General features: G+C 40.0%; 1 long non-coding RNA gene across 2 annotated transcripts; it reads left to right on the forward strand.

Annotated features, from left to right (window-relative positions):
* Positions 1-23076: 23076 nt before the first annotated feature.
* LOC122456321 lies at positions 23077-85847 on the forward strand. Of its 2 annotated transcripts, none has more exons than XR_006275182.1 (3): positions 23077-23206; positions 84504-84623; positions 85437-85847. It is a non-coding gene; the product is annotated as an uncharacterized LOC122456321 (long non-coding RNA). The 2 variants fall into 2 exon arrangements; XR_006275181.1 differs by having other exon boundaries at positions 23129-23294.
* Positions 85848-144179: the final 58332 nt, after the last annotated feature.

Raw genomic sequence — 144179 nt, forward strand, 5'->3', positions numbered from 1 at the left:
TGTTTATCTCCTTTAATAATCCACATAAGTAAGATACAGTTTCTAGTAACCTAATATGAAACATGAGGCTGACACATACTGAGCTTCCAAAGTGCATACACAACTTGAGGTGCTTCTTTTGTATGAGCTGATAACCATGTTCTGGGCTAAATAATCTCACCTAAACTGGGCTCCTCACCTGGGGCTCAGACCTGGACCTAGCAGTCCAGTCCCAACCCTTCTAAGGCCAGCTACACAGGGAAAAATGCAGCACCCGCTCCTAGTAAAAATGAGGCCAAAACTCTCCACAGAACAGAGATGTTCTCTAGCTTCCACAGGAGCAATTGTAGTGCTCATGGAAGTGCAGGGAGGGAATCATGCTGAGCTGCTCTTCCCACACACTCCTACAGTGCATGGACTCAGCCAAAGCACCCTCACACCCCTCACTCATCTTTGGGCTCCGATTCTGCATGCGGCAAATCTCGGTGTCCCTGCAGAGCCTCGTCGACTGAAGTGAAACTAAAAGCAAGCCCCTACATTGGTGTTCACCGGATCAAGGCCTTATATGATCAATTCTTCAGGCCGTAACCATGTTTTCTTACATGTTTGTACAGTGCTAAGCACGATGGCAGTCAAATTGTGATCTGGAGCTTTGGTGGCAATGGTCATACAAATAAGAGGTGAAAGGTTATTTCTTGGTAAATGTAAAGTAATGCCGAACCTTCCCCCTCAGCCAGCCGGGGTGTGGGGTCAGTGTGAAGCCATACAGTCATTATGCAAATCAAACCACCTCGGCCTATCAGAGGGCAGAGATATGCCTAAATGGGAAGGGCACACTGATCGACCTGCCACATCACCTCTGTGCTTTTGTTGACTGAACCATTCCATTTCACTGGAATGTGACATACAGTACTTTGTCATAGCTTCGACTAAACAATGTTCCATGATTGAGAGAGTGAGAGCAACCAACTGGTAGAAAAGGAGAAAATATTGCTCTATTAGCTAAGAGAGAAAATTAAACAGATGACTCAGACTCTTAAAAGTGAGTTTTAATATTATTTATTGCACATACAATTCATAACAACATTTTCACTATTAGCTAAGTGAATGCAGTAATGACAGCCCTGATCCGAAACTACCAGAGAAGCGCAGGGCATCATACTGTTCCCAAGAAGTTGCCTCTGTGTTCTCTCCTACATATGGCAACAGAACCCCATACTTTAGAATAAGAAGTATGCACCAATAAATTATCTTAATTGGAAACACATTGCAAACAAAATGCAAATGGCAAGAAACAGTGATTGTTCACAAAGGCCTGTCTTGAGAGTTAATCTATACAAATTATAAACACTCGATAACTATCCTGGTTTTCAGACTAACCGTCTTTATGTCAAATCCCAGGACTAGGCTCTGGGGATTTCAAAATGTATCATGAAATAAAAACAGCTGCAAGGGAAACTCATATGACTAGGATAGGTGCCATATAGCAATTAACAGGCAGAAGTTTTGATCTGGAAAATCACATTCATTTTAATTGCTTCACTGTTATGTTCATAAAGAATTTGGCTCATTTCATTATTTTCCTTATTAGATATACTATTTAACTTTGGAACAATGTAGTCATTAGTTCCATTGTTCCAGGTTTTTCATTGCTCTGAAATGAATGACAGAGACATGTTCTGCAAGGAAGATTGTTTATAAATATTTATGGTAGTTTGAACAGATATTCATGTAATCCATCCTAATTTTCTACCACATAATTCACCAGTTATTTTATCTAATCTGAAAACCAATGAGTGTCAGGTTTCTTAACCTGTGTCCAATAAGCTATTTAAAGAAAGTCTACCATCCCTTATAAAAAGTACAGAAAGAAAACCTATGAAAGAGCAAAACCTCCTTGGTTTTCTCCATTTTCCTTTTGTGGTCTGTTTAAATAAGATCTGTATATCATTTCTTCCACCTCTGCCATATTTCTTATTTGAATCTGCAGAGATGAAAAGAGATGGGCAAAATTCTGTCCTCAGAAGCACATCCTCAGCTCCTGCTGCTTTCTGCATGCAGAATTGGTCCTCGTGTGTATGTGTGAACAGCTAAACAAATAGAGAGAACGAGTCCCAAATATCATGACTTTGGAAAGGGTGTTGCATCTGAGAGGTATCTACATCCGAATTCCACCTTCAGTACTATAAAATATGTTTAGGACAGTCTTGTTCAAAATGTATATACTCTAATTGAAAGGAATCAGGAAGTGAAAAATGAAATTTGGCAGTTCTACTCTACGCCACCATTTGGTGCTTGTTGTGGGACTCTAGCAAAAGGGAGCTATCATTACAGGCATAATTTACTTGATTTTAAGGATCCATATGAATTCTGGTTACAGACAAAGTAGCCATTAACAAAGAGGAATGTTTCTCCATGCTCATTTGTTTTCCATGTGTGAATTTTCACTCGTGCAAACTCTCCCCACAAAAAAATATTATTTGTGTTCATGAATTCCATGTGGAAATACAACAAAAGTCCTGCTAATAAATTATTCAAGAAAGACAACAGATTTTTTTAATTGCAAAAATATTCAAAAAGCCAGCGTTAGAATCAAAATATCAGCTCCCTGTGATTTCAGTATTTTCAGTTATATATTATAAAATGCTACATATCTAGCAAATAGGTTCACATGCTCATGAGAGCTTTTCTGGGTGAATTATCCTAAACAGGATAACTCAATGGCAAAATAAGTAGGCTTTTAATGCTATTACTATTAGCAAAATAACATTAATATGAGACATATGCAGGCTGCTATTACATCAGTGCACAGTATTATTCAGACAATATGCAGGCCCAGTGCTGTAGATCAGTGCAGAGTTCCTGGTCCTTTAACACATGTACTTTGTCTTAGTCTTGAGGTCAAAATCTATTAATGCAATTTTCGGTATAAAAAAAGAGAATTTAAAATCCATGTGTTTTTAATGACATGTCCAGGGTTTGGATTTTTTTTAAATTTGTCCTAGTCACATTGAATGTGAACTTCTTTGAAATATGTGTTATCTATGGCAAACACTGAAACTAATTTGTGAAACAAAACAAACTTTACAAAAATAAACCTCTGTCTATTTGTTTGAAAAGTTAAATTTTGGTAAAGTCATGCTTCAAATTTAAAAGGTCATTATTGGTAATTTGCCTTTACTTATTGAAGCGTTACATAATAAACTAAAACCACGTGCCAAAATGTAACCCATATAACATAAGTGGGCAGAGATAAAGGAGTTTCAAAGATTTTAAAATTAATATGGCATTTAAACAAGATATATAAAAAGAATGCCTAGAGTTAAAAAGAGTTTCCATTTCAAATAATTAATATGTTTTGCTTTCTTCAATTTTTGCAGTCGTCACACAACATGTATCTAAGAAACTGTTGAACATGCATAGTTTGGATTAAGCTCTTGTTTGTGTCTATTTAACAGCTACTCACAGCTGTCTCTGCTTTAAAAGTATTGAGATAAAATTTCATCGCGAACGTTTTTAACACAAAGAACTAACATTATGTTAAATGGGCCTGACTATGATTGCTGGCCAGACTGGTGGCAGCTGGAACAAGGAACTTACACGCACACAGGGTTATAGTTCAGATGCCAGGGAGTCAGTGTTTGTTGAGCAGCTGATTGCAAAAAGAAAGCGGCACAGGCAAATCCCAAACGTGAGAGGGAAAGTCGTCTAGTAATCGGAGTCTAAACATAATATAGGAAAAGGACTCTTGGAGCCCAATGGTAATAAAAAAGCTCCCCTGCAGAGTAAAACGACAGCAAAAGACTTCCTCCAGTCCCGAAGAGGCACATGATAGAAAAATCACCCTTTAGTCCTCCACATGCGTCTTGACTTCCTTCCCTGATAACACTTCTATTCCCAGGGAGATCAGCTACTTCCTGTCTCTTCAATCCAGCAGCATTTTTCCTATTAATCTCCCACTGATCAGTTAGGCTGTGCTGCTAGACGTGACCTGATGACTGAATCCCTCCGCAATCACTGCTGGGGTGCCTTTCTGTACAGGAGTAGATTTTTTTACTCTCTGTTTCCCAGACTGTTGAGTCTAACGCCTTGTTACGTGTCCATAGTATAATTACTAACAACAAATACATAGTTGAGTTTCTACAGATGTGGGACCTAAACATCCTCAGTGCAAGTGAGAACCCACAGCTCCCACTAGTTTCAGCAGGAACTGTGAATATTCACCTGCATTCAGAATCAGGTCCCATCTCTACTAAGGCTAGAATCCACTGAAATGTTTGGGAGGTGGAGGAATGACATTAGCATTAAGTAAATTAAAGCCAAGGAAGAGGAAGCAGAATGAATGGCCGAATATAATTGTTTCTGGATTAGCTGCTAATTTAAGAGTGCTAAATACATTATAAACACTAAACAAACTAAGAAAGGTAAAAATATAATCTGCATTTGTATTTGAATTCTACTCATTCTTCTAAGAGTACCAAGAATTAAGGATAGATGAGAATAGGCTGCTAACCTTACAGTTCTGAAATGGCAAAATAGCACAGCTAAAGGCTCAGGTGTGTATGGGAGATACTTGATTTGGATTACTGAAGGAAAAAAAGTTACATAAAGCTTATGCAAGATTTGATTGCATTTTCCATATTAAGTTTTTTGCTGTTTGCAAGTTGCCCGTTGCCATCAAATTAACGGATTAATATGAAATGGGATCATGTCACTGTTCTCAAAGGAAAAACTTCTGCATCTAATTAGCAATACATAAGCCAGGAGCCTGAAATAGGCTTGTGGTTATTGGTAGGTGTTAAATAGAGTGCTGGAGATCAGATGTTCTGTTCATGAACAAAGGCAGCTTATTGGTGTACCAAGAAAAAATACAACGATACATCCCCAAAATTCCCATGTTATTCAAGTCTAGGCATCACTGAGTACTCTGGCCAAGATTCAGCAAGGCACTTAAGCATGTGAATAGATACACTGGCATCGTGAAACTATTTACATGCTTAAAGTTAAGCACCTGCTTAAGAGCTTTTGTGAACTAGTCTTCGTTCAGGTAAGGATTCTCTTTAGTCAGGCTCCTATTCTACAGACTTAACTTCAGGCCTTAACTTTTCCTTTCTAGGAAACTTCCCTTGATGCCTTTAGCCTGAACATGTGGTACTGGGGTTTTATAACCCTTCACATTACTAGAAGGCTTTCAGCTGGCCAATCAGAGTGTAACTGTCTCTGTAAAGCTATTCCAGTGCCTGGTACTTTTTGTGTCCCTTCTTTTTCCAGATGTGTTGTTATAACTCAGCAGCTAAGGCCTTCAGTGCAATGCAGTTAGAGCGTTCTTTTGGAGATTCCAAGTTTCCTGTACAAGTAAGTTGACATTCTATCTTTTTTCCAGGTTACATTAAGCTGTGGGAACAGTTTACATAAATTTGCATTCTTCCTTCCTTTCAGTTACTCTAGCAAGCTATAAGAACAGGTTAGCAGCAGAACTATTGATACCGATATTGCTCTATCTCCAGCTCCACTTTCTCCATCAGAGTGTTTCAAAGGCTTTCCTGGGAAAAGCAATGGGAACTTCTATGAGCAAGTCTTACGCAAAACTCGGAGCAGTAACTAACATGACTTTGAGGCAGAATGTTCATGTTCCATATGGGAAAAACTAGCCCACTGTGTCTTCTCATAAGCAGAGTAGGTTTTGTGCAGCTGTTTAGCACTTCAACAACAAAACCCCAACAACAAATCATATCTTGACCCTTACCTTCTCCCTGCCTTCCATATCAACAGACTGAGAGGGTGGGGCGAGTTCAGCACAATGTAAAATTACACTACAGCCAATTTAATTGGCCTCCATAGAGCAGTCAAGCATGAGCTAAGCATCTAATGTTACATAATGTATGATGAGAAAGCATGAGAAATTCAACTAAATTGGGAGATGCTGATAAATCAGGTGACAGGTCACCCCATACCTCTCAACCATCTCATAAGAGGAACATTCTTCATCTGACTCCTTAACTTCTCCCCCATCCCACTTACCTTACTGTTTATTACTGCTACCAGAGAAGCTAAATAGAAGCTGAATTTATAGAAATTATTTATGTTGTGTGAACTTCAACGATTTAAGTTTTGCATAGTTTCAGCACACCCCACCAGCAGTTTGGGTTTGCAAATGTTTGCAACCTCTGAGGTTTGTTTGTTTTGAAAGGCCATTCCCCTCAAACAAACACATGCCAATTTTTAAATAAAAGCAGCACAATTCAGCATCCTTCTTCCACTCAGCTCTATCTGAGAGCTATAAATGACTGATCTTATATAGGTGCATTTTGGTGTGTCTTCTAATCAACAGGCACCTACAGTAAAACAACAATAGTGTAGCTAAACAGGAGCTCATGCTGTCACATATTTTAGTGAATTACTAAACTGGTCTCTTGTCACTGTATTGCAACCCCTTATATTTAATATTTAATTGTTTCCATCTGGAAAATGGGATAATGCGCTTTGATATATACTGATCAAAAGTGCTATATAAGAGCTAGATGGTATTATTATTTTTTTTATTAATGCTAACAGCACATCCCAATGACAGACATGGACATAATTGATCCTTTCACTCAAAGGCTTCCTTTTAGGTAAAGAAGCATAATGAGTGAAAATTCATAGCAGGATTGTGGTATGTAATCAGCTTAATTTAGCCATATGAACCAAACTCTCATGAAGAGAATAGTGTGAACATCTTCTTGTCATACAGCTCTACAAATGATTTCTGCTTTAGTCAATGGATTTTTAAACAGGTAATGGTCAAAATATTTTTCAAAATTTAAAGTGTATTTATTCTTCTTGTTCTTTCTAATTATGAAACTAAGTGAAAAATTGCACGAGTCATTTCTTTGCTGCTCACAGAAATGCCACGTTTGTCAAGTACTGTTTCACAATTTTTTCAGTCTTCAGATTTATTACTGATATTTGAAATTCAATGTGGATGTCAGTTATAGATTGGTCAGATAAGACACTACCCCAAAAAGGCACGTGGTTTTTTAATTTTCTTCCCACAAAGGTTCTTGCCAGTAAAACACAGTGGCTCAATATTCATATAGAGCAAAAAACAAAAGGGATATGAGCATGGCAAGGGCAACTTCATTTAAAAAAGTGAGCTTAAATGTGGGTTGCACTATTTGCCCAGCTCTAATAATTACCCTTTGATAGCTTGAAATTTTGTTCCCAAATATTCTTTTCTTTGCTGAATAAATTCACTTGTTTGTAATCTTAGGGTTATACATGCCCTACTAAAAAAAATATTTTTAAGGAGTACTGATTAATTTGTCTTCAGAATAAGACATACTCATTTTAAAATTTTAATGAGAGACAAGGAGGGTGAGGTAATATCTTTTATTGAATCAACTTCTTTTGGTAAGAGAGAGACAAGCCTTCAAGCTTATACAGAGCTTTTCTTCAGGTCTGTATCATATCCTTCATCCAGAAGGGCCACAAGACATTTTTCAAATGATAGGGGTGAAATGCAATGGAGCCAGTTCTGAGACATGATGCACTGAAGTATTAAATGGGACTTAAGTAAGGCACAGGCCTTGTGTTGGCCCTCTGCATAGGAGTGAATTTCAGCTGAATCAACTGGTGTAAATTGGGATAGCCCCACTGATCTCAGCCAAGTATCTGTTCCCGATTATCAACATTCATCGGTGTTGCCTGGGAAATGTATAATATCTTCTCCAATGGGAACTGCAAGGGGAATTTAGATAGGCAGAGCATACAATAGTTAACTAAATATAGACCTAGACCTGGAGCTAATCCCCTCAGGATATGGGTAGATAAGTTCAGATCTGGATCCAAATTTTGCCACGCAAGCCCATCTTTATACAATGTGGAATTGAGCCAGAATACCAAACTTAACAAATTTAGTCTCATGAAAATTGCTTTAGGTTATTTATTTACTTTTAGCATTATAGCTATTGCATCCAAGAGCCTTATAGTCTTAGATAAAAACAATAAAATAAAAACAAAAATTCCTGAGTCTTTCCCCTGGGTGACTCAAAAAAAAGATTGTGCCATTATCTGTACAGAGATCCCGTCTCCATCACACCCGCCTTTTTCATCCTGGTAGCTAATTAATAAAAAGCTAGGTGGCTTATTTACTATTCCTATTTCATTTTACAGTGCTCAAAAGTGTGCAATGCACCTTAGCACAGATGAGAAGACATGGTCTCTGCTATGATGAGCTAAGCCAATATGCCTTCAAGATTGTCAAACATAGGCTCTGGAAAGTGTAAGGAGGAGTAAGTTCCAAAAATAGTTCTCCTGGAGGACAGGCTAGATGAATATAATGGTCATTTGTGGCCCTAACATTTCTGTATCTTGGCTATATTTGCTACTTCTGATCATACTCTCCTCCTTGAAATCTTCCACTGCCATGGCTTTCACTCATGTGCCTCTCTCTATTCTTATCATAAGCTCTCCAGTCAAGCTTTCAGCTAATCTCCTGGAGGGTCCTCCTCCACTCTTCTCCCATTTTCCAGGGGTTCCCCATAGCTCTCCATGTTTGGCTCACTCCTCACCTTCCTCTCCACCCTTTCATTACTCACACAGCATCAGCTACTCCCCCCACACCAGTGACCTACGGCTCTGTCTCCACTCCTGATCCATCTCCCGCCATCCAACTCTGAGTCTCCGCCAGAATTGAATCAAAACTGAACTCCATGTCTCCACTCCCAAACCCTCCTTTCTTTGACAACTTCTTCATTTTGGCTATGCCACCCTTTTTCCCATCACCTAGGTCCATCACCTGGACAGTGTGTTTGGCTCCAGCCTCCCTCTATACTCACACATCCAAGCACAGGATCTTGCCATAGTATCTCTAAGATCTCTCTCTCCGCTCTGCTAAAAATCTCATCCAAATCCTCAGCATCTTCTACCCTAACCATCGTAACCTCCTCCTCCCTGCCCTTCCCAACACCCACCTTGCTCCCCCCAGGTCCACTCAAAAAGCTGATGCTAAGATAAGCTTCTCGGTATTAAATTTTGATTATGTCACTCCCTTCCCCTTTGAATCCTTCTTGTGAATACCCCTTCTCCATTTCCTCAGATACAAGTTTCTGATCCTTCGCACCATAGCCCTGCCATATATATTTACTCCTCTTCTGCCCATTTGGTCACCAGTACCTAGCACAATGGGGCCCTGATCCTGAATGGGGCCTCTAGGGATTACTGCAATTCAAATAAAAATATATAATAGTGAATTATGGTTAGATTTGCTAGCAAACATTTTAAATGTTCTTAACATGAGCAGTACAAGTTTTATTGACATGCAGTAGCAAAAGTTCCTACAGCCTAATACTGACATATTAAAACAGGGTGTACAATTATAATTATAATGTTAGTAAGACACTTATAAATGTGTCCTTAACCCAAAAAAAAGTACTTTGGAATTTAAGATTTACTACTGCATAATAAAGATGGCTTGTTCTGCTTTAATAGGGGAATTAGCACTGTTGAGTGGCAGACTCAGTCCCCAGCAGGCAAAAGCTTTTATACCGAGAAAATAAAACTTCTTTTCCCAACTTCTGTCTTTCCACTTTCAGTCATGTCTCCGTTTTATTAACCAGCAGGCCCAGAGCTGTAATGCACCATTTATCTGGTTTGCTCTATAAGATACGTATTGATATTGGGATGAGGAAAGCATTTGCTCCAGGAACCCGCCCAGTGGTTGGATTCCGTCTGCCAGAGGGGTTATAAAACATTTTAAAATAGCTCCATTTGAAGGATATTATACTACTGACGTTGTACATTTGTGTTATTATAAACTAAGTCAGACTTTTCCTAGGTTAAAAAAATGGAACAAATTACTGTGGCAAACTTACTTGAGTAGAGTTTCTCTGGATTTCCACTGAGATGAAAGAACATCATTTTTCCCGTTTTTTTTCTATACAATAGTGGAACTGTGCTAAATTTCATATAGATATCAGTTGTTATATGAAGGTATGAATGACTGAATGATATCGATCATGGGCAAGATAGCGGAGGACTCAATTATTAAAGAATTAAGAATTAAAGGAGGATAATATAATTCATTCCAATCAATGCAGGTTTATGGAAAATAGATTCTGTCAGACTAACTTGATTTTTTTTTATGAGATTACAAGTTTGGTTGATAAAGGTAATAGGGTTGATATCATATATTTAGACTTCTGTAAGGCTTTTGATTTGGTACCTCATGACATTTTGATTAGAAAGCTAGAAGACTGTAAAATTAACATGGCACACATTAAATGGATTAAAAGCTGGATACCTGATAGGTCTCAATATGAGAGAGACAAGGTAGATGAGATAATATCTTTTATTGCACCAACTGCTGTTGGTAGAGATACAAGGTTTCCAATTGCACTGAGCAGTTCCTCTTCTTCAGGCCGGGCAAAGGAGTTCAGACTAAATTATCTGAATCTCCCCTCTGGCCTTGGAATCTACGAATCTCTGAAATAAATCTTTGGCATCATGAGTAACTGAAGGGCCCAAGGGACTCTAAATTATCATCCAATAGATGTTTGCTGTGTAAAACGATGTGCCTGTGAAAAATGATTTGGTTTCACTCCACTTACTGGTGGACATTTATTGTTCTCACAAAATCACCACCACCACAATTATCACTCATTGGCACCCTTGACCATAGTCTCAACAGACTTAAGGACTGAACAGACATGAACCAGAACTATCCTCCCTCATGTTTTTGTGGTTCCTGACCAAAATGAACCAGAACCCTTTTCAGATCTTTGCTGTGTTCTGATAAGCTAAGTGTCCTCCTGTTTTTGAAAATGAAATTTCAGGGCCCAGTTGCTGTAGTAGGCCTGGTGCCTCAGACTGTAATAATAATGTTCACGTCTCGTAGGGAAGTGCCAGCATGGGTTGTGTTCGAATTCAGAAACACAGGAGATCCAACAGAAAGTCTGCCTGAACTATTGAGCACCATAACTTTTTTCTGCAACTGTGAGCAGGAACATTGAGAAGCTACTGAGGATTCAAAGAAAGTGAAGGCATCATGATGTACCAGGAGCTTGTTGGGAAGATCGCTAAGAGGAAGGGCAATTGGGATCAGGTCCAAATGAATCACAAGAAATGCAAATGACTGCTTATTGCCTTGCACAGGTTTACAATTTCTGTCTTTCCCCTTCAGCAGCAGGACTAGAAGAGAGACACCCGCCCAGTTGAGCTGGAGTGGGAGGCATCTTGCCATCTGCTTTTCTCTTTCACTGCCAACAGTATAGGGCTTCATAAATCATAATGCCAGCACTGTGCCTGGGAGTCTGTTGGAAGAGGGAGACCTCAGAAAGTTTCAGTTCAGACAAGTCGTTCAAGCAGATTACTTTTGAAGTTTGCCAGTTCTTAGTATAAGACAGACCTGGGAACCCATTGGTTCCACATTGCTAGAGCTAATGTTTGGGCTTATTTTTCACATACTCAAACCAACTGATAAAAGTTATACTCCTCCTTTACCTGCTGCCTCCTACCAAACTTCATTGCTTCTTATGCCCGTGAATTATAAAGAACTTTTATGCACACTTTAAAAATCATGGAATGCTCTCTTGCTAAGAGCCATTTCATTGCACGAAAGACCGTCTTTTCCAGAAGCAGAATGTGAGTAATGTTCAGCCAGTGAAGCAAACCCTTTCAACCTCCACTGTGAATAAGACACTATTTCTCTCCAAATCCATGTCATAATTGTCTCTGTTAAATTTATTGTGGATCATTACCTTTGCGCTTCTATTTTGCTTGAAGATAGCCAGGATGCAATAAACACTGCACCTACTCACACTATTGTGCTTGGTGTTCCAGTTTTGTTGGTTGCCACTTTTCAGTGGGAAACTGGAAAAGGAGTTTGGAATAATTTATTCCTGCCTCATTTCCACGAATTCTGAGTGCAACTCACCATGTGTGCAGTGCAAAAAGAGACTGTCCGCAAAAGCTAAGTTTCTGGCAGCCTTTGAAACAGATGGCATGGACGAATATGTCAGGGGGTTATACCTCTTTAAAGTGTCAGTATTTTAATGCCTGAAATTTACCTGTGTTTTAAAGATAATCAAATGTTCATGTGAAAAATACATGAAGTGCAAAGTTTACAGTGTATAACTACTCACATCCCATTGCACTATGAATGGGGGAGGTGTTTCTTTGGTAGTGTGAAATTCTCCTTGGTGCACAAGGCCCTCCACACCACTTAAGACTGATGATTAAGGCTGGTGGCTGCATTAGGCTGAACATGAGAGTGGTCAGGCATTAAGGTTTCTGCCCCTATGTGCAGCACAGGTAGCAATGGGGTGAAGCAAAGACAAGGCAGCATAATCTGCATTTATGTAAAGCAAGGAGTTCTAACACACCTAGCAATGGAGGAGCTGCAGTCAAAATTCAAGAGATGCCTGATCTTGCACCACTGACATCAGTGTGAGCTTTGCTATTGACTTCAAAGGGTGCTGGATCAAGCTGGAAAAGTAGCTTAGGTAAGGCTGTGCTGTATCCTTAGAAGCTCATCCCAGGGATGGATTTTGGCACTTGCATACTGCCTAAATTTCATCCACAATTCTTATTTAGTCTGATGTGAGAGTGCCTCATCTCTGTTAAAGATCCTGGCTCTGAAAGAATTTATGAATGGCAGGGTGGGGGAGGAGGAACACTGGGCAAATACATTTACTATTTACATTTCCTGTGTTATTCCAAGATTTTTATAACCTCCCATACTAGAGTACTTTTATATCAAGTACAATTAATGTGCACATCATGACTTGTCTAGTATCATCCACAAGAGAAATAACTAAAAGGATTTTTTAATCTGAATTTGTACAGGCTTTTCTGTCACTTTGTAAGCAGCTTCATTATTATTTTTTCTTCTGTAATTTGTATAAAGTACTTAACATTCAAAACAGATCCTTTTTAACCTTTTGCCCAACTTTAGCTTTTTCTACTTCGGGGGGTGGGGGGGGAAATAACTTAAAGTATACTGAGCCTGGGTTCCTTCAGTATGCAGGCTGTAAATGTTTTACTTTGATTTGAGATACATGACAATAAATTAGGGGACATTTATCAAAGCTGCTTTGTTGCATTGCTGACAAAAGCTGCTTTTTGCATAAATTACTGCATTATACAAATACACTTAGCAGGATCCTGTTTCTTTGATGTTGCTGCAGGAGATTTATGTTCGACGGAGTTTTTATTTATCTGCCCTGTTCACCTCAACAAGGGCTGGACATATTCCTCAATTAGTTCCATACTTCTAGAAATGACATATATATCTCAGAACTAGAAACAAAGAAATTTAAACAAAAAAAAAATCAAGTGCACTTTTCTATGGCAAGTAAAAACTACTGTACAGCAGAAGAAAGTAAATATTTAGCCAAAGCTGTATCTTTGAAATCTTTGTTCTTAGAACACTTTGAAAACTATTTAAGTACGTGAATTTTTGACCAAAAAAAATTTCCTTTTCAGAAAAGCTTTTCTAGACTTCATTACCAAACTAAGTAAATACAAGACCATTTCAACAAATACTTGATATCCGAATAAGTAGGTTAAAAGAATAGATTCCCTGTGCAGTAATCCTCTCTGGAACTGTATTTATGCTAAAATCTCTTTCAATTAATATCTAATAAACTAAAAGGCCATCTTAGGCTAAATGGTGAATTAAGATTGTTAAAAAGGAACTTGTCAAATGAATAAATAGGCTGAACAGACACATTTCTTAAATGAATACAGAATCTCTTAGAAACAGCTTCTGAGCTCTATTCTTCTGTCACTCACCATCACTGCATCTCAACTTTCACATAATTTATTTTGTTTCAAGGTCACCAGTTCAAGTCCAACCCCAGGTAGTGCCCCAAAGTTGTTACTCTGTGATGACTGTTCAGTGATCAATGTGAAACGAGTTTGATGGTCTCTGTTCCATCCCATATGAAAAACACCAATATAGTTGGCAATGGACCTCGTTGGCAATCTCATAAGAGAAGATTGAAAGGGCACGAGTTGTCTTGCCCTTGGAGAGTGTCCCTCCAGGCCAAGGTTGAAATATATTGGCAGGGCAGCATTAAGAAGTGTGCATCATTGCTGCCTATGTTGCACTACCTCTGTAGGTAAATGCATAACTTAATTCTCCATAGCTACCTAAGTGGCATCATTCACGGAGATTAATGGGAGCTATAGGATTGATTTCAATGGAGGCAGAAGTAGGCCAGTGGTGAGCACGTTTGAAAATCCTGCCCTAAGCCATTTCCATATACCATGATATAAATGATCTCTAGTGTGCCTCTGAGGGCTTGTCTACATGGTGTGCAAGTCCACACCAGAGTGGTATAAATTCTAATGTGCACTATTATGTTGCACACTAACTACCCCATATGGACCCCGCTGGTGTGCACTAAAAGCCCCTGATGTACTTAGGGTGCAGTGCAGTGTAGACACTGTGTTATTTTCATTGGCTGTTGACTGTCATTCTTGTCAATTTCAAGGCTCTGATGGAGCCATAAAACTAACAAGAAAGGCAGCTCTGGAGCTTCTGCCCAGTCTCGGCTCTGAGCTGGGCTGCCACCCAGACTCCTAGCTTGGGCTTCTGCCTAGGCTACCCATTCCCCACTGGGAGCCCTGCTGCCACCCCGGGTCCCTGCTTCCCGCTGGGAACATGGCAGCCGACTGGACTCCCCAGCGGAGGCAAGAAGCCCCAGGCGGCAGCCCCCTGGCTCCCAGCTGGGAGTGGGAAGGCGAGAAGCCCTGGCAAGCAGCTACAACACCCCTACCCCAAGGTTTAGTTAAGGGTATGTATAAGTCATGGACCATGAATTTTTGTTTATTGCCCATGACCTGTCCGTGACTTTTACTAAAAATATCCATGACTAAATTGTAGCCTTAGGAAGGTAACTGGAAACAAAGGGTAGCAATAAATGATCAGTTTTTAGAATGGAGAGAGGGAAATAGTGGTGTGCCCCAGGATCTGTACTGGGACCAGTGCTGTTCAACATATTCCTAAATGACCTGGAAAAAAGCATAAACAGTGAGGTAGCAAAAGTTGGAGATGATACAAAATTACTCAAGATAATTAAGTCCAAAGCAGACTGCAAGGTGGTACAAAGGGATTTCACAAAACTGAGTGACTGGGCAACAAAATGCAATGTTGATAAATGCAAAGTAATGCACATTGGAAAACATAAACCCAACTATATATACAAAATGATGGGATCTGAATTAGCTGTTACTACTCAAGAAAGAGATCTTGGAATCATTGTGGATAGTTCTCTGAAAACATCTGCTCAATATGCAGTGGCAGTCAAAAAAGCTAACAGAATGGTAGGAAATGCGTAGATAATAAGATAGAAAATATTATATTGGCACTATATAAAGCCATGGTACACCCACACCTTGAATAGTGTGTGCAGGTCTGGTTGCCCCATCTCAGAAAAGATATATTAGACTAGGAAATGATACAGAGAAAGGCAACCAAAATTATTAACAGTGTGGAACAGCTTCGATATGAGGAGAGATTAAGAAGACCGGAATTTTTCATCTTTGGAAAAGAGACATCTAAGGGGGGGACATAATAGCAGTCTATAAAATCATAAATGTTATGGAGAAAGTGAATAAGAAAATGTTAGTTACTCTTTCACATAACACAAGAACCAGGGGGTACCTAATGAAATTAATAGGCAGCAGGTTTAAAACAAACAAAAGAAGTACTTCTTCAACAGACAGGCAACCTGTGGAACTCATTGCCAGGAGACAGTGTGAAAGTCAAAACTATAATGAGGTTCAAAAAAGAATTAGATAAGCACATGGAGGATAGATTTATCAATGGCTATTAGCCAAGATGATCAGGGATGCAACCCCATGCTGTAGATGTCCCTAGCCTCTGACTGGCAGAACCTGGGAGTAGAACACAGGATCAGTTGATGATTGCTTGTTCTGTTCATTCCCTCTGAAGCACCTGGCATTGGCCACTGTCAGAAGACAGAATATGGGGCTAGATGGACCATTGCTCTGATCTAGTATGGCTGTTGTTAGCATAGAATCATAAAATCATAAGACTGGAAGCGACCTCGAGAGGTCATCTAATACAGTCCCCTGCACTCATGGCAGGACTAAGTATTATCTAGACCATTCCTGACAGATATTTGTCTAACCTGTTCTTAGAAATCTCCAATGATGGAGATTCCACCACCTCCCTAGGCAATTTATTCCAATGATTAACCAACCTGACAGTTAAGAAGTTTTTCCTAATGTTCAACCTAAACCTCCCTTGCTGCAGTTTAAGCCCATTGCTTCTTTTCCTATCCTCAGAGGTTAAGAAGAACAATTCTTCTCCCTCCTCCTTTTATGTACTTACTTATGGTCTTAGGTGTAAATTAGAGCTGGTCAGAAAACAGAATTTCAATTCCATAGGCAATTCCAACAGTTTGAAATTTGGTTTTGTTCTAAATTGGAACGAAAAAAAAATCAAAATTGTGAAATTTACCATGGAACAGAAATAATTCTGTTTGTAAACATTGAATTGTTTCATTTTGATACTGTTGAAACGTTATGATATAATATAAAATATTAGCTACAATCTAAAAGTCAAAACAAAATAATAAAGTTAAAAGAAATGTTTTAACCTGATCCAAACAAGAAAGTTGAAACGATTGTTTTCTACACTTCTCCATCAAAATGTTTATCGAAATAAACACATTCCCATGAAACTGTTTCATCAAAACATAGGAAAACATATACAGTCCCCTCAAAGAGTATATTTGACTTTTTGCTTTTTCTAAAGCAGCCCACTTGAGATCCAGGGATGTTTTAAGATATTAAAAAGACAAAAGACTCATGTAACCTTAACTATAGAGCTGTTATCAACCCCTCCATAGTGCTTGCGAACATACCATTCACATGTGCTAGTATACATAAGTACATTTCCCTAATCGTAACTTTTACTCACCTAGTGCCATCATCCCCACCAGACAGATAAGTTAGGCTTTCAAAGGGAATGCTGGGATAGTCAGATCAAGCAATGTGTCTTTACAGTCATAGGAAGTCACAGAACTGGCCTTGGAGCCTACTGTAGCTTTTGAAAGTGTTACACCCACACCATTCAGCACAGAAAACTTTGCTCTCAGCCAGCATGAACGCAAGAGGCAGCAGATTTGGCCTGGATGCTCAGAAGTCCAATGCCTTTGTTAGTCTCTTTGCATATAAGAAGTTTTAAAGGAATATAGTTCGGTCAATTTGGGATGGAGGGAAGGTTCCATTTCATCATGTGATTATCAATGTGCTCACAAAGAAAACTCTTAAATGAATAGCTAAAACAAATACCAATCTCCTACAAAACCACTATTAATCAAATTCCTCAAGGCATGCCCAGCCCCATACCTTGTTAGCATCTAGAGACTGGTATAGACTGCTCTACCTGCAGAGGTAGCCTGCATCCTGCCCTGCTTGAAAGGCCTTTCACAGTCACAACCAGCTACACATGAGCATATGTGACCCTCTTTAATTGCAGAATACTAGTCTATTTAGGATTTTTTCCTGTGCAAACTAGTGAATCCAGAAGTTTCAACCAAGCACAAGATTTGCTCTTAATTGGCATCCCAGTAAATGGTCCTCTTGCTTAATTGCCAACTGCAGTCAAACATTCTGAACACAAATTTTTTCCATTAAAAATGGTGTTTTGTTTTTTAAAACAGAATTGTTCATTAAAAAAGAAGTTGTTTGACCCTATTGAAATGTTTCATTTTATGCAAAAAAAGTGCCATGATCTTGAAATGGTTATAAAAATCATCAAACTTCATCAAAATTTGTTGTTTACTGAAAAATGTTTTTGTGTGATTTTGATAAATATGTTTTTGGGGATGGGGAGAAAACTTTGGGGGGAAAATAACTTTGAAATTTTTCAAAAGTGGTTTCTCATTTATCAAACAACTCTATGGAACAGATTCCACGCAAGGCATGTCAGTGACCCTAGACAATGGATTACTGTTGGAATTTGTTCTTAAAGTCTGTTCAATTGGCATATCTGACCACCTGTTCAAAATAGTTACCTGTGTGGTTTTTGTATGAATTATCCCAGGTTCCATCTTTCCAGCCCTTCACTTCCTTGGTCTACTCTGGGACTAAAAATGTCAGTCTACTTTCAGTACAGATTTTCTAATGGTCTACTGCTCCAAACTATGTATTTTTCAAATACTCTGGAGTAATTGAAAATAGCTATCAATATAGTGTGATTCTGATAATCAGAACAATTACATTATTGACAGATTTCTGTTTGTGTCAATTAAATGTGTTCTAATGTGCAACTAATAGCCATAAAATAATGCATATTCTTTTTTTAAAGTAATACAATATAAATTAATATAGACTTCTCTGGTTTAACTATATGTATCAATTTCGCATTGAGTGGTTACCATTCAAAAATATAAAATTTCAGAGGAAAATTCTGATAAGGCCTTTTGAAAATGTTGTCCATTATCCTCAAATAAATAAGTGACCAGAATGAATTTCCATTGCTGCTATCTTGCCATATAAAGCGCCCACGCACCCGTCTTGCCTGACCATTGGCCTCTTCGCTTTCCATACAAGACAGTTGTGAGCTATTTTCATAGGCCCTCAGATTCTGAGAAATATATGGGTCCAGAGGTAGAGAGTAATTAGCACCCTCTAAAATTGGAACTACAGTCTAAACAGCTAAAGCCTTCATTCTGCAAAGCAAACAAACAGTCCCAGTTGAGAAGTCTTTGGCAGGGCTGGAGCAAATAGTTGACTGTTCTTATTTCTACAGTTGTTTAATCTAAACAGACAGCAGCATGTAAAAATATAAATATTCTATATTTGTTAATATAGTCTTAAGTTATTGCTATACTGTCTGTTTTGATTTCTATGCATAGGAACCCCTGTGTATAACCCTTTCTTCATATATTTCTGTACTGAAATATTTTTTAAGAAGCCATTATCTAAACTGCTGATGTAATAAGGGCCTGGTATATGAAATACACTTAATAACTCAACCTTAGTTATTTATTGTGAACCAGGGTGCATTCTCCTTGATTCCATTTCCCAGCAAAATATAAGTGGAGCTTTCATCATGAGTGCTTGAATTTATGGCAAGCAGACCAAGTGACATTAAGAAAGCCACACAATCCCTTCATTCAGTCTTTAATAAGGAAGCCAAGGAAAAATTATCCAAGCTGGTTTGCGGGTGACAGCACAAGAACTTTTTGGAGTCAGAAAGTTAGCGCCGAGGCTCCCTGTCAGCCCATTAAAAAGTAAGGTTGGCATTCCCTGATATTAGAACCATGTGTGCCGAGGAATTTTTCTTCTGGTAAGACATTCCAAATATTGTCCCAGAGCCAAACACTTCGGTGTTAGACTAATTTAAGCAGTATGTTGGAATCAGCTCTTAGGACTTTGATCATATGGAGATCGTTTGTTACAAATTGAACTAACCCAGTCTCTATTTCTGGTGGATCAGAACTATGGATTTGTTGAATTAAATGCCTCATTTAATGCAGTTTGCACATGAAAAGAAAGCTGCACTCAGGAATCTGATAGTGAATTTTTCACCTAACCAACAGGTCTACTCTTTTATTACTTTTAAACCTAATCCATACTCAGTCCACACTGTTCCTAATAACCCCTAGGCTGTTTGGAGTGAAGGTTTAAATCAGCTCATATGTTATGGGGGGATAAAGCATCACTGAATTATCAAACCATGTAATAAGGAACACATTTGAATCCTATTCAAAAATAATTTTTAGGAAAAAAACAGTTCTTGGTTGTTATTTACCATCTGAATAACCCAATTCTCTTTCATGATGACAGTGAGGGAAATGTACAAAATGCTTTTGCAGACATTTGATTTTTTTTTTACCCCCTCATGTCTGTCCCTATCTTTTGCAGCTGTACTATTTTGAGGGTTAAAAGTGCACAAAATAAAGCATTTCCACATATGGCTGTACTTTCTTTCCATTTCTTGAAGTTATAATATCTCTGACTGTAGATAATGATATTATAAACTGTCATTAGTGCATTTTGAGTATATTAAATACATGAAACAAAGCTGGATAGGTCCAGCTGGACTCTGAACAGAAACATTGCAATTTGATTCAGCAAAACAGGAGGTACACACACACACACACTCGGTTTGCAAGTAAGGTTGCATAACAGATAAGCATAAACCAATAGTAAGTTATTGATAACAGTGAGATGCAAGTATGACTTAATAGTTAACATAAGAGGTGGTCGCATCATCTTTGGAAAATTGCTTAAGTTTCTACAGCTAGAATTGATACAGAACTTCAGGCATGATTTCTTGGCATATTTGGATTTTAGGATTGACACTGGTACATTTAGACCATTTCTCAAACTCTTCTAATCTTATACAGTCTTATACTGAGTCTCATTTTTTACAAAGTAAACAGATTTTCTTTTTTCCTCAGCTTTCCTCTAGAAACTCTGAACTGCCAGTGAAATCACAGGAATTTTATCTCTGTTCTGAATGATTATAAAAAGGTTGTTTTTTTTAAAGAAATGAGAAGTTTTTATTTTTCTGAAATAAAAAAAAAATCTCCAAATGGAAGATGGCAAGACAAAGCCTTCTGTACATCGGGGATATTTTTCCTTTCAGTCATCTCTGGCTATTCCGGTATATAGTTGTAGTGGTGCAGCCCCTCAAGATAGATAGGCTAAACGGTTCTAAACCAAAACTTGCAGCTTAGCCTGGTTTCTAGAAGGGATGAGCTGCTCCAGTGGAAATAGAAGCTTTGCCTTTGTACACCCAGGGTTTACATTGTTGCAGTTATTCAGGTGGCTGCCCCTCTGCTGGGAATTGGGGGTAAAACCCCCAGTGGAGACAACACCTAAGGGTAAAAAATCACCTCCAGTGCGGGAATCCAGTGTAAGGCCCTCCAAAGTAATTAAGACTGACAGTGGAGCTGTGAGGGGAGAACAGCTAGTAGAACAGATGCGCACAAAAACCTCTGCATACCGTACACCCCACGGTAGCATATTCTGGGCCATAACCTAAGTTGCTGCATGTTACATTGTACTTCCATTGAATTCACTGGATCTACTGGCCCAGAGTTGGCTGTGAAGAGGGCAAGCGGCTTGTTTACATGGATCCAGAGGCTCCAACATGAAAAGGGTAATGCAGAGTGGCAGCAGCTACTAGTCCAGCCCATAGGCTAGATGGTGGGAAGGGGCAGAAAGGCTATTTAGCAGCCCCACATCCTGAACCCAAATCTGGGGGTGGATTTAATCTCCCAGTCCATTTTATGCTTCTTCCACATAGAGCCCGATGGCTCTAGTTTGACATGGGAGACATAGATTTCAGCTTTAATGAACAGAAGAGACAATGCTTAAAAAAATAGTTACAAAGCAGATACTGATAATAAATATTTTTTATTGGCAAGTAAAGAAAGATCAGATGTTTAATGAAATCAGGATGGGTTTGGGAGATGAACTCAAGATGAACTCCCCAGATTTTCATGCAACTTCAATTAAAACAATTTTAGAAGAGCCACTGACAGCCCAATATTTGCCATTGAAAATGTGATTAAAAATGAGCAACATTTTTGCAGTATATTTTCCAATGAAATTTCAGTCCTAATCTTAAACTTTATATATTCTTGAATTTTTTTTCTTCCCAAATAAGAATTCCACGTGTTTTGTCCATAGGTTAAAAAGTTTATAATCAGTGTAATTTAAGTGACATGATACTATAGCACACCAAGCCATCAGTATTTCACACTCACAGTGTCATACATATATTTTTTTTTCTTCATTGTAGACACAGTTACAAGTTCACTAAGTGCCATGACTAGTAAAAGGTTAAAATGTGCCTTTTCCCTATTTTAAGTTGGGGCCTAGATTTTAAAACATTTAGGCTTGGGGTTAATTTCTATCTACCACCCCTTCCCATAAAACTATAGGAGTATGTATAGTTCAAACTTAGTACAAATCTTTTGCTGGACTTCGAATATCAATGGAAGTCATGCAACTAAATCCTTGAGCATTGCTTTGAAAATGTATCCCTTGCATTTTCAGATGCTCTGAGATTCAATCTTGGAAGCAATGTCTGGGATGGCAACATGAACAATATTTTAACACCATGATAGAAACCAGACAGTGGATCTTATAATATCAGTGGCCCAAAAAAGTGACTGAATGACCTAGCTTTAGCTAGCTAGTGGGAAAGTAAATTACATGGAGAATCACTTAAATAAATATTTCATAGAATATTTTCTTTAGAATTCATTTTGAAACACCCTTAAATAACAGAAGTGTGTGAGGTGAGGGAAGGGGTTGCCTGAAATGACAAAATTTAACAACATATTATCTACTCAGGTACTAAAACACACCTGATATGTATCAAAGTTGGATTCCCCCCTATAGTTGCTTAACCTACAATTAAACATTAAAATTTTTGTAAAATACAACTCTGAAATAAATGGGTAGTGTGTAATGCACAGGCTCTGATAAAATGTCAGCAATAAATAGACCTGAGCAAATAATTCCAAAAGAAGAATTTATTTAATGGCCTTGACCTAATTTCATTTTTTAAAATAAACTTCTACGCAGATAATGAAATTTTTAGATTTAATAGTTCTTCACCAAATACTTGGCCTGCAAATCATTCATGAAGATTTGTAATCCTAAATTTGCGCTGCATTGATCAGTTACATAAGAGACAGTTTATTGTGTCTGTTCCCTGATTTAATCTCTTACATAACTAATTCACTAGTCCATGCAGTCAAGATGCCCTGGACACCATAGACAGAGGTTTAAAAGAAAACACAAACAGAGTAGTTTCTTAAAATCTAAGGGGTGAAAACTTGGTTGCATTAAATCAAAGGTAAAACTTCATTATGGCCAAGATTTCACCCAAGGTGTTATTGTATTAGCAGGCATAATAGCTTTTATATAGTCCCTCTCCCCACTTCATTTAGTGATACTCATTCCTAAAGATTTCTCCAATATACAGCCAATAGGCTATTTTCAAGCTCAAGGAGACATCCCCCACCCTCATTGGATGTTCCAAGCTCCTTTAAATAGCTTTTCTTTCTCTAAGGTCATTTCCCTGAACACTTAATGAAAGGTAGACCAGCATGTATTATAGAGTCCAAGTCTCTGCCCCTTCCCAGCATGCTTTGTTAAGAGGAGATTGACAGGCATGCTTCCCTTTCCCCTAGGCTTTCAGAAGATCAAGCCTGCTCTGCAATGTCTTAAACGCCTTTTAAAGGTAGGGTCAATTTCCTACAGCCAGCTTTCTGTTTGTTTGCTTTATCTGAAATGAGGCTCCCACAGTTTGGTAAAACAGGGAGGAAAAGGTAAGTACTACTTCATGATTTTCTTTATCTGACCAAACAACTGTGGGAAAATAGATCCACCTGGTTAAAAAAGCATGGCCCTTCTTCCATAAGGTTCTTTTCTATTTCCTGCTGATTGCTTGGGCCATCACACTAACCAACCCTGCAAACTTGGAATTTTGTAATCAGTGAAAATTGCTTTAGGTAAATGCTTGAGTATTTGAGCTAAAGTTCATGTTCCTCAAGCACTTGTGATAGTAAAGTTTCATGGAAGGGTACTGTCAAAGGCTGTCTGACATTGTCAGATTGAAATTCCCTTTAAAAACTGAATGAATATTCAGATAACTTTTTCCACTATCCTTCCAGCTCTAATTATGAGACTTCTCTAACTAATCTCCTTTGGGCTTGAAATTGATGGGAGTTTAAGAGATTTCAAGCCCTGGTGGAGGATCTGGGACCTTATTGCATAAGTACTGAATATAGACGAGAAGTTTGAGCAGAACCTGCCAGTGTAATATAAAGAAATGTAGTTTAAATAAGAAGTTAGAATCTAATAGATTCTGGACAAAGTGAACTAGTCTAGAATGGTTATGTGTTGTCTTCTCTGCTTTGGTATGGCTCTAAACATAGATATGTGGCATTAAAAGACATCTAAACTACATAATTTTCCTGGTATTACCCCTCTATGTAAGCAAGCACTGCAGTTGCCACAGTATTATTACATGATAGTAAATAAGAGGAGAAATGGCCTGTGTGTTTGCAACTGAGAAGGGTCTGTGTGATCATATATGGGAGCAGAAGTGTTCAAGAGACACTCTTTCTATTAAGATGTGCTCTGAGTTATGAAAATGTTGAGAACTCCCACCATACTACCTCCGATTTTGGTAGAGCTCTGTTGTCTTAGCCCAATTCCAGAATGGGGATCTTTATTCTACCTATCTACCTACAACTTCCTATGTAGTTTCAGTTGTGGAAGCTTTGCTTGTCTATACCTCTCAAAAGCTGTCGGATTTCAGAGAAAATAAAATCCTTCCTATGGGTGTTTTCAGCCTATTACAGTAAAGTAGGAAAAATGATAGAGAACTTTTCTCTGTATGTCTCATGTTACACTTCTCATGGGAACGGCTACTTTTAAGATACTAGACCCATTGTTTTCACTACATACGAAAGAAAATGGTCTCTCTCAGTTTTATAGAAGCCATCAAACTTTCCCAGAATGGCTTACTGTACTGAATGAAATGAACATTACCATGTATGTAAGCAGAGCCAGAAAGGCTGTAGTCATGGTGAAAGCATGGCTTTCTTTAAGCAGTAGCAACACACGAAAGACAAAAACATATTCCACTGAAATTGACATAAATAAGTGGATTTGCCATCTGAAACATTGTTTTTAGCAAGAGAAGCTTTTAATCCCCTTAAATTCAGTTCTAATCTGTCTTGGAAGTGCTTGTCTAAAGAATATTACATTGATATAAAGGATTAAATGTATTAAAATTAAATAGCCAGCATACTATTAAAGAATATCTTGTATGCTGTACTCTCCCAAGTGAATAAAACTGCTACAGGTGTGGTGGGGGGGGACGGGAACTCTCAAACAGTTGGCACAGTATTCATTAGAAATTCACACATTATGTTCTTGGGCTTTCTTGCTCTGTGTGCTTTCCCCATTGAAGCAAACACTTTGGAATTCATAATACCTCTTTATCCCATGTGCACAAGTGACCTCCTCTCTTGTATGCACCTAGCAAATGAACAAGCACAAAAGGGGATAGAGTAAGAAGAAAAATAAACATGCCCTCTTCTCCCCAAATGCAGAAAAGAAAGGTAATCAGAAGTTGTGTAAGATGCTCAGAGCTGCCTTAACAATAGTGCCAAAGCTCTTTGTTACCCATGTTTTTTAGAAGAACATATTTTAGTTCCCTGACTGGTACATTGTAGCTGGTGTTAAACTATGTCAATTATACAACTCATCAGCCAATTTTTTTTATTTTTTTTTATAAATGCACTTTCTTACGATAGCAGTTGAAGAAAACAAAAGCCACTTACAAATTATATTAAAGCTGTTCTCTAGCCTCATTGCTTGGAGGCACTGTAACTGGCACCAAAAAAGTCCCAATCTGACCAAGCATCCTTGTCCTGAATATAACAAAATTACAGCTTTGCACCAAATGTACACCAATCCCACAGTAATTATAATTAAACCTACTACTTACTTGTTTCCAGTAGCATCTCCAATGTGCTAGGTGCTGTCCACCTGCAGGAGTTGCAATACATGCCCCAGAGAGTTTACAGTCTAACACCCCAATCCTGAACGGTGATTCAGAGACTTGTGGCTCTATGGAGCCAAGTAGACCTTACTGCAAAGATCTGTCCACATGAAGCAGCCTGCAGGATTGGCACCTAAATAACTAGAGCCTGTATTGTCTCCTTACTGAACTGCATAATTGAAAAATGTTATAGGCGATCTGATTTTTTTTCTTTAATTCGTCAAAAAAGGCAGCATATACTTATGGCTAAAATCCTATTCTGACACCAGGATAAATCCATATTGACTCCACTGAACTGACTCTTTGAGTTCAATGGAGTCACAATGGAGTCTCTGTGGTGTAAATGAGACTAGTATTTGGCCCTTACTTCGCTCTCATATTTTGTCTAATGTAATTATATTTTACATAGTTTCACTACATTTTGATCAAATGCCCAGCAGTCGTGTCACCTCTGACTCTGATCCCATCATCCCTCCAGCTAAACAGGGTCTGGACTGGTCAATACTGGAAGATCTCCAAAGAAAACTATGAAGCAGGCGGTGGTGGTGTTAGTGATTTAAGGCTCTGAATCGGCAAATATGTATTCTTAAATTTAAGCCTCTGCATAGATCTTTGAAGGATCAGGGCCTGAGAGAGTATTGCTCTTCCCTCTGAGTCAGACTGAATCAGTGCTTCAGCATGATGCCAAGAGGCACTGTGCCACTGGAGAGGCGTCTTTTAGATAAGACATAACAATGAAGTTTTGATATCTCTGGCTCATTAAAGATGAGGCACTTTTTGTTACTAATACTAATAATAAACACTTAAATAACAGTTGTCATTCCTAGATATCTTTGTGCTGTACAAAGAAGGTAAATATTGTTATAGCCTATATTACAAATGAAGAAATTGAGGCACAAAGAAACTGTGTCTTGCCCAGGGTCACATAGCAATTCAATGGCAGAACTGGGACTGGAACCCAGGTTTCCTGGCTTTCAGCCCAGTGCTCTATCTACTGGGCCCATGTTTCTCAAATTGTGATCTTCACAGAGCAAGCTAGGCACATAGTGCTGGTGGTTCTATATGTATATTTATTAAATCTGCTGAACTGCACTAAAAGACAACTTAACTGCATTATTTTCCTAATGTTACCCTTCCATGTAAGCAATTACTGCAGTTGCCAACCATATTATTATGTAGAAATGTAGGACTGGAAGAGATCTTAAGAAGTCATCAAATCCAGCCCCCTATGCTGAGGCTCAACAAAATCTACCTAGACTATCCCTGACTGATGTTTGTCTAACCTGTTCTTAAAAACCTTCAGTGATAAATCTCCCTTGGAAGCCTAGTCCAGAGTTGAAGTACCCTTATAGTTAGAAGGTTTTCCTAATAGCTAACCAAATATCCTAAACGATTGTTCTCCATCTTCTTTATAAGTGATAGGGATGGGTGGAAAAGTGATCTTTGTGATGGCAGATGAAGGGAGGTGGGTCTGTGAGAGTGTGGGAGGGGAAGTGTCCATGAGACAATGTCTCTACTAAGGTGTGTTCTGTGTTATGAAAAAGTTTGAGTCTCTCTATACTGGGCCACAATGCCTCCTACTTTTATAAGAGGAACAATTCAGATGTCTTAGCCCAATTCCCACAGGGACAACCTTATTCTACCTACCTACAATTTCCTCTATAGTTTCAATTGGGGAAGCTTTTTTCCCCTCATCCATGCAACTCTAGAAACCTGTAGGATTTCATAGAGAATAGGATTCTTCCTATAAGTGATTTCAGCCTGGTACAGCAAAGTAGGAAACGTGTCCAACTTTTTTCTAAGAAAGAAGGAAAATTGTAGGCGAAAGAAGCAGTTATTGTATAATGTGCAATTCCTTTTTTGTTACCACTTGACTGTGCTAAAATGGCACCTATTGACACTTTTATTCTGGGTAAAAGGCCATGAAAATATTAAAGCAGGAACAAGTCATCAGGTCAATTTATTAATCAATATACAGACTTTCTCCATGGCCATAACTGATTTCCATAACCAGAGTGTGGTGAAAACCTGTCTCAATGCCAAATCAATTTTTCTCACTTATGAACATCACAGTGATTTGAGAGAGAATCTGTGCCAAAAATCTCACTCTCATCTAACTATTTCTATGAATCTCTGCTTCCAAGGTACAATGACTGCTGTGTAAATACATAGAACATTTATTAGAAATGGGTACATCTCCCAAAAGTTCTGATTGTGGGTGCAGCCTCTAAACCACTGGGGACTCATCTCTCCAAAGTGAGCAACCATCGCTCATCCCAAACGACATCCCTCCTTTCCCAGAAGATCCTCTTCCTCTAAAACATGCCAACTCTCCAAATACTTTGTTGTCTTTGGGGTTGGGGTGGGGAGAAGGGTATGGAAACTGCAAGTCCCCAATTTGGCATCTTCAAGAGATGATCTTCCACTCATTTTTTCCTGGCTCTTGGTGAACCAGCTAATAGGCAGGCTCCACCCACTTCCAGTTTCCAGGGAGGTATTTTTGTGGAAGTAAAAGGCCTGCCCACTCTCCTTCTCTATAGTAATAACTTAAATGGTACCCTGAGTCCTGCTGTTGACTCTTCATTGGCATTTTAACATGCTGGGGCTGTATCTAGAATTTGAGAACATGGATTTTCAGCTCTAATCCAGTGCGGCCTGGACTTGTATCTTGGCCCCAGACTATCCAAGGATCAAAGGGAAAAAAGCCATCCACCTTACTAGAAGATGCCTCCTTAGAGACTGGAGGTAGTGGGAGGGAATGCCACCAACAAGTTCCTCCCATGAAAGTGGGCACTCAGCCTACCTTGGAAAATTCTGGAAGGTGAGGAGGAAAAGTTGAAGGCCGCTTTTCCCAACCTGACAGTACAAAGTGAGTGGATAGTGGGGTACCCTGCCTACTAGAGAAGCCGGGATTCCTGTGGGGGCAGGGTGATGGTCATAGGAGAATGATGAATCTTCTTTATCACTCAGGGAGGATTGGGGTGGAGGGAGTGCTAATTTTTCTGGTGGCATTTTGGCACTTTCTGACCAGGTGAAAATCAGAAATGAAAACCTCATATCTAAATATTAGCGGTTTAAATAAATGTTTGGGGTGTACAGGAGCAAGGGGATCTTTTATATGAACTAGTTTTCTACCACTAACAATTGTACCTTGGCCAATTAATTGCTTAATTTTCCCTATCTGTGATATTGGCTTTTACAAAAACAAAAAACTTTGCTTTCAAAAGGAGACTATTTCCATCATTTCAAAAACAAAATAAACGATTGCAGCCAAGAGAAAAAATATTATATTTTGAAAAGATGTATTGTTTTGTTGAACACATTTTTGACAGCTGTAATCCCTGCTGCCCAGAAGACAAGCTGCTATTTTGGCTCACTTCCTCAAATTTTATGTTTCTAAAGGAAGGAATTTTCATCATTTCAAACATAAATAATAACTAGAAAAGGAAAGCCCTATTCAAATGTCCCCAGATTACCATGTACAAAAATAAATAGGCAAACTAAATATGTATTATGTACAATTCTGAACTACCAGTACCTCCAGGGGAAAAATGCTCCATTTAATAATAATACCTTGCTCTTATACAAGGCATTTCATCAGTAGATCTTAAATGATATTGTTCCCATTTTGTACAAGGGGAGATTAGGTACAGAGGGGCAAAGTGACTTGCATATGGTCATCCAGCAGGCCAGTGGCAGACCTGGGAACAGAACCCAGGAACACTAGTATAGTGCCTCATCCCCTAAGCCAGACTACCTCTCTAATTATTCAGTAGTGATTCTTATTTTACTATCATTAATGAAATAACTGCAGATGGTGCTTATGGCTCAGGATCCATAATGAACTCGGAGATACTGAAACTCCAGCAGTGGAGTGACAGTCCCATTGCTTCAACACCCTTCAACAAACTCACTGAATTTGCAGTGAAGCTTTACTCCACTTATGGCAATGTTTCTTTGGACTTCAAATGTATCCCACTGGGCTGTTTCCCTTGGAATGCAGCAGTTACCACTTGACCGCCAGGTGTTAAATGCCGACTCTAAAGGAATTATCACTTTCTTTTTATCCCCTGCTCCAATAGCAGAGAAGGAGTAGGAAATACCCCATGGGCCCAACTAAAAGGAGATATGCCAACCCTTGCTGCAGTTGCTTCCAATGGGCAGTGAAGAGGAGGCAGGTTAATCATGCTCTCTGGAGGGAATGAGGTTGAGGCATTTCTAGCGGTTACTCCAAAAGTGGCAGTATCCTCTGCAAGTGCATGGAGTCAAAAGGCCCTTCTAGGGAGAAAAGGAGGAGCACCTCTCTGCTATTATAACTCCTGATTCAGCTCCCCTTGATTTCAATGAGAGTTGCATCAGGGCCACACTTCACTATATGAAGACTGATCTAAAAGAGACTCCTCGCCCCCCCCCCTTCTATCTGATACACTGCGTATGATCCCAAACCATGCTGAAGCATGTTAACTTATGTGGCATGTTACAATTCAATGTAGTAATATATAATCCAATGCAACAGAAGTTTTTTAAAAGGTCTGACTGTTTCCATTAGGTAGGTAGTACAACTGCTATTACAAAATAGAGATCACCCAAACAACTTTATAGTAATGGGCAAATATGAATGAAATAACCAAACAGGAATGATAGATGCAAACCAGATGACAAATGCATAAGCTACCTAAAATGCAGTAGAGTCTATGTCTGGTAATTAGAAAAGTATGTGATTTTTTTTTCTGTTAATTCTACCTTGATTTAATATTAAGTATTTTTCAGTGATTTAGATCTAGCACAGAATAATATTAAACCCCATGTTTCATGTGTGTATGTAATTATATAAAAATGGCTTCAGATTTGTAAGAGACACTTGAAAAAAAACATTGTCGCAGAACATATTGTCCCCTCCTGCTTCTGGCTTATATCAAGAGGCCATAATCCACTGTGACATCATAAATCATAATGCCTCACCAGCAGCAGAGTCAGATACCAGAAGAAAGAATCCTCAAGATTGCTAACCAAACAAGCAAAAGGAGTAGGAGAGTTAGTTATTAAAGAGAGCTTACATATGTTTATCTTCAGAGAGCCTTTCTCTCAAGTGCACAGACGCCCATTATGCACTCTTCCATTATTACACAGTGGGTAGGATACTGTTGACTCATAAGTTTCTTATGAACTGTTTTCTTCAAATTTCCATTCAGAAGAAGAAATATAATTGATCACCCCATTAACGTAATTAAATGTGTCAAGGGAGCTGGGTGGAGACTTCATCATGGGAGCCACATCGCTTTGAGGAAAGAAAAAATAACTACAATAGCAGAAGTACATAAATGGATGTTTCTATAACAACGAAGATAACTGTTATTTATTTCTCTTACAGGCTTCAATTTCTATCCACAGGCTCCAGTTGGAGACTGGGGCCTCACTGTGCTAGGACTATATAAACAAGCTCTTCATTTGTCAACAACACTGGATTTGCTAGTTGGGGAAATTTGATAACTACTAGAAAATAGAATAAGTGAGTCATTATATTCTTTAACTGGAAAGAGTTAATTCCATACAGTCTAGTCCAATGCTGGCTTTCATTGAACCCACAACTCAAATGGGGCCAACTGGTGCCCAGTCTTGCTGCTTTCAATGGGGAATGAAGAGGAGGCTAAAGACCTAAGCCTTGTGCTTTAGTATCTGGAGAAAAAGTGGGCGGGGGAGGTTCTGGGTTCAGGCATAAAACCAAGACTGTGTGTGACTCTGGTAGGATGTTTGGCTTCCTTGAGCCTCAGCTGACTCTGCTAAAGAAATGGGTATAAAAATCATATGGCATTAAGAGTTGCTTTTTTTTTAGTTGTATTTTGCTTGGCAGAACTTCAAAATATCCTTCTGACTCTTTCTTTCATGTATATTTTTGTATCTATTTATCACCACTGCTAGCATTTTGTTTAGTCTTGAAGGAAAGATTGTCTTTCCTAAGTTGAACACTTTTTTGCATCTACATCCATCAATGCCTGAGATATCCCTGACCTTAGTTAAACCTTAAGTTTTCTAAATTGTACTCTTATGTTCAGCAAACCCTTAGGCGCTACGTTGTTAAAAGTTTACATTGAAAAATCATTTATAATTGGTTTGTTTGAATTATGCCTTCTACAAAGCACCAGGAAGGGCAGTATTAATTAGCAATGGCTTACATAAAGTCTAGACAATAAAAAAGTAAATCTTTTTAGCTTTTTAAAAAGCTTTTAGTATTTTATCAGTTATAACAAACGATACCGATATAAATTACATCTAAGAAAAAATGCCCAGCATAATCGACAACAAAGCTGTCCATTTGAATAATTTATTTTTCCTTGAAATATTTTCCTGGTACACACATCTTGCTCAAATAAAAATATGTTTATTATGAAACTGAGAGAGCCAACAAAAATTTTAATTCCTTTTGCTGTAGCCACTTTGTGGGATGATTAAATAATAAATGATAGTTAATGCATAATACCCTAAGTTGCATTCTAAAATAGCTGTTTTAATATAAGATATGTAATGATGACAATTACAACGCATATTTTAATATACTGGATGGCAGAGAATGTGAGAAATGTTTTCAGAGTTGTATACACAATGTCTGGGCTATATCCTCCAAACCTTTAACCAAGTGGATAGTTCCACTGAAGTCAGTGGGGCTACTCTTATGAGTAAGGCTCTGAAGGATCAAGCCCTGTCTCCTAACTTCTTATGTAAGTGGTTAACAGTAGCTTTGCAAAGTAGTTCAAAGTACAGGTATACTAATGAATCATTTTATTTATATAATATATAAATAATGCCACTGTGAATAAGCTGAGGTTTAAGAAGAGGTTTTGGCTTGTGACACTCTGCACCAGCTGATTATGTTTAAGTTCATTAATTGGCAGTGACACAGCCACAAAACAGTAACAGTGTCTGGTTAATGCCAGGCAAAATATAATGGCAGTGAAAAAATAAAGTATTTATACTATAGCTACCTTAATTTAGAAACAGATTGCCCTGTGAACTTGGAGGAGATTGTCAATAGATCATGATGCTTATATCAGTCTAGATCAGGACTTTCTCTCTCGCTGGGATGATGGAAGTGTATGTGCTGCAGTTTACTATCCTGTCATCTGATGCTGGCAAGGTCAACTTCCTGGGTAGAAATGTGCGCAGTGTAAAAATGATTGCAAGCAAAATAAATTTTCGGGGCTGATTCTGATCTTGCTTACCCCATTGCAAATCAGGAGCAACCAAAGGTCAGCATGTTTTTGAATATATAAGGTTACTTTTAAATAAATGTACAGTAGCAAAAATTCCAGAAAACCCTAAGGCAAGCTGGAAAAAAAACTGGTCCGTTTCCTCAAAGTGCTGACATTTTTCACAGCGGGGAGAAAGAACTAGCATACATAAAGGCTTTTCCTACATCAAGAATTGCTCAAATTGGGGAGAAAGGACAAGCAGGCACCTACCCTATCCCAGGCTGTCAGCCTGAAGACAACTACCAACCTTATGTAAAGTGAAATTGCTTATTTTCATCTCCCCTCTTTCTGACAGGGGAATGGAACAAAGTAGAGGAAAATGGGAGTAAAGATAACCTTTCTTGATCCCTTTCTCTTGGTCTCTTCTTCCATCTTTTACGCTCACTTCCAAAGCTTCTTCTACATATATTTCTTTAGAGAAAACCGATCTACATGTGTGAACACTTCCATTTCCTTTCGCAAAACAAAGCACTCTGCAGCCAAACAGGTATATGCTTGTGCAGACCCAGACTCGTGAATGCAAACCAGGAAACTGCCAAAGTTAGCACCCATTTGTACTCTTTATACAAGTATGTGCACTCGTAAGTTTTCATGGTACGCTTTCTGGAGCCTATTTTAAAATATGGCCCTGATGGTCAGAGAAGTTCTAGCATATCACACACTACAAAGTTATCTTATATCTTTTTGCATATGGTTCTTTGGTACCCTGTATTTATTGTTACCTCCATAGCATCTATGTAACACAAAGAAAATGTCTCAAAGCTCCGTCTAACAATGTTACCTTCATACAATATCTCATTCAAGATAGAGGTTTTTTTTCTTAAGGAACTCTATGAAAGGAGAGAGATTTAAAAAAATTTGGGTGGGTGGGGGTGAGTGTGTGTGTACATGTACAGTTAAACTCAAGCTTACAGGCATTGGCTAGAGTTCAGTATACAGTACTTACCTTTATCATGTGGAAAAACTAAAGTTTAATTAAACAATAGCTATCATGGCACATGGCATTTTGTGGAGTTTAATGATCATGCAGGAGGAGTCGATGGACTTAAACTGAGTTTTGTACCATTACCTCCAGCCAGTCATTTATTTTCAGGAAATGGTCCAACCAAGTTGCTGAATTTTGTAGGATGATGATTTTTTTTAAATACACGTTTAAAAGGAGCCCTTTCCCTGATTTTTAGCAGGTAGTATGTAGTATAATGCCAAGTTGAATAGAACAAAGTATGTGCAACAGCACATTCATGAAATGGGAGGAGATTTGAGCAATTATTCCATTCATCTTATTATTTCCCTTTGCATCCACCACGTCAACACTGTCAAAATGCACTGTCAACCAGTGCTATTGGGCAATTGCCAATGGGATATGATTTTTTTGGTTTGGATGCATCTACAGGGTCTACTACTAGGAGCTCTTTAAACAAAATTAATATACTTAGTAGCAAGTGTGTTTAAAAAGAATAACCAAGCAAGAAGCAGAAGTGTAAAAGACTGAGGCAGAGAAGAGAAAAAAGTTAAAAACACTGATTGATAAACATGCACACTTGCCTCCTCCAATCCATGTACTGCTAAATGCACAAACACACCAAATGGGGTCACATTTCTCATGGTCACCTCAGAGAGGCACAAGAATACCTTTGGGTAAATATAGAACCAGATGCTGTATTGCCAACCCCACATGTTCAACAATCATGAGTCAGGCCCCAGAAAACCATGACACACTAAAATATAACAAATTGCATATTTTTATTTGCCTGAGGGAGAAGGAGGGGGGTTATTGAAGGCTCATGTTTTTAAGCTTTTATTTGTAACCTGAAGGCTACAAACTCACTTACTTTTTAAATATGGTAGCTGAGTTTGTCACGTAATCACATGACTCCAGGAGTCCAAACATTATGAGATTTGCCATTAAAATCACAAAACTTGACAACAGTGTGAGAGGAGACTAAATGTGATTATGAAGGCTGTAATGACAATGCTGGAAATGCACATTGGAAATCTACAGAGAGACTCCTTTTGACTTTAGTGGGCTTTGGATCTTGCCAGGGGTTGGGATATGTAATATAAGAGGACTACTTTCATGTTTGGATATATTCCTTGAGTGCCTGCTCTTCTAAAGCCTGATTGCTGTGTGGCTTTTCTGTGTGCCCTTCCCCTAGCTCTGAAAGTATAGATTGTTCCTTCTGGGCAGCTATCAGCTAGGCAAGAGGTCACCTTCTCTCTGAAGTTTGTTTTCACTGCAGAGTTAGCCCAGGCTGTTAGTTGGGTGTTACCCTAACCCTCCTCCCCTCTGCAAACACAACCCTCTCACCTGAGCTTGGGGGTGTTGGTTAGAGCCCAGTGTGTGCTTTCACTAAGGCTGGTAAAACACCCACTCTGAAATGAGAACTCAGGCTAAATCACTCAAATGCTCATTGATAGTCCTCTAATGCCTTCTTGCAACTTGTGCCCAGAAAGACATAACATGTCTGACATTGTCATGAATATAAAGGGAAGAGTGTATACAGTGCTATAAAATCCCTCCTGGCCAGAGGCAAAACCCTTTCACCTGTAAAGGGTTAAAAAGCTAAGGTAACCTCGCTGGCACCTGACCCAAAATGACCAATGGGGGGACAAGATACTTTCAAATCTGGAGGGGGTGGGGGGGATCAAAGGGTTTGGGCTGTCTGTGTGATGCTTTTGCCAGGAACAGATCAGAAATGCAAGCCTTACAACTCCTGTAAAGTTAGTAAGTAATCCTAGCTAGAAAATGCGTTAGATTTTCTTTTGTTTAATGGCTTGTAAAATAAGCTGTGCTGAAGGGAATGTATATTCCTGTTTTTGTGTCTTTTTGTAACTTCAGGTTTTGCCTAGAGGGATTCTCTATGTTTTGAATCTGATTACCCTGTAAGGTATTTACGATCCTGATTTTACAGAGGTGATTCTTTTACCTTTTCTTTAATTAAAATTCTTCTTTTAAGAACATGATTGATTTTTCATTGTTCTTAAGATCCAAAGGGTTCGGTCTGTGTTCACCTGTACCAATTGGTAGCATTATTATCATGCCTTCCCCAGGAAAGGGGATGTAAGGCGGGGGGGGGATATTTTGGGGGAAGACGTCTCCAAGTGATCTTTTTCCCTGTTCTTTGTTTAAAATGCTTGGTGGTGGACAAGGACAAGGCAAAGTTTGTACCTTGGGAAAGTTTTTAACCTAAGCTGGTAAGAATAAGCTTAGGGGGTCTTTCATGCAGGTCCCAACATCTGTACCCTAGAGTTCAGAGTGGGGAAGGAACCTTGACACAAGTTCTCCCACAATTCAATGGGAAAGAACCCTAGAGCAGCACAGCTTACTGTGGCACAAAGAACTATGGGACAGATCCCAGAAGTCCTAGCACCATACACAGGAGAGTGCAGCACCAGTGATTTCAGAACACCTTAGGTCTGGCTTTGCAGCATGTCTGCTCAGACCTGGACTATGCTAAGCTGAGTACTGAGACCGGGGGTGCCAATCTCAGCAGTAAAGTGGTTTCTAAATAAACATGCTCCTGTTGTTACCTAACCTGTGGTCTGCTCTGTGTCTGTTTCCCTGCTGACACAACAAGCATCGCCAAAAGAAATGAAATATGCCTTTTAACTAGTGCTTTGGTGATAAAATCTGCAGAGTAGACAGGTCCTTAAGAACACTGGTCCTTCGCTGTCTTTTTGCCTTCCATTTATAATCCTAAATGCTATGTTCTTTTATGTACATCAATCTATATTATTTTACAGAAACCTTAGGGCTCTGTGCATATTATTACATTTCCTTTCTTCATTTCCACAGGCATAGAAAGATATAGCAAGACTCCTCCATTTCAGCCATCAGGCTTTACAAAGAGATGAGTAAGATACCTTAAAATAGAGACAGACAAATTCTAGTCTCTTACACTGGTGCAACTCTGTTAATTTCACGGGAGTCACAGTGTAATTGAGAGGAGTATTTCACTCTGGAAACAAAACACAGCGGCCATTATTGGCCCAACAGTGGCTTTTTCAAAGCTTTTAAAACATCAGAATCCATTTTTATTGAGGGAGAACGTTGGCTAGGACATGAGTGTTGTTCCCTTTTCTTTTTCCTTTCACTTCCTTTTTTTTTCCTTTCACTTCCTTTTTTTTTTTAAAGTGTCCTGGAATTTTTAAATTCAGCCAGCCTAACACATATGTAAAAGTGAGCAGAAAGGAGCATACCCCTTTGCAACAGAACCCAGGAGACAGAGGTGGGAAAAGGATGTTAACTAGGTCTGTGCAGATGCTGGTTTGAAAACTTGCCCAGCAATGTCTGTGTACTTTACCTATGCTGGCTCTTTATTCTGATAGTTGTGTATAGTTGTTAATACTCATTCAGAAAGAAGAGAAATAAAAAGGATACACTTTTCATATGCATCACTATCTTAATATAACTATTTATGTAATAGAGTTAAAGGCTAGAAGAGACCACCCAATTATCAATTCTGACCTCCTGTGTATCACAGGTCACCAGTGGCCCACACACACACACACAACCTAGCAACCAAAATGAGACCACAGAATTACATTCCCCAGGAGAAAGGACAGTTATGTGCCCCAGGCAGAGCAGAGAATAGGAGGGACCAAGGTGCACCAGGACTCTGGCCCCTGTGATGGCAGGGAAATGATTACATGAAATATTCCCAGATAATCCTGGCAAGTGATCACACTGACATGCTGCAGAAGAAGGTGAAAACTCCTTAAGGTCACTGCCTGGGGGAGAATATCTTCCTAGCCCCACCTATGGCAGTCAGTTAGATCCTGAGCATGTGAGCAAGAACCAGTCAGAAGCACTTGATAGACAGAGAATGCTGGATGCTTCCTCGGGGCTCTGGCACACCCTGTCCATGGGCCCATTTGCAGCTATGGCCATCTCTGATGTTTCAGATGAAGGAGATGTTTTTAAAAACAAAAAAAAACCCAACCTCCCAAAATATATGGGGCAGTAACCCCTTCCTGGCCTCTTCCATGGCTGTCTGAAACCCTGATGCATGAGCTTTAGTAACATAAGGTATAAACCGGAAGTGAGCCCATGCCTGTTACATTGAAGTGGCACCTGAAAGTAAGGACCTCGCTGTGATGGGTTTGATCACAGAGATCCCCCGGGACTGTCACCTAATGTGTTGAAATTACCTCTGAGCTCATTTTCCCTGACAGCTTGGGACTCCAGAACCCTGCCTTGCTGAGCCACACAATGCTAGCCTGCTGCAACACAGACCCAGAGTCTGGGCCAAGCTCCCAAAACTGAAAACAGCTCAGCAGGTTACTTGCCTCCAGCACCCAGACACCCAGCTCCCAATGGGATCCAAATCCCAAATAAATTATTTTTGTTCTGTATAAACCTTATACAGGCTAAATTCATAAATTGTCCACCTTCTATAACACTGATAAAAAGAGAGGCACAGCTGTTTGCTCCCCCAGGTATTAATCACTTACTCTGGGTTTACTAATAAACAAAATTGATTTTATTAAGTATAAAAAGTAGGATTTAAGTGGTTCCAAGTAATAACAGACAGAACAAAGTAAAGTCACCAAGCAAAATAAAGCAAAAACTCGCAAGTCTAAGCCTAATACATTAAGAAACTGATTACAGGTAATATCTCACTCTCAGAGATGCTTCAATAAGCTTCTTTCACAGACTAGACTCCTTCCTAGTCTGGGCCCAACCCTTTCCCCGGTACAGTCTTTGTTAGCGCCAGCAAACATCTCAGGTGGTAAACCAGGGTTTTCTCATGATTGTCAGCCTCTTTTGTCCTGTTCCACCCCCTTCTATAGCTTTGGCACAAAGCGGGAATCTTTTGTCTCTCTGGGTCCCCACCTCTCCTTCTAAATGGAAAAGTACCAGATTTAAAATGGATTTCATTACCAGGTGACATGGTCACATGTCACTGTAAGACCCCTAGTCTCCAGTCCCCATGGGCTGGCCCACACATACACAGGAAGGCTTTCAAGTAATTAAGGCCATTTACAACTGATTGTTTCTGAAGCACCTCCACTGAATTTGTTTAAATCGGTGATACAAGTTCATATCTTGCTCTCCTAACTCCACATATAGAAATAATACCTGCAAACAAATAGGATGAACACACTTAGTAGATTACAGGCTTTCTAATGACATCATACAAGGGGTGTTTAGCGTAAAGCATATTCCAGTTATGTCATATTCAAAAGGATATTTCCATAAAGCATATGGAGTGCAACATCACACTTGCTGTGCAAGGCACTGTACAAACATATAAGAAAAACATGGTCCCTTCCCTCAGAAAAGTAAAATCTGAGAAAAAGACAAGGAATAACATGTGGATATGATGAAACAACAGGGGGAAGCACAAGGTAGGTGGCAATGTGGCTTAGTGGATAAAATACTGGTCTGGGATTCAGGAGAGCTGTGTCTTATTCCCACTCTGCCACTGGCTTGCTCACCTTGGGCAAGTCTCGCCTCTCTTCCTCAGTTTTCACACCTGTAAAATGGGGATAACATTAGTGTAAAGTTCTGAGATCACTGATGAAAAACGGTGTAAGAGTGCTAGATGATATTGCTACGTTGCAAATTATTACTTGTATATAACTGTAAAATTATCTAAGGCCTAATCATAAAATATATACAAAAAGGCATAAACCCAAAATCAAACCATAAGTAAAAATACAAGACCTAAATTCATGGCTCACTTTGTAAAACACCTTTGCTGTGCAAACCACATCTTCTTAGACTTGGCACTAAGCTGTCTTGATGCCTTAGTGAATGATTATTTGTCTTCCTTCTTCCCTCAAAATTATCGGTCTTATCCTGAAGCTTGTGTGACAGTTCTCATAAGCTGCTGAGTTTCACATGATTTCAGTGCTCTGACTCCAGTTGTGCATCTTTTCAAGCCCGTGTGCTATAGAGTCTTAGGATGCAATCGTGACTCTGTTGAAGTCAATGGCAAAAATCCCACTGACTTCAATAAAGCCAGCATTTCACCCATAGTGCAAATAAGAGTTGGCCTTGTTTAAGCCTTGGATGAATTTGGTCCAAGGTCTTAAGTCTTTAGTCTTAAGGCAGAACCTTTATCATTAAGACTCCTTGGTGAGATAATGCCCTAAATTCAAAGCCTTCACCACAGGCAATGTACATAAGATAGTGTTTCTCATGTTACAGTGTCATGTCAGATGGATGGTCTGTGGAATGCATTGATTCATGTCATGCTGAAATTGTTTCACAAAATATTTGCTGGATTTTTTTTCTACTGTATAGTCACTAAGTATGCCTACGACTCCTGGAGATTTTCCCAATACCTACTCTAAATACTCTGTATTCTGCTTTAAGAGCTCACTACAAACGACTATTTGGCTAATACAATTCCCCAGGTGACTAATACACTTTAAGTCTCTAATTAAACAGATGGCATGGCCATCAAGCATGAATGTGTTTTCCTTCTATGTTTTAAATATTTTTAATTTTCAGTTTAAAAATACCACATTTTAAAAATGATTTTTACTATGGGCATTTCTATGGCCCTTCTTCTTTTGGTACAGAGGCCAAGAACTTCAAGTAGAGAGGGTATTTTACCTCTCAGTGGTGAGACCGCTGCTGGAATACTGCGTCCCGTTCTAGTGCCTAAAATTCAAGAAGGATGTTGATAAATTGGAGAGGATTCAGAAAAGAGCCCCGAGAATGATTAAAGGATTGGAACATGCCTTGGAATGATAGACTCAAGGAGCTCAATCTATTTAATTTAACAAAGACAAATTAAGGGGTGAGTTGATTACAGTCTCAAAGTAATTGCATGGGGAACAAATATTTACTAATGGGCTCTTCAGTCTAGTAGAGAAAGATATAACATGATCCAATGGGCCAGAGTTGAAGCTAGACAAATTCAGACTAGAAATAAGGCATACCTTTTTAACAGTTTCAGAGTAGCAGCCGTGTTAGTCTGTATTCGCAAAAAGAAAAGGAGTACTTGTGGCACCTTAGAGACTAACAAATTTATTAGAGCATAAGCTTTCGTGAGCTACAGCTCACTTCATCGGATGCATTTGGTGGAAAAAACAGAGAAGAGATTTATATACACACACACAGAGAACATGAAACAATGGGTTTATCATTGTAAGGAGAGTGATCACTTAAGATAAGCCATCACCAGCAGCGGGGGGGGGAAAGGAGGAAAACCTTTCATGGTGACAAGCAAGGTAGGCTAATTCCAGCAGTTAACAAGAATATCAGAGGAACAGTGGGGGGTGGGGTGGGAGGGAGAAATACCATGGGGAAATAGTTTTACTTTGTGTAATTCCCAGTCCCATCCATTCCCAGTCTCTATTCAAGCCTAAGTTAATTGTATCCTGTTTGCAAATTAATTCCAATTCAGCAGTCTCTCATTGGAGTCTGGTTTTGAAGCTTTTTTGTTGAAGTATAGCCACTCTTAGGTCTGTGATCGAGTGACCAGAGAGATTGAAGTGTTCTCCAACTGGTTTTTGAATGTTATAATTCTTGACGTCTGATTTGTGTCCATTCATTCTTTTACGTAGAGACTGTCCAGTTTGGCCAATGTACATGGCAGAGGGGCATTGCTGGCACATGATGGCATATATCACATTGGTAGATGCGCAGGTGAACGAGCCTCTCATAGTGTGGCTGATGTGATTAGGCCCTATGATGGTATCCCCTGAATAGATATGTGGACAGAGTTGGCAATGGGCTTTGTTGCAAGGATAGGTTCCTGGGTTAGTGGTTCTGGTGTGTGGTGTGTGGTTGCTGGTGAGTATTTGCTTCAGATTGGGGGGCTGTCTGTAAGCAAGGACTGGTCTGTCTCCCAAGATCTGTGAGAGTGATGGGTCGTCCTTCAGGATAGGTTGTAGATCCTTGATGATGCGTTGGAGAGGTTTTAGTTGGGGGCTGAAGGTGATGGCTAGTGGTGTTCTGTTGTTTTCTTTGTTGGGCCTGTCCTGTAGTAGGTGACTTCTGGGTACTCTTCTGGCTCTGTCAATCTGTTTCTTCACTTCAGCAGGTGGGTATTGTAGTTGTAGGAATGCATGATAGAGATCTTGTAGGTGTTTGTCTCTGTCTGAGGGGTTGGAGCAAATGCGGTTATATCGTAGCGCTTGGCTGTAGACAATGGATCGAGTGGTATGATCTGGATGAAAGCTAGAGGCATGTAGGTAGGAATAGCGGTCAGTAGGTTTCCGATACAGGGTGGTGTTTATGTGACCATCGCTTATTAGCACCGTAGTCTCCAGGAAGTGGATGTCTTGTGTGGACTGGTCCAGGCTGAGGTTGATGGTGGGATGGAAATTGTTGAAATCATGGTGGAATTCCTCAAGAGCTTCTTTTCCATGGGTCCAGATGATGAAGATGTCATCAATGTAGCGCAAGTAGAGTAGGGGCATTTGGGGACGAGAGCTGAGGAAGCGTTGTTCTAAGTCAGCCATAAAAATGTTGGCATACTGTGGGGCCATGCGGGTACCCATTGCAGTGCCGCTGATTTGAAGGTATACATTGTCACCAAATGTGAAATAGTTATGGGTCAGGACAAAGTCACAAAGTTCAGCCACCGGGTTAGCCATGACAGTAGCGGGGATACTGTTCCTGACGGCTTGTAGTCCATCTTTGTATGGAATGTTGGTGTAGAGGGCTTCTACATCCATAGTGGCTAGGATGGTGTTTTTAGGAAGATCACCAATGGACTGTAGTTTCCTCAGGAAGTCAATGGTGTCTCGAAGATAGCTGGGAGTGCTGGTAACGAAGGGCCTGAGGAGGGAGTCTACATAGCCAGACAATCCTGCTGTCAGGGTGCCAATGCCTGAGATGATGGGGCGTCCAGGATTTCCAGGTTTATGGATCTTGGGTAGCAGATAGAATACCCCAGGTCGGGGCTCCAGGGGTGTGTCTGTGCGGATTTGTTCTTGTGCTTTTTCAGGGAGTTTCTTGAGCAAATGCTGTAGTTTCTTTTGGTAACTCTCAGTGGGATCAGAGGGTAATGGCTTGTAGAAAGTGGTGTTGAAATCCTGGACGCCCCATCATCTCAGGCATTGGCACCCTGACAGCAGGATTGTCTGGCTATGTAGACTCCCTCCTCAGGCCCTTCGTTACCAGCACTCCCAGCTATCTTCGAGACACCATTGACTTCCTGAGGAAACTACAGTCCATTGGTGATCTTCCTAAAAACACCATCCTAGCCACTATGGATGTAGAAGCCCTCTACACCAACATTCCACACAAAGATGGACTACAAGCCGTCAGGAACAGTATCCCCGCTACTGTCACGGCTAACCTGGTGGCTGAACTTTGTGACTTTGTCCTGACCCATAACTATTTCACATTTGGTGACAATGTATACCTTCAAATCAGCGGCACTGCAATGGGTACCCGCATGGCCCCACAGTATGCCAACATTTTTATGGCTGACTTAGAACAACGCTTCCTCAGCTCTCGTCCCCAAATGCCCCTACTCTACTTGCGCTACATTGATGACATCTTCATCATCTGGACCCATGGAAAAGAAGCTCTTGAGGAATTCCACCATGATTTCAACAATTTCCATCCCACCATCAACCTCAGCCTGGACCAGTCCACACAAGACATCCACTTCCTGGACACTACGGTGCTAATAAGCGATGGTCACATAAACACCACCCTATATCGGAAACCTACTGACCGCTATTCCTACCTACATGCCTCTAGCTTTCATCCAGATCATACCACTCGATCCATTGTCTACAGCCAAGCGCTACGATATAACCGCATTTGCTCCAACCCCTCAGACAGAGACAAACACCTACAAGATCTCTATCATGCATTCCTACAACTACAATACCCACCTGCTGAAGTGAAGAAACAGATTGACAGAGCCAGAAGAGTACCCAGAAGTCACCTACTACAGGACAGGCCCAACAAAGAAAACAACAGAACACCACTAGCCATCACCTTCAGCCCCCAACTAAAACCTCTCCAACGCATCATCAAGGATCTACAACCTATCCTGAAGGACGACCCATCACTCTCACAGATCTTGGGAGACAGACCAGTCCTTGCTTACAGACAGCCCCCCAATCTGAAGCAAATACTCACCAGCAACCACACACCACACACCAGAACCACTAACCCAGGAACCTATCCTTGCAACAAAGCCCGTTGCCAACTCTGTCCACATATCTATTCAGGGGATACCATCATAGGGCCTAATCACATCAGCCACACTATGAGAGGCTCGTTCACCTGCGCATCTACCAATGTGATATATGCCATCATGTGCCAGCAATGCCCCTCTGCCATGTACATTGGCCAAACTGGACAGTCTCTACGTAAAAGAATGAATGGACACAAATCAGACGTCAAGAATTATAACATTCAAAAACCAGTTGGAGAACACTTCAATCTCTCTGGTCACTCGATCACAGACCTAAGAGTGGCTATACTTCAACAAAAAAGCTTCAAAAACAGACTCCAACGAGAGACTGCTGAATTGGAATTAATTTGCAAACTGGATACAATTAACTTAGGCTTGAATAGAGACTGGGAATGGATGAGTCATTACACAAAGTAAAACTATTTCCCCATGGTATTTCTCCCTCCCACCCCACCCCCCACCGTTCCTCTGATATTCTTGTTAACTGCTGGAATTAGCCTACCTTGCTTGTCACCATGAAAGGTTTTCCTCCTTTCCCCCCCCCCTGCTGCTGGTGATGGCTTATCTTAAGTGATCACTCTCCTTACAGTGTGTATGATAAACCCATTGTTTCATGTTCTCTGTGTGTGTGTGTGTATATAAATCTCTCCTCTGTTTTTTCCACCAAATGCATCCGATGAAGTGAGCTGTAGCTCACGAAAGCTTATGCTCTAATAAATTTGTTAGTCTCTAAGGTGCCACAAGTACTCCTTTTCTTTTTAACAGTGAGAGTCATTAACCACAGGAACAATTTACCAAGGGTCATGGCCTTCACTAACAACTTTTAAATCAAGATTGGATGTTTTTCAAAAAGATCTGCTCTAGGAATTATTTGGGGAAGCTCTCTGTCCTGTTTAATACAGGAGGTCAGACTAGATGACCACAATGGACCCTTCTGGCCTTGGAATCTATTAATTGAACTTTAACTTTAGGTTCCTAAATAAGTGGCCTGATTTTTTTCCAAAATATTGAGCAGCTGGCAGTTCCATTGCTGTCAGTGGGTGTTCACTGCTTATTCAGCAGTTCAGCTATGGACTTCAGGAGCTTAACTTTAGAATCCTGTTTTTGAGAACCTTGTTCAGGTGGGGAATGCTAGGTTTTCTTTAGTTAAATGTGTTGACTTAAAGGCCAGCCCCACTTGCATAAGATGTATATATTCAATTGCTTGAGATGTTTTGTGGCAATATTTGTAAAAGGGAAGCAATTATCAAACATCAGCTATCAGAAAGGAAGTTTGATTTATGGAGTTTTAAAAAATAAATCTGGTTTTCTATTTTCCCCAATAGGAATTCAGAATGTCAACAATATATGGGTACAGATTAGGAGATATTTAAGAACTCTCTGCTTTAAAAGCATCCTTTCCCCAGGCACTAGAGCTGTGTGAAACTCTAATGTTATAGGACATGTCCATTCTATAAAGTAATATAAATTGCACGCTGAATCTACCATTGATGGAATTGGACATGGGTTGAACACCCTACCGTCTGGCTCCTTTGAATTATTTCTGCAGATCAATTTTTGTTCCCTTCAAGCATCAAATGTGGTGCACTGCTGCAATAGTCTTTTGCCAATCACAACATTTAAGAATAATTTTGAAAATCTGTTAATATGGTTTAGTACTCAGCTCTTCGCAGCTTTGTACCTTGACATAAATGGATTATTACAATGGCATTATTTAGCCTTGATTTTTTTTAAGAGGAGTTTTTACAAAATAGTTTCTCTAGAGTACAAGATCAAATGATGCTGCTGAATGCTTAATAATTACAGGGGGCAGGGGTTTGTTTGTTTGTTTTTTGTCAAACTCCCTTCCAATCATTTTTCTCCATGGGATGTGAATGGTTTGGAAGGTGAGACATATACAGATGTGGAACATTCACGAATGTTTTGAGTTTACATATTCTAGTCTTTTGTGTTTGTAAATTGATATTTAGGGTGAATGGTGGAAATTTTAATGAATGGAGAGGTGTATTATGTTTTTGTATATTTCATAATTTATAAAAATATGCTTTTTCTTAACATTGTTTTAAACCTTGTGAAAACTTCTACAAACAAAAGCCTGATTGAATAGCATGGATGGAAATACATATTATGAATGTAGAAATATGGCTACACTTTCAGCAATGCTTATTCCCTCTTCTCCCTTCCACCCCCAGCTCCCCATATATGTACATACACACACGGTCTGAAGGCAATCATGCAAACTGCTGAACGAGCACTTATGAGATGAAACTGCTCAAGTCACCGTTCTATTTCAGTCATCAAGGGTACTTAATCAGAGAGTGGAGGACCACAGGAAGAACATGGCATAATTTCATTAATGAAAACATACCTCCCAGTTTTGCAGTATGATGGGGGAAGAATCCTCCTTGTGCTCTATGCTAATCTTGACTGTGAGCTCTCAGCTTTCTCCCACAAAGCATGAAGCAGTGACTTTCATTAAAAGATTTTATAAAAGTTTAAGGAAGAAGCCTCAGTTTACAGCAATTAATTATTTGAGTAATAATCAGGACAAGGAAAAGCCAGTTTCTACCACTAGAATGACAAGTGACAGAAAAGTTACAACTGCAAAGCTTTCTAATGTGCTAGGAAGTAACCAAGCATTCCAAATATATTGGCTCAAATTTATTTTGTTTTAACTCCATTGGCATTAAGGGTGGGTAAGGTATTAGGGGAAGTGTTTTTTGATGCCGCGGCAGACAGGTTTTTATCTTTACCCTGTCCTGAGAAGGATAGCTTGTAATATGTCATCTTAATGCCTCCATTAGAATTCCAGATTAGGTAAGGAGATGAGATTTTTTTTTCACTCATCCTTTGACTATCACAGCACTGTGTTCTGTACTCCTTTGTCTCTCTTCTCATGGAAAGCTGCTCAGTCGGAGAGGTCTGCCAGTATCAGTGTCTCTGCCTGCTTTTGGATTGGCTGTATATAGGATAGGGGCTATTAGCCACTTCAGCAGCCTACATCCAAAGCCACACTCCCCAGGGCCTGAAAGCACTTCCTGCAACACTGAGGTGAGGGTGCTTCCCACTCCTAAGGAGTGGTCGGCACCTTTTGGATCATGCCATAGGCATCATGCTGTCCCCAGAAGCTTAATCTCCATTATAGTTATATGAACAGATTTGAAACTGCTTTTGTGGTGGTTCGGTGGAGCAGTGTTTGTTACTCTGTTAATGGGGAAACCATTTTAAGGCTTCCTGCCAATCCTTGCTGTCATTTTCCTCTTACTGTTGATTGGGAAGAGAGATGGTTCAGTAGTTAGAGCATCAGCCTGGGACTTAGGAGACCCGGGTTCAATTCTCTACTCCACCACAAGTTTCCTGAATGAGCTTGGGCATGATGCTTTATACCTCAGTTCCCCCTCTGAAATGTGGGTGTTGCCATAGTAACCGCATTAAAGGTTTCGAGGCTCCCATCCCGGAGATCCCTCCTGCACCCCAAATCCCTCATCCCTGGCTCCACACCAGAGGCTGCATCCCCAGCCAGACCCCTCACACCTCCCTGCACCCCAACCTCCTGCCCCAGCCCAGAGCCCCTCCTGTACTCTGAACCCCTCAGCCCCAGCCCAGAGACCCCTCCTGTACCCCAAATCCTTCACTCCTGGCCCCATACCAGAGCGCTCACACATCCCCAAACCTCTGCCATAGCTCAGCAAAAATGAGCAAGTGAATGATGATGGGGCGAGCGAGCGACAGAGCTAGGGGGGATGGAGTGAGTGGGGGCGGGGCCTTGGAGAAGGGGTGGGACTGGGGCAAGGGTGTTCGGTTTTGTGCATGTAGAAAGTTGGCAACCCTAGAAGTAGCCCAGATTCTCTCTCCTAAAACTGCAAAATCGAGGCATGTAAATCAAAGCTACTCCAAAGCAGAGACTAGCACTTATTGAGCAGATCAGCACAGGTCTCAGTGACTGTGGCAGGCTTTCAGGGGTCATATTGTCAAACAGATGAACTGGTGCTGAACTGCTTCTCCATTGCATTACACGCAAACAGGCTCAATTTATGTGTGCTTTCTACCAAGGATGAGCAAACTGGTTCTGACAGATCTCTTCCCAAAATGGAAATCAAACTCAAATCAAACACATTTTGGCTTATAATAAAAAAAAAAATCCTGCACTTTTCTGCCCCCTGCTTCCCAAAGTGCTGGACTATAAGAAAAAACATTATTTATCGGTTTCTAGCTGGTCCAGGAGCAAGGAATACCAACACCTAATAAGAAAACTTATTCTTAGATTCCCCGAGAAATTTTCAGCCCAGTTTCTCACACTCAAGAGGTCCTGATAATTTGTATAACTCAGTAAACTTTCTGGTGCTTATTCAAAGCCCTCTCTATCTCTGGAAACCTCTGTTACTATCCTATTACTGTGTTGATTCTCACAACATCCCTGTGCCATAGGGAAGCATTATCCCCATTTCAGAGAGGGAAGCATTGAGGCACACAAAGTGACGTGTGTCCCTGTTTAGAGGGCCAGAAAAGACCTGTGCATCACTTGAATGGCACATAAGCTCTATTTAGAAGCCTCAAATGCCACATAGGCCTTTTGTTGGCCTCCTGCATGTGTGTGAATTTCACCCTATATAACATGCCCAAGGACACACAGGAGATCTATGTGGCAGAGTCAGGAATCAAATCCAGAGCATCCAAATCCCTTTTCAATACTACAACACCTCCCTTGTGCCTGGGTATTGCTTAAAGTCTTGCATCCATGAGAGAGCTTGGAGCAGGAACCACATATTTTTATTCCCAGGCCTCTACTCTAACCACTGTCCCACATTCCATTTTCATCTGTTCCGCTCATTTCAAATGTGGCAGCATTTTGGGGGAGACTTCTCATTTTGTGGAGATAATGCAGAGGCTTAGAATCTGCTCTGAAGCCAGTGGGGCTACAGGAACAAGGGCAACGTTTGCCTTTGAGCCTGTCATGGGACCATGTTTTGTTTCTGATTTGAGTGCCATGGCTCACGTTAATGACAGATATACAATGTTTTTGTTTCCTCTCTTTTTGGAATGGAAGTGATCCCTCTGTCAAAATCAATCATCATACCAGTTTTAATCAGATAAAGCTTTCAGCTTCTTCCAGCTAAATTGTCCTTCCCATAGTGCATCATGCTGCTTAAGACAAGCATCAGTATTCCAATGCAAAATAAGTGTGGTGATATTTGATAGCTCATTTGTACGGGCTGGTATTTACATCTAAGTTAGTTGGATTTTCATTTAAGACTAGTTATGGGTTCACATTGAAAATAAAAACAATACTTCTCTGTTTCTATTGCCATTCATGTCTACTTTTGTTTCAGCCTAAAATAACACATTGCTAGAGGGTATTTTCCTAATGCTGCCAAGCCTGAATGCAAGCCCTGTGGAAAATGTTTGTGTTGGGCTTGCCATGGTCCAGGCTAATAATGATGTGATGATGTATAGGTGAATTCCTGCTCCTCAAGTCCTCTGTGACATAGGGATTAGGCCTGCCCTTATCTTCTAAGACATCTGGATGAGTGTCTGGGTTTTAATTTCACAATGAAATCACTGGGGACTAGAGTTATGTTATGTGCTTATGAACAAAGTGGAATATCCCTGGTAAGGGCAAGAGTGGATTACCTTAGATAACTCTACTTAAACCAGGGAACATTTGAGAATGTTGAAGAAAGGAAAGAGGTTCCACCAGTAAAAACAAACATGGGCCTAACTTTGTGTTCTGTATACTAAACATTTTAAAGCACGGAGTGGGTGAAACATGACCACGTGAAAATAGACTGATAAAGCTCAGGAAACTCCTGAAAGACCAGCTCAGACTGCCTTGAACAACTATCAGCACTAAATCCTAATGGAATGCATAAATCAGCTGGAGACAGATTTATTAAGAAGGTGCCATTTTAAAGACCCAAATACACCAATATAATAATTTTAATAGCGTTTTCACATCCTAATGTTCACAGAAAATGCTCTAGTGCATACAAAATTAGTATCCCACTTTTTCTAAATAGGAAATTTCTCTAAAATGAAGTTTTCTCTCTGATTATGTCCGTAAAAATGTCAGATGAAAGACCTATGAGATCATAAAAGGGGTCAGTCCTGCCCATGGCTCTACAGCCATGAAAGGGCTTCAAAACGATGTAATTAATGTGGTTCCACGGTGTACGTGGTAAGGGCTAACAAGGATCCACATCCTCCATGTACCTGGGAATGGCATCTGACGACTCAGATCCTCAAGCCAAAGCTCCAATGGGCAGGAGGGGAATGCAGCAGCTGTGGGAGAGCTACCGCAGCTCCGCAGACTCAGGAGAAAGAGTCCTTCCGCCTTCATGCAAGTTCCCTGCATGCAGTCCGTTGCTCAGCTAGTAGACAGCATTCAGGCTGGCATACAAAGGGCCTGATCCTGCATTCTTTAGGTGAATTGTTGTCCATTGTAAAGTCATGTGCTGTGGCTCAGGATGGGATGGCACAGCACCATTGTGAGATAGCACAAGCTAAGCAATCTGTAGACCTGGGTTCTATTCCCAGTTCCTCCATTGCCTTGCTTTGACTCTGGTTCCTGCAAACAGGTACATACTTAACTTTAAGCACAGGGAGTAATACAGCCGAAGGCAATGGGATAACGAATGTTCATAAAATTGTGCATGTGAATAAGAGGTTTCCACAATCCGTGTCTGTGTTACTGCTGGGCCCTAATTTTCAAAAGTATGCACTCCTTGGAAGTTCCTCGGGTTTGAGGCGCTTAATTTTCAGAGAGGCAGAGCACTCACAGCTCCCTCTCAAGCAACACACGTCAATGGTGACCTTGGGAATGAAACTGGCAAATCTAAAGTATATTTCTGATGCATCAACTACATGTATGTGAAGCTGAATCTCGGGTTATCTACTCCTCAAAACACCTTGGAATGCTTCTAGTAAAGTACTTACAGATTGAAATATACCAAGGGAGGGAAAAAATGAAACAAAACATCAGCAGCTTGTTAAAACGCTTCTTCGATTAATAAAAAGAAAAGCACAGACAGTTACACCATTTGAAATCGGTAACAATAGATGCTGCAGTGAGATTCCAAAAATCCACATTACTATACTTTTTCCCATTAAGATTGATACGAGATACTATGGGTGAAGTCACGGCCACCCTGAAGTCCATGGTAAAACTCTTATTGCCTTCACTGGAGCCAGAATTTCACCAAACAGTTATTGCAGCCATATTATTCCATTAAATTTTATTTTCCTTCTAAGACAGAAGAACAGTAAGCAGTTACTTCCTCAATACAAAAATATCTTGAAAATTAAATGCCTGTAATTTTGCTTACAGACAAGTTTGTCCTTCTTAAGATAACCTAATCTTGAAATGAGCTAAATGAAGTGTCAAGCTTTTTTTTGATTATCAGCTTAAAAAGAGTTTTAATCAGTGATAGGTCTAACACACATGTGACATGCCCTGAGTAATGCAAGACAAGTATATCATTTTCTTTTCGATGAAGTGAGCTGTAGCTCACGAAAACTTATGCTCTAATAAATTTGTTAGTCTCTAAGATGCCACAAGTACTCCTTTTCTTTTTGCGAATACAGACTAACACGGCTGCTACTCTGAAACCTGTCATTTTCTTTTCTGAATACTTCACCTGTAGTCATTTGCTTCACAAGAAATCATAACATTGTTTATATTCTAGTTTTAGGGGGGAAAGCTAGGCTCACTTTTTTAATTTGTGTAACTACATGCTACATAATGCAACATTCTAAGAAACACACTCGCATTTTTGCTATTGGAGAGGGCATTGTGCATTCACAACTTAAGAGAATACATGTGGCATACAGGGCAATTATTAATTATGCTGTTTCTTTGCCCTGTTCACAGCTGTTCATTTGACAAAACAGTGCATTCAATGTCCAACTCCAGAAACCAGGCACAGACTGCCATGACCCAAGCTGTATAACGGTGGATGTCTTAACTTTGTAAAGTACTGTGGGGATCCTTTAGGATCCCATCCTATATACCGGTACATGTGTTTATAATAACTTCTATGACATCCTAGGAGAGGTCTCTAGTTACTCGAACTAGAGTCAACTAAAAACTAGTTAAGTATCACCCTCTGAAAATTGACTCTGGCTAATTTCCAGAGGGGGCCAGGAGCTCACTTATAGATCCCTTTGTCAGTGAGAAGAAATGGTTTGGGACTTTACGGAAGAGGCAGTTTCATATTATCCCACCTCCCTACATCCTTCCCTCCTTCTGGGTCTGTTCTCAACCATGACCAGTCTCTCCCTCTGCTGCTGCTTCTTGACTCCTTCCTCAGGCCAGAAACTAGCAGATGGGAGAAGGGTCTTGTTGACTAGTAAGGGCAGGAGGTGAAACTGTCATCAAGCCCAGAGTGTGAGATATAACTGGCAGATAAGACAAATACAGCAGAAAAGATGAGACCACTGAGGGGAAGAGAGTGAGGAGTTCACCACTCCAGTTATGTCTTGGCTGCCATGTTGACTCAGGGGATCAGCACCCAGGTCTGAGCATCTAGATTAGCCAAACACAGGATTGAGCAGCCACCCTGCAAAGCCACACCCAAGGTACTGTGTCCTCCCTAGGGCTGCACTTACCCACTTGTGGTGCTAGGACTTCTGCAGCATATCCTATGGTTCTTTGCCCTGCAGTGAGCCACTCTGTGATTCTTTCCCACAAGGAATTGTGAGAAGCAATGCATAACTATCAGCACTTGAGCAGTTCAACCTGTGTCTTCCCTACAAACTGGGTATATTACCAGCTCAAGGGAACACCTCACTTTGGCTTTAGTCTATAGCACAAGCCAGCAAGCCTACGCTGAAAGCACTACCAAACTCGTGTCAGGGTCTTTTGGGTGTGGATGGAAGCCAGGTTAGGGACAACACCTGAGTGAGAGACCAGGGTTAACTCTGCAGTGAAGACATAACTTCACTACCTGTAAGAGGCTAAACTGGTGGGAAGGAGGAGTAGACTTCTCTTTGGAGAATGAAGCAGAAACAACTGAGGGTGGCAAAGCTCCAATATGGAGTGGGAGAAGAGGAGAGGTGCAAAAAAATGAGCAGACTTGTCTCAACGGTCTCAGTGCGTACAGATATGATGAGTGTCCTTGGTCTTAAAATAATTAATGAAAGCATGTACAACTAAAAAAGGTTGTGGTGTCCCATATACTCTACACACATGCTCCTACAAAGGTATTTGTGGGCCCCTCTGTACTCCAAAACTCTCCTCTCAGGCAACCATATAAACACACGCTTGGTCTTGCCTTTGTAGACAGAAACAAACTGTGTTATGGAATTAAGTTACCTCTCTAAGGCCCAACCCTGCAAACCTTTCCTCTGACACATTACAGGTTTCAGAGTAGCAGCCGTGTTAGTCTGTATTCGCAAAAAGAAAAGGAGTACTTGTGGCACCTTAGAGACTAACAAATTTATTAGAGCATAAGCTTTCGTGAGCTACAGCTCACTTCATCGGATGCATTTACATTAGTTTCATTGGCTTTACTGAATCTACTCACTGAATAACAAACTACAGGAATCTGCCATTTTACGTAATTCAGTAATAGGGTCATAACACAGTTAGGTCCCATCTAAACAGAGAAGAGCCAGCTTGTTATAATCTGTTCAGATCATTATCTTGCCATGGTCCCCTGCCACCATACAATTTCTAGTGTAGATAGGTCCTGCAGAGTATAGTTTGCATTAAAAGTGAGTTGTGTAAGGTTTAAAGTTTACCAATAATATTATGATGGAGAATCACAAAAACCTAGAGATGCCTCTTTCAAAGTCCTCAAGATTAATATAAATGCATATTAAAACTAGAGACCATTGTACAATGGCCTCAGTGCTGTCTAAGTTTCACACTAACCCTACTCAAGCCACTTACTGAAAAGCAAGAAGAAAAACAGTGAAAACTTTTATATAGGCCATCAAAAAACCTGACTGCGAGTGGTTCCAATTTGCCCTCGTAATTAAATCTATATTTAAAGGGTTTTCACTCAGGTCATTTGCTACTATGGAATTTTACTGCAGGCTTTGCTAAGAAAACAAACTGGTATGAGTCACTAGTGATCATAAAGAAAGGATGAACATTGCTAAACAAACTAAAGCTGAGCTCAAATGGATATAGAAAATACAAGTCAGAATTCTAAATATGGATCTGAGAATAAGTGTAAAAAGATTAGAGGTCTTTGTCCCATGAAGAGTGAACCCACATGCCAGCATGCCCTTTCAGTGCAAGCATCAACTGATCAAAGTAACATCTACCAGTTTGTAAATATGCTAATCTTCTTGTTTACACAAGAGTGTCAGCACTGGCTTTACATCACAAAGAGGCTCATACAGTTGAAGATTAATTACATCCAACACTGAAATAGTGTGTAAATACTGGGTTCACCAGAGCCCTACCTCTTGATGAATTTGCACAGCTCAAGAGAGGTGGGCATTGCTAAAACAGATTATTCAGAAACACATAAGTGTCAGATCTTCAACTTTATATAGACCTTTTACAAGGTGGTGGTTTGTTTTGGTTTTTATTATGTAGTGGGAATTATGCAGGTTTAGACTGCTGCATATGCTAGTTGGAAAATATTTTTGCCATTTTATATTAATTCTATTTCTGAGTACCAATATCCCTCAAAAACCTGAGTTGTGCATTCAGCTTTTACACTTCTGTGTGATTAGAAAGTATTTAAAGGTACTTTTTCACTTACTGGATTAATATTACTTGGCAGCATTACAGTGGCTTTGTCCCCTTGCAGTCTGTTGGCCTTTTTACAAACCAGTTTTCGTATCTGGTTGCTAAATGCCCTTTTCTAAATACTGTTTTTAACAGCACTGCAAAAACCATGCTGGTGGCATAAACCCAAATCATTTTTCTATGTGAGACATTCAGAAATCTGAATTATTTTATAAAATAAGTTCACCCCCAAGTGCCTAGGTACCACAGCGGTCCAAGCTCAGTACCTAATGTTCTGTTCTCTATATGCTGCAACCGGGAAGAACACGAGGGTGAATTGGAAGGAGAGACCATTTCAGACAGAACTCTGAATGTCCATGGTTTGGACAATTGAAGACACTATCTTTTTATTATTTTTAACAAACGTTCGTATATTAGTTTCCTGTCCTTTTAACAGAAGCAAAAAAAGGGGGCAAACACTCTTATAATTTATGTCACTGATGCTATAAAACATCATCCTGGCTCCTTCTGATGTGAAGTCACAGTTCTGTTCTCCACCCGTGTGTGAGAGAGGTAGACAAAGTGATTGGTTGCCATTAGAAAACAAACATTTGCCGATAAATATCAACAAATACACACAGTTATTTCTTGTTTTTTATTCTGAGTACAGAGAAAGAAACATGGTAGGTGAGACATCACTGTGTGGTACCGGTTGTCAAATGCTAACATTTGAAGGACAGACTGTGTAGTAAATGAGTGTAATTTGGGGATTTAACGATGAAGGAAATAGAGAGTCTAACTAAAGAGAGGCACAGAAATGGTTTTACACAAAATACTAAATTAGAGGGAATGACATTTCATGGTGGCCTTTGCTCTTGCGAGTGACCGAATCTTGAATTTTCCTCCTAAAATGTTCAACCCTTTTTTTATCCCAGCAATTACTTCACCCACTCACCTTGACCAAAGTCACTCAGGATAACTGGTTGCCCAGAGACTTTCTCCTCATCCAGTTTTAACTGCCAGTTATTTGTATCAGTACATACACAACCCCTCCACTTTTCTGAAACAACCATGCATGCCATACACCACTGCTGGCACTAGGAGGTGCTCTCAGAGCAAAGTGGCCCTCACATCTCTGCTGAGATTGAGGAGGGGTCACCTCTAAACTGTTCCCAGCTGCTGCCAGCCTGGGTATAAGGAATCTCAACTCACTGCGGAACTCAGTTGTCTCCACTGAGTCACCAGTCCACTTGGCACTGAACATTTGTAACAGGTCAGTTTAAATGCTACCTTGTTCAATTGGAAAGATGCATGCTGTTGCAGTGTTTCGCTCATTTGACTCCGTGCATCTCCTGGGTGTCAGCCACAATATTTAGATTGGTAACTAAGGTTAGTGTGGTTAAAACAATGTGTTCAATCTCACGTTTGCATATGGCAACATGATCACTAGATTAATTGCTAATTACAGTGTATTGCTCTTAAGTAAAGTCACAGTAATAATAGTAATAAAAAGACTAAAGAGAACCATTATTAGCATAGTTAATTATATGACCATTGGTGAGATTGATAGATACACAAAATGCTGTGAAACAAGAAAGATATGTTTGACATTGCTTAAGAGCAGCTATGTTATTGCTTCACATCTTTTTGTTTTTAATCTCATTTCATCTGTGTTCCAAAAGTACAAAAACCAGTAATTATCTCGTGATCTTTAACTAACATTTATTGATAAATCTAATGGAATAATTGCATTTCTAAAATGTAAGTAAACCCAGTAGTCTTTATCAGCCTTAAAACTTTGGCCAAACTGGCTCAGTCTATTAATCTCCATTGTATGAGGAAAGCAGGCAATAATAATATATTGGTTTAATCATAATCCTTAGAGTAGCCCAGATTATTGTTGCAAATTTGTTCAAAATCTGCTAACATTCACCAAGCAATAGTGCAACATCTGAAGCAATAACATGGGTGGAGATACGTAAAAAGAACATTGTGATATTACTGTACAGCATTAGCTTGACAATGCCAAGGCAAAGGAACACAGAACAATGTTATGAAAAACAAACAGAGATGTCTTTTTATGTCACTGAATAGCTATTTCAATCTTCAAATAGAGATGAAATCTGAAACTTTTCAAGTGCTAAAACCTGAAATTGATCATACAGTAACATTTGTTTTACGGGCCTGCTTAATGTGCTTTTGTAGGATCAACACCATCAACTTAGAAACACTTCTGTCTGAAATGTATTTCTCTTTTTTATTTTTTTCCATTTTCTTTACTTTGAGCATGTGACAACACTTTGTTAGTTTCACCATTTCCCCTACCCAGTCAGTCACTTGCCCTGTTATTTGCGTGGTCCTTTCACAAGCAACTGGGAAGACAAATATTTAAAAGAATAAGAAAATGTTTGTGAAATCACAAATCTTGGCAAGGAGACAGAGGAGCAGGTGTTGCATTTGAAACTACCTTTAACTCATGTTTTGAAATTAGCTAGTTTCCAGTTGACTGCATTCTATTAAAAATATTCTGTTTAGGAAGCTAAACCATACTGACCCTAACTTTGCCACCAGTTTCTACCACATAACCTGGTTTCAAGCATGATATAATAAGTAGATCATATGACATAAATAAATCTGTCTTCAAAGAAATACTCAAGCACCCAAATAAGCATCCTAATCACTTTGAAAGAAACAAGGTAGGGCAAAAATAGTTTTATTAGCATGATTCCCTTACCATTTTTTGTTTTTGTTTTTGTTTTTTGGTTATGTTCTGCTCACTTAATGTTAGTCATCACATTTTTATGAACCTCCACCATGAAGACTAATGTGCAAACTGAAATTTAGAATGATTGACCTTTAACACAAAATGGCCATAGGTGTTCACACAGCTGTTAAATAAACCTATGTTTATGGAGCCATAAATGTAGTGCAGGTGAGGATTTCAGTGATGTAATAACTTCCATTACTGCACAGTTTGTCATTTATACAACAGTGTACCATCACTGGTGAATATTGTTTTACAATAACAGCACAGGTTCATAGGATTAAATCACTTTCTTCATTTGAGTCATTTGACCTTTAACCTTCCAGAGGCAGATCAAACCACTTCTGAAGGCCCATTCTTTTAACAGTAGAGCAAAGCAGTTGGTTAGATAGCTAAGAAAGTTGGTATGTGCCCCTAGGGTTTCACAAACAACTGTCCCAGATCTTTCTATAAGATAATCTTAACGTAATCATGTAGCCACAAATTATTGTGTAAATTCCCAATTAAAATAGGAGCTGTAAATCTCGACACCACTGCTACCTTTTTGAGACCTGAATGTAGTTTAAAAATTGGTAGCAAACTCTTGTTTTGCATTATTATTTCAACACTTTAATGAGCCAACAGCAAAACAGCTCACTTGATTTACGAGCATGTTGCAGAGCAACAGGAAAACGCTGAAACTATTTAAAATTTTAGCTTAAACAGCAATGAAGACCACACCACTAAGTACTCCACCCTCCTTGCAGGACTATGCTTGTAAAATCAGCATTCAGTTGGCATGCTTCCACACCCTGCCTTGTCCCATTTGAAATTAAAACAGTAGCATACTCTCATTGGAAGTTTAAAAAAAAATACTAGTTAGACAAACAGTCATTAAAGGGCCTGATTCAACACCCATTTAAGTCAGTCAGGGAGCCTTTATATTTATTTCAGTGAGTTTGGATCAGGCCCCAATTGCAGATATTATACCAAGCCAGTTTGTGGGAAATAATGCTGCTGATCTCTCCACCCAGAAGAAATGGAAGCCTAGTCTATGCTGGAAGTTATTTGCTGGTAGAGCACTACAGGAACAGCTATACCAGCAAACCCCTCTGGTGAAGTGCAAGTGTGCTATTGCTGGTAAAACTTTTGCCAGTATAACAATTAGAGGGGTGGGGACCGGGGTTGTTGCTTTTTAATGGCATTTTTATAGTAGCAAATGCACTAATGTAGTTGCACTTGTAAGTATCAACCCGGCCTCAGTCCAGCTGAGGGGTAATAACTGACCAAGAATGCTAGTTTCCACATCTGGAAATGAAATTCCAAGCCATTTGAGGTGTAGTTAGTGATCAAAGATGGTGTGCGTTGCTTTCACCACCACCACCACCCATATCTCAATCCCGCCTATATTTTTTTCCCTAGAAATCATTCTCCCATAGGTAAAGAAATCAACCCTACAATCCATAGATGCATAGTTTCCAAGCCCAGAAGGGACCACTGTGATCATCTGTGGGATGACACAGGCCATAGACCTTCCCCAAAGTAATTTCTAGAACAGATCTTTTAAAAAAATATTAAATCTTGATTTTAAAAATTGTCTGATGGAGAATCCACCACAACTCGTGGTTAATTATGCTCACCATTAAAAATGTGCACCTTATTTTAGTCTGAATTTGTCTAGCTTCACCTTCCAGCTACTGGATCATGTTATACATGTCTCTGATCAATTGAAGAGCCCATTATTAAATATTTGTTCCCTGTGTAAATACTTGAGACTGTAATCAAGCCACCTCTTAACCTTCGTTTTTGTAAGCTAAATAGATTGAGCTCTGTATGTCTATTACATAAGGCAGGTTTTTTAATCCTTGAATCATTCTCATGGCTCTTCTCTAAACGCTCTCCAATTTATCAACATTCTTCTTGAATTGTGCGCACCAGAACTGGACACTATGTTCCTGCAGAGGTCACACCAGTGCCAATAAATATAGAGGTGTAAAATAACCTCTTTACTCTTACTCAAGATTCCCCTGTTTATGCATTCCAAGGTTGCATTTGCTCATTTGGCCCCAGCATCAAACTGGGCTCTTGTTCAACTGATTGTTCACCACTGCCCCCAAATCTTTTTCAGAGTTCAGATCAGCGCAGGATCAGGCTTGTGTAGTAAAAAGGCTCCAAAACTTGTTTCCTCCTCTGACACACACACACCCTACCCATAAATCTTTCTTCACCATGACTGCCAGGAGCCTGACCAACAATGCTTTATAGGTCGCGCACACACACAATCCCAACAATTAATTAAAAACTTTTAAAGTGCTCTGCAAATACAAATGGCAACTGCCTCACCCTATTTCAGATAGTAATCAAATAATGCAGTCTCCACTTTTCTCCTCCTACTTCACGCACTCCACATTTTTCCATACTCACTGAGATACGCTGGTGAGCTAGACAATAGATTCTTTGCTAAACATGTCTTTGATATCTATATAATCTTTTAAAATGTATATCATTAACTCGGGCCTTTCCCATGTCATTGCTGCCCCAACACTGCCAGCACATCATGATCTGGAAAGAGATATTTAATGCTTTGAGTACATGACGCTCTTAGGCAACCAGTCAAGCTGCAAAATTATGCTCAGTTACACTTAACACAATCACATTGACTTCTGTGTCCCTCCAGTATCTAATGTAAAAAAGACTAAAACAAGGAGTGACAGCTGTTCCCGTCTTGCAATCTAACATCCCTCTTGAAAGGTCCACGCTGATGATAACCCTAATGGTTGTTTGGCAGGTGCAACTGAATGGAGCTGATGACCACCCTAATACTATGCAGATGTATTATTATCCTCTAATTATAAGTCCTTCCTCTGATCAAATTTTCCTCAATTAAAAACAGAGGCATCTTCGCCTCTGAGGTCAGATGGCACTGGGTTACATTGGTATGTAGGACTGGAGCTCTGTGCAGGCAAACCCAAAGTCTGAAGGTCAAGAAAAGTGGGAGACTTAGTACAGACTATATCTTCCTTCAGAGCCTTCTGTTGGCTGGCAAAATAGAGGCTTTGAATTTGGAGATAAGACTCTGAGCCATTGATTATATTGTCAGTGGCATGGCATATCATTAGTTACAGATGTATGGAGAAGGAATGGGCTTCTAAAGTGAGATTTAGGGCCTGATCCTCAGCCTGTGTAAATCAGCGAAGTTCCCTTGAATTATACTCCAGTAGAACTACATTGATTTATACCACCTGAGACGCTGGCCAATAATATCCCAAAATGAAGTGTGCCAGCCCACACCTCACTTAGGCTGTCTGATGTACTGAGTCAGCCTTGGGTTTTAAGGCCCCTTAGCCAATATTCTCATTGGCTCAGTCTGCAGAGGTGAGGAAATGCTTTGATATCTGGAGTCTCTGTCACCAGGAAAAACAAAAAACTAGGCTAAGGCACCCTATTATCATGGGGCAGGAAAGGTTTATGTCCCTCAGAGCCAGTTCATAAAAATAGACTATCCACGAAAAAAGACATCCTGAAGTAACATGCTTGAGTATGCAATGTCCAGTGTTTATCAGGGCCACCAATTCACTGACCCTAAATGCATTAAAAACAAAACAAAAAAGCAATACTGAAGCTGACCCAAAAAAGCTAAATCAAAAATGTTCTCACGTGTGCTGTACTGAGCCTCCAGCACATCCAGTAATGCCCTAAGGATGACTCTCCTCCAATCAGTCAGCCATCAATGTCACTGAAGCACAATCCTCCAGCTAACCTCAGATTCTGTTTGCAACCAAATTCAGCAAAATAGTCTGTTAATTCTTTTAGGTTACTTTCCCACTTCCTCCATATAAATCCTTTTATTTAAAATGGATTTTGATTTCTTTTGGTCCATATTTGGTATCTGGACTCAGATTAATTGTTTGACTGATGCTGTTTCCTCTACCACCACCTCCCCCAAAGCATAGCTAGACACAAACAACCTCTAACTGGCCACTGCAGTGCTAAAGTGGGCCATGCTGGCCCAGAAGATGCCATGACCAACCACATCAATATTCCCTATGTTTCTCCTGCAGAAATACCTCCACTAATCTAGCCTGTTGGCATTCTTCGAGGACTCCATTTCCATTTGAAAATATCAACTCCCATTTGGGTTCGAGCTTTTAGCAGCTATTGGCCACCCTGACCAAGCTAAGGATAGAGAGGAAACATACATGCCAGAACATACTCCTTTTAATCCATAGGGGAGAAAGTGTCTTGTGACTATCAAAGCCCACCAGAAGAATCTCCCCTCCACCCAGAAAAAGGTAATATAGCAGCACATACAATAACTACAGGTAGAGGAAAACCAGATGCCATTTCTTGTTGCTCATTTGAAGAAGGAGACGGCCAATCTTCTGATTTCCTCCCCAAGACATTTTAGTCAAAAAATGTTGCAGAGGAAACTGACTCCCCTCCCCACTCCCCCCCACACTACTCCCTCAAATGACTATTAAAGGCCAGAGGGGAGGGTGGTGCTATGGTGGAATTGACTTGCAGGTTGAGCAATTCTTTGTAGGGGTCCTCAATGTGCAGGAGGTGATGTTCCTGAAGTCCCTTTGTCCAATACTGATTTTGCTTACTCTGGTGTAAATCAGGAGGAAATCCATTGACAACAGAGCAGTTATGCAAATGTAAAACCACTGTAAGGGCTTGTCTATGCAGCCTCCCTCTCCTCCCCCCGTGTGAACTACATGAGGGTATGTTGAAGCACCCAGTCAAGTGTTACGCTGTAACTGGCTCATGTAGATCCTGCTGGAGTGAACTAAAAGGTACTTATTTTGTGTTAACCTAGTCCCATTTCAAACAAGACTATGTTAATGCAAACTAAATACCTCCTGGTTCACTCTAGCAGCATGTGTATGATGCAGTTTCAGCACAACACATTAGTGCATGCTGCAACTCACACCCCTGTAGTCAACACCGTGGGGTTGAGTAAACAAGCCACAAGTGAGATCAGCATGAGGACCACTCTGTGCTGGCATTTTCTGTAAATTTCAACAGAGAGCCTGGTGAGTGGCTCGAGCATTCTTCTGAGACTCCTCTAAGAGAAAAGCCATGTTATGTCAGTCAGGGGATGGGAAGGATGGCCATGGCTGTGAAATGAGAACTGCAAGAGAGCGAAGAAACCACTGGTCTGATATTAGGAATGACATAATCTTGCGAGGATTTTGATTTCACCACCTTGATGAAGATCTGGGAGGTAAATCCTCAGTGAAGGAGGCACCTCCAGTTGTGGACTGGCTGCTTTAAGGGGCTAGAGATGATACCAGTCATGGTATATAAAAAAGCAGTCTTTGTAAGCTGTGTGGGCATGTAAGTGCTGGTGGAGAACTGAAGGGGGGGTTAGAAATAGCAATAATTATATGGCACATTTCATCCTCAAAGCACTTTGCAAACATTAGTGATTTAATCCTCACAATGTCCTGTGAACCAAGTGTTACATCTTTAGGTTGGGGGGAGTGTCTAGACAGTCAATGGGGAGGTACATAAGTTATGAGTTTTATTGATCATGTTTGTACCATATCAGTATTCACTCATCACTGACTAATCGCTCAAAACTTGTCCCAGCATGCACTGAGCTCAGTACAATCTGGGAAGGTTCTCTGGGACCAGTCTTCTTAGGTAGTCCCAATGTCCTGGAATCTGTATGGGAATAGGATTCTAAAGTGAGATGTAGGGCCTAAAGTCAGATATAGGGAATCTGTAGGGGATATTTCTAGGGCATTAAGCCTGGTACTGTACTGTAAGAATTATCCTCATTTTACAGATGTGGAAACAGAGGGTGTGACTTACCCAAGAACACAAAGGCAGCTTGTCAGTGTCTTCTGATGCATACATTTCTTGTTGTATTCGGGGAAAGAGAATAAGTTGGCATGACCCTGAGAAAAGGTGAACCATTGTGTTTGAGGAGAATCCTACACCAGACTTACAGGTCCACAAACAAGGAGCCCCCATAACACTATACCCTATAGCTTCTTTAAATTTCAACAAAACAAAACCTTCTAAGAAGTGTCATGTCCCCTTGTGTAATTTTTACCATCACACCATCTTGTTCTGCCAGTCTTCATTGCATTGGCCTTGGATGTCTTTGGTGGACATGTGCACTGTATGTCCCAGCCTCCTATCGTAGGGTGACCAGATAGTAAGTGTGAAAAATTGAGATGCGAGTGAGGGGTAGTAGGCACCTATATAAGACAAAGCATCAAATATCAGGACTGTCCCTTTAAAATCAGGACATCTGGTCACCCTATCCTATGGAGATTGCTCAAGTATCAATATAGTTGTCTGGTTTAACTTAAGAGTAATTGCATTAAGTCTCTGTTGAAACCCTGAAGTAACTGGAGTTGCACAAATATAAAATGGGTAAGAGTGAAGATGGGATCTCTCCCTTTATTTTAAGAAAGGCAATGCAAGCAAGGTTGATTAGGCCAAGGAAGCTGGCAGAATGCCACCCCAGCAGGCAAACCACTCCTTTGACAGAGCTATTCACTAAACTTAGGTAGAACTAATACTACATACAGTACAAGAGTTAAACAGTCCAGGCCTCTGTTTGCAACAAGTTTGGAGGAAAGAAATATTTCTGCAAATGGGTCTGGTGGAACAGGGAGGGGAATATTGCTTTTGGGGATTGTCTTTTGATAAAACCTCGCCATTGTGAAATCTCTCCAACTGCTCATGAAACTCTCTGGCAAACTGAAACCAGATCCTTTTGCTGAGCCCTATACTATAGAGCCTTGTGCCAGATGACTGTATTTCTTGCATGCGTAAAAATTGCTTAAATCAGTTGACAGAAGGTTTGGGATTTTCCAAATGTTGTGAACCTGGTTGAGATTATTGGGATGACCCTCAACTAAAGGAGTGTTGGGTTACTTTTCTTTTAATGTGTGCTTCCTCTGACAACAAAATGTAATTAAAGAGGCCATCATCTTCATGTTGCAGTCTTTTTAGAAGGTCTGGAAGAATGTAAAAAGGGCATAGCAAAAGTTGCTTAACCTTCTTAGAAATAAACTTCCTTTAAATTTTTACATCTTTGAGCCACGTTGGTCGCAATGATGAAACAATTTAAAGGAGAAAAGGTCATGGTAAAGCAGAGAACTTTATACGCTCTTCAGTGCAATAAAAGGTTCTCAATATATTAGCACAGGAACAGCATACCTAGCAATCTGAGGACAGGGGGATGGATTTAAAAAAGCATTTTAAAAAAAACCTAAGTTTGGGTTTGGCCTAGCTCTTTCCCCTAGAAGAGAGGAAAATCAAGGCTCAGTCTTTTTCTCCAATGTGCAGAATGCATAAGTATTTTGGAAAATCAGTTACTTCGCTTTCAATCCTTGCTGCACATCCAGGACAGGTTTGAAAACTGTCATGATTAAAATCCATATATCTACAGTAGTTATTGCAGGTTTCAGAGTAGCAGCCGTGTTAGTCTGTATTCGCAAAAAAGAAAAGGAGGACTTGTGGCACCTTAGCGACTAACAAATTTATTTGAGCATAAGCTTTCGTGAGCTACAGCTGCATCCGATGAAGTGAGCTGTAGCTCACGAAAGCTTATGCTCAAATAAATTTGTTTGTTTGTTTGTTAAAAGGTGCCACAAGTCCTCCTTTTCTTTTCTTTTTTTTTAGTAGTTATTGCAATACCTATGGTAGATAAGATGAACCATTACGCTGTCTGCAGTGATAAGTCTGGATCAGGGAGATCATTTAGGCTTTATTTTGAATATACGAAACCTATATACATTGTTTGTATTATATATTACACATACATTAAATATTACTCCTGGGCTGAAAGATGAGTGCCAAGTTTTAGGGAGGAGTAAATTTTTAGAGCTGATTTTAAAGAAAGGGGATAAAGGGGCTGTCTTAAATATAAAGAGAAGGATAAACACTTTTAAATTCCTCCTGGCCAGAGGAAAAACCCTTTCACCTGTAAAGGGTTAAGAAGCTAGAATAACCTCGCTGGCACCTGACTAAAATGACCAATGAGGAGACAAGATACTTTCAAAGCTGGGGGGGGGGGAGAAACAAAGGGTTCTCTCTGTCTGTGTGATGCTTTTGCTGGGAAGAGAAAAGGAATGGAGTCTTAGAACTTAGTAAGTAATCTAGCTAGATATGTGTTAGATTCTGTTTTGTTTAAATGGCTGAGAAAATAAGCTGTGCTGAATGGAATGTATATTCCTGTTTTTGTGTCTTTTTGTAACTTCAGGTTTTGCCTAGAGGGATTCTCTATGTTTTGAATCTGATTATCCTGTAAGGTATTTACCATCCTAATTTTACAGAGGTGATTCTTTTATTTTTTTCTTCAATTAAAATTCTTCTTTTAAGAACCTGATTGCTTTTTCATTGTTCTTAAGATCCAAGGGTTTGGGTCTGTGTTCACCTTTGCAAATTGGTGAGGATTTTTATCAAGCCTTCCCCAGGAAAGGGGGAGTAGGGATTGGGAGGATTTTGGGGGGAAAGACATTTCCAAGCGGGCTTTTTCCCGGTTATATATTTGTTAGACGCTTGGTGGTGGCAGCAATAAAGTCCAAGGGCAAAAGGTAAAATAGTTTGTACCTTGGGGAAGTTTTAACCTAAGCTGGTAAAAATAAGCTTAGGGGGTCTTTCATGCAGGTCCCCACATCTATACCCTAGAGTTCAGAGTGGGGAAGGAACCTTGACAGGGGCTTTAAACAAAAACCAAGAGATCTTTAACTACAGTAGCATTATAGTGGGTGTCCCTCGCATCTGCATTGTTGGTCTACACACAATTGTTCAGCTCACCAAAAAACTCCATCTGATGCACATAGATCAACTGTTGGTTTAACTCTTCTGACCCAGACTGAATGGCTAAAGGATTAAAACTTTAATATCTCTGTAGTATTTTATGAAACGGTCTCAGGGGTGTTCAGAAAAATTCTTAATTTGTTTCCACGTATCAAATAATCATTAGACAATTTCTCTTATAGAACATCATATCTCTGTTCTTCCCTATTACCAATACTAACACACACACACACACACAGCTCTAACTGGCTATGCTTGTGTAAGAAACTTAACATTCACAAGATCTTTGTCACTAGTATAATACTTCAAAAATGGAGATTGCATGGTGTCACTTACAGCATGAATTAACTCTACCTAGTTCACGGCAGGTCTCAGTCATTTCTGCAACTAAACAAAATAGTCTTGGACAATTTTATCTGATAATTTCATTTACATGACCTTGATTTCAACTTTGGACATTGTTCACTGCTAAACAATCTCCAAATATCAGAGAGGTAGATGAAGGGAACTAGGAGATTTTCTAGACAAGTTAGAGAACTCAGACTTGAAATGAAATCCTTTTTAAAATGCTGGCTGAAATTTTATCTAAACATTTTTGATTGAATTTTTTTCCCATTAAAACAAACTTTCTCAGGAAATTTTTCATTTTGTCAAAAAATTTAAAAAACAAAACAAACCTGGAAACCAAAACCCATTAATGGGGGGGGGGTGTTTGGGGGAGGGAAAGTAATTTTTGGTTTTCAGTAAATTTTTGGGCAATTTTTGGTTTTCAGTAAAAATGTTTGGCTTTTCATTCTGAAAGCAAACTTTTGTTTTCATACCAAAAATTACTTTCAAAACCTGAGGTTTGGGTGATTTGACATCTATTTTCAATGAAGATTTTGAAAACCTTAATTTTTTTCAAGATAGCCAATGAAAAATAGATGGCATTTTTGACCCACTCTGGTCTTCATCCCTTTTTGTATTCACTTTTTGTGAATATTCTAGTCACACCGTTTACTCATTGCCAATAGGAACGTTTGCTTTAATATCACATTTTAAGCAAATTGATAAGATATTTGCAGAAATCCAATTTTGAGTTTATAATCACAAGTATTCACACCAGCAACCTAATTCTAAGAGTGAAGTTCATCAAATCAGGGAAGAGAAATATATTGTATTGTGTGACCTATGTGTCCAATCTAAATAGCCCAAATTTTTAATCTGAAATACTCTCAACCAATTGGTTTCAGAGTAGCAGCCATGTTAGTCTGTATTCGCAAAAAGAAAAGGAGTACCCGTGGCACCTTAGAGACTAACAAATATGCTCTAATAAATTTGTTAGTCTCTAAGGTGCCACGGGTACTCCTTTTCTTTTTTCTCAACCAATTGTTCATGAACAAATTACAAACCAAGAATTTTATGTAGAAATAATTTAGAGAATGAAAAATTGAGAAAATCACAACTAGTTTATGAACAATTCATGAACAGAGAAAGAGGCAAAATTCATTACATGAATTATTCTTTGTGAATTATTGGCCCACTATTATCCTTGTTAACAAAAAAAACCCTACATGATTTACATTTCTGTTAAAGACAATAGAAGCTTATTGATGTTGTAGTGTGATATGGAAAGAAGCACAGTCATGTAAATTATTCCCTACATTCTTCACAAACATACATTATATATCTTGTATACCATGCAATTTTCTTCAGTGAACACTGCTAAGACAGTCATTGTGTCATCAAGAGTTAATTTATTCTCAGCTAGCCTATGTAGATATTAATCTCCTGTAGCAAACACTTGTTCAGGGTTAAAACATTCACTATGTATGAAATATGAACAAGTTTCTCATATGCAGCTGTTCTCATAAGTGGCTAAAGTGTGCTGCTGTTTGGTAAATATTTTTAATTTAACAGCCCTTTTAGATGAATGAATGAAGAAATCCAAAGCACAAAGGCCTTTTACATATTTATGTACATTTTCCCTGCTGGTATAAAAGGTAGCAACTGAGCAATTTATCTGATCTCTTTTAAAGTAAGTGGCAAGTCTCTTTCAAATGGCAGAGCTACAAGTGAGAACCAAGAGAGACACCCTCTTAATGAGAGGGCAATTTGGATAAAGATAGTATTTATTGTAAGCATCATTTAGCAAAACATTTACCATACTGCACTTTCTGACTTTTCCAGGGTGTAATTAGAAAGGAAATGCAAAGGCAAAATTAACTACTGTAGGTGATAAATGTGGACTTCTCTTTAATGGCAGCCCTGTACCTGCAGGCTGACCTCTGATGTTTAGGCTACTGTTTGAATAACTTTTAAATAGAAGGTTTCAGAGTAGCAGCCGTGTTAGTCTGTATTCGTAAAAAGAAAAGGAGTACTGTGGCACCTTAGAGACTAACAATAAGGTGCCACAAGTACTCCTTTTCTTTTTAAATAGAAGAATGTGGTATCCAGTGCTGCAAATACTAGTGCAGAGGTTCAACACAAAACCCATATGCCTCTTAAGTCCCCAAATTAAGGTTTATGTGGTGCATAGGCCTTATGCTGGGATGAATTTCACCTGCAGTGACTTTAATGGGACAGAGGGATTGCAGAATTAAGCAATTCATTTTTCATACTGCTGCGTCAGGAGGAAAGCTTTTACATCAGTTCCAACTAATAAGATTTGATACACTGCCTTCAGGTTCCTCCCACCCCCATTCAGTGATTTTAATTTGGGTGCAGCACACTGTTTTATGATAGCTTCATCAACCATTTGAAAGCTCTGGGTCAGGAGCTTTGAGATTTGAATATGTAACTGGGCTAATTGGCTGGGTGGCCTTTTGACGTAGTCAATTTCTACTAATTAGAAAAAAATCATTAGCAAATGTTTGTAAAGAGCTTTGAAGCATAGGCATAGTTTGACTTCTATATTCTGGGGGGGCAGTTCCAGTCAGGCCAATGGTGCTGTGCCGGGGAAGGAGGGAGGAGTAAGTCCCAGCACTGCACTGGGGTGGAGTGGCAAATTCCATGCCTGCATGAGGCTTGCTGTTCAAGTATTACTAGTGGGGAAAGTTTTATACTTTTCTTCTTTGCATTAAAGTAGCCCAAAGTGGTTATTACCAGAGGCCATTAAATGGCCTAACAGCTTCAGAGTTACATGGGCTCTTTTTGGACATTACAATTTGTGTTCCCTATTCTCATTCTAAAGACACAAGTGATGTGAGAGGGGCCGCATCTAAGTTGAAAATGAATCTGATATTTTCTATGGAGTTCTAGAACATTCTTTTTATATAATAGTGTATTTTGTAATTAAAAAGGAAATCCTCAGACTACTAATAATTAGTAGAGCTGGATATTATTATTTATTATACTACTTCATATTTCCCTAAACAAAAGTTTAGTGTTGTAATGATTATGGTTTTCTCTCTGACAGCTACATGGCAAGGATTTGTAAACCTGAAAAAATTTTTAAATAAATAAATTGCTTTTTTTAAAAAAAGGACATAGTAAGCAACAATAATTTTATTCTTTGGTAAGGCATATAAAAGAGACTGTACTTGGCTAACATTGTCTCAGAAGATGACACAAGCCCAGAACATTTTGCATGTATTCGGACTAGTCGTTGTACCTATTGTAGCTCTTAGAAGAAATATGAATCCTACTATAAACTCATGGCTATAAAATCATGGAATGTATTAGGAAATATATAAATGTGGAAGCCAAGTGTACACAATGGGTCAGATCTTCAGGTGGTGTAAATCAGTAGAACTACACTGACTTGCACCAGCTGGGCTGTTTGTTACTGGAAGTGGGCCTGAACAAAAAACCAAGATCAGAACAGCCCGAATTTTGGGGGAGTTGCTTGAAATCCAAACACAGATTTTACAAATGGCCTTGTCTTAAGCTGAACCAAGCTACCCAGGATTGAAACATGGATAGGGATTCAACTTGGGCTCATTTGTAATGAAAAGAAATATTACCATTCCTTTTGGAAAGAAATACACCTATACTTTCTGTATCACATAGGCAAGGTACTTCTTTCACATCATCATTAGGGCAGCCTCCCATTCTGTCTGCATCAACTTACAAGCACTACATGTACAGCTACATTATTAGAATTCCAGTTTAAGAAACTCGTATTTCTCACTTTCTGCTGTCCACACAAAATTCAAACACTGAACTTTCTCATGCCTCCATTTCTTCATGCTACTGCAAAAAGAGCTACATTTCAATTTACCAAATTGCCTGTGAAATATCTCTGCGGGTACACATGTACTGGGACTATGTTTTTCTCCCTCTGCCTAGAGCGATCTGTAGCCTTTAGTCCCTGTAACTCATAAGGATAAATGGATGATTTTTTTTTTCTGTTTTATAGTCTGTCCTCTTACCTGTGAAACTCAAAATAAAATTGCTATGCCACTGCCAAAAACTATTTGTATAGTTTATAGATATTCTGAAGAGAGAGTTTAGTAGAATAAGCTTCAGATTTGAAATATCTAGGGCCTGATTTGGCACTGCTTTGCAGCTTGTCATTGTCCACCTCTGCTATCATTCTAATCTGGTAAAATTTCATACCCACTGTGCACTGGTGTAAATAACTACATAAGATGCGAGATAGTGGACAATCTTTAGAGTAGCAGCCATGTTAGTCTGTATTCGCAAAAAGAAAAGGAGTACTTGTGGCACCTTAGAGACTAACAAATTTATTAGAGCATAAGCTTTCATGAGCTACAGCTCACTTCATCGGATGCATCCACCAGATGCATCCGATGAAGTGAGTTGTAGCTCACGAAAGCTTATGCTCTAATAAATTTGTTAGTCTCTAAGGTGCCACAAGTACTCCTTTTCTTTTTGGACAATCTTTGGAATCTCAGGTTCAAATCAGAGCAAGATAGACTTAGCTCCTTATCTTTCTGCGGGAGATACTTTCAGTCCCATGCATTTTACAGTGTGGTCTTTTCTTTAAAAGGACATTACAAACAGAGGCTCTGTCTGCTGTGTGTGGACATAAAAAAAAAATTGCATTTAATTTTTTTTTTTTAAGAGGAAGGGTTTGTCCCATTGCAGTTGGCTAGAATTCTTCCCGCCCTCGTGTTGTGCCGTGTGCTCTCTGCATGGATTCCACCAGAGAAGTGGCTGCATTTCAGTTATCATTTTAAGGTGCTCTGGGGTGATTCAGGGTGAGGGAGTTGCTATTGTAGTCTTAACTATTACACACGTGTATGCTGTGGGGTTTTTTTTAATGCTTTTATAAAGGTGAAGATCAAGGCCAGGTATAAGTATCATCAACCGAAATCTTCCCTAATCTTTAAACAAAGAATTATAACTTTTAAAGTGAATGTTGACCGTCAGCAAAGCAAGACGGGTCAAAGGGGATCAGTACATAGGCCCTATTGTTCCCACAAACCCAAAATTTAGTTTCTAGGACCAGCTACTATGACACATCATGAGTTTCTGGATGTCAGCACACTGGGGATGGGTCATTCTTGTGTACTACTGATCCCAAAGGTAAGGAAAATCCAGAGGGATAGTACCTGCGTGACATTTCGGCTGACCTATCAACCAGGAGGAGAGCAGAACTCTGTGTGACACCCTGCATTGCCTCATTGCTGCTGCTGCCCCTCACTCCCCACCCGTAGATGAAGCTATGCTAACAGCCCCAAGAAGGCCATTGGACGGAGAATGGCTGAGCTTTCCCAAACAGAAGCCATACAGTAAAAGAATTTTTTTAAAGCAATATCTTTTTTCAGTCATTTATCCATATTCTGTTCTCTGCTTACAGCTGGAAAATGACACATGTAATTCCTCAAAACAAAAATAGAAACAAAGGACAGTGGAACTTGAAACCAGTCTGCTAGAAACAAGTCTTTTTCTTAGAAGTATGAAAAAGCCTACAAAAAATATAAGGCATGTAAATTAACTAGTGCCAGTATCTCCAGAAACACTGAAAGCAAAAAGAGATCCAAGAAAACACTGATATTTATTTATCTGGTGTTTTCTTTCAGATCTAGCAATGTGACAACAACACATGTCAGTGTCAACCCAGGTCCTGCTGGCAACACCTTGAAAACTATGTGGAGGTACAGAAAATAAACAATACTAGCTGTGATTTCAATGATAAAATACCAATGTAAGGAGAACCTCTTGGGATCCATAATTTGGAATTGTCACGGGATAAGAATTGTCTGTCTTTTTTGATAAAAGATGTCAGTTCCCCTTCTGGGTTTTAAACAGAAAGAAACACTTCTGATTATTAGGCTGGCTGTGACTGTGTCTGCCTCTCCCATCACTGTCTTCAACATTTCTGTATCAAAAGGAAATTGCAACCCAATCACAGTTATGAAAAGTTCAATTCCTAAACTCCAGAATGCCTCATTTTCTCTTAGCCCGTCATGGTAAATGTGTGCTAAGACTGAAATTTTCTGATTATCATACAGTTCAAAAAGCTTTGAACAAAGTGAGCTGTTCCAGAATCAGCATTCTTAATTAAAAAAACAGAGGACTAATTAAATTGATGAAAGATTTGGTTTGCTGTTGTTGTTTTGTTGATTTAGGACTTGATCCTGTGGGGTGCTGAGTGCTTCCTTGGAAGGGGATGAGCATCCTCAACTTGATTAAAATCCCTTCCAGGAAGCACTCAGCACCTTTCAGGAAGTGACACTTACTTGGTAACCTTCTAGAACTATTTTTTAATTTAGAGTTAAGGAGAAGAAAATGCTTTTGCAGTAGAGTCAAACCAGGTAAGAATCATATGCTGCAGTACAATTAGATGCTGTAAAGATGGCCAAAGGCTAAAATGTTGACCTTTCATCTGACAGAGAACAGTAAAGAATACAGACATAAACTCTACAAAAAGAAGATAGGTGGCTCATCATGTTAATTTTAAAATTTAGAGACCCGAACTATTTATCTGAACATCACTAATAAAATGGGAACCACATGGGTTCTGATAAAATAAGATAAGATCTGAATCATCCCTGGTTTTGCTTTCACTCAGCTAGAGTGACCAGCTATCCCAATTTTATAGGGACAGCCCCAGTATTCACAGCTTTGTCTTATTTAGGCGCCTCTTACCCCGCACCTCTTGTCCCGATTTTTCACACTTGCCATCTGGTCACCTACACTCAGCATAGTGTAACTGATGAGTCCCCATTTTTACCAATCTCTGTTTTAAATGTCTTTTTTTAAATGGCTTTAGAGTCCTTTTGGAATAATACATGGCGTTCTCAAACATCTGTACTTTCAGGAATTCCTAATGAAGACTGGTAACATCATTTGACTCTAAATTGGTGCGTTTGCCTTGTTTAAAAAGATTATTCCAAAATCTGAATAGACTCCATCATAAATATGATAGTTCTTAGGGTGGCAATGCTTTATCATTACTGCTGACACTGGCAATAGAATACTTTACTTTTTTTTTTTTTAATGATTTTTTTTTAACTTTTTGCCAAGACATAAGATAGTGGTTTGGGGTTTGGCCAACTGATTTCCAATAGCATAGATTTCAGATAGTGGATCCACCTTTTTGACGATGTAAGGAACTATGCAGCTCTCTCACTCGATACTAAATTTTATCTGCCTTCAACCCAGCTTCTAGCTTTGCACTTCAGTTTCCTAAGAATAACCAGCTGTACGTGCAAATGACAAAATTTAGACATTCAAATATCTTCTTTGTAGATTCAAACATTTCTGCTCCCAAATAAGATAAACATCACAATTCTAGGAGCCTGATTCTTCTCTCCATTGAATTGGGAGTAACTCCATTAAAATCAGAGGAGTTACGCATGTGAAGATCTGTTACTGAGAATCAACCTGGTTCTTGTGCTTATAAAATTAAACTTGCCACTGATAGGGCCAATAGCTTTGAAGGTGCAAACTTGGAAGCTGGTTTTGAATTGGCTCTTTCTATGTGGCATTCTTCAACATCATCTCCCCCTATGCTACTGTCTGTGTTCCAGGAATCAGATTTACTTCATTACAAAGAGTGGAAGAACTACCTCAACCCACTCTGCTCTTGCTAATGCTGATGTTTCTGTTGCCTGAAAGCTTGCTTGCAATGCATCATGTATCGATGGTACTACAGAACATTGCCCCGTGCTTGGACGTTAGAATAGAGACATCCTCTAGATCTCCATACCACAACATGGTACCAAAGAAATGTCATTGTCCAAATATTCAGATAATTGCTCTTCTCTATGTCAAAAATCTTACATGGCAACGGGAGTGGGGAACATGGTTTATAGCAGTGACATGTCCTTTATCACAGCCCTCTACTAAAAGGGCAAGAGGAACTGAAATATAAATGAAGACTTGCTGACATTGAAAAAAAGTTGGTTTATGCCTAATGCCCAGGAGAAATTGTTCGAGAACAGATAATGCTGATGAGAAAGACTCCTGTGATGCTACCAATGTCGGTATCAGCTGCAGTATCTTAGCCACTAAAATGCTGTTCATGCAAGACATAGCTACCCAACATTTAAAAAAAAAATTCCAGATTTTGTGTTCATGAATTGCTGTTTGTGTTTTGTTTAAACTATGCCCTCCTCTTGTTTCCCGGCATCACCAACCACTTTTGAACTTGCCTCTATCCCTGTACCTAGAGCATACCAATTAAGTGCCCACTGTGTAATCCATGTTGATGACCAAATAATTTCATTAATTATGCTGAGGAGCTGTAATATTTGCAATATTTTCTAGGCAATTTCTTTAAATTAATCAAAAGTTCTTTACAGAAAAACTGAGAAAAACCCATAAATAAGATAAGTGGGAAGGGAAGACTAGGGAAAACAGAAGCAATTTCTAAATAGAGCCAATGGGACATGCAAGAAAAGGACAGATTAACCCAATTCATGCACTGTACCTCATTGCCCAAAATAGGGAGCCCCCAACGTCCTGATTCAAAGCCCACTGAAGTCAGTGGAATGACTTCTCACCATTAACATCAGTGGGCTTTGGATCAACTCCATAATCCTTAGTAACTTTGCAGTGTGATAAATCCTTCACAATTTAGCAAAATCAGAGTGACTGAATTACTGAGAGGCACAATCACACTTTCTTGCTTGTCCTAGTTTGATAAAAATATCAGTGAGGTAGTGATTTTTTTCCATGTTTCTTTTTTTTAAAACTTTTTGATCATGTCAAAAAGGGCAAATGGCCAGTTTACATGGCTTGAGCCTTTGATACCTGTGGGTTATATGTCTCTTCAGCAAAGTTCTCATTTGAAGTGCTTTCACCACTTGATTTATTAAGAATTGGATGGGGTTAGGCTTTTTTGCAATTCCTGTGAACCTGAGGGTAAATCTGATGCTCGTATCACAGGGGGTGCTGATATTTTGGTGGGATTGCCAAAAAAAAAAAAGTTTGTTAGTAAACTGAAACAAATATTTTTAGACTGGCGCTTCCATGGTTGGGAGCCTGCAAGTGGCATGTGCTGTCTAGATGGACATTCAGACTTCTACTCTGAGCATCATAGAATTCAATCTTCTAAATATCTTCTCTTCATACTTAAACTCATAAATTTTATTTTAATGAAAATGGGTGTCTAGGTGTCATTTAAAACAAGAGGGGGGTGTTAATATTTTTTAACCTTTTGTACACTTTGTTTAAACCACAGATGTTTCCCCTTACTTATCAGTGTGTTGAAAAGAAACCCAATATTCTCTGCTTTCTTATACAGAGCTGCAGAAACAAGGGATGTCTTAACTGGGAGACTGTGCTAGAAAAGAGAGAAAGGGCACATGTTGATGGAGCCAAGTAGCACATTTAACCATTCTTACCTTTTTTCTCACAATCTGCAATACTTTTACAGACTGTCTATGTGATTCAGTGCTCCAGCTGAAACAAATTCAGATAAACTCCACCCACCTGTTAGGCAAGATTTCGCAAATCCACTATTAATGTCATGTTCCTAATTATCTTTCACTTCTCCTGTTACACTTTTGCTATGATCATTAACATGAAAGCTGCTGTCAATGAAGGAAACACTGTTTCTCCCATAATAGAGGAAACCATTTTTTCCCCAAGCACTAGTCATTCTGCATCGCAGAGTAAGATTTTCATGGATAATCTTATTCCTAAATCACATACGGTGCAATATTAATTGTGCATTCTTTCAGGCTGCCTCACTCTTGACTTTTTCACCAATGTCTCATTCTTAAATCTTTCATTGCTGTGCAGCATTTTCCAACAAAAGCCGTTGAGCATGTGGGTCTAGTGTTACACTGCTTTACTCACTAGAACTGCTGCGAAACTTTTGTATATACTTCCCTTTTTTTTCAACCAAGTGACAAAAATGTACAGTTACTGTGTTGTGCTCAACATAAATAAGGCCTTTGGGTATAAGAGGCAAACCACACAATCAACAAATATTTCAACCATGTCTCATTTCAGTGCACTTCAGTACACATCGGGTCAACACTCTGGTCTCTCACAAATCAATTCACCTTAGATTCATTGATATTAGGCCCTGAATCAGCAAAGCACTTAAGCATGTGCTTAATTTCCATTGGAGTTAAAGTTAGGCATATGCTCAAATGCCTTGCTGAATTAGGGCCTTAGTGGATGCCCCGTAAAATGCTCAGCTGTCCCTCACTGAGAGAAAGACTGTTCCTGTCCTTTTAGACTTCAGATGTATCTTTTCCCACAGAAATCTAGAGTTTTCTTTTATTCCTGGTGTAAATTATTTACACCACAAATGCAGGATCAAGAAAGAGGAATGATAGAAATTGCTGTTATAAAGAAATGGGTTGCTATTTTAAGCTTTCTTTCTGCTTTTAGTCTTTTTTTATTTTGTTGTTGTTGTTGTTTGTTTCTGTCCCGTATTGTGCTTGTGAAATTGTTGACGATAGCTGGCTTTTTTTAATCGGCATCAAAAACATGTGAAATTACAAAAAAATTTTGAGAGTTCTTAATGTGAAAGAGCACATTTTTCATGAACACTGGCCCATTTTCTGATTTGTAGTTCAATGGAAATATAGAATGTGTGGCAACATTGGTCCAAATCTTCTCCCCAGCACAGCTCAGCGAGGCACTGAATAACTCTCTATAGAGTTAAAGTGGGAAGTGATCCTTTCCCCAAGCTGTGGGTCAGGATTGAAATCATTCCACGGTCTCTGCGTCAGTCTAATGGCTGGAACAGGCTCTGTTGCTCATGTGAGCAGGGTAGTGATTGGAAAGGATGAGATTTTCACAGTGACCATTCGTCCAGCACCACCTTGTTGCTGCCTTCAAAAGAGTGTGAGGTATGGATCTGCATCAGGAACCTCTAGAAAGCCAGGACCTTGGTGCGCAGATTGTTTTTTTTTTAAAAGAAAAACTTGGCAACTGCTCCTTCCATTCCCTTCCTCTGCACTGTGGAACCATAGGAGTAGGCAGGATCCATGCTATTTCTATATCTATTATCAATGTACTTCCTTTATTGCCCCAGTAAATTTCTTTCTGCTTTTAGTCTTTGTCATATTGGTGGCAAACTGCTCCTCTGGTGGTAATTAAGAGAATTGCAGTCACTCACAGATGTTAAGCACCTCTTTTATTAACAGTAAGTCATAATGAACCTCCTTTTCTACTCTGCAAAGTTTCCACTCTGCAAAGCAGCTTGAAGTTCAGAGCATGGGACATCTCAACTCTTATCCCCAAAACCCCACTAATGGATTCCTAGCTTAGCCTAGAACTTTTGGCACTGATTTGCCAAGCACTCGACCTTACACCAGCCTTCCATCAGTCATGTTAATCTACTGTAACTATTCTCATAAGTGTTTACTTCAGCCCTGATCGAGAGGCTTTGATCCTAAGATAAGGCTGGGGAGTGCTCAGTGCAGCTCATGAACCACCTTTCCACTCCCCAATTGGATTGGTCCGCACCGGTCAGTGTCGGGACAGCCCTTGTTACACTCAGTAGTAGTATAGCCCTGTGGTTTGCTATGAATTGCACCAGCTACCAACAGCCCCAGGGGGATGACAAAGCAGCTAGGAATTACCCAATTTTAGTGCACTTGAACTATGCCATAGCTGTGGCTCCAGCATCCATTGCAGGGCTATGGCAGTAATATACCACCCAAAAATCCCCTATACAAGGGGAGATCCTCTGGAAACCAGTTATGGTGGCCTTAAGGTAGATTTGCACCAACAGAACATAAGCCAGAAATCCATATGAAAATTTACATTTCATCTTTAACCTTTCTGCTTGTGTTTATGTAAATGTGGGCCTCGGAGCTGTCTAGAGATGACAGAACACTTCTCCTGCACTGCCACATAGCTAGGGACAAGAGGGCACCTTTGGTAGGAGTTGCAGCTTTTACTCTGAATTCAGATTCCAAACATTATTTTAGTATAGGAGGTTTGCTTTTTTTGGTGTGTGGTTTCCATTGTTTTATTGGTAGTTGAAAAGAGACAAGCGGAAGGCTTGGAAGCATATGAGAGCTGACATGATGGCATGCATCAACCTTTCAGAGCCTCCATGGTCGGCTGTGTAAATTAGTAGCTAGAGCATTCTACAAATGTATATTATTTACCCAGCAGATGCTGTAACAGTCTCTAGTGTAAATACATAATTAGACTATGTACTGCTTTGTGAAAATCCTTTAATAACAAAGGTGCCACTGGATGCTGAAGTAATTAAATCAGCCCAATTTGAAACTACTCTATTTTGCCTCTAACTTGGGCAATATAATATTACACATTCCTGTAAATTCAGCCAAAGAAATCAAGAATGATTAGCTATGAACATCAGATACAAGGGATAACGTTACCCATTCAGTAGCTTTGGGTTTGGCACCAGCCTAGTGTCATAGTTGAAAAAGTTGCAGCCAACATACCAAGAGCACAGACAACAAACAGATGATCCATCTCCTCTGCCATCTATCATGCACAACATTGCCAAGTCCAGGGCTTTACCAGCACTGACATTTAAAACAAAGTATGTGTCAACCATTTTAAATAATAGACCAAGCTGTGGGTTATTAAGTATGGGGTAACTTGACCACAGCAATTAAACTGAGATTAAAGAATGATAAAGTCAATGTTATATGCGGTATTCAGTGTTTTCTTCTAACATATGGAGTCTTGAATACTTTCTGATGTGGCTCACACACTTTGAAATAAGGGGCTTGTCAGTCAAAATCAACTTTTCTTTTGCCCCCTCCGACAAAATGACATTCTTGAATGATGATGGGTTTTATTCTGCATATATTCAGCATCGGAAGTATCTTTTGACTTGAGTCTGCAGAGTGTAGCCCAAGGGACATGTTCTCAAAGAAATGGTTTACATGGCTGCACTAAAAATGCACGATTTGTCACTCTTTTGCATGGCAAGCAGTCAACGGATAAACCAAGGAAGGTTAGTTTGCAAATGGGGAAGCAGATTAGTAGGCAAATGGTTCTTTAACTAGTAAGTTTATTTTCAGACCAGTGTGATAAGAGGACTGGTGAAATACCTGCTTTTTCTTCGCAAAGAGTTCCTGATTGGAATCTAATGAGGAATTTGCACATAGCTCCTCTTTTTGTTCACATGACAGCAACTGTATTCATTCCAATCGAGTTAAATCCACAGAAAACTAAAACCAAAAGGGCACAAGGCAGCTCATGAACAATCCGCTCTCACATCAGGTCTGCAGGCGTTTCCCCTTCCAACAAAGAACCCAGAGTCCAAGCCAGTCAACAAAAGAGGCATTGGAAAGTCAGCCCTGGAATTACATACATGCAACCATGGTCTCTGGAAGGTCATATTCTCTGGAATAACTTTGTTTCTTAAAAGAAAAGACAAACCTATAATTAAAGATGAACTCACACAGCTATCCATCCACGCTGTGAAAATTCCCTCAGATAATTGGGTAAATGGACTTGCCTAGCAATTTCAATAAATGTGGGCCAGTTATTATGTTCCTGCCTCTAATATGCACAAATAAAAATCCCAATAAAATGAATCAAGCACATAATCCTTTTAGAAACAGTGCCTCCTAGGAGCTACTGATCTTTCATGATGAAGATGCATCACCACCCTTCCTATCTATACCTTAATATTCCTCCTTTAAGTTTTCCCTTGTATGGGCTCGATGCCCATCTGTAGGGGTACCTCTAAAACTTAAAGTTAAAAAAAATGTATCTAATAGTTACTTACCATAAAATTGAACACTCAGATATACTAAATAAAGATATTTTGAATGTCATATATATTTGAAAACCAGTAAACTCTGAGCCTGCTGATCAAAGAAGCAGTACACATCATGAGTGGTAATGAAAATAAAACAATCTAAAACATTTGAAAAGCATGGAGGCCATAAAGAAATATCTGTACAATTTGCTGCATCCTGCCAAAATGTATATGCAGAAGAACAGACTGAGCTAAGAGAAATTAAATTTAGACATTTCTCCTTAGTAAGTATTCCTCTGAAAATTTAATAAAAATGTTAAATATATAGATTAATATATAACTTTAAAGTCCTTATTCAATGTGCAACATAAAACATACAGTCGTGGCAGTTGAGCTGTTACACTATTACTTTTGTTCAGCCTTAATGTTCCACTAATACATTTCTTTTAATTAATTTCACTTCATTTTCTGGGGTTGAGTTCTGTTCCCTGGATCTTTGGATAAGTCCCTGAGATGGGGTACCACTCCTAGACTCCCAAAGATATTTCCAAAAATCCGAGTTCTCTAATTTAAGATGAGATTATCTTAAAGTAAAACAAACTGTGGGTTCCTCTAGCAGAGAAAAGATTATTAATGAAAGAAGACCAGCACTGACCATAATGCAGTGGCCTAGGAAGGATTTCTGCATCCAAAGCCCATTGAAATCAGTGGGAGTCTTTGCATAGATGTCTGTAGGCTTTTAATCAGGCCCTGTCTTCAGAACTCCATGAAGTGTCTATGACACAGTGAGAATTAATGATCTGAGGGATAGCCATGTTAGTCTATATCCACAAAAACAATGAGGAATCCAGTGGCACCTTAAAGACTAACAGATTTATTTGTGCATAAGCTTTCATGGGTAAAAAACCCCACTTCTTCAGATGCATGGCATTAATGAGGGGATATAGAGAAGTCAAGCCCCATAAAAACCCAAACAGTGAGGGGACCCAAACAATGAAGGGGTGCAATCTTGATTTTTCTCCTTGTACTGTCTGTGATAGGGTAAAAATAGCCCGATAGGTGCCTAGGCTTGTAGAGCTCTTTCAGTACATGGACAGAGACTTTTTTGTGACTGTATCACAAGCTATTCACCCAACTTTCTTGTTCTATTTAAAAACTGACAGCCCCATACCTGTGCATATATTCTAATGGTTCTCACTAGTCCCCAGGACCACAATATCTTCATCAGGAAGCTGATTGGTTGGTTTTAAAATAAGACAGCAAAATCAGGACAGTTTAAGCAATTTAAATCTGTTTGGAAAACTAAATAAATAACTTCTGGGGGTTGAGACAATGGATGCCAAGTTTCAGCCTGGAGCAATTTTTTTAATACAGTCAAGCTGTAAACCTCTCAATAACGAGGTTTGTAATGGAAATGCTGACTCCCCCTTTACTCCAGTGGCCTGAACTTGCTGCTATAATCAGCTATTTTTATCATTTAGCTGATTACACCTTAGAAAATGACTAATGGTGCCATAACTCCCTTTGCTTTATTATAGGAACTCCTAAATGCTCTGAAGTGATGATATAGCTCTTTAAACAGATTAAACTGAAACAACAACAAATGGGAGGGGGGAGGCTGAGAAGGGATGGGAGAAGGGCATGTGTACAATGGATAAAAATATAATTACTTGTCTTTTCCAGCTATTGATAACAAAGCAAGAGGCTGCTTCTGAGATGTAGCTTCAGCCTCAGCCTGTACAGAGCTGATTTTTAGCTTTTGAAATTCACCCATAGGCCCATGTCACACATTGCCCTTTAAGAACATAAGAATGGCCATACTGGGTCAGACCAAAGGTCGATCCAGCCCAGTATCCTGTCTGCCCACAGTGGCCAATGCCAGGTGCCCCAGAGGGAGTGAACTTAACAGATAATGATTATCCCCACCTCTTCCTCCCATGGTAAGAGCTACATACGTGGAATGACACATGTTGTGTGGCTGTGAGTCTTTGAGGCATCGGAGACTCTCCATCTCAGAATGAGACAGTAATACTCTATGCAGTTTTTGTACATACATAACTATGAGTGAGACAAGGTGGGTGAGGTAATAGGTTTTATTGGACCAGTTTGGGTTGGTGAGAGAGAGAAGCTTTCGAGCTTACACAGATCCCGTCTTGGGATCTGAGAAATGTACTCAGAATGTCTCAGCTAAAACACAAGGAGAAACAGGTTGTTTAGCATAAGTAGTTAACACACACTTCAAGGGACCTTTTCACCACTTTTGAAACCGTTTGTTTTTTTGGTTCAAAATCACTTTTTGTTTTAAATTTCAACTTAATTTCTACTAAAACCAGGTTTAAAAGAAAAATGGTTGAAATCAAAATGAAGCATTTTTAAATTATTGAAAGAAAACATTCCATTCAAGTTAATGGATTTGGGGGGGGGGGGGTCTCTCAGTTCACAACATGTTTGTTTGTTTTTGTTTGTTTGTTTAGATTTTGACTTTTTTGTCCTGATTACAGACAGGAAAAGTCATTGAAATCTCAATCTCAGGATGGGAAAACCATTTCTTGACCAGCCCTATTAATGGGTCTTTCATAAAATAGTAATGAGTTTGTAAATCGAGTTAAAAAAGAAACATGAATGCAATGTTATGACTAAAATTTTTAAACTTGCAAAGCGTAGGTCATTCCAACAGATTTTTTTTCCTTGTGCAGCAATTGTAAACTCTCTTCCCCCAACCCTGCATACATATCATATGCAGCATCATGTATATTAATTTATCTTAGGGTATGTCTATGGTAGACGTGTAATTTCCAGCTTGGGTAGATGTACATGCGTTGATCGAGTTAGCATATTAAAAATAGCAGCAGGCCTGAGGTGATACAGGCAGTAAGAAGTCTAAGTATGTCCCTAGGGTTTCAGACTGGATTGCCCTTGGGTAGCTACTCCACCCCACATCTGCACTGCAGTGGCTAAACTGCTATTTTTAGCACGTTAGTTCAATCAATACTAGCGAGTGTACATCTAGCCAAGCTGGAAATCACACCTCCAGCTTCACTGTAGACTCCTCTATATGGACCAATGGCAATTTCTGGTGGAAACCTAATTTTGAGTTTCCTAACTCTTGTGAGTGTAAATCTGAACTAATAGTGTTGTATTAGCAAAGGGCCTGATCATCCCCTCTTCATCATTGAGGAGAGAGAATGCAGATTGTGAGAGCAGAAGTAGGGCAGTGCCATTATTATTCCCAATCCCTCTGAGCCCCTCTGTGGCTGCACCTCAGTTATTCTGCTCCATGGATCAGGAGGCAATAGTCAGGAGGGACCAATGGAATGATTTCTCTCTGATGCTGATTTAGGGTTGCCAACCCTCCAGGATTGTCCTGGAGTCTTCAGGAATTAAACATTAATCTATAATTAAAAATTGTCCTATGATGACACTGCCAGGAATATGTCCAATCAAAATTGGCAACCCTACGCTGATCCCTCAAACGAATGGCGTTCTCCAAATAAGTTAACTATGACCTCGGTTTCCACATCCCTTAAATGAACACCAACTCCTGATGGGTTTTCAGGGATAATGGCAGCATAGTTGACCACTCCCTAGCAGTGTGTCTGCATTGGCCTCCCCCAGTGGGCATGTCAGTCTGATAACATCCCATGCTGCCTCTGTGGAAAAGCCTTGAACTGTATTATCTTATCCAAGAAATTTCAGGGGGAGAGAGGGTGAGAGGAGCAGGAAATGTGCCTTCCCACCCTGCCTGTCCTCTACCTCCTGCACAGATTGTTCTGTCCTCTTGGCATTGGCAAGACCGGCTCAATGCCATGGAATGTGGCTTAAGTCTCCTTTCTATGCTGAAGGAGAGGTGGATGTGTTTGCAGAGTATCCCTTCTCTTGATCTAAGGGGGGAAGGGATGATATGGGCTGGAATTTTACCAGATTGTCCAAAAAATATCTTTTGGCCCAAAAACAACACAGGGGCATGACAGCCCAAAGGAAAATATTTGGAAAGTGATAAGAACTCGAAGAAAGAGGGGTTACAATTAAAGTTACTCCTTAATCATTATTACATCTTCTCAGTAGCGCCATAATGAAACCTTGGTTAAAAGACTACAAAAGCATTGTTCTTTTCTTGTAGTTTACAGTAGGGCCCCATCCTGCTCCTTTACCCATGGTGAGTACGATTGACAGGATGAAGCCAATTGTAGTGAATAGGGCCTGATCCTTCACCAGTGACATCAGTGGGAAAACTTTGTGTCTCTAGCTTCCATGGAGGTAGGATCAGACCCAAAATGAATTTAACTTCTACACTTTGTGCTCTAGATTTTTCTCTTAATTTCTTTCAAATTCCAGGGCCCACATTCTGGCAAGACTTAGAGGCACCCACCCAAAAATCCATGCCCAGCAGAGGGAGCCTGGGACAGAAGACCACCCTTACTCCAACTCTGCAAACCTTCCATGACAGTATAACAGGTAAGGGCAACGAAGGGGTGGGACATGGTAGTCAGGCGTATGATTTTTCTGTTTATATATCCCTCGCTTTCCTATGCCACCCAGGCTTCTACACCCAGCAGGGAGCTATGGGCACATACCACATCTAGATTATTCTTGCTCCTGTCAGAAATAAACTCCACGAGGACTGAACACAGGCACATACATACTAGGGTGGGGGTGGGGTGCCCATTTAGCATTGTTCCCAAATCTGGCCCAAGATATGGAAATGAGTGAATTTTTGTTTGGCTGGAACACTTTTTGTGGGGGTAATAATGCTGTACAAAGAGGGATATGTAAAACACTTTCAGCAAGATACATGTTGCAACTCACTCAAACGGCCTGATTCGTATGAGTGAAGGTGAGCCATCTGTGAAGGTGAGTCATTGCCTTAGAGTTTTACAATAAGTATGAACATCACATCCTTAGCCACAAGGCAAGTATATCACAGGTATATTCTAGGGCAAGAGCACTGATGCAGGAAGAAGAGCATACTCTTAAGCAGAACTTCTATGGTTACAATTATAAGAGCTTTCATACAACTGCACTGTTTTATTAAGCAGAAAACATCCTCTCCTCTATGTAGGGGAACAGCAAATCCCACAAGTGACTGAAGTATAACTGCTTTCTTTTTTTTCTTACCTTTAATTTACTTGTACTTCATGTCCATTGGCAGCACAGCATCAGTAATGCTAAAATTTATCTTTACAACCTATTGTCTTAGGTAAGATTATATCAACAGCTCCAGATGGACCAGTTTTAGGAATAAATTCCACTTTCCCTTATCATTGACAGGAATCACATTTACATATTCTACTGGTGGAACTGATAATGTACAAGATGATTAATGTGCTTCGATGTACTGATACCTGTAGACTGTTTGATCAATGTCTCACGAAGAAAGTGTCTTTCATTCAGTATGCTCAGAGTCCAAAAACACCCTGTGATTAATGTAACTAAATGTTTGGGGTCAGCTGAAGCTACAGTTTCTGTTCCTGATTCAATATCAAACTAAAGAGAGGTCACAGGAGAATGGATTAGTCATGTGAAGAAAAAGTCTGGGTGTCTGACTTCAGATATCAACTTAAAAAAAGCTACAGAACAGTTACTACTACAGTAATCCACAGAGTTTTTCACTTTGTTGTTAAACACAGAGCCCAACATGCTAAGCCTTTTAATATCTGGATATTTTCACTAGACATATTAAATGCGGCTGATTCAGTCCTCCTTGTTGAAGTTTGGATTTATTCAGATTTATTTGTTACAGTTAGTAAACTAGGAAAATCCAAGTCTCTGAAGTTATTCCCAATAGGGAGTGTTTCTTAAAGTTTGAACAGAACAAAAGGTATAAAGTATATTAGGCTTTTTCCCAGTTTTATTTGATGTAACAAAAAGCATTTTAATTTTTTAATATCTACATAAAGTTAGATGCAGCTATGGAGGAACTCTGTCTGCATGTCAGTGGTTCTCAACCAGGAGTATGTGTACCCCTGGGGTACACATAGGTCTTCCCAGGGTACACCAACTCATCTAGATATTTGCCTAGTTTTACAATAAGTTACATAAAAAGCACGAGCAAAGTCAGTAAAAACTAAAATTTCATATAGACAATTACTTGTTTACATTGCTCTATATACTGAAATGTAAGTACAATATTTATATTCTAATTGACATATTTTATAATTTTAAAGTAAAAAGAGAGAGTAAACAATTTTTCACTAATAATGTGCAGTGACTCTTTTTAAGTAAGGTGAAACTTGGGGTACACAAGACAAATCAGACTCCAGAAAGAGGTACAGTAGTCAGGAAAGTTTGAGAACTACTGCTGTATGTCACCCTTGTATGCCACTGTAACAATGTGGGATGGTGCTGGGGACAGAATGGTGTGTGTTGGGACAGGAAGGGAGTTCCACTAGCATACACAGACAGTGCTGGGTATGTTGCAGGAGTCATCATAACTTAGAGTAGCTCCTGATGAGTTCATTTATGACAGGGACTGTGCTAATTCCTAGAGTAGCCCAGAATAGGGAAGACATTGAGGCCTGGTCTACACTGGGGGGATCGATCTAAGTTACGCAACTTCAGCTATGTGAATAACATAGCTGAAGTCGACATACTTAGATCTACTCACCACGGTGTCTTCACTGGGGTGAGTTGATGGCTGACACTTCCCCGTTGACTCCGCCTACGCCTCTCGCTCCGGTGGAGTACAGGAGTCGACGGGAGAGCGCTTGGGAGTCGATTTATCACTTCTAGACTAGATGTCGACTAGATTGACCCCCGCTGGATCAATCGCTGCCCACCAATCCAGCAGGTGGTATAGACATACCCAAAGGTGCTTAAAGGCATCTTCATCCCCACTTTTTCCTAGATGCACTTTCCTGTACCAGGCCTCCCAGAGAACAGTACAGAATCTCGGCCCTCATTTCGGAAATACCAGAGAGGCTTTCATGTATGTTGGTAAATTATGCTGCCATTACAATTAGTTTTTTGTACCCTGCATCAATTTTGTGGGGGTTTTTTTTGCATCTTTTAAAAAAAGCTTTTAATGAAGCTGCAATCATGACCGTTTGGAGACGGACTTGCATTTGGTTATGAATATGAACAAAACCTCTCCATTGGTTGAGAATTGGCCAAAACATAATACTGAGTTCCTCTGGTTTGGGTTGCGGGGTTGGGGGACGTGACAATGTATGAAAAAATAAAATAACTTTTCTGTAGTAAATGCACCAAAATAGAAAGGGGAACCCACCACATATTATATGCCAAACATTATTAGTGAAGAACAAGTCTGAGAGAGAGGCTTGAGGCTAAATTGTGTCCGATTCTGTGCAGATTCGAGAGGAGAGAGCCTGCAAAAGGAGGCTTTTATCTCTGTGTAGCCTTACAGGGAAGAGGCATTTATCTCTCAGAGCTGGGATTAGTCCCATGCTCAATCCACTAGGCCAGATTGCCTCTCATGCTACTGAACTGCCTCTCCTTGTGGCTGAAGATCATGGTGGCTGCTCCACAGAAGAGCTGATTCAGGTGCAGGGACTATACTGCCATTGGTGGTACCTGAGAACTGACCTGGGATCGTTCCAGAAATCAAGAGACCTAATGGCTATGATTATTCCAGAGTGGCTGTGGGTGACTGTGACTACTCTATGACTTTAAGAAAAACTCTGTGACTAGCTTTCATCCCTAGTGATTAGCTTGCATGGGACATTAGGAAAAACTTCCTAACTGCCAGGGTGGTTAAGCACTGGAATAAATTGCCTAGGAAGATTGTGAAATCTCCATCATTGGGGATTTTTAAGAGCAGGTTGGACAAACCCATGTCAGAGATGGTCTAGATAATACTTAGTTCTGCCTTGAGTGCAGGGGACTGGACTAGATGACCTCTCGAGGCCCCTTCCAGTTCCATGATTCTATGGTTACATCTCATTGCATTTCCAAGGCTACACGTTTATAAAGAACAGGCTGAAGAACTTGGTTTATGTTCTTTTAGTGACAGCTGAGATTCTCCTTTTATTTTTAAAGTACCCCAAATTGGGGGGGAGTGGCTCAGCTGTGGGCTTTGCAGACCCCAGAAGTCAGCTCTGGAGGCCTAGAAGTGAAAGTGTGAGAGGTGTTGGGAGCAGACAAAGAAAGGATGGGGGCAATAGTCTGGAAAGAAGAGTAGGGTGTAGGATGATCCTGAAAGGCAAAAGGCTTTAAAGGGTAAAAGAGTTTCAGGCTAGAACCATTTTAGGTTCCAACCAAGGCCAAGGAGCAAGTCAGAAAGATGTGGTGGAATGTTAGAGCCACCTTGGGAAAACTGAAGTACTGTGATTTCCTAAATTTTCTAAATCTAAAGAGAAATAACTAAATCTAGAAGACAATAGCAGTAATCTTGAGGATAGTCACCACCTCTCTTCTCTGTCTTCTCATAACATTGGTTCCCTTAGCTCAGGATTCTCACCATGCCTAAAGTAATGCTTGAAGTGGATCCAGAAAACAAGAGTTTAGTTTTGTGAAAGGCTTCTGAAGTTATTTTCGTTCTGAGGCAGAACAAAAATGAGACATATGGAGAAAGAGACCCACACCAGAATAACTAATAGGTTAGGGCACTCACCTGGGAAGTGAGGAAACCCAGGTTCAAGTCCCAGTTCTGAACCAGTCAAAGTAGAATCTTGAAGCTCTATATTGTCTCCCAAGTGAGTGGCCTAACCAGTAAGATGGCATTTTGCCCTCTCAGTTCCAAGCTATACTTAAGAAAACTTTCTGTTGACAATTCCCATTGAAACTAGTCTAGTTCCACAAATGTTTGACTTCAACAAAATGTCATATTTTTGATCAACTGTAACACCCAAGTTGTAATACATATCTTTGCCAGGTAGGATGGCACAAAACAGCTGTAAAGCTGGCTTCACCAGCCCCTGGAGGTGATGCCTTTTGTGAGGGAATCCCTTTCAGGACTCCTACACCACCCCTTTTCTGGCCCCCGATGCAAAGGTCTTGCCAAGGGAAAGTGTGACCTGGGCATTGCTATGCTCCACTGATCCCAGTCTGTCGGAATGGCCTCTTGGAGGCCAAGAGCAGTGGCATAAATTAGCAGTCATATGGCTGCCCTAATTTACACTGGGGATTGGTCTGGCCATCAGACAGTCCTGGTACTGTGGGGATCGTAGAGTGACAGTCCCTTCCCCTCAACATCTTGAGCTACACTAAATACATCTCAACTGTAGCTGAGGCTTCTGCAGTGTTAGAAGTATTCATATATTTCTTTATCATAGAACCTTTTCAAATTCCATTAGCTTCAAACAAGCTTTACGATGTGTATAACTACGGGCAAAAGTGCCTATTTGCTTGCTAAATAATGCAAGTTGTTTGTCCCTTCAGAATGCCTTTGTTGAGGTTTTTCCTTTTTTTAAAAAAAAAATGTCCCTATGCAGTATGATACAAATCTAATAAAAGCACAGATATTTAAATAAGCAACCACAGATAAAAATACAGCACTCCAACACCTTGTTTTATAATTAAACAACTGATTTACAGCATTATAGCTGACAGTAGCTTTTAACTTAGGGAAGCCATAAGAGCCTCTGAGACCATATTTATTATTCAACAAAATATTCAAGATTAATAAAGGTATCTTTAATACTAATATAGCTGCAAGAGTTAATGTATGTCAAATAACTATTATGAAAAGTATTATCAATAATTTTAGGAATAATGTACATGCATAATGAATGAATACTGCCCATGGGTATTAACTTGCATCTTGGCCTGATTTAGAATGGAGAAACTCTGCATTATAATGAAAGGTAGAATTATCACGTAGTATAACGGCTAGCTTTATCACTGCTTGGTAGGATCCTAAAACTGTCATCAAAATGTTAAAATTACGCTCACTTAAATGATCTATATAATACAGAACTATGTGCATGTGGATTTATTACCTCAGAATAATGCAAACTTCCACAAACATTTTATAAATCAATGTTAATCTGCTCTAAAGATGTACATCAAAATAAAATGAAATGGCACTTTAAAATAGTATTGTCTCTAGGAAGAGAGCTAACCAAATCTGCTGTCTTAATTTAGAAATAGGATGAAATTATTTTCTCCTATTCTTGTCAATGGAAAGATTTATTTTTTTCCTATTAATCTCAGATATTTCTTAAATGACTCGTGTTAGCTCTATTAAAGTGGAAAGAGGTTTTTTTTTCCTTTCTGTGAATTAGATGGGATTTTTTTAAAAACCCACACTAAAAAGTGAAATGTGACTTCCTTTCTTTTAGAAGAAAGTCTAGCTATACAGTGCAATGGATCCCCAAGGACATACTTAAGACAGAGTTACTCTCTTAAGAGAGTAACTCTGTCTGCACAAAACCAAATCAAATGGAATAATAAAATGGAGCTACTTTATACAGAGAATAAATATGTTGAGAAAATAAGTTTAATTTTGTAAACACTTTCTTATATCTAAGGAGTTTAGGCTAGATGTTTGTTGAATACAAATGATTATATATTTAGTGAGGTTCAACTACTATGTTAAAGATTTGTATTGCACTGTACTGCAATCACTACTAAATATACTTTTAAACATCAATTGGCATGTAAGTGCATACAGTGAGAGTCTTTCAATGTGTAATATAGCAATATTTTAAATTATATAGTTCTATAATGAATTACATAAAATATGAAGAGCATGATAGTCATCAAAATCTTTTTCCTAATTCTTCATGGTCCAATCAGTACTATTTAATTAAAACTATTTGTTAGTTTAAAATTTTGGCCTTGTTAAATTTATTTTAACAGCTAAATCCAGCTTCAAGGGTCCTGATCCTACAAGGAGACCCCTCTATCCCATTTGGATCTCACTTCAGGATTCGGCCTAATTTTACAGTTGAGGTTCAGCAAACACAAACAGCTGCAGGTACAAAAGGTAGAATTGAAAGCTGTCTTATTAGCTATTATTGCAAGTGTCTAACATATTCTTGGGTGCTAAAAAACTAGCAATGCTATTGTTTTAAAAAAAAATAGTGTCTACAACTGTGGTGACACATGCAACACTTAGGAGTTGGCTTTAAAAATGGTGGCCCTTCTTATAACCTGAGATGTTAGGAGAATGGTATATTTGGTATAAACAAAGTATTAAAGTGAACTTAACTTCAGAATTGCAAACCATCTCCCAAATCATCAACCTCAGCAAGATCTAGGAGAAGTATCATACATGACATATTCACACCTTATCAAAGCCCACTAACGTCAATGGGAGTCTCTCTACTGATGTTCAAAGGGCTTTGGGTCAAGCCCATATAATTAAATCTATAGATCTTTATTCATGATCCATACTAGGGGCTGGAGTTACTGTGCCAATAGTGCTCCTGGCAGTGATTTGTCTAACGCAAGCACAATGTCCCCAGGAATGCTGGGACACATAGGCCAGAGCATTCTGCTACAGTTTACACTATGCACTTGCTAACCCATCTCAAATGGCTGGTACAAAGAGGAGAGCATGGCCAAGTCTTTCCCTGCCCCCTCCCTGGTAGTTGCTTTGTGCAGTCCTTGTTCCAACAGACCTCAAGGACTGGCATTATGACTAGCCGCTGCACAGTGTCACAAGGAAAGAAAGCTTCTAGGTCCTTCTGTCCTCCTATCCCTTCCACCCTTTTGCACCTGATTAGGGTTAACCATAATCTTTGGATGGGTTATGAAATACTTCTTAATTAAAGGCTCATCTGGGTAGGCTTTTCCTAATTCCTCTACTGTGCTATAGCTTAGTTCCAAAACCTAAACTGGTTTCCCTCTGAGTGTATAAAAAGTATTACTCTTTTTAGTATTTTCACAAACCTGTCATCCCAATAATATTTCAGCAAAATGTTCAACTTTTTTTAAACCCAAACTAGATTTCACTTAAAAATAAAATCTTTGCTTGGATTCATTTCAAGCAACTTAGTTTCTTCAAAATCATTTGAGTATATAGGGAAGAACACTTAAAATTATTGCTGAAGAGGAGGAAGGTTGCATTGGGTATGTCTTCTGAGACATTGAGAAATGGAAGCAAATGGGAATGAATGAACAAATTAATGATTAAAGAAGATTTTTATTTATTTATTTATTCTGGAGGCTCTGTCCAGCCTGGCCTCCCAGGTTTAAGTAATCATTCACTGTCAACATATGGCAAGAGATTGATTCAATTAAGATTAGTGGCATGGGGGTGGGGGGAAGGTGTCACAGTTTACTTTTGATTAGCATTGTCTTTCCTCCTGTCTCACAGTGATTATGACCCCCTACAACCAAGATAGTTTAAATATATTAGATCATGAAAGTAAATCATTTGGCTGGTATGTATGAGAGCGAAGAGGAAACAAGCTTAATGGCCATTTATATTTTAGATGCTTTTTTTATTGCTTTGTAAAGCGCCTCCTTTCTATTTGCACATCTTGAATCTAATTTATTTATAATTGGCTCTTACTCAGATACAAACACTGAGACAGCGGTACAGCGCTGGAACAAGGGCATCTGATACTTCATGCAATTTACTGCACCAAAGTAGCATAATTCCCAGTCTTATTAATTTTGAAGGTGGATTAGTTTCTCTTCCTTTGAGTCTGAAGTGCTAGAGGAGTATATTAGGGACAGTGTTTCTACATCAAAAGTGAGCAGGTAAATAAGTTTTTTAAAAATTAGCTAGAAATTTACTGTACCCATATCCCTTCCCTCGCCACAAAAACATTTTCTGCTGGAGTAAATGGGATAAACACTGTGGAAGCCAATGAAGCTGTGCTCATTTACACCAGTAGAGAATCTGGCTTTATGAGGTTTTTTTTTCTTCCAATTTTTATTTTTAACTTGCATTAGAAAGGAGAAGGAAACTAATCTCACTGTGTTCTCCATTCCACTATAGCAGTTCGTCCATTTTCCATGTCTCTTAGGGCTTGTTGACAGATAATTTGTACCATTTCAGCTATACTGGTATAATTTAAAGTGGTGTACAACATTCTGGTGTGGATATAGTTATACCACTATGGCAAGGGGAAGAGGCTATACCAGTGTCGAGCATCTTTATACTGGTAAAACTGAATCCACACTAGGGGCTGAACTAATATAACTATTCAGGTTTAAAAAGAAAAAAACACTGACTTAACTGACACAATACCAGTACAAAAACTTTGTGTAAATCAGGCCTCGGTCCTCTGAAAACTTTGCAATACAGTCGCACCTCAGAGTTACAAATACCTCAAGAATGGAGGTTGTTCGTAACTCTGAACAAAATGTTATGAACGTCTTTCAAAAGTTTACAGCTGAACATGGACTTAATACAGCTTTGAAACTTTACTATGCAGAAGAAAAATGTTGCTTTTAGCCATCTTAATTTAAATGAAACAAGCACAGAAACAGTTACCTTACCTTATCAAAAAAAATTGTAAACTTTCCCTTTATTTTTTTAGTAGTTTATGTTTAATATAGTGCTGTCCTATATTTGCTGCTTTGTCTTTGCTGCCTGATTGCATACTTCTGGTTCCAAATGAGGTGTGTGGTTGACCAGTTAAGTTCATAACTCTGGTGTTCATAACTTTGAGGTTCTACTCTATTAGCTTGTTCGCCAAGGGCTTGATTCTGGTCTCACAAAGATTTTATGAAGGTCTGCTTCAGTGGAGTCATTCCTGATTTACGTTGATATAATGAAATCAGAATCAAGCTCTAAAGCAAGTTTAAGCAGTAAAAGGTGTAAAGCACTCCTTTAGGAGTCTATGTAAATCATAAGTTCTTAGGGCCAGATTCTCAGCTGATTTAAAACTTCAGTGACATCATGTCAATTAACACCAGCTGAGGATCTGGCTCATAAAGTCCATGTGTACATAGCCTTTTATCTGTGCCTCTGAATTCATATTCCAATCCAGTCTGAGTACTAAGGGTAATGAAATCAGCAGTCTCAATTCAGTCCCTGGTAGCATTAATTCACATTACAAAATCATTATACATAATTTGACACTGTTGTGCACAGTTAGCATAGAGAAGAACTTGTTCCATGTCTCTGGGGACATGGGTCCCTATAGATAAGAATGGGTTTATGTGAAGGGAAAGTGTGGTGAGAAGTGCAGCTGGCTGGTTAATAATGAGGACTTTGATGTTCAGTATTGCTAGTCCCTTAACGCTCATCAAGACCAATATTTGTCAGAGTAAAAAAAAATTGTAAAACTGGTTTCTAAAAGGGCAACTGACTAATATTTGCCTAGTGGAAGTTTAAAGATAAATTCATATTTTTCAAAAAAATATACATATACTCTATTTAAACACAAAAAATCCACCCTTTTCCATTGGTTTTCTAAAACATCATTGTAGTCGTTTGGAACTTCTTTTTTAATTTTTTTTAAACCAGGTTTAAAGTATAAATCTGGCAAAGTAGCCACTTTCCTAAAGCCTCAATCCCACTGACATCAATGGGACTAGTCAAGTATGTAAGTGCCTACAGGATTGGTGCCTAAATATGTATTTTTGGACAAATTTCAGATTTGGACAAAATCAAGAGCAAGCTGTAAATCATAACCTTGCAAGGTGACAGCTGAGCAGTTTTTATGGCCCATTTTACCACACCTTGCAATAATTATATCTTTAATGACTAGTGAGGCTACGTTTTAGTCAGGTATTTTTAGTAAAAGTCACAGACACGCCACGGGCAGTAAACAAAAATTCACGGCCCTTGACCTTCCATAACTTTTACTAAAAATACCAGTGAATAAAACTTGGGGAGGGGCTGACCGGTTGCTTGGGGGGACGAGTGGGGGTTTGAGTATTGGAGGTGACAGGGGACGGAGGGGGACAGGGAGACAGAGGGCTGGGGCATGAGACGGGGTGAGGTGGGCTCCCCGGAAGCGCTGACATCCCCTTCGCTCGACCACTAGGCAGAGGCATGGCCAGGCAGGCACTGCCCCCGCAGTTTCCATTGGCCGTGGTTCCCAGTCAATGGGAGCTGTGAAGCCGGTGCTCTGGGCAGAGGCAGCATGCAGAGCTGCCTGAGCTGCCCTGAGCAGGTGCACCAGCCGCTGTAGAAGTCACAGAGGAAATTCACTGAATCCGTGACCTCCAGAAACTCGCAGCCTTCATTACTAGTTCTATTTGACAAAATATGTGACTGATCCTCTGTATTTGAAGGCTAAGGAGCAAGTCTGTCTCAGAAAACGAGTGGTTATTTCAATCTCAGTCCTAAAGAGCAATGAACATATTCTTAAGCAACTAGTTGTATCAGCAGTTTCAGTTACAAATTATGCTCTTTTCACTCTTGAAAAGCCACTACCCTCTAGTGTCAGATTGGGGCAGACTAGACAACTGGTTAGGAAGCCTACATCTCCAGTTGCCAGGATCTACAAGATAGACAGGGATCACTTAGCATTGGAATAAAAAAATGAAGCCAGCTGCTACAGAGCAAGGACTGGACTGAGCTTTTATCAAAGTTAGTGGAAAGATTTCCACTGACTTGAATGAGAGTTGTCTCTTTTACTATATGTTTTGGGGTATGGTGATAGATATTATACAATCTTGGTTATGGCCTACTGTAGGCACCACTGTCACATAAATAATAAATAATAGGCTTGTAACCCTGATGTCAGACCACTTTAATAGCACAAAGGTCCTTGTGTTGGGAAAGTATGGGAAGCCTAGAACATTAATGTCACACAGTATCGCCAACCTCAAGCATTCAAAAATCATGTGTCAAGCCCCACAGAATCATGAGATTGGCATAAAAATCATGGGGTTTTTAATAGTAAACTTTGGGTACTTTTAATTTGCTGTCTGGCTTCTGAGTCTTTACTTGGTTCACATTTTCAAGCTTTTCTTTGCGTCCATAAGGGCTAACAACTTACTTAAAACTAAAAGCTGAGATTCTCATGTAGTCTTCAATTTCAACAGCTGGGGCTTTCAGAAAAACTACAAATAAAATTGAGACGTGCCATAAAATCACAGGAATTGGCATCACTGATACATGTTTTAGGAAAGTATTAACAGATTCCCTTGCAGTAAGTGCAGGGTAAAGATTTTTCAAAACAAAACTGGGAATACTTGTTGAATGGATGATCATTCCAGAATGTGACTGTGTAGTTTCTAAACTTTTCTGCTCTAAATTGCTCCTCCAGGAGCTGTAGAAAGTGTCTTGGAGATATCTGGCTTCATTCACCATTCACTTTTAAATAGCATAACAGTTTTATGACTCTTCCCTTAATGATCACCTATTGTGTTGTGGATTGCCAATCAAGAAACACTTAATGACAAAACAGAATAATTAAACCCCTATTCAAATAACAATGCCCAGAATTGCCGATGTTAGTCCTCCTGATACAAGGGAGTCACAGAGAAAGTTTTTTAGCTGAATGAGGTAAATAACATTAACAAGCTATCATCCTATATATCTTAGTTTCCATTTACAATAGGCTGACCTTTGAACTTTTTCTTTGCCTGATCACAGCCATTATAACATTTGTGTTAGTCATTTAAAACTGCAGGTGTAGCCACTTTGCAATGCCTAATAAAGTGTGTGGATGAATGTGTAGGCTTCACTGAAGAAGAGTCTTGAGATTGCTGGGAAACAACACAAGAATTAGCAAAGGCATTTCGAAAGGATTAATGTACCATAATTCTCTTGCTAGAGTGACAAGGCTAGAAAAAAGAACAGGAGGACTTGTGTTACCTTAGAGGCTAATAAATTTATTTGAGCATAAGCTTTCGTGAGCTACAGCTCACTTCATCGGATGCTAGAAAAGTGTTGTACTCTGCCTCTCACTTGTCCATTAAAGAGAACTTGTCGGAAGTACAATGATCATTAGAGCTGGTCAAATCCCATCATCAATTCTCTGAGTAATCATTCAAATTTGAAAATGAATTTGCATCATCTATGCTCGCACCCTTTCATGGCAAACAATTGAGTATTCCTTTTTTGAGTGTGCTAGGAATTGACTTTCAATGAGACATAGGTTTCTAAGCTCCTAAGTCACTTTTGAAAGTGAGACTTGGGCTGCTAAGTCATTTAGCATGTTAGAAAATGTGCCCCTTTAAATTTTTGTGCTTAAATATTCACCAAAAAAGTGAGAGAAAATTGCATCCAACCAGAACAGTAACACTGCCATATGATTTGTGACCAATTACAAATTGTGATTCACAACTAAACAACACAGCTCCTATTTTGAATACTTGCAGTGAACTTGTTTAAAACAATCGATGAAAGGGGGAATTATTTGTGAATAATTTCAAATAAAAATGCATCTGAGGAAACTGATTTGCTTGTAGACAGTCAATGAGCCAAAAAGGAAGCAAATGTCTTTGAGAAAGTTATTTGCCAAAAATTATTTGTTTAGCTTTAATTATCGGTACTGCTTGTACAGTAAATCTATTTCAGGTGCAGTCCAATTCCTATTAAAGTGAATTAAAAACCAACCAGAATAATGTATTCTGTTCCATGCATATAACACAATCTCAGGACAACAAGATAATCCTCTAACATATGTTTCATGCAACTTTTTTTTAATGAAGCCTATTAATACCAACATGCTGTGAAAGATATATAAGCTAGAGGTGGGTGAATAATGCAAAAAAGTGTCATGAATATTGATTTGAATTTTATATGAATTCACTTTGTTCATGTTTTCACCCCTTATATGTTTACTTCCTGCAAACATTCAAATGACTCGCAAAAAAGAAAAGGAGTACTTGTGGCACCTTAGAGACTAACAAATTTATTTGAGCATAAGCTGTCGTGAGCTACAGCTCACTTCATCGGATGCATCCATCCGATGAAGTGAGTTGTAGCTCACGACAGCTTATGCTCAAATAAATTTGTTAGTCTCTAAGGTGCCACAAGTACTCCTTTTCTTTTTTGCGAATACAGACTAACACGGCTGCTACTCTGAAACCCATTCAAATTATTGTTTGGTTTCTTTTAGTGTTAAAAACAGGAAGTGAATTTCAAATGCAAATGCATGGTAATACACAATAATAATATAATAACTATATTCACAGCAATCATTTTCAATTTCTACGTGCAAGTCTTCCTATCTGAAGTGGTATAGGCTGTGTCAGTAATGGAACAGAAACAATATTTTTGGACTTTTCTGACCAATCACAAAAAAACAACACAGCTCAAGTTTCAAATATTTATGAGCAATTCATTGAGTAAAAAACTGGGAAACGTTTATCAAGTAACACATTCATAGAAACTGAAATCTGCTTGTGGATACTGTACAATCATTAGTGGTTAAATTAATCGAATAAATTATTCATTGTGAATCATTCACTCAGCTCTAATTTAAACAATTGAAATATTAGATTTTTCTTAATTTGCACTTGGAAGCTGTCTAATGCTTTAGGTTATTAATATGTAATTATAGCTAATCTAGTGTAAAGAAAATAACAAAAATTGATCAAATGCTATTTTTAAGTACACTCTTGCAATCTTTATTCAGTTCATGGTGGATTTGGAACTTTTAAATCTTTGTGATTTTAAAAAGAAATGCATGTCAATTAGGATTATTTTCATTTACAACCAATAGAAGTCTGGCTATAAACACAATGTCAAACCATTTGAACATCATATATTAAATTAACCAATTTATGGAATCTTTCCCATTGTCTAAATCTTTCATGATGAAAATTCAAAGCAAAAAAAATATGTTTTTTTTGGTTTTCTTTTAAGTGACACTGCACACACACTCATCTGGCCTTCTGAAATGAGTTGGGGTTTCTAATACACACAAGCCAGAGCCCCACCATCACAATTAGTGGCTGTTTGGTGCCCCTTCTGACAATCTCAGCAGAAATGTTAAGAAGTGAAAAATAATTATCTGTATTCTTAGAGTGATTAGAAAAGTTTGTCACTGCCTCCACTATGCCTACTGCCTGGGGAAAATAAAGGCTTTCAGCCTCTAGGGCTGTCATGCCAGAATCTTACCTCATCCACTTCCCATCTACCACAGGGATGGCTAAAGTTGTTCCTGCAGGAGGGCTCGGGTAATAGCATTCCCACTTTCAAGTAAGGCCTAATAAGGTAACACCTTTCACCAGCATTAAAATATGCTAGAGAAAGAGAACTTGACCACAGTTCCACTGAAAAACAGGCTACATCAATGCCAACAATTCTGTAAAGTCTCAGACATAAATTTACTGATGTCAGATGAGGAAAATCTGAGCAGAATTTTCTTCAGATTTCTGTTCATCCTAGAGTCTTATTCCATTCAACACGCATACAAAAAAGCATCCAAAAGTCTAAAGGAAACAATTAGAGATCTACAGTATAGGATGATGGATACTTCAAAAATAGGAAAATTACCTACAATTGCTGTTTCTCCCCCAACCCCCCACCCCCTCTAGTTTTGCAGTATCTCTTTCAATAGCTAATGAGCAGTGGCAGGAAGCAGAAGAAGGGGAAAAAAATACTATCCTGTAGCTGATGGTCCCTTTGGTTGCAAAATCTTGGACTAAGTATTTCAGTTCACCCAACACACATTTTATAAGGAAGGTGTTCTCTTAAGATAAAGGAAATATAAGAGGAGAAATTAACATCAAATATACTGCAATAAAAAACTACTTAAATTCTCCTACCCATTTTTAGAAGCCCAGAAGCAGCCAACTTCCGAGGTAGAACTCTCCATTCAATATTTTCGTATCCCAAAGTTATATCTCTCCTAAAATATCAGTAGTTGAAAATTGCAACACTGAAAGTAAAGCTCCAATATTGCCCAGTTCATAACTCAGTACTCTCCTACAATGCAAAGAAATGCATCATCATCACAAAAATTTTCAACCTTTGCTTTACTTTGGGCATTTGCGGTTGATGTCTGTTACCAGTTCACAACTCCCATATTTTAGAGAACATCTTGGTTAAATATGCAGACATGTTTTAATTACATGGGTTGGGAAACTTGTTTATCTCCTTGCCTTGGTTGCAAGCATTTGTTATCTTTGGTGTGAAATTTAGGCTGACAACAATTGATGCTTCCTATCCAGCAGCTCTGCAGTGCTCTTACAGGGAAACTGTGTAATTCCTAGCATGCAGCTAAGTAGGCCCTGGGCCTTACTGTCACTCATTATTTGAGTAGTAGAAGAGTGGCAGCAGCAGCTGACAAACTCACTGGTGCCTCCAGAGAGGCTCCCATGATAAAGCATCCTGCTTTGTACTGTAATCAGCTTGCTATACATGCATTACTTCCTAATGAGAGCCGTGTTTAAACAAGTGTATAGAACACATCTGTCCGGACCCTGGGATTTGAATCTGTGTGACCAATTCAGCATCTGAAAGTTAAATTAATGGTAAAGAGTTTAATTGTGAGTAAACAATACCACATTAAGGAGCAGTAAACACAGCAGTGGGGACTAAAAGACTGAGTATTCAATCACAGATGTGGCTGCTTCGGTGCTTTCATTAATGATCTTCCCCGTCTGTACCTTACAACTGTGTCTTTGGCACTGTTCTTCATTTAAATGGACTCTTTCCTTTTCCATCTCTTGCTTCTGCTTCAACATCCTTGCAAATACATTCTGAGTGTGTGTGAGAGAGAACAATATTCTGTAACTAGACTTTATAGATCATCACAAAGGCACTTTGATTTGGCTTATAATGGTATTACAGGCAAATGCTGTTTGGAATTAAATAGTGCCTGAAACTGATCATTTCAAAACAGCCACTGCACATACGTACACGGTAATAGAGATGGATGTGCCACCACGAGGAACTTGTACAGGCAGCTTCAAGAGCTTGTCTAATATTCAATGACCATATTACCAAAAATCATTGTTCCTTTGAACATTTTCACTGCCTATGTGTTTATATACACATGTGTGCATATGCAGCGAGTTGGGCAGCCTGGTTTTGACAAAGATTGAAACTGAAAGCTAGGCCGTTGTGACTAGTAATCCTGGCTCTGCTGATGACTTGTTATGTGACCTTGAGCAAGTCACATAACCTCTCTGGACCAAATCAATCCCTTTTGAACTAGATTGAAGTTCATAAATTACATCAATGGATAATTTGGCCCTTTGTCTGTTTTTCCATTTGTAAAATGGGAACAGTAATTCTCGTTTACATCAAAGGAGGTTGTAAGGATTAATTGTCTGCAATTGTTTGAAATCCTAAAACACTGCATTACTGCTACATACTAGTACACTGATGGAGATGGGGGGGCAGTGTTTCATCTTATTTCCATGATTTTTACCTTTTAAGTCCATTCTCACAGTCTATTGATTTTTGTTTCCAGCTGGTATATGAATGGCAGCCTCTATTAAGATAATGCTGAACTGTCACCTAAGTCAGAATCACTATACTAAGGGCGCGGAGCTCTGCTGTTTGATGGTGCATGTGTCTCTCTCCATGGAATGCCTTAGGAAAATGCAACCTCTTCTGAAGAAAGAGTGGGTGGGCTTCTAAACTGCTGCCCTGCATGATGTCCAGTAGGAGGATCTCCTTTCAGATAGCAAGATGGATGAGCTGTCATCAATTTCCCTCATATTCTGCCGTGCGGGACTCCAATAAGATGGCCAAAGGACAGTTCTGGTTGATTTAACACAAGATAAAGATATACAAAAGGTGATTTCAGCAAAGAAAATTGTCAATGTGGCAAACTATTTGAGACCTTATTCTGGAAGCACTAGTCAATTAGTGTTACTTACACTCATGAATAGCATCCAGCTACTGAATGAGTGAGTAACAACCACTTTAAACACTCAAATGTCTCATATTATTATTTAAACTTTTAGTTAATTTACCCTATTACTTGTACCAACAACTAATCAGAGTGTGACCGCTTCTGAGCAATGTGTCTTAAAGGCATTTTTGAAGTCAACATAAATGTCTATTATTTTATTCAGTGTGTGACTCATAACATGCTGACGCAGAAGGGCCAAATTCACTTCTGGCATAAGCTGGCATCATTCAGTTTAAATCAATGGCAATGCACATACTTATACCCGTCTTTACTTGGGGTGCTTTGTATTTAGAAATTCTTTTTAGTTTATGAATTATTACATATGAAAGAGGGCTATCTTAACAACCCAGGAGAATGACATGGTTTAGCTGTAGGACAGATGCAGCATGAGCAGCCATATTATACAGTTCCCTATATTGTATCATAACCAGAAGCTAAAGAAACCACCCCTACCCCTACCCCCTCCACCTCATAAGTGGCATCCATGATGGGTAAGGACTGAATGATCAGGGAAACGAAATTCTGCCCTTGAACTTAGGTTGTGGGTATTCCAAACAAATTTGAAAAAAAAATTCCACCAGTGCCACTCCCAGTTCAACTGTCTCAATGGCTGCATTAGAAAATCTGCCACTGGAGTTGACACTGGTTTGCTTCTCTAGTGGCAGGCCTGATCTAGGCACGATTCCAGTGGTTTCTGGTGTTACCACCATCCTTGTCTACAGACGCATTCCCATCACTGCCACTGCTGGTATAGCTCAACTGATGGAAGCATTGTTGCTAATATCCCCTAGTGCAGACCAAGCCTAGGCATGGAGACATAGTTTACTTCCCTGCACATTCAGTCCTCAGCCTCTATGATGGGACTGTCATCACGTCCCCTTGGGTTTTGTGATCTAGATACTTGGCCACAAGGATGTGGACTGTCACCTCATTTAACTTGGCCACTGAACAAACAGCCAGAAGAAGGTAATGACGTATAATTTAGGCTTAACTTGATCCAGTAAATGATGAAGCCAAAGGTATCATACCCTGTTGCTTTGTCCCAGCCAATCTCCTATATGGTTGATAAAGGTATTAAAGGGGTGAATCTCCAAAATTAAAACTCTAGTATCAAGCTTTTACAAAGCTGAGGAATGCAGCCAGGAGAAAGAGAATGAATCAGGTTTCCTCTTGAAGCTGAAAACTTGAACTGATGATATGAAAAGAGAGACATTCTTACGGACACTCGAGCTTTGCCTTTATGTTCTCCAGTTTACTTAGTCTGCATCTTGTTATATCATTAGCTCTTTACTTTTTAATGAATGTAATCCCACAGCTCCCACAGTAAGCACACTACACAATCTGTCCCCAGAAATGATCTCCCTCTGTCCTTTTGTAAAAACCCTCTGACAAACAAACAACTGATCCATACTTGACACATGTATCCATGTAACTAACACAATTTGCCAAAGGGCAAAAAAACTCTAAGCTCTATTTATTTGCCTTGTTGCTGAGTAATCTCAACACTGATGACTAAAGTCAAGCAGTGAGCTATGGGGAGATGGCATGCTTCACCTAAACTCACCCCCACTGCAAGCAATGGAGCTGCCATCTTGCTAATCAGCTTTAATTTCTCTGTCTCACAGCCTCATAAGTAAATAAAGACTGACTTAGTGTTAGAAATAGCAGTATTTAACGTAGAGTTTAAAAAGTATGGTAATTAAGAGTGCCACAAATCACAGGTGTGTACAATCCTAACAGATTGTAGGGTTTGTCTTTTTGAACTCTCAGCACGTTTAGAAACTGGAGGCAAACAACAAAAGGTGTTAATAGCTTTATGGGGAGCACCATGCTGATAGATTACCCATTATGGTTACCCACTCACAGTGAAATGGCAAATAGGTTTGATCAATTAGATTTTAATGTAAAGTGGGGTTTGAAAAAACAGCAATGAGCGGAGAGAAGACCTTTTGTTGCTAATGTGTTTGAAAAAAGCACTTAATTGAGGTCATAATAATATTAATAGTTATCACTATCAATAATTTACCCTTATTTATTACTACATGGTAAAGTCCTGTCAAACAGGAATGGTTTTGGCTTTGTTATACATGTTAACATGAAGCTAGCTGTTGGATGATTGGTATATATTTCACCAGCTGCTCAAGACTGTGGGATAGCAAGAACTAATGATATTCTTTCTTGGGACTTGCATTATACAACAGTTAATTTGCTGTATGCAGAAATATATGTTACAGATACAATAGTCCTGCATAAAGTATGTGTAAAAAAAAGCATTATATCTGAAACAGTGACTGACTAATCTTGCCTGAACCAGCTATCATAAGGAAAACAGTTTCAATTCCTGCATGATTTAGTTCCCCTCCAGCAGGAGTAACATAAATTCTGTCTCTTCACACAGTTCTAGTCACCTGTGATTAGTTATCTTAAAAAAAAATCTAAATGAACGTATAATGTACAATTATAGATGCTAACTCAAATGTTAAAATTTAAAATGTATTAGTCTCATAAAATGCCCCATTAATCTTTGTGTCTTAAAGGACATAGCTGTCCTGTAATGAGGCAAATCTAGGAAATATGTGTGTGACTGTGGGTGGGAGATTTTTAGTATTATTTTATTCTGAGAATAATTTCATTCCCTTAAAATATGTTTACCAAACTTGTCAGTGACAGAGTCCATTATAATTCACTGGTCATTAACTATGGAGATAACCTGTTTTGAAGAGATTAGTTTTTCTTTTAACCTAAATTCATGAATTTATAAAACCAACTTCTGTAGGTGAGAGCGACAAGCTTTTGAGCTTACACAGCACTCTTCAGAACCTGAAGACAAGCTCTGTATAAGCTCAAAGCTTGTCTCTGTCACCGTCAGAATTTGGTCCAATAAAAGATATTACCTCCCCCACCTTGTCTCTCTAATATCCTGGGACCATCAGGGCTACAACCCTGCATGCATTTGTGGATTTTTAACATCCATATAATTACTGACTGGAACTGTATCAGAAAGGTTGGGCTGGAATAGTCATCCAGCCCTGTCAGTTAATGATTGCTACTGCCACTGTTCTCATTGCAGGAAATGTTTTATTTTAAAAAATACAGCCCACATGTAAAAAACCTAGCTTACCGGAGAGGGTCAAGTGATGGCATGAGCCACTGTAGCATTTGGTGATGACAGTAAGGAAGCCCAATTTTGGGGGCGGAGCAAGTATTCTGGGTTGCAGACCAGTGGAGGATATGCGCATGGAAGGAGGTGATGGATTCTGTCTATAAGCAGGAGGGAGCCAGCATCTCCCTTGGAGAGCTAATCCATTTGGCAGCTTTGAGGGGGCTTCTTGAAGAAGCTAAAGTAGAAAGACACAATGGCCTGGGAGGCATTAAAACGGAGGAATTAAAACTGTTAAATTGCACAGAGGGATTCTTAACCTTATCTCTTTGGCAACATAATGTTTTCTCCTTCAGATGTTCTATGTACATTCATTCCACTGATCAAGCTTCTGTAATTATGGAGACCAATTCCTTGAGATATGCATATTACTAAGAAGAGTCTATAAAAGATAAAAAGAATGTCATCAAGTTAGCCTTTCCTTCCCCTCCCCCACAGCCTTCCCTATTCAGTAGCCTTTTTGGTTGTGTAACTGAAATGCACATCTGGATTCATTGAATAAAACCCTTTGAGTTTGGAGAAGCAACAGCTCAGGGCAAGCCTTCATTTGGAATTGGCTCTGTGGAGCTTCCCAACAAAATCTGAATGAGAAAGGCAAAGATGCATGCCATTTAAATGGACAAGCAACTGTTCAAAATTATTTTAAACTGAGGACCATTATTGTTTGCCCTGAAGCTTTAAGTAGATGTGTGTTTTCCTTATTCTTTCCATGAAACACAAGTTATCCTGAGGCTCAACAAACTGACATGTGGTTCATGACAATAATAGGGCATCACTCAGCCAGTTTGTAGAGAACTGCCAGAACAGACTCTTCTGACTACTGTAGCTATTGGGGGAGGGGGAGTAGTGACATTTTAAAAGTTATTGGAGTATTAATTCTGCTTTTTTAATGAATAATACTTTTTTAAAAATTACTGGTCTGGTATTAACATAAGTTTACTACTTAGCACAAGTTTCTTTTTTTTCCATTTTACTCTCCATTACTTCATTAAATCAACACTGAAAAAGACTAGTCTTGCCAAATTTCTCACTGCACGTTCAACTGTTTGCCCATGACAGTATTTGATTGTGCTTATTATTTCTAGTAAAGCCCTTATCGTTTTCACTGTGAAATTTAAATCACCCTGATCCAACTCTTCTTAGCTAAAGTCAGCTTTATCAGCCACAAGAGATGTGGGATTTTAAAAAGATCTGGGTAAAGTCACATTGTTTGGATAAACTCATTCAGGGGTTCAGCAAATCAAAGCTGAAATAGATATGTATTCCAAAGAGGCTATAGACTACTTGAAAACAAAGAAGTTAATTATAAATTTTATAATTTAGTTAAAAGTATAATTTTAAAAAATAGTTAATGGTATCCATGTCTTTTTAATGAGAACATCCGCAATCCATGTTTCGAACTGATACTTTTAGCCCTCTGTACTAATTCAGGTGAAATTTATAAAAAAACAGAATTGTTTACACAGGAGTAACACTGCTCAATAAAATCCTCTTTGCCACATTGTCTGGTCAGTGTTGTGCTATCGAAAATGTTAATGGTTGCATTTATGCATTATCCCGTGATTTAAGGAATTGTGTATCATGTATATTTAAAATCATCTCTCTGTAGTTTTAATTATCTCAGTCTGCAGGGACAAAAAGCAGCTCCCAAGTCTGAGACCAAAATGAAAGTGCTGCATGCTGACAGCTAAGATGTCTGTCCTAGCTTGTTGAGATTTCCTGTAAAATTTGCATTGAAAAGGCAGCTTTAAATATACTTAAAATAAAAAGAGCATTTGCATCTAATTTGCTACACTTGCAGTATTAAAGTTTTATCTGAATAAAGACATGTCAAATGGATTTATATAGTTAAGCTGATAGCTTTTAACGTCAACATAGTAACATCAGCTAAATTCAACAAAGTAATGGCAGCAGCTAATGGCATTTATTAGTTTATCATCATTTACTTAAAAACCATAACACAGATCATTTTATTTTCACATTATCGTTTGTGAGTCTTTGAATCAGTTTGTATTGATTTCACAAACTATGGAAGAAACTGACATTTATCTAACAATGTTTTCCAAGCTATCAGTGTTGGCTTTCGTGAGAGCATAGGAAGCAAATGAACTCTTTCCATGCTGTGGTTCGTGGTAGAAACACCATATGCAGAAACATGTTTGGCAACTATTTTAGAATAGGATGGTTGCTAGCACAGGCCCCGATCCTGCCCGCTAATCCACCTTCATGAAACAGGTTTAGGATTTATGCCGTGATTTGCTTGTCCAGAAAGGACTGGGCTTTTTTATTACTGTTAGCCTATACTATAAACTACTAATCTAGAACTTGATCCTAGAAGATGCTGAGGACTCGTCTCTGATCCAGCAAAGGACTGAAGCCCTTGGTTAATTTTAGGTATTCTTTTTATTCTGCAGATAAATCGTATACAGCGCTTTTAATCTGTAGCTCTCAAACTGTTTTACAAAGTAGGTCAGTATCACTATCTCCATTTTACAGATGGGGAAACTGAGGCATAGAAGAGGAAATGACTCCAGCGGGTCTGTGTAGTACAGTATGGATGCACTAACATGGTTGTGAGAGCAGATCCAGCAAGTGTAAACCCAGATTTGCAGTGTGGATGATCAAGTATGGTCTTGCAACCATCGAGTCCATAAGCACATGTCCCGCAGACCTGAGTTTACAATGCAGTGTAGACATACCCTGTGTTGTAAGGTGTGATAAATAAAGGCCGTGGGTAGCTCCCTTTGATGGACACCCAGCCAGCCATTAGCTGTAAAATCCCTCTTGGTAGCTGTTCTCTACTTGCTTTAGCTGTAAAGGGTTAAAAAGTCCCCCAGTTAAAGAAAAAAAGTGGGCACCTGACCAAAAGAGCCAATGGGAAGGCTAGAACTTTTAAAAATTGGGAAAGAAACTTTCCTTTTGTCTGTTGTTCTCTCTGGGCTGCAGGGACACAGAGCACTAATGCTATAAGCAGGAATGCTGTGTAAGGTTTGAACCAGGTATGAACCAGGTATTATCTTCCATACCTAGAAGGAATCATTTGGATAGGTAATGTTTAGACACAATCAGGTTTATTTCTTTATTTTGGAGGGTGGATCTCCTCTGTGGTAACCCCAGATGTTTTTGTTTGCTTGAACCTTTAAACTGAACCCCCAAGAAAGCTATTTGGGGTTCTTAATTTTTGGAATTGCTCTTTTAAAATCTAGCAAAAGCCTAAGATCCAAAATTTCTTTTTGTTTTTAATAAAATTTACCTTTTTTAAGAACAAGATTTGGATTGTTTTGTCCTAAGAGGTTTCTGCCTATGCTGTTTGATTAGCTGGTAGCAACAGCTAATTTCCTTTGTTTTCTTCTCGGCTTTTGTCTGGGGGCATTAAAAGAGCTTGAGGGTACCCCAACAGGAAGGAATTCCCAATTGCTCCTCCTTGGGTACAAGGATTTTTTTTTTTTTTTTTTGCATTTGGGTGGTGGCAGTGTTTACCAAGCCAAGGTCAGAGAAAAGCTGTAACCTTGGGAGTTTAATACAAGCCTGGAGTGGCAAGTATTAATTTTTAGAACACTTGCAGGCCCCCACTTCTGTACTCGAAGTGGCAGAGTGCGGATTCAGTCTTGACACAAGGTGAGCAGGGCACTGAATTAGAAGTCAGGAGGTTTTGAGGTCTATTCACAGCTCATCTCTCTGAACCCAGTTTCCTCATCTGTTTAAATTACAGTTACTTTGTGATCTACGTTCAAGTACTATATATTTATTAACCCTATAAAATTGCATTGCCATCACCATAATATCTAGGCCCCTACACCATATCTAGAATTTTGAAAACATTTTGAGGCTGCCCACCAATGATTTCACTACTCTGCTAGTTTATAACTATGTTGAAAATGGATTGAAATATATTTTTGGGACATGAGACTTGTTCCTGCTGAAGTATATGGAAGCTCTTCAATGGAGGTAGGAGCAAACCTAGGCATGGTGATGGTCTACACCTAAATCTTAGGTTGACCTAGCTACTTGTGTAGAGTGTGAAAAATCCACACCCTTGAGACATTATTAAACCAACCTAATCCCTAGTATAAAACCCACTAGGTCAACAGAATAATTCTCCTATCATCTAGAGGGGATGGATTTACCCTTTCCATCTTTGTAGCAAGTGTCTACACCACAGCACTATAGTAGTGTAGCTGCAGTTGGGATGCTGTGGCACTTGTGTAGATGTTACCCCTATTTTCTGGTTTAGGGTTTTGTTTTCAGAACTGTGCTTGTAGATGGGGGGCAGGGTTTGAACTAAATTGTTAACTAGGGTTCCATGTTTTATTCCCATGACCGAAGCCTTCATATTCTAAGAGACCAGCACCTTTTTTATTCATGAGAAAAGTGACCATTACACGCCAAAGATAAGTGTGGTGAGAATTTTATGAAATGAATATAGATCACGCTTAGCTCATGCAATTTTAGTTCTCCCATACCAAAGGACTTTGTACTATGATGTCCTCACTCTGAACTCTCTCTTCTATTTCAATGCACATTTGTAATACACACTCCCACTATAGCATGCATAAGAATTAAGTGTACAAAATCCCTGGTTCACAAGAACAGCCTGATGCATCTGGAGCAATGGATTTCTGAGCGCACAGCCATCTTTCTTTGCCCACAACACAGCTGGTCAACTTTCTTTTGTGTGTCTGCAGGGCCTGACAACAGAGGGTCAGAGTTAACCAAAAAATGTGTGTACTTTCATGTTGAGCCCAAATCTGATCTCATTCAAGTAAATGGGAAGTTTGCTCTTGATTTTAACAGGAGCCAGATTGGACCCTTTGTGTTTAAAAATGTATACTCCTGGTTGGGGGGAAAGCTCTGTGGAAGAAAATGATGAAAATAAGTGTTACTTATTTACAGATGTAGACCCTTTTTCATGGGGCTTAGGGTGTACACATACAAATCTGACTCGTCTCAGAAAAAGAACAATCCCTTGCATTCCCCCATTCCGCCCAGTAGCACATCAAACTAAAAGCTGTTCTGCGAAGCCTGTAAACTCATACCGAGAATATCATGCCACCAGTATTCTGAAACTTAAATCTAGAATCTGTTTGTTAGCTGTAGCATTGCAGATGACTACAGCTTTCAGCTTCTTTGGTGGCTTTTTGGGAATAGAGGTGTCCTGTAGGTAACCAGAAACAAAGCAACATAGATAAAAGTCAACATTTTGAATTGCCTCTAAACGCAAATAGAAAGCCAGTGCAGCAGTTGAAGAACTAGTGTAATGTATTCCTATCAGCTAGTCCCACCTAAGAAGCAGCCCCTCTCTTATGGCACTAGCTGTGGCTTCCATACGGATTTCAAGTGCACCCCCAAGTAACTTAGTCTTACCTGGAAGTCACCAGTGCATGGATTACTGTGGGGAGGTCCCTATCAATGAGAGAGGTCACAGGCAGATTGAAAAAGTTATTCTTGGCCACTGATGCTACCCTAGACACCTGAAGCAAAGTGATCAAGGTAGGGTCATATCTTGTTAGCTTGAGCTTTCTTTTTTATGAAGACTATCTTTTAATTTCCAACCCCTTTTACCCCACACATCTCCCTCACCACCCCTTCCCAATGGGTGATAGACATATCTTCCTTACACTCTGTTTTCCTTCTTCCCCCATAAATGCTGCTCCTATCCTCAACAGGAATGAAACCGCACCATTGCTGGTATCTGTAGTGCAGCAGGTATGATGTCAACAGTGCCAGATGTTCAGCTGGTGTGAATAAATATAGCTTCATTTACTTCAACAGAGGTATGGTGCTTTTCATCAGATTAGGCTCTGGCCCTTAATATTTAAAAATAAAGAAAATAATGTGCAGAGCTAAAACCCACCATTTCAAGCTTCATTATGAAGCAAGTGCTACATTAGCACTGAGCATGAAAATCTCAGACTCCAGTTTAAATGATCTTCAAGTTTTTGTGCAGTAGAAAAGAAGTGGCAAATCTGTCATAAATATCACTAAAGGTGTTTAATAACTAAAAGCCAGGCATTTCACAACACCCCCCCTCCCCTTGAAGAATAAAGTCAGGAAGGAGGAGATTCAGTGTAGCATTGTATTTTGACTGGGAGACAGAAGATTGAGAAAAGGCAAAGGGTTTTTGTCCTTGAGACAGCCCAGGCTACAAAAGAAAAGATGGACACCGATAAATGAATAAAATATACAGAGAAGAAATATGGAAATGGCTATGCACAAATCATCATGGCTCTTTCCAACCCATATTTTTAATAAGGATTGAATAGTGATTGGTGTATAGCCCCTACGCATTGGCAGCAGGAAAAGCCTGTGATGGCGATTTGCTTTTCGGTATCTCAGCTGCCAGCTAGAGACAGCTTACATGAGTGGAGTTTGAAGTGAAGTCTTCCCCCTCACTCTGCACTTGCACGCAGTGGATGTACAGCACATTGTAATTCTGAGAAGGCATCAGAGCTCAGCTGCCTGAATAGATTGTTATGACTTGAACTCTACAGTCACAGTGAACATTCCTCAAAGCAAACCCTAAGCACGTTCTCCAAGTACATTTCCCAAGTCTCTTCTTGTACGCATACATTCCTCGGGTTTCTTTTTGTACATGGGAGTTTCCCAAGCATACTGGCAGTAGGTTTAGGCTTGGAGAAGGCCCTATGATACACAAATACCTTTATAGTCATATTTCCTTTCAAACTGACTAGGAACATGGGAAGACGCTAATATCTTCTCACTTTCACCAGTACACCCTAATGAGACTAATACCCAAAATATTTAGAAATGTCCCTGATTAGTGTGTACTCGTAATAAAGCAAGAATTAGTGTGAAGGGCAGGCTGCAGTAGTTATAGGTGATTTTACAAGCATTGTCGGCTTGCTTTCTAAGAAGCAAGAAGTGTTTGAACTGTAAGCTTCCCTTCCTCCTCCTTTTCCTTTCCGAAGTTTTTACCATGGTTGCAATGGTGGTTTGGCGAAAATAAATGTTACTTGCTAAGGATGGCATCTCTAGACAGGATTTCTGTTACAGTGAAGCTGTGATACAGTGGATGCAATGCTGTACTTCAATAATCAATAAAATTACTATTCCATTACTGAAGTATTTAACAAAACAGGGTCCCTGAAACGCTTTGCTTTGAGAGCCATTATCACCAAGCAAAAAAGTCAGAGACAGTAAGAACAATAGAAAGAAGAGAGCCAGTAGGTTATGCTGTGTTTTGTTAAGATAACTAATTCAATTAATTGTGACACACTGATTGTGTGTGGGTGGAGGAGCTAGAAGTTCTTTGTTTTCCTCAGTGTTATCATACTTGTCGTTTTTCTTGCACTTGCCTTCAAAAAAGATGATTTGTCCATATCTTCCTCATAAGAAAAGTAAATAAGCCCCAGTTCTTCTTTCAATGACATCAGTGACAAAGCTCCCATTGACTTTAAAAGGAGCAGGATTGGTTCTTACCTCTCTTTTATATCTATCTTATTGAAAGTATATTTATCCCCTTTTTGGAATCAAATCTATACCAAAGTGGCTGTGAGCAGCTAATAAAAGATAAGATTTGTGAAGAAATAAAGTAATTAAGCAACAAGTTCTGTGTATGCCTGAGCAGACATGTTATCAAGTTCACAAATAGGAAGACTGAAAATGAAATAATAATTAGCAGCATTAACATACACATTTACTGACTCATCATCTCCATCTAAACTTTGGGGTAGCAACAGAAATCTCTTGGCATCCACTGCTAGCCAGTGAGACCTAATACATATAAGAAAATACTTCTGTTTTCTCATGGATGTCCACACGTAGCTTACTTTAACTTTCATACATGTGTTTATGAAATGATAGGCCCCCATAAAGCTGGGATATCCCATTTGAATACCAGGGATTTGGGTCCTGAAAAGCTGTTTTGCTTTCTTAGTACAGTGTTTAGTAATATCTTGAAAAAATATCCTTAATTATCAGTCTTTCGTAACTGTGGTTTATATCTTGTCATCTATTGTCAAGATAATAAATATTAACATTATTCTACAGGATGTTTTCAAAATTATATAGTATAAAATAGAATCACTTTATCCTCCACTGAAACTCTTTAATGTGGAAGCAGGAGCCAGCGAGATGACTGGAACATAACATACCGCACAACAAGATAGGGACGAGAAATGTTGGCTGATTAGATGAACCTTTAATCTTACAGGAAAAAAAGGGGCTATAGGATCTTTACAGCCTAATTTTAAAACACGTACAACTATGCACCAAATGGAATGCCATTTGCATGTGCAATTATATGCACAAAGTACCTGGTCAATTGCACATGTATAACCAGTTTTGTGTGCGTGACCGTAGTTTTGTGCACACATTCGTCATGCCCATTTTTAATGCCCATACAAAGAAGACAAGAACTTGCTTTTTAAGAGCCATAAGGTGATTAGCGCAAAGTATGGAATTCAACTCCAGGAAAATCAAGGGCTAAGTCAGCCCAGCAATTACCTTGACAGCGTGTCTTGGCCTTTCCAGCCGGATGGTCAGCCAACAAAGCTACCCCCTCTCTGGAAACGGGGGAGGACTAAATGATTTCATTTCTAGTTTATTTGAGTTTTAAATGATTTCCCCTTATAAATAAATAGCTATCATTAAAAATAATGCAATCACACTCAAACAGCCAGTTTGGATAGGATTTTCGAAAGTGCTCAGTGTTGACCTAACTCTGCTTCCACAGAAGTCAGCTGCAAAACTTTCAGTGGCTTGGATGGGAGCATAGCTTGGCCAATGTTGTGTGGTTTTGAAAATCTCACCTTTTCCTTTGTACACAGAGCAAAACATTAGATTCAAAACCAGAAAAAAAAATCGCCATTCCGAAGGCCTGGTACTGTGCCCCATTCAGTTTATAGTTAGCCATGCTAAACATTTAGTTAACTTTTCCATGGGAAATATATGCTCTTTACAGACCAGAAAAGAACTCTCCAGTCTTTAAGTAGCAAAATAGAGGCATAGCTGTTACAGCCAATTGCTTAGGGCCTGATCCTGATCCTGAGGAGTGAGTTCCCTTCAATACCATGACTTCAATAGTATTGAAGGAGATCAGCACCTCCCCTGTATACTGCAGATTTAGGCCCTTTAAGGCAATGGGAGAATACAGTGTATTGTGTTAAATTCCCTCTTTAAGATGTACTGTACAGGTTATAAATTATTCTTTTTAATAAAAAAGAAATAAATTTACTGTTGAGTGCAGTTTCTGACCACTGCTGCTCCTTTGCTAAAGCCCCAGGGCTTCACAGTAGACAGCCTGATGGAATTCCAGTTCACAGCTTAATTTTCCTCTTGATAAAAGAGACAAAAAGTTCCTTTCAGTAAAAATAAAATTTAATATGGTCAGCAAAATTGATCTATTACGACCTTCAGCCTTAGTTTAATTGTTCACAAAGGGCTAGTGGTACCACTGGAAGGTAAATGGCTTATACAGAGCATTGTAGTTCATAGAGCTCAGGAGCAGGGGAGCAGAAACGTGAGAGATAATCAAAACTTTTAACATGAACCATAGCGAGGATGGCTATACCGGGCTCACCAAAACTTTAGTGACCCTCTGCAGTACCCCTAATAACTCCTTGGAATAAAATATGTTGACATCAACCTAGTTAAGCTTTACTTCTGCCAGCTGTCTGCTGGTATAGAATCAAACACCTAACAGCAGTGCTGCCAAAGGACAGGAAAGTTTTGGAAATTACAAGGATGTTGTTCTTAGATTTCTTTGGAGCTATTTGTGCTCCCAGGTCTATGCCACATGCAGGTCCTTACCTTCAGCTGAACTGGGAACTGCTGGGAAAGGGGTGGAGACAGACTTTAAGGAGTCCATGCAGGGGATCCACAAGCTCTGGCATGACAAAGACCTGTTCTGCTCGGGGGAGGTTCTTCACCTCCCCAAATGGCAGGATTTCAGTGAGATTGTTAGATCTGCCAATACAGACTGGCCATTGCCTATTGCCTCCTATTTGACTGGAACACAGAAGCAAGATTTTTTTTTTTTGGTTACTCAAATCCATTTTGAATCATTTTGTACAGAAGCTTGTGTGTCAGTTCACCTAACAGGCTAGTTATTGGACCTGATTCTCTTCTACAGTACACTGCTGTGTATCAAGACTTATTCGGTTGAAGTCAATGGAATTATTCCAGTGTGAGTGGATAATAAGGCCAATTATCTTTAGAGACCATCCTTTCATGTTTAGGGACAGGATTTTACTCTTTCCCCCTTCCCCTCCCCCCTTGCCATTTCATGTGTATGAGCAGGGTAGGGTAGTCAGATACTGTAGTTAGGAGGGTCATGCCATCTGTAAGTTGATGACTTTTAGCCCTGTTTTTATTTACCAAGGTAGTGTAATCCCTTGACTATCCCAGAGTGTGGCCAAGATTGGGGCTTGGATGAGTGATACCTGACTAAAGAGGTGACTAAGGATGATATGGTCCCTTTAGCTGGCATGGGATGTCCACCTTTCAGAGTTAAATCACACAGCACAGGGCCTGCTTGTATCCCCAGCTACCTTTGGATGTCCAGTAAACAATAGCAGCTAAGAGTTATTTTTTCAGTCTTCATCTAGCTAGAGATTGTGACCTTTTCGTTTGGGTATTAACCTCACTACCATCATCCAAGCCTTTTGTTAACTGCACACTGGATTCCTTCACTGAGGTCTATTTGGGTCTAACATTAAAAGTTCAGCTACAGTGAAGAATGCAGGTATGTCTGGGTAGAGTTAGCTCACATAGTCTCTCTCCATCGGTCCATTCCCCCATGCCACCCTCTGCACTGGTGTGCGCAATGCCAGCCCAGAGACCCACCCCACACCTTTCTGGAGTGCACAGTGGGTGTAGAGATCCCCCATGTGGTCACTCAGCTGCAGCATCCAAAATCCCACCTTGAGCAGCAGCACAATGGAGTTTAAGTGGTGTAAGTACGACCAGCATGAGAGTGCAAGCGATTTATTCTGGGTTAAATTCAGAAGAGAGCACAGGGCCCACACAAGGTATCCACAACCTAAGCCCTTTGAACAACATCCTATACCAGTTAAAGTTAATGAGATGATTTCACTGGGACCAGACTTGAGCCTGCAATACAAGGTTTAAGTGGTGCATGGCAAGTCCTCTGCAGTGCGGTGAATTTCACCCTTTTCGAACAGAGTAATGTTTTGTTCCTTTTGCTCTAGCCTTCCTTTTCTCTTCTTCTTTATTCTCCCACACTTATTATAATTCTTCTCTCCACTATCTCTTTTTTTCTTTTCTTTTCGACAAAAGAAGGTGACAGGTGGGATTTTCAAAAGCTTTGGCTGAACTATGCCGCCATTGAAATCCAATGAAGTGAGCTGTAACTCACGAAAGCTTATGCTCAAATAAATTTGTTAGTCTCTAAGGTGCCACAAGTACTCCTTTTCTTTTTGCGAATACAGACTAACACGGCTGCTACTCTGAAACCTGTAATTGAAATCAATAGGAGTTTTACCCATCAGTAGGGAAAATCTCATACTACATATTTGAAATAATTACTTAGTGGTCGTTCTAGCTGTCCTACTTTTCACTACTGCTATTCTGGGACTTTTGTCATAGCTTACCCTCTGATTACTTCACTTGGATTATCAAATAGATAAAATTATACACATATATAATATCATGAAAATACTATTAGTATTAAAAATACAGATAGCTGTTTGCGTGTCTTTCTATAAATATATATGGCTTGCTCAAGAGATGAATTAACAATGCACTTGCTTCCAAATGGCTATAGTTAATTAAGAGGATGTACTAATAAGGAGTGTTCTAAAGGTCATTTCATCTGCTCCTTCCCTGATTCAATGCATAGTGCAGATACATCAGAATGCACTCCTAGTGGCTACATTTGATATAGTAATAGCAACAGCAGCAAATAACTGTTATTTACTCTTGCAGACTGCTTATTGGTGGGCTAGCAGAAGTTGATACAAGTTCAGCAAGCGAAAAGAACCAAAGGTCTATTTACTATGAGAGGATAGAGAGACGGCTTCCGTCTTGTGGTTGGTGTTGTGGTAACCCAAAGTTTCCCTCTGTCCCCAAATCAGGAAGAACAGATTCTCCTCTGAACGGCTCAGAATTACTTCCTGAGCCAGGAAGGAGCTACACCTTGTAGGGTTATCTGTATGTATGTTGAGGAATGTTCACTCACCTAGGCACAGCAGTAACTCTGTACTAACAGAGTATTAAACTCAGTATTAACAGAGCTATTTGGTGTGGCTTTTTTTCACTCAACAATATGTGGTGCAAATACAACCTGCCTCCATGCAGTAAAAAAGAGTTTAGCTATGAAAAGCTTGCAAACATCAGGGGAAGAACATTTCTTTTGTGAGCTGATGTCTGTGGATAAATCTAGCAAAAATTGCTGTTCTCTTCCTAAATCTAGTATGTCAGACAGTAGTCAACTTCATATTGTTTGTCTCAATGTTAGCTGATAGCCACTACCAAAGTCTTAGGAAATTCAAATTGTATTCCCCTAAATATTTTTAAAACTGAGGCTATTCTAGTCAGAACCCCAAAGCAATTGTCTGGTCAAATGTCAGACTCCGCATTGCTGAATGAAATATTTGTGTCTATGAAATCTGTAGTTTTGGAACCATATTTGACTCCAATTTGAGCTTCTCAGATTATATATTAATCTCAGATTCAGTTGTCTTTCTTCCCTCCCCAATTTGGAAGATATCTCAGTTCCATTTTACTCCTTTGAGCTGCTGAAAATCTCTCTCACACACACACACAGGGTTTGGACATCAAACAAATTGTTGGGTTGGGTTTTTTTTTAAACAATTCATTCATTTTTTAAATATTATTCATTTCAATGCTATTTCTGGATTACTTTTGTTCTAGAATTCAGAACACTGTATCCTGTTTATTTTAGGCTGGAGGCAGCACATTGCCGGTATTTTAGTCTCTTTCAAGACTAACTCCTAGTCTTGAACTGAATTTTTAGCTCTTTGCCCCCATTGTGGCCTTCTGCTCCCTTTTATCTCTCTGAGGTTCTTGTTTTATCCAGGTCATCACATTCCTCAGGGTAGATTTGGCTCCCCTGGTTTGACACAAATACAGTATGATTGTTACCTGCTGCTGTAGTGGGCACTAAATATGCCTTTATATGCTCGTTTCCCTCTACCCACTTTCATATGTTACCAACTTCCATTGTCTTGATTGATTCTAGTGGACATTTTGTTGCTCTATCATTCCAATTACACCCCTACAGCACTTGCTACTTTTGCCAAATTTTAATCAACATTAAACATTTGTCTTTTTAAAAACACAAAATATTTACACCCTTTGTTTAAAGTTTCGATTAATGTTGGACATTGGAACATTTGGCTGCCCAGCTTGAGATACCTGGAATCTGATTTTCAGAGATTCCAAGCATCTAAAATCCCATTGCAGTGAATGAGCCGGGGCGGGGCAGGGCTCAGCCAGTGTGAAAATTAGATTGGTGACTAAAATTGGGCCCTCAAAATCAGACAAAATTTTTGAAAATTTGGTGTTGATCTATGAAATTAATGTTAGCTAGGTCACAGAAGCTGTATTACTGTGCCCTGCCATTGTGGTGATGAAGGTGACAAGCATGAATGTAGGTGGATATTGTTGCTGACTGTGTTATTCAATATGAATTTCACAAAAATGCCTTGCAGTATCATTTCTGTAATATGTAAAGGCCATTGATGGTGCAGCCAGTGTTGCCCCACTTTTTAAAGGTGAATCTGAAAAACGCTCCCAGATTAAAATCTATCTTTCTAACTCACCACAGAACTGATTCATAGTATGTGGATTACTCTGTGTCTCTTTCCATGAAATAGATTGATCCTGACCTCCACACAGCTCTCAGGCACTTGTGCATGCACACACACACACCCCTATCTACCTCTTCTGGGTAGCAATTTGTACCAGATTTTCTCACCTGTATGTGTGTATATGTTGAGCCTTCTGCACTGGTTTCTCAAATTAAGATTGATTATAGGAGGAATCCCGTTAAAAGAGAGGTGGAGAAAAAGTTCACAGCGGAGATAAAAAGATTCTTTCCCACCTTGCCCCATTCACTGCTCTCCTTTTATTTTCCCTTCTCGTGTTTCAGTTATGTCCCCTCTATGCAATAGCATGCTGTGGTACCGAATGCTGATAAAACCATATTCAGTCCAATCCCAGGAAGCCATATTTGCATAATTTCTTTCATATACTGATCATCTGCACTTTTTCCTATGTATCAATCAGATCAGGTTCCTCCATGATCAACCTGATCTTTTTATATTACTGGCCAGTACCCAAATAGGTAAAATAGTTCAGTCCCCATCCCATCACTAGGTGCAAATAAAAAAAAAAGGAATGAAACAGTGTAAGGTTGATCAAACATTTGTTATTAAGTCAAAGCCGGATTCAAGTGTTTGTGTGAGGTAGAATTATCTCATTCTCTTTGCTTGTGGCTTTCTGTGATCTACCAGTCAAGTATGTGATTGGATTTCAGCTCAACAAAACCTTAAATTACATACTTATTGTGCCTGAGCTAAGCCTAGTTTCACAGCACTGGAGAAGGCTCCTCACTGCTCTTTTGGCACTGTTCGATTTGGCTTCTCCTATCATCCGCAGGTTGGTGAATGAGTAATAGGATTAGAAAGTCTCATCTCTGAAATGCTGTAATTGTCACATTGGGTGAATTGACAAAAGGTCTGGGTGATGGATAGGTGCTCCGTAACGTAAAGACATATGTTCAACCTGCACTTACCAGCCAATGCTTAAGGGAATAGCAGAACTAAAAAGAATCTTCCGAACTACCCATTCGATTGAAGGGGCAAAAATAATCCACACACACAAAATAAAGTTTTGTATAGTTTTTCCTACTAGTTTATTTCAACATTACAGAGCTATGCTTAATAATGGGTGTTACTGTATCGCACTTCAGGGAAGACAATACACTTGTTGAGTCTTAGGTTGGTGCAGGTGATTAAAAAACAGTCATCACTAGCAAAGAAAAAGAAAAACTGATTTCTTATCTTGCTATGTACCCCTAAATATAAAGATGAGAGGCCGGAGTGTCATCTAAGGTAAATGAGCACAGGTCCTCTGAAGTCAATATGCACTGAGTATCTGGACCTCTGTGTTTGTAGAGATCCATTTTCTCTCAAGAGTCAATTAAGATAAATCACTGGAGTGAAAGTTATAAGGTGCCTCTTGTTTTGGAAGCAGGAATGCTAAGACACATTACCACATAAAGACCATCCAGCAGTAGCCGGGATGCATTTGACTATGAGTACAATTATCAATAGCACCTAGGTGATTTAGGAGTCTAAGTTCTATTTTAACAGTAAATTTGGGCCAGATTTATAAAGGCATTTAGGCACCTAATAATATAACTAGGCACCAGGTGAGATTGACAAAGTGCCTTAGCATGTTAGGTGTCTAACTGCCATTGAAAGTCAAGGGGAGTTAGGCACCTAAATCACTTAGGCACTTTTCCAAACCCCTTCCCAGGTGCCTATCTGCATGCCTAAGTAACTTTGTAAGACACTGCGGAGCCTCATAGTGCCAAGCAGCCATAGTAGACAGGTAAATTCATCTCACTGTACTCTTTTCTTGTATTTACCACTTTTTTTATCTTCTGCTCTTTTCGAGCAATGGCAACATCCCCATATTCAAACAAAAGGACAGGAAATTAAAAGTCAACGTGGGGTGGCTGCTTATTTTAAAGTACAACCAGTGCTTGCTTCCACCAAGAAGCGGCTCCGTGCGCTGCATATGAATTCCCAAACAACTTTATTTCTCTGAGCTTTTTTTAAAGCCTTTAGTTTAAAAATGTGTCCCCAAATGTTCTACAGATGTTGTGTGCATGGTCAATATTTGCCATCCCCTTGTGTCTGTCAGTGTGAATTTCATTTTAATTATAAGTACGTGTTTTGCACATTGTAAAACACCCCCACTTCTGACCACCATAAGAAAATGAACATTTAGCTAAGGAAACAGTAGCTGACCTTGTCTGCTCTTTTTCTTCCTTGGCATAAGCTTAGACTATTAACACCTTACGTGCATTGCCCCTGTGTCCCCCGTATGTGTGTTCTGCAGCATTTTCATGCAGTACCTGTTGTAAATGCATACTAAAAGCTTCGTACTGGGAATTCTCTGCTTTTGTTTGACTCTTCTTCTCGGCATCTTGGTTAGCTATTTAATTCATCTGCTTGACAGAAAAACCTTTCTATGTACCATGAGCTTTGTCCTTGGAATGCTGTGACATTAGCCTTAAACACAAACAGACCTTTTTTCATCGCCCAGTTCACCTCTTAATTAGTCATTCCCAGCAGAGAAATCAGGGGAAACCTGGGCAGCCAATGTAAACATTTTGTAGTGGAAGGCATTTCTTTCTCCTAGAGCCCAGTGTGATGATGACAGTTAAGTTTCTTACCAAGAAACTCTTGTTTGTTCCATTTTTGTCTGAGACAAAAATATTTTTTAAATAAAATTGTGTTGCTTTTCTCAGCAGAATGAAACTCGCAAAGCAAAGCGCAGGCCCCATTTGAGGTGATTATTTTGCTATGAGTGTGCTTTGATAATAAGTTTCAGTGGAAAAGGCCAAAAGCTGAAATTTATGTTTCATTTACAATTTTCATTATCTTGCTCCTTGGCTCAGAGCAGCAGTCCCACAAGGCCAGCTATTAGCTTATAACACAGTATAATAGAGTAAGATCATTCAAAGGCTTTTGCCTGAGATAATCTCTACCTAATGTGGCAGCTACTCCAAAGAAGTATTCTCCTGCTTAGCACAATTCCATGCTGCTCAGATTTTGCCCATTTTCACACGTATGGACTGAAGCAGACGCTTGTGGAGAAGCCCTTTGTTAATGGTATTAGAAGCTTGGTACGCACAGTTCACAGAACCAGAGCTAACAATTGAACTATGACTACGGCCAATATTTTGCCACTCTTACTGTAACATTGACTGACATGCACAATGTTGGCCAATACCCAGGAGTTTTCAGTGGGGAGCAGAAATAACAGTGGGCCATCCACTTGCTTGTTTTTTTAGGGGAAGTTTGTCTGTAGTGATATGTGGCTTGCATCACCTCTCCAAAGTGTTTCCACATTTTGAAGGCCTGCACAACTTCTCCCTTGCTGACGTCTCGCCTTTCATCACCTCCTGCTCCTGCTCTTGCCTCTTACACTCAGCCCAGTCTTTGTTCTACCTTACCCTAACTCATGCTTGTAGCCCCTCCAAAGCAAGGACTCTATTTTCTTGGCACATTGTACAGTGCCTGACACTGTATGAAAACTAATATACTGGGGCAGCTAGTGTGTGAGTAGTAGTCAGGTTTCTGAGGCCTAGTCTACACTACCACTTAAGTCAATGTAAGTTCAGAGTTCTGAAAAATCACTCTCCTCAGCGGTGTAGCTTACATTGACCTAATGCAGTGTCTACACTGTGCTACGTCAGTGGGAGATACTCTCAAACCAACTTAGCTTCCACCCCTCGGGGAGATGGACTACTGAAGTCGACAGGAGAGGATTCTTCCATCGACTTATCACATCTTTACCAGACCTGCTAAATCGATGTTGATTGCAGCGGCGCTGATTTAGCAGGCCAGTGTAAACAAGCCCAGATGAGGAATCGGTGCTCATGTAGTTTGGTATTACTGACCATAAACAATGGGGATAGAACTAATCCTTTGGTCTGCAGCATCCCAGTGCACCAAATTCTTCCAACCTCCTTAGCAACTTTCAGAACACACATGACTAGACACCTACCTATCCAGGTCCTCCATGACAGCACTCCCACACCTGTTGAATTGGACATAGGTGGTGTGGGACTCCACTTGTCTGCCCCATCTACTCAATGCTAAAATTGTGTGGGTTGGTGGGGTCAGGGGGGAGTTCAGATCAGGCCCAGTGCAAGTTCCTCAGGGACATCAGGCTTTATTTAGCTTGCACTGCTAGATAATATCTGTGAGGCCATTCCACTGGTCAGGACTGCCAGAGCACCCCATGCTAGTCCAGACCTGTCCCTCACACAGCAGGGCACCACTCAAGTGCCCTAAAACACAGGAGGGGCTGGTGCAAGGATTCATCTACACCCAGGGATGTAAATCCTCTTTGTGCTACTAGAGCAGCAGACAAGCAGACTGGTCCATAGTCTTTAAGCAAAAATTGGCTGGATACAAACATTTGATCTGAAACACGTCAGGAAGTAGCATGGCAAGACACTTCCCCAAAGCACCAGAGTGGGAGAAAACACAGCAGCCCATTCAGAGGTGGACAGAAACTGGTGGCTAAACCGAACAGCAGGACAGAGAATTGATTGTCCCTCTGAAGAGGCTTCATTCTTCTCTAGAATCCCCATACAGTGTCCAAACACTGGCACTGGCACATTGATGGAGCTGCCAATAGATTGAAAAGGTAGAATGTTTAAGCCGCCCACTGACCGTAATGGTGTACTCAGAAATGGCTGATGCAGAGAAAATGTATGCCTTGTAATTTAATTTTTAAATTATTTGTGTATCCTTTATGGTGGACAGATGATGTAGTGACACAATAGTACCCACATATCACATTAAAATCCCTCTCTATGGGGACTAAAGTCTCCACTTGCAATGGGAAGGACTGTCTGATCTGCTACTATAGGTCTTTTCCCTCTCTGATTTTTTTTTATCTGATAGCTACTGGTTACCAGTATGGGCAAGTTTCCAGAGTAGGCTGGTTTGGTCCATTTCCTATTCTACATTCCTACCTTCTAAAAAAAACCCATGTCCAGGAATTGTTATCATTGGCTAAAAGGACATTAAAGGAAACCAATAAGTGAAGTAGGATCATTTCACTCAGCCCAAGATGACTGACAAAAACTTTATCACTTTCAGTTCTCTTAGCCTGAGCTATGCATATTTATCTTTGCTGTCCAACATTCATTCCCTTTTTGCTAAAATGTAAACTAAAATGGGAAAATAATTTTTCATCAGGTGAGCTCTACTTTATTTCACAAGCTATTAAATCTAAGTCTTCTCAAGACCGACTTTGCTCCTAGCATTATGCCGTTTCTGAATTAAAATTTAATTCCAGATGGTTTGACAAATCACAAGTTTAACACAGGTCAGCGCTATATTGACATGGAGTTAATTTTAAATTGTGTCAGCATTTCCTGTTTCACGTGTTAATGTCAATTAGCACCTTGCTGCATAATCTCAAAGTCCTCCCTTATTACTGGAAAAGTAGCAAAGCCGACAAAGGGAAAGCAGCTCTATTCAAAACACCACTAACTGTCAAAAAGAGAGCTGTCATAACAAAATAGTGAGGTGAAAGTGCCTAAGCTGCTCTGGATTTGAGGTTAGTAGCCTCAGTCCTTTTCCTTATTCCTGGTATTAGAGTGTAAGTATGTCAACTTGGAGAGAAAGGCTAATTACTCTGAGGCTCTTTGAAAAGTGTATTACCATTCAGGACCTCTGCACCTGACATAAAGCTCTTGGCTTTACATTGCACCGTGTGTAGCTTGCTGTAGGTCATCTGTTAGTGTCTTTAACATGCTCTGCAATGTGCAGTTTTCTTCTGGGAAACTTGGGCATGTCTGCATGACTGTTTTTCCAGGGTTTCACACATGCTGCAGAATTCCAGTGTCTTACAGCGGGATACCAGTACACATTTTGCTAAAGCACTCTGCCAAGTGTCTCTAAACAAACAAACTCCACAAAATCCCCACCCCTCAATCATGCCAACTGCATTTCATTGGCTTGACAGCAGCTCAGGGTATGTAGTTCTGGGACTGGCTGCTTTCTTGCCTTTTATCTTATTCTACCAATATTCAGCTGAGAAGATACCTTGTGTGAAATCCCAACCTCTTTGAAGTCAATGGGAGTTTTGCCTCTCTTTTGCTAAGCATAGATGTGCTCCTGGTATGGAATGCTAGAGAGAAACTTACTGCACTTAGACTATGTTCTGGGGAAAACTGGTAAGAAAATTTCTACACAAATTAAATTTCAATAAAGAATGCAAAGGAAATGTTGTGAATTTATTTTCCACTTTCCAACCGCCTCTAGACCTGGGTCTAATCATGTGTCCAGGAGAAAAAAATAAGGCCAGATTTTCAACAATAGGACCCTAAAGTCAGGCTCATGTGTTCAAAAATTAGGGTCCTAAATAAATGGCCAGCTGACCAAAACTGCTGAGTACCCAATGATTCCAAATGAAGTCAATGGTCACTGTAGCGGGGTGGCTACCCTGCTCCTAAAATAAAAGGGGTTAAAAGCAGCCCTGCAGAGGGCCGTGGCTGGGGATGGCTGATTGGGGAAGCAGCCACAGCTGGGCCACACCCCAATCAGGCTCCTGCTGGCCTGTATAAAAAGGCTGTGAGCCAGAGGCCCCAGGAGTCTCTCTCCAGGCTGGGAGAGAGCAGGGCCTGACTGACAGGGTACTGAGGGTGGTGCTCTGCTGGGGAAGGAGCAGGCTGAGCGGGGGCACTCCAGGCTGGCACATCCCCAGGCTGTAGGGCCTTGTCCGAGGTACTGGGAGGCAGAGGAAGGCAGCAGATCCGAACCCCCTTGCCTATGATGTGTGGCCTTTACACTGCAGTCTGCCCCAGGGAGCGGCGGCTTGGCGATGACTGGCAGTAGCCCAGACTGAGGCAAGGTGGGGATAGTGGGTTAGGGGTTCCCCAGGAAGGAGAGACCCAGACCCAGAGGCAGAGTGTGGGGGTACTGCCTGGGGGCAGAACCCCAGAGAAAGGGGCACTGGGGTCTGTGAGGGACATGGGGGCCAAAGCTGTGTGGATCACTGGCCTGCAGAGGGCACTCCAGGCTGGAAAAGAGCTAATTCCCAACAACCAGCAGGAGGCGCTGCAAGGATGAGTCTGCTCCTTTACAACAACTCAGCATTCAACATCAGGCCACTTATTTAGGAACTTTTTAAAAAAAAAAAAAATCTTGACCTAAACAGATAACATCTTGGTTAGCTGTAAATCTCACGTAAAAACTTCAGCTCTGTTCAGATGCATGGTCCTCCTGCTTGAATCTAATTTCATGTCTGGGAACTTAAACAGTAAACTCTTTGGGACAGGGGAAATGTCTCTCTATATATCTGGAAAGCAACTAAGCCATTTTGAGTGCTACCACAATGCACATAAGTTATAAAATGGAACTATCTGAGAGAATGTAATAGGACTGAAATCAATATGGTTCTACAGAAATTAAGACCCTATATGCATTACATTAATAATCAAGAGTTAGGTGTATGCTGAAATTCTATAGGTTGGTTTAAATATCCTACAAATACACTATCATTCTGTATTGAATTCTATATGGCTTTTCCATTAGGAGAATGCAGGACCCCTTCTGACACTGTAATTGCCTATTGCATTCTGCTGATCACAGTCAACGTATAAAGCGCATTCTATTATTCACAGTAAAATGTGAGCTTGCCGCTTGGTTTCTCCTAAGCTTGGGCCCACGGCATAGTCGGATATGATAGTTTATTGCTCTTCAGATCTGCTTTCTGTGGCTGGTAGCTGACATAGGCATTATGCACGTGCTTTGCAATGGGGTTCTTATCATCCTTTGGAGTCTAAACAAATTGACTAAACAAATTAATGCCACACACCCTAAATTGGCTGAACAAATTAACACAACACGCCCCGACAGTGCGAGGCTGTCTTTGAAGGCCAAGGATTGTGCATGTTATAGCGAGAGTTATTTTATTATGCAGGTTGTTTCAAACAAATGTTTTTTGGAGAGAAGAAGCAGAGCATTATAGCTTCATGTCAGAGCAGGGCTTTCCTCAAGAACTTTCTTAGACTCCAAAGCTGCATGCTGACATTTAATTAGTAAACTCTTAAAATGGATAATTTGTATGATCAAATGTTTCTCATTCGTTTCATAATAACACAACTAGTTTTTCTTGGCAGTTAGAACAAAACCATAAGCATGTTGAAATTGAGCACATGATGCCTTGTTTTGACATGGAAAGAAGTGCCAGGTAGAGAGCAGTATGCATCCTGCAGGTTTTGCTAGGCAATGGGGTTCACAAATTGAAGCCTGCAGTTTTGTTCCCAGGGGTCTGCAGTGAATCAACCCGAGCAGGTTCCACTTGGAGGCTGGAGTTCATTAACTTCTATTCTCCAAGCAGAAAATTCCCCTCTTCTAAAGGTCCCTGTCTCCAACAAGCTGCAGAGATCCCTGGAGAGAGGTAAGAGGTCTGTGTGTTCCTGAGGCTTGTTGGATGAGAGGAGTAGCCAGCAAGAAGGGATGCTCGCATTGGTGAGGCAGATACAGGAATCTTGTAATTGTGTGGACACGCGTGTCTGTGGAACATTTAACTCCAGCTAACTTCCAGTGGTGTCAATGTAAATGCTTTGGGCAAGCACTGCTGCTAGGCGCCCAAAGAGGTGCTCAAGGATGACCTGACCTATGCCACAAAACTTGTAGCTTCAGTGGGTCTCATCCTCCGCCACAGGCTGAGACATTGGTACTGCAATGGTTTGTCCTCCTCGGTGCAGCAGGAAATGCTGCTCCCTCAGCTTTCACCCTGCAACCAATGCTACTCTTCACGCTACTCCTCACATCAGTTATCTCCCTAGCATGTCTCCCATCTCTCATGTTTCTTGGTAAGTCCTGTGTCCCCTCTCTCCCATCATGCACCTCTGGGCATTGTCTGTCTGGGATTTGTCCAGAGACTTTACATAAAGGAGGAAGCAAAAATACCCACCTAAAAGTATCTCTTCAGCTAACTCTGCATCTGGACTATTGCTGTAGTATTGAAGCAGTGTTACAAGGCAACTTGAAGTGGTCATGGCGGGTTAACTGAGTTGCCAAGAGTATTATGGGATGGAGTCATGCTCACGCCCTCCCCCTTGTATCCTATCTTTGTCAGTGGGAGTTTTTGCCCCACACTGATGTGATGCAGTTAAATAAAGCAGCACGTTCCCAGCCTGCAGTCCTGTGAATGGACTTATTTTTGTTTCCCTTTACAAAATCCACCTCTCCAGAGGGGAGTGTCTGTTTAAAGAAGGAATGTCCCAACGTAATATAAAATTATATTCATGGAGATTCATTGTACTGACATCCACTGCGTCCACTCCTTCCCGAATCCCAGTCTCTCTGGAAAACCCTGGCATCTTTCCTTCCTTCCTTCCTTCAACTTCGTCCCCTATTCACTATTGCTGCCTCCTTGTCCCCACTAGTAACCTCTTCATTCTTCCATCCACTCATTCTTTTACCCTTCTGTTCCCCCCCCCCCGACCCTTGCTGCTCTCCTGTTCCCTTTGCATCGCTCATTCCTCACCAGTTGTATGGTTGCCAACCCTCCAGAATTGTCCTGGAGTCTCCAGGAATTAAAGATTCATCTTTAATAAAAGATGTCATGTGATGAAACCTCCAGGAATATGTCCAACCAAAACTGGCAACCCAAACCAATTGGTGCCACCCTCCCCGCAGTAACTTTCTTCCAGTTCCCACCCATTCACTGCTACTTTCTTCCACCCTGCCAGTAGTCTTTCCCTCACCTATTTCACACATATGTCCCTCCTGTTTGTCTGTTACTGCTTTATGGTGGAGACAAAGCAAAGGAAAATCTACCAACGTAAATAGCCAAGAGCCCATTGATTTCAATGGTGTAGAATCAGATGAGTGTTTGACTCTCAGGGCTTTTTTGTGGATGGATAGCGTATGTGCTAGTTTGTGCAATGTTCAGCTAGATCTGTTTTTTCATGTATTTTGCATGTTTAGGCTTTTTATCGAGGGTCTCCAACTCATTTTGTCCTCCTACAGGGAACCGCTGAAATCCCAAGGTCATGGTTCAATTGTAGCCTCCCCTGTAGGTTGTAGCCTACTACTGAGTCCCATTTTCCCATCCAAAAATTGTCATCGCAACCTTGCCATCAACTCAGTAGCTTACCATTAGTCAGGAAGGGGGGTGGTGTGGAAATGTCTGGTGTCCTTGACAGGTCAGCCAGGAAAGTCTGGTCCCCTTCTCCTCCAGGGACCCAGCCTTTAAGCTCTGTAATGCATTTAACCTCTGTCACGTCAGGGAGCAGGGCTCTCCAGAAGCAGCTTATTACCACTCCACCCCAAAGCCAGCTCGTATGTTTTGTTTTATTTTTATAACATTTGATAAATTACATTCCACCCTTTAAAAATTACTGTAGTTAATATGACTGCAAAAGAGTTGTTTATAGTTCACATAACTCTGTTATCGCTTGATTTCATAACACAGAACATTAATAAAGGTGGCAAATCTCCCTGGTTAATAGTATAACTTGTTTTTGCATATTTAGACTTGCTTGTATTTGTAAATTTCTCCTACCACATTATAAAGTATGGGCCAGATTCTGATCTCAGTTACACCAATGTAAAACGGGTGAAGGTCAAAATAGAATTGGGCTCTAGACTTTCAAAAGAATTAGAATGCTTTATTCAAACAACTAATTTTTATAGTAAACAGCTAGTTTTCTCAATGCATCTACAAGCAAGAGTTTTATTTGAGTTTGTTTTGTTTTTATTTTAACAATCTGATTTTAAAGATAAGTGCATTTTTTTCTACAGTCCTCAAAGGTTTATTAAATTTGAAAAGGCTATATTTCATTGTTCTTGGTGGTTGGTTCAGTAATGAATCCAGCTGCTCAAGAGCAAATGTTTAAAGTAAGATCAATTGTTCAAGCAAAGCCCGAGCTAGTGCTGTAGCCAGAGCTAGACAAATACTGGGAAAATTATTTGACATTCATTCAAATTTTTAAACCAATTCACTTTCTCATCCCTTTTGTGTTTGCTTTTCCTGAATATTCATTGAGCAAGTCAGGAATGTTCACCCACATGTTGAATTTTAATTGAATATGGTAGGAGTCATAGCAAATTTTGAATTTTCCAAGTATTCACACATGGAAACAACACGAAAATGTTGTTTTTCATTAAATGGCTATTTTTACACTGAAAACCAAAGAAATGTACAATGTCACAAGTTTTGGATAAATTGCATTTATTCTGAAAGAAATTTGAAATTCTGTACTTTAGAAATAAGTATTTTTAAATACCATGTTTATATTGCTTTGCTTCTCCAAAGAACTTTACAAACATTGACTGACTAATCCTGTAGCCCTGTGAGGTACAGTAGGTAAGTGGATATCATTAGTCCCATTGTGAGAAAGCTGTGGCATAAAGCAGTTAAATGATTTACCCAAAGCCACAGGGGGAGTTGAGTCAGGATTAGAGCACAGGAGATCCTGTGCTCAGGCCCTACATCAGAGACTGCCAACTTTACTGGTTCAGGTACCACCTTCTTTAAAAATTGTTGTGAAGTAAATGGCTACTAGATCATGGGTCTTTCTTTCTCTCTCTCTCTCTTGTTGTACAGTATTGATCCCAGTATTGCCAACTCTCACAAGGCTGAAGACCTTGTGCAAGGCCTATGAAAAGGTACTGGCGCTTCATAGGGGCAGCCTGGGGATAGGCAAAGGGATCCGAAAGGTGCAGACTTAAAGCTCCCTTCTTCCCTCCCTCTTCCAGGGCTATAAGTTCTGAGCTATGCTCCCAAAGCCAGCATCACAGAAGCTCCCCTATGCTTCTTGTAAGAGCTGTGGCACAAATCCTTCTTGAGAGTCTTTGTTACAGTTTTAGCACTCTCCAACTATAATGTTCCTATGGAGGAAAGATAAATATTAGCATAATTACATTCATTTTCTAAAAAGTTCTCAAATGTTGAAATGGCCAGTAAATGAACCTTACGTTCCCAATTTTCTTCTTCAGCTGCCATGGTGCAGAAGATGGTGAAACACAATTATGCTAGTTTACAACACTGGGCAAAAATGACTTTCTGATTAATAAGGAAATACCTGGAAATTGGTCACAAAGCAAATGATGTTAATGAGGGGCCATTTGGCTGCAGATGAATGGATCATAACCCCTCAAGTTTTATGTGCATCAGTCTTTGCTCTTTAAGAGCCTTCTTTTCAAGAGGTGAGTCAGTCCTAAAATTATCAACTAGGGATGAAGAACCATGTTGGGAGTAAACTTGGAAGCCAATCAAATATCAGGAGAATAAAATTTGTTCATGGAGCAAAGCGTTTTCCAAAGGGCTTTGTCTGCTTTTCACAGAGATCTTTGAAATTTTCGGTGGCACAGCTGCTCCAGGATAAGTAGTTCACTTTCACAAGTGCCCCAGGAAATTTTCTTAATGGCATACTTCAGTGGACAGGAATACCTCCTTCTAGGTGGATGATAGAGACTCGGGAGGATCGATATGGAAGAAGAAAACACAGAGGTGAAGTCTGCTCATGAGTAGAAAAGAGGGTCAGAATTGATGAAAATGGAGGGTCTGTATTTGGGATTAGCCTCACTAATCTGGTAAAAATAAAAGTACAGACGTGGGAAGCCCTGGTTTGCACCAATTGAAGTTACCCAAGTTTCAAGCAAGTATAATCTCAAGTGGTACGAATTGTCTTTCCATATTTACACTTGGAGTTTGCACTATTACAACTACACCATTTGCCAACAACCTAAATATAACCAATGCCCTGAATCATCCAATGCACTTGGAGGGATAGCTCAGTGGTTTGAGCATTGGCCTGTTAAACCCAGGGTTGTGAGTTCAATCCTTGATCGGGCCATTTAGGGATCTGGGGCAAAAATTGGGGATGGGCCCTGTTTTGAACAGGGGGTTGAACTAGATGACCTCCTGAGGTCCCTTCCAACCCTGATATTCTATGATTGTGTATGGTGGGGAGGAGTAAAGTAAAAAGCCTTGTAAAATAGAAAGAGGACCATTCTGGAGTTCATTAGTACAGAGTGAAACTCAAGCCTGAAAATAACCAACTCCACATCAAACCCTGAATGCTTTGTATGTAAACAAAAGGATACTCAGAAGACTGGCTTCTTAACAACTCTCTTTTAAGTCCTCTGCTCATTTCACAGTGTTTCTTTCACCTTCCAACTGCATGGAACATGCTCTCTGGCTCTGTAATGTTTATTAATAAAAGTTTTTAAACAGGCAGCAAGAGAAAACTAAAACTCAAACCATTTTCAGTTCTCACAACTATATGAAATGGTGTCCGGCTTCACAGTTGTTTCCCCACAGAAATACCACCACAAGGGAAAAAAATTGATTGTTTTCTTGTCCGACCTGCTACGTGGCTATATTTCTCCTTGCCAGCACTACATATCCATGTACAGTGCAGGCCACAACTGTTCAATTATGTATGTATTCTCCCCAAGGTGGGCATGAGAGGGTGTTTACAAGGGAGGCCAAATTTCATTTTCAGCTTGAGATCAGACACACCTGTCAGTGAATGAAGCCAAGGTTTTAGGTGCAGATGAGATCAGTAGTTCTATCCTGGGGGGAAGGAGGGATGTACCGCATAACTTTCATTTGAGTCTTAAAAAAATAAAACAAACCTTTTTTTTTTTGTTTAAGAACCTGCTTATTCCTGTACAAGACATCTGTGGCTGGGTGCAGAGGCAATGCCTGATGCCAGGGTACAAGGGACAAAATCCAGCTCAACTTCTTCTCCCCTTCCACAGCTGCTGATGAGAAGGGCACTAAGAGAGGTTCCTTGGAGGGAGGAAGAGCAGTGTGGCTTTGAGAAGGTCAGGCTTCACATGCAGAAGTAATAGGATTGGACTGAAATCCAAGCAGGGGAAGAGATTTCCTGATCATTTTAAAGCACTTTACTTTCTTGTTATGAGCACTAGCCTTCGAAGAACAGACCTGTTCTTGTAATTAATTTTTTTTTTGTGCCTGTTGAGTCAGTCACCAGTTTACATCACTGTAATCAATGTTTCCTTGCCTGGGCTGAGTGGGACATGTTGAAGACAAGCCTGAGTCTCATTTTTCCTGCTGACTACAGAATTTGGCAACTCGGCACAAACCCACACTCCCTCTTCCTATCCCTTTTGTCTGGATGCTCTCCTCTTCATGTCTAGCCACTTTCCCGTATGACTGGCCTATCTGACCTCCAGAGCCCTCTTCTGGGTTGATTCTGGGAAAATGGATCATCCTCTTCTTGCAACACACAGTGGTATGTCAGTGTTTGTGCTGAGACAATGCAACAACACCATGGCATGACAGGTGGCATCCCTGTGCCTGACGGTTGAGTTGGACAGCTTCAAACAAGGCAAGTTCAGGTAGGGACTAATTTTTTTTTCCAATTATTCTCCCAACCCTATGTTATACTACCAGATAGCAATCAAAGTTTTCACATGGCCTGATCCTGTAATCCTAGTGCAGGCAAAGCTCCTATTAAAGCCAATGAGAACTTTACCAGGGAGAGGACTATGGGATGCAATCTATCGGTCGCTATTGACCAATTTCTATCAGTTCAGCAGAAAACACTTTAATAAACAATTAGCCCTCCATACATTTGATTTTTGGCTTTTTATGTTGCTTAATATGTTCTTGATTGTGAACAAGCAAACAGATGAGGGTGTACACATGATGTTTCATTTGGCTTTTTGACACCACGGTGTCAACCAGAACGACCATGTTGAAAACAATTTGAAGTATATTTGTTCCTTCACTACATTAAAACAGTAGCTTTGTGGTCAATGTTTCTTGTACATCTTATAACCTCAAACTGCATCATTTGATGCTTGTCTATTGAGAAAAGTAAAATACAAAGTCAAAATATACAAGATTTGGAGTGGACCCAAAGTCATAAAAAACACCAACACAGAAAACAAATACAGCCCTGGCATCCAGAAATGAGCAGGGCCAGCTATTCCAGTTATACTGAAGACATCCACTTTTATTACATTACATCTGATACAAGTCCTAGCTGTCAAAATTCTCAGGAGCACCTAAATAGATAATAAACAATCAGTGAAAGACTTATGGCTACATGTTTTTCATAGTATGGGAAATCACCTGGGAACCATATTTTAATGGAAAATACAGCTTGATGGAGACAAGCTTCATAGATTTATGAAGAAACTGCAGCACAAATCAACTGGAGGGTTTAGCTTTCCAGAGCGATGGGGAAGTGCTAGAAAATAGCACCAAAAAAAAAAGTGAAGAAAGGACGAAGAAGGACACATAAAGAGGCAAGAAAAAAGGAGTGCTCTTCTAACGATTTATGATTGAGAGAGGGAATATGCCTACTTGTGATCTTGTTACACTTACTGCTCTTTGTGATTGTTGTTCTTCCCTTAAGAGGAGTGGTCATGTTACGCCCTGACAGAAAGTTACACCTCTTCAATGTGATTTATACACTTAAAACAACATTTATCATGTTGCCAGTTTATAAATCATTTAGGCCAACTAGATTAAAGCTATGGGAAGCCAGCACCCCTAACCGATCTTCATGCCAGATAATTCACAGACCTGCATTTATTTACACTAAACTTTGTCAGCCAAAATACTAGAGTCCACTGCCAGGTTAACCCTGATTCTCTCCTCTGAATGAGAATGTGGAATGAGGTGTTGTTTTTAACATGCTGAAAAGACAGATCCATGCCCACTTAACTTTCAATATAAATATAGCAACATCAATCCACATCATGCCAACATCCAAGTTGGGTTCACTAACACTGTCACATCTTAGGAATGTTTCACAGTTTAGAGGAACAGAGCATTTTAAGACCAGTTCAGAGTAACTGAGTAGAATTGAAAAAGTTCAGTGTCAGCCCACATCTTTAATCCAATTTGTATATGAGGATGAGGAAAATGTCCCTTTTTCACCTATGTAAATATATTGCTCCCTTCCTGAAAAACAAGCAGACATAACCCATATTGTGCTCTTTGCTATGTGCTCAGGCACCAATTCAAGCAAACTGAAATTGCCACACCTGAACCTGGCTTTTCGTACTATTTAAATTCCTTGTACAAAAACATTAAAAGAAGCCCAGAGTACTAATTTCGGTATATGATACAGCATACACCATCCTACATATATGGTATTTTGTTACAGTGCTTCTCATGTACAATCCCTCAAGGTGCCTTACAAAGAAACACGTCAGGGAATCAAAAAAAAACCCACCTTTAAAGCGGCTTGTATTCTGAATGCGAAAGCCAAACCAAAAAAATGGGATTTTAATTTAGTTTTGAATGAAGTCTCTGAGTCCCCATTTCTGATAATGCCTGAAAATGAAACATAGATGGGGTGCAAAAGAGGCAGTGGTCTAGATCCACGGGATTTTAAACTTCTTGAGGAGCAATTAGTAATCCTAGGTCTGACAATCTTTATGTATGAATCAGGAAATTGGCACTACAAGAAAAGCTTCAGCCATTAATGCTCTTTGTCTTATACAAATGCTCTTTGTCTTATTTTTTAAATCTACAGAGTAAGCTACATTAGCCTGTGTAAAATGCTGGCCAGGTTTAGCTTGACTGTAGAATCTTGTAGCATGTAATCTGAAGTCTGTGAATGCCATTTGATAGGAAAGTTTTACAGAGTAAAGTGAATTATACTAATCTAATCTAGAGATGACAAATACGTAGATCACAATCACCAGATCTACTTTGGAAGACAAAGAGCGTATCCTAGCAGTATCCCTTAGATACAGAAAGTACCTCTGTACCATGGAGTGGGCCTAAGTTATGGTCCATGGGCCAGGGTATAAATTTAGGACCCTCAATTCACAGTGACTCTATCACTGATGTCAGTGGGAAGTTTCCAAAAAATCAAAGGTAGCATGTGGCCCTTGTATAATAACGGAAGTTTAAGTTGTTATTGATTCAGTACCTTATTGTATTCAGCATCAGTCAGTGGGAAAATATCCTCCACAGTAGAACCATGGTTCTTCTGCCTTGTGTTGCTCTTTGTTCCAATCCTCATCTCTTGCTTTCTCTCCCTATTCTCAACCTTTGTATTTCTTCTCTCTTCTCCTGGCTGCACTTTCTGCCCTATTTCCTCTGTGGGCTTCATTTCCACCCTCTTCCCATCTCATCGGCTAACCACTGGTCTCTAAAGATCCCATGGCACTTTTAGCAAGAATTAAGGCATCTGTCTCAGTGCACTAGTAATTTCCAAAATGGGCATTGCATTCCGCATACCTAAATTCTCTTGCTTTAATTCGATCAAATATATTTCTTCACTTTCTGTGTTGTGTGGAGTCAATCTGACACCCAGAAAAGGTTGCATTTCAGTGGCATGTGGAATGATCTTAAAATGACTACAAGTCTGGAATTTAGTATGCTGCTTTGAGGACTGCAATCCGTGCTATAAAAATAAATCATTTTTTTAAAGAACAAATGATAAAGCGAGAGAATTACCAATGTAAAAAGTATAATGTAACAAATAGATTTTTGAAACAAGTAGAAGTAATGTGGGTTTCTCATTATTTAATTTCTAATTCATATTTTAATGAGTTGATCAGTTGGGGTACTTGTCTAGTTGATGATCTAAATTACATTCTTTAAATGCAGAATAACCCCACTAGATTCATTGGAGTGGCTCTGGATTTAAACCAGCGTAGCTGAGATCAGACTTTGAACACAGGAGTTTAATAGTTAATGAATTTTCAACAGAAACAGAGAATTTTAACCAACAGTGGTAAATATAGTTTGTACCGTTCTTTCTAATGTTATCGAGCTCCTTGTTTCTCTTAGTTATACTCTTTTTAACTGGTGGGTGTGATGGGTTGGATCACAGAAACCCACCTGATGTGCCAAGACTACTTCTGCCCCTGCTTTCCTGCCCTGGCAGCTTAGGACTTCAGTGTCCTGCCTGGTTTGAGCCAGACCCACTAGCCTGTTGCAAACCCAGACCCAGGTCTGAACCACGTTCCCTAACAGCTGTAGATTTAACTGAAAGCAGCTTAAAGAAGTGTTCCTGTCTTTAACACTCAGATGCCCAACTCCCAATTGGATCCAAACCCTAAATAAATCCATTTTACTCTGTATAAAGCTTATGCCGGATAAACTCATAAATTGTTCGCCCACTATAACACTGATAGAGAGATATGCACAGCTGTTTGCCCCCCCCCAGGTATTAATACATATTCTGGGTTAATTAATAAGTAAAAAGTGATTTTATTAAATATAGAAAGTAGTATTTAAGTAGTTCTAAGTAGTAACAGACATGGCAAGGTACTTGTTCAACAACCTAAAAGATATTTACCAATTCTCTTCTTCTATTAGTTTGGCACTGAAATGCTGTTGAAAGTAACACCAGATTTTCCATCCATAATATAGTCAGAAAAATAATTTGGAACTAGATTATAATTAAATAGATCTGGGAGAAAGTGAGGGAGGATTTTGCTTTGCTTTGTTTTGTTTTGTTTTTAACAGGAAAGTCACCAAACCTGGTTTACCAGAAGCGGTCTCCTATGATGGGGGAGAATGAGAAACATGAGCAATTAAATACTCTTGATCATGAGGAGAGCTGCGATGCAGAGCTGGATTGACTCTTAGAAAGACAAGAGGAGAAATAATATCACTGCTGTGTTTACACTGTAGGAGAATAGAGCACCAAGAGGCCTAATTCACATCTGGATTTCAAAAACCCCAACATTCAGATCGGGTTATTTATTTAAATAATTAAAAAATATATATATCCGTTAACAGTAGTGTCCATCCAATAAGTTTAACAAATTTAGGATCAGGTGGACCAACGGGGGGGAAGGGTAGGTTTACCATAATGGAGGGGCCCATGTGAAAATGCCCTGCTGACAACACCCTCTCTTTGGTGTTGAAGTACCCTGCTGTTCACCACACAGCAGCTGTACTGCATGAGGAGGGAGGGTCTCTCAAGTTACTCAGAGACTCAAATCATTTTGGGCTGGGCTGTAACCATCGGAAGTGCTTCTATCTTGAATTCCCTTAAAAGCCTCCACTTTTAGTGTTATGGTTTGGTTCAATCAATTGTAAAGATAAGAGTAAAAAAATTCAGATCCAGATTTCAAACCTTCCCCTCCAGTTGATTTGAGCCCATGCCTATTTGGGAAGCAAGATCAGCACTGCTGATCCCTATTAGTACTGTGAAAAGAATACATATATATCTTCCCATGGAAGTGGTGGATCATTGCCAAAGTTGGGCGAACTTCAAAAGGTTCAGAGGTTTGGACAAACACTTAAAGATGCAGATACTTATCTGTACCTCGCTGATCTGCCAAATTGGTCTGTGACTCTCAGGAGAGCAGGTCTTCCCATGAGATTCCCATTACTTCCTGCTTCTGGCCAACCTTTCATATGGTGTCTCAGGCTTCTGCTTCTGCCCTTAACCAGAACAAAGGTGTACAGAGGTAATTAAAATGAAAAATAATACAGGACAAAAAGCTAAGGAAGCCTCAAATAATATTGAGTATAGCTTTAGAGAGCTGGCTTGGCATGGTGGTTCTTAGGGCATGGCTATGTTTGCAGATGTAGAGTTCTGTGAGTTAAACCCGCCTTCATAGAGTGCAGTAGGGAAAGCGCTGCAGTCTGTCCACACTGACAGCTGCAAGCGCACTGACGTGGTCACATTTGTGGCACTTGCAGCGGCATTGAGAGCGGTGCATTATGCGCAGCTATCCCACAGAGCACCGCTTCCCATTCTGGCGCTGTGGCTTGTGGGGAGGCCGGGGGTGCGGAGCATTCTGGGTCCTGTCCCAAAACCCTGTGATGCATCAGTTTGCTTCCCAGCATTCCTTTCGCTTCCGTCCATATTTGGTGCCATCTTTCAACATTTTTTTACTCCGCACTCTGTTTTCCCTTTCAGTCTGCGGGAATGGAGCCCAAACTGCTGAGGAGTATGCTGACAAGTCTCGCCAGCACGTCACGTTTGGCAGTCGAGTTATTTCTTATGATCCAAAGTGACAGTGAGGGCTCTGATGATGATATCAACTCGAGTAATGCATAAGACACAAGTTTGCTTGTGGCATTCACGGACATGCTCACCACCGTGGAACACCGCTTTTTAGCTTGGGAAACAAGCACTGAGTGGTGGGAATCATATTGTCATGCATGTCTGGGATGACGAGCAATGGCTGCGGAACTTTCAGATGAGAAAAGCTACTTTCATGGGACTGTGTGAAGAGCTCGACCCCACCCTGCGGCACAAGGACACAAGATTGAGAGATGTCCTGATGGTGGAGAAGTGGGTGGCTATTGCAATCTGGAAGCTGGCAAGTCCAGTCGCTAACCAGTTTGGAGTGGGGAAGTCTACCATTGGAATCGTGTTGATGCAAGTTTGCAGGGCCATTAATCGCATCCTGCTCAGAAGAACCAGGACTCTGAGTAACGTGCATGACACTGTGGCTGGCTTTGCACAAATGGGTTTCCCTAACTGTGAAGGGGTGATAGATGACACACATATTGCAATTCTGGCACCAGCCCACCTAGCCTCTGGGTATGTTAATTAGAAGGAGTATTTCTTGATGGTTCTTCAGGCGCTTGTGGATCACTGTGGGTGTTTCATTGACATTAACGCAGGCTGGCCTGGAAAGGTACATGCTGCACGCATCTTTCGGAACACTGGCCTGTTCAGGAAGCTGCAAGCCGGGACTTTTCTCCCAGACCAGAAGATCACTGTAGGGGAAGTCAAAAGCCCATTGTGATCCTTGGAGACTCCTCTTACTTTTTAATGCCGTGACTCATGAAACCCTACACAGGGAGCCTTGACAGCAGCAAGGAGCTGTTCAACAACAGACTGAGCCAGTGCAGAATGACTGTGGAGTGTGCTTTTGGCCATTTAAAGGGCCGCTGGTGCTCTCTGTATGGGAAGCTGGACCTGGCCAATGACAGCATCCCTTCAGTTATATCCGCATGCTGTATCCTGCATAACATTTGTGAAGGGAAGGGTGAAAGATTCATTTAGGCATGGAACTCAGAGGTTCAACACCTGGAGGCTGAATTTGAACAGCAAGAGAGCAGGGCTATTAGAGGGGCCCAGCGCGGGGCTGCAAGGATTAGGGATGCCTTGAGGGAGCAACTTGAGGCTGAAAGCCACCAGTAATGTCTGGTGCCCTACACAGGATTGAATTGCAGTGATTCCAATGTTAGTAGGAATCTATGTTTGCTACACTGACTTGCAGTGCCTGTTTCTTTCCTGGGCTAAGGTATCTTGTACTTTAATCAATAATAAAGAATGTTTTCAAAGCCAAAAAATCCATTTATTGAAAAGAAAATTAATTTATTGAAAAGAAACACAACAGCTTAGGAAACAGAAAGGGCAAGGGGGTGGGGTGGGGAATGGTACATTCACAGATTTGCATATGTCCTGTTATCATACTCAGCCTTCCTGTCTGGAGTGCTGTGCAATGAGTGCTGCACTTCAGGATGGCTATACTGCATGGTGATGGGGGTTGAGGGCAGAGGGTAAGGTTAGTAGTTTTCAGGACTGGGTGGTGAAGCAACAGATGTTGGAGGCAGCTTGTGGCAGAAGGAACCCGGATGTTGGGGAAAGTGGGTTGGAGGTGACATGGGGGCACAAGAGAAAGAGTTTTGGGACAAGGGCTGCGGGGGGGGGGGGGGGTCGGGCACAGTAGTGTTCTACCTGCATAGCTACAAGTGCCTGGATCAAGTCCGCTTGGCTCTTCATTATGCTTATCAGCCGATCCGTGCTTTGCTGCTGGAGCACCGCGCTTTTGTGCCAGCGCTCCTCATTCTGCTGGCGGATCCTCCTTTCACTCTTCCACCGCTCCTGCACTTTTTTATTTTCATTAGTTGAATGCTGCATTACTTCATGCAACATGTCTTCCTTGCTTCTACGTCGCCTCTTTCTGATTCTTTGCAGTCTTTTGGCCAGTGACAACACAGACAACTGACATCTCAAGGTTGCATCTGTAAAGGCAAAAATGCAACACTTAACAGACGCAGCATTGTTTACACCAGGCAGAGCAATGATTCCCCCATACTTAAGGTCAAGCACAGTCTACACAATAGCATAATTTGCCAGTCCCAAAGCCAGCGCACATAACCCACAGGAGCCCCAAAATGGTGAGTAAGCACAGGGTCAAGCATGACTGATTGTTTCACAGCTGTACTGTCCTCTGGGTTTCTGTGCCGTGGGGAGAGCCAACAGCAGCAGGAGGCCCCTATTCTAAACACTGTCCCCACATTTTCCACAGGCATTCATCCTGGAAGATATCTCGCTGCTGAGGGTGACTGGGAAGGAAGGGAGGGTCTTCTAATGCAATGTGGATTCTGCCCTGGCCCATATGCAGTTTGCCTGTGTGCAGCAATGGTCCCCCCACCCCTCACAGCACAGTGGAATGGACAAGTTAGCCTGACTGGCACCAGGAACACAGTGGCTCTTCCAAGAAATCTGCGCAAGCACATTGCCCAAGTTCCGGATGAGACCTATGAAGAAATCACTGAGGCCGATTACCGCGATGTGAGAGAGCACATCAACACCCTATTCCACATCTAGGCATGCATGCAGCCCTAACCCTCCTCGCCCCAAGAGCCCGCACTGAATAACTTCCTTCCCACAATAAAAGCCGGTTACCGGGAACCTCCTCTGGTGTTTGTCCTTCCCCAAGCACCAGCTGCCGTGACTGTCTACCTTCTTCCTGGCTTGAGAACAGCTCCTGGCTGCATGCATCTAGGGATGCCAGGGTGTCTTCCTCCTCCTCAGCACCCTCGCTCCCGCTTTGCTTCTCCTCCCCCTCCTTCTCCCGCCTTGTTGAACTGGGCTCTGAAGTGTCCATGGTGGTACTCAGAGTGGAGGTGGGGTCGCCCCCAAGTATCGCGTCCAGCTCTTTGTAGAAATGGCAGGTCACAGGGGCAGCACTGGAATGGCTGCTTGCCTCATGGGCTTTGTGTTAGGCATTCTGTAGCTCCTTCACTTTAACCCTGCACCGCAGTGTGTCCCGGTCATAGCCCCTTTCCATCATGTCCCTTGAAGGTATCGTAATTCCTACGGCTGGAGCGCAGCTGGGACTGGACAGCTTCCTCCCCCCCCAAACACTGATGAGGTCCAGCACCTCACCAGTGCTCCAAATTGGGGATCGCCTGGCGTGTGGCGGCATGGTCACCTGGAAAGATTCGCTGAGCACTCCACACCTGGCTGAGCAAACAGGAAGGGGATTTTCAAAATTCCCAGAGAATTTAAAGGGCGGGTCTGACAATTGGTCACCTGAGGGCAGGGTCGTAGAGTTCAAAGTGATGACCAGAGTGGCTAGAACAGGCATTGTGGGACACTTCTGGAGGATGATCAGAGCGCACTAACAGACCAGGGCATCCACACTGGTGCGGCGGTGCTCCAGCGGGGGCGCAGCGAACGTTATTCCACTCGCCGAGGTGGAGTACCAGGAGAGCTGTAGCCGCGGAGTCAGAGCGCTCTACGTGCTTTGCCAGTATGGACGGGTAGTGGGCTAGTTCGCCCGGGGATCCTTTAACTCGCAAGTGTAGCCAAGCCCTAGTCTGTGCAAATCATTGCTACTGTGTAATGCTTGAACTTGGGTTATCTGGTTCTTTTTGAAACAGAAAGCAATTTATTTTGTTTTCATCACTTGAATTTAAATGGGAATAAAATGTTCTTCTGCCAGATTTAAAAAAAAATCCTCATCATCTCTTAGGTTATGTGACCTTTCCAAGTGTCAAAATGAATCTAAAGTTTTGGCAATTCCAACGCATGCCCTTGATTGCTCATCAGCCTGAACGCCAAAGTAAACCATGAAGAAAAACAATTAATTCAAGAAGGGGCTTTCTCACCAAGAGTAAAAAATAAAAGTGAAGTGTAATGAAGATTTCCAGCAGGGAAAAAGTTGTAGAAGTGGGGAAATTGTCTAACAGATAAGCACAATGTGGATACCCCTTAAACTTCTGTAAATAAGTTGCAAGAGACAAGCTCAACTCTCCAAAATCAGAAATTGATATAGAATTTAATCACACAAAGTCCATTCTGTGTTCTGATTCAGAGTTTGGGTCACAAATTCTCAAAAATAGACAATGGGAATTAGGTCCCCAAATACCTTTGAGGATCTGGACCCTGGTTCAAGTCAGTATAAAGACAGAAATAATCTACAAACTCTGGCTTCAGATCCAAGTTCCTATTTCAATTGTCCCCAGTGTTTAAAAGTGTATGGATTCAAGGTTTCTGGCCCCTATCTGGCTCAAATTCAACAGTCCATCCCAATTCTACCTTAAACATTTTGCTGCAATAGGTGTTTCTAGAGGTAACTGGGAACTAACAGTCATCTGCGAAACTGTTGTTCTTTGGGAAATAAACTAATTACTAGTAACAAGCGATTCTCTGAAGGTTCATGTTGAAAATCATCAAATTGCTTATCTGAACCTTGCCAATCTTCTTTAGTCCAGCATTTGCAGGAGGACAGATTCACTATTAAGGTTTCAGATACTTTCTGGATTCTCCTGGGTTAGAAATGCTACTGGAATAGACTTTTTAATGCTAATTTAGTGTTTCTGTTTTGCATACCAATAAAATCTGGAAGTGCACAGGTGTGTAAAAACATTAACTACAAATGACCACATGGTATGGAGCCAAATACATACAGACATGCATACTAATTTCTATTTCCTTAATATTTTAAACCCCTGTTGTACAATAATGGAGGGAAAAGAACCAGGAACATCAGGAGAGCTAAAATGAAAGTACTGAAAGAGAAAGAAGGACAGAATCAACTATTGGTCTCCTAATTCAGTCATATCCTCTAAAGTTTGAGAGACAGATCTGTAGTCTGGGAATTTTTCCAGATTTCTTTTTAAGGAAATGTAATGCTCAACACTGGCTGCCCTAAAAAAGATAATTTTGGTTTTCCACAATGTCATTAGCAGAACCGAATATGGGCTCTGAATACACCCTTGGAGGTTGTACAGTGGTGCAGCTATGTCCTGTAGAGCTAGAAAAGCTGTCATCACCATACCTTCTACTTTACGCGTCCAGCTCTCTGAACAACTATATTATATAATGCATCATTTTGCCACAATGTCCACATCTTGCTGCAGAATTGCACTCCAGGACCTAAATTAAAAAAAGTTTCTGCTCACCAGGCATGTGAAAATAATCTTGAAAATGTAAATGTGTTGCAAATGGTATTGGTGAGATGTGTGAACTGCCTCATTTCCCTCCATACCTTGTTGACTCTGAAAACTAAAGACAGCAAAATCAGTGTCAACATTAACTATTTCACTGCCTCTCATTGTAGCAGAAGCAACGAGTTCATGTGCATATACCACAATCGTAAATAGCCTCTCATGTCTCCCCAACAGCCAAAACTCCTTTGCTCCATTTTCAAAACCTTCAACTTTCCCCAGTAATTTCTGTGTTGCAGCTATGCAATGTCAGACTAAAAATACTCAGCAAGTTGATCAGTGTGATACATTAGAAACCTCCACTGAATTTCCAGTCTGCCCCTCTCGCGCGCCACAGAATCC

This window comes from Dermochelys coriacea, chromosome 12, assembly GCF_009764565.3.
Source record: "Dermochelys coriacea isolate rDerCor1 chromosome 12, rDerCor1.pri.v4, whole genome shotgun sequence".
In the NCBI taxonomy this organism is placed as follows: Eukaryota; Metazoa; Chordata; order Testudines; family Dermochelyidae; genus Dermochelys; species Dermochelys coriacea.